At 39.6% G+C, this 134,138-nt stretch overlaps 10 protein-coding genes and 1 pseudogene across 23 annotated transcripts; 10 read left to right on the top strand and 1 right to left on the bottom strand.

Annotated features, from left to right (window-relative positions):
• The first annotated feature begins 23,868 nt into the window (after positions 1–23,868).
• Positions 23,869–31,163, top strand: LOC122888015 (annotated as a pseudogene).
• Positions 31,164–31,470: 307 nt separating this feature from the next.
• On the bottom strand, positions 31,471–45,677 carry slc47a1 (solute carrier family 47 member 1). 5 transcript variants are annotated; one of them, XM_044221834.1, is made up of 17 exons: positions 45,338–45,676; positions 44,268–44,369; positions 43,504–43,572; positions 43,238–43,386; positions 42,666–42,708; positions 41,415–41,459; positions 40,481–40,578; positions 39,708–39,805; positions 39,464–39,577; positions 38,667–38,734; positions 37,807–37,915; positions 37,339–37,414; positions 37,190–37,259; positions 36,918–37,050; positions 34,336–34,430; positions 32,722–32,826; positions 31,471–32,615 (listed from the first exon to the last, which is right to left on the bottom strand). In XM_044221834.1, the coding sequence occupies exons 1-17, from the start codon at positions 45,548–45,550 to the stop codon at positions 32,220–32,222; spliced, it is 1,983 nt and encodes a 660-aa protein (XP_044077769.1). In that variant the 5' UTR covers positions 45,551–45,676; the 3' UTR covers positions 31,471–32,219. The 5 variants fall into 5 exon arrangements, with proteins under 5 accessions (XP_044077769.1, XP_044077770.1, XP_044077771.1 ...); XM_044221835.1 differs by having other exon boundaries at positions 31,471–32,612; XM_044221836.1 differs by having other exon boundaries at positions 31,471–32,594; positions 45,338–45,675.
• Positions 45,678–54,848: 9,171 nt separating this feature from the next.
• On the top strand, positions 54,849–60,122 carry tmigd1 (transmembrane and immunoglobulin domain containing 1). The gene is made up of 6 exons (XM_044221839.1): positions 54,849–55,009; positions 57,035–57,119; positions 57,280–57,570; positions 59,117–59,404; positions 59,504–59,607; positions 59,700–60,122. The coding sequence occupies exons 2-6, from the start codon at positions 57,056–57,058 to the stop codon at positions 59,709–59,711; spliced, it is 759 nt and encodes a 252-aa protein (XP_044077774.1). The 5' UTR covers positions 54,849–55,009; positions 57,035–57,055; the 3' UTR covers positions 59,712–60,122.
• A 3,238-nt stretch (positions 60,123–63,360) lies between these two features.
• Positions 63,361–68,216, top strand: LOC122888012. Of its 3 annotated transcripts, XM_044221829.1 has the most exons (6): positions 63,361–63,514; positions 64,694–65,017; positions 65,166–65,473; positions 65,626–65,721; positions 66,350–66,388; positions 67,139–67,275. In XM_044221829.1, exons 2-5 carry the CDS (start codon positions 64,709–64,711, stop codon positions 66,378–66,380), a joined length of 744 nt encoding a protein of 247 aa, XP_044077764.1. In that variant the 5' UTR covers positions 63,361–63,514; positions 64,694–64,708; the 3' UTR covers positions 66,381–66,388; positions 67,139–67,275. The 3 variants fall into 3 exon arrangements, with proteins under 3 accessions (XP_044077764.1, XP_044077762.1, XP_044077763.1); XM_044221827.1 differs by lacking the exon at positions 66,350–66,388 and having other exon boundaries at positions 67,139–68,216; XM_044221828.1 differs by lacking the exon at positions 66,350–66,388 and having other exon boundaries at positions 63,422–63,571; positions 67,139–68,216.
• A 1,369-nt stretch (positions 68,217–69,585) lies between these two features.
• cct8 (chaperonin containing TCP1, subunit 8 (theta)) lies at positions 69,586–78,696 on the top strand. 3 transcript variants are annotated; one of them, XM_044222352.1, is made up of 16 exons: positions 69,591–69,748; positions 70,404–70,494; positions 70,606–70,685; positions 70,788–70,937; positions 71,094–71,274; positions 71,401–71,462; positions 71,552–71,689; positions 73,280–73,458; positions 74,090–74,156; positions 74,250–74,337; positions 74,434–74,549; positions 74,938–75,009; positions 75,144–75,308; positions 76,127–76,246; positions 77,239–77,371; positions 78,407–78,565. In XM_044222352.1, the coding sequence occupies exons 1-15, from the start codon at positions 69,689–69,691 to the stop codon at positions 77,344–77,346; spliced, it is 1,677 nt and encodes a 558-aa protein (XP_044078287.1). In that variant the 5' UTR covers positions 69,591–69,688; the 3' UTR covers positions 77,347–77,371; positions 78,407–78,565. The 3 variants fall into 3 exon arrangements, with proteins under 3 accessions (XP_044078288.1, XP_044078287.1, XP_044078286.1); XM_044222351.1 differs by having other exon boundaries at positions 77,239–77,375; XM_044222353.1 differs by lacking the exon at positions 77,239–77,371 and having other exon boundaries at positions 69,586–69,748; positions 78,407–78,696.
• A 625-nt stretch (positions 78,697–79,321) lies between these two features.
• rskrb (ribosomal protein S6 kinase related b) lies at positions 79,322–87,971 on the top strand. 2 transcript variants are annotated; one of them, XM_044222350.1, is made up of 14 exons: positions 79,322–79,601; positions 80,142–80,335; positions 81,171–81,461; positions 81,600–81,683; positions 82,032–82,100; positions 82,805–82,874; positions 83,776–83,883; positions 84,200–84,240; positions 85,068–85,095; positions 85,340–85,429; positions 85,606–85,694; positions 86,061–86,171; positions 86,317–86,430; positions 86,539–87,971. In XM_044222350.1, exons 3-14 carry the CDS (start codon positions 81,234–81,236, stop codon positions 86,773–86,775), a joined length of 1,269 nt encoding a protein of 422 aa, XP_044078285.1. In that variant the 5' UTR covers positions 79,322–79,601; positions 80,142–80,335; positions 81,171–81,233; the 3' UTR covers positions 86,776–87,971. The 2 variants fall into 2 exon arrangements, with proteins under 2 accessions (XP_044078285.1, XP_044078284.1); XM_044222349.1 differs by lacking the exon at positions 80,142–80,335.
• Positions 87,972–88,902: 931 nt separating this feature from the next.
• On the top strand, positions 88,903–100,824 carry aldocb (aldolase C, fructose-bisphosphate, b). 3 transcript variants are annotated; one of them, XM_044222346.1, is made up of 10 exons: positions 88,927–89,059; positions 90,713–90,854; positions 95,886–96,002; positions 96,635–96,846; positions 97,479–97,533; positions 97,645–97,805; positions 97,991–98,074; positions 98,167–98,341; positions 99,337–99,536; positions 99,634–100,824. In XM_044222346.1, the coding sequence occupies exons 2-10, from the start codon at positions 90,752–90,754 to the stop codon at positions 99,724–99,726; spliced, it is 1,200 nt and encodes a 399-aa protein (XP_044078281.1). In that variant the 5' UTR covers positions 88,927–89,059; positions 90,713–90,751; the 3' UTR covers positions 99,727–100,824. The 3 variants fall into 3 exon arrangements, with proteins under 3 accessions (XP_044078283.1, XP_044078282.1, XP_044078281.1); XM_044222348.1 differs by lacking the exon at positions 90,713–90,854 and having other exon boundaries at positions 88,903–89,059; XM_044222347.1 differs by lacking the exon at positions 90,713–90,854 and having other exon boundaries at positions 88,903–89,059; positions 97,645–97,811.
• A 970-nt stretch (positions 100,825–101,794) lies between these two features.
• Positions 101,795–106,931, top strand: pigs (phosphatidylinositol glycan anchor biosynthesis, class S). Its single transcript, XM_044222344.1, has 12 exons — positions 101,795–102,091; positions 102,916–103,055; positions 103,181–103,292; positions 103,381–103,470; positions 103,575–103,666; positions 104,077–104,317; positions 104,440–104,582; positions 104,677–104,791; positions 104,877–105,022; positions 105,199–105,299; positions 105,379–105,589; positions 106,137–106,931. The coding sequence occupies exons 1-12, from the start codon at positions 102,073–102,075 to the stop codon at positions 106,413–106,415; spliced, it is 1,689 nt and encodes a 562-aa protein (XP_044078279.1). The 5' UTR covers positions 101,795–102,072; the 3' UTR covers positions 106,416–106,931.
• Positions 106,932–108,376: 1,445 nt separating this feature from the next.
• LOC122888227 (serine/arginine-rich splicing factor 1B-like) lies at positions 108,377–112,586 on the top strand. The gene is given in 5 exon segments (XM_044222343.1): positions 108,377–108,870; positions 109,811–109,891; positions 109,893–109,993; positions 110,093–110,265; positions 110,988–112,586. Coding segments are annotated over 5 exon segments (732 nt in total). The 5' UTR covers positions 108,377–108,676; the 3' UTR covers positions 111,171–112,586.
• A 6,494-nt stretch (positions 112,587–119,080) lies between these two features.
• Positions 119,081–121,012, top strand: dynll2b (dynein, light chain, LC8-type 2b). Of its 3 annotated transcripts, none has more exons than XM_044222341.1 (3): positions 119,081–119,236; positions 119,958–120,103; positions 120,212–121,012. In XM_044222341.1, exons 2-3 carry the CDS (start codon positions 119,972–119,974, stop codon positions 120,347–120,349), a joined length of 270 nt encoding a protein of 89 aa, XP_044078276.1. In that variant the 5' UTR covers positions 119,081–119,236; positions 119,958–119,971; the 3' UTR covers positions 120,350–121,012. The 3 variants fall into 3 exon arrangements, with proteins under 3 accessions (XP_044078276.1, XP_044078277.1, XP_044078275.1); XM_044222342.1 differs by lacking the exon at positions 119,081–119,236 and adding an exon at positions 119,292–119,313; XM_044222340.1 differs by lacking the exon at positions 119,081–119,236 and adding an exon at positions 119,332–119,383.
• A 2,219-nt stretch (positions 121,013–123,231) lies between these two features.
• On the top strand, positions 123,232–132,405 carry LOC122888225 (zinc finger protein 502-like). The gene is made up of 3 exons (XM_044222339.1): positions 123,232–123,556; positions 128,182–128,529; positions 130,344–132,405. The coding sequence occupies exons 1-3, from the start codon at positions 123,385–123,387 to the stop codon at positions 131,369–131,371; spliced, it is 1,548 nt and encodes a 515-aa protein (XP_044078274.1). The 5' UTR covers positions 123,232–123,384; the 3' UTR covers positions 131,372–132,405.
• The last annotated feature ends 1,733 nt before the right edge of the window (positions 132,406–134,138 follow it).

Genomic DNA, 134,138 nt, shown 5'->3' with positions numbered 1-134,138 from the left:
ATATATCATTGAAACAAATGTTTTATTTTGAAAAAAATAAGGTTGATATATCGTTGTGGTTTCCTAAACCCTAATTAGTCACTAAATAGATATAATTAATCAGCAGTGAAATACTGATAATTGAAATAATTGTTCATTTTATTGGGAACCATTCTGGAGCCCAGAGACTTGCACTATGGATTTGACTTTTGTCTCTGCTATGACATGAAAGTGTAAGAGAAAATGAATTATGTGAAATTTGAGTGTCAACACAAGTGAAGATACAACAACATACTGTAGGTACAAGCTGCCAATTAGGTAATCAGCATAATCATTATCACCTGTGTGCTGATTAGAGTTTAACATAGGAGTTTTCTCTAAATGTGGTGAGCATTCACTCACTTGACTCAAAGGAAGCTCAAGCTGTTTTCAAAAGCTGTGTGGTGCACGATACACTTTAAAATAGAATTAAACACAGTCTCACAACAACTTGAGACACGAGGTTGCATTAGATTATAGTATCTGGAGTGTTTCAAGGGTTTCGAAGTTTTCAAACAAAACTGTTAAACTTCTTCGTCTGACAAGGTTTATAAAAATGTGGATAACATTTACAGTTAATGAATATGTGGGAGTTAGTTTCAAATAATAAAAAAAAAAAATCAGATAGGACCTAATAATAACAAGCTAATGAAATCCCAAATTTGGCATGAAAAGGCAACAAATTAGTGAGTGTAAATTGTTTGTGTACAAGTATATATATATTTTTTCATTTGATGTCTTCCCTGACACTGTTAATCACGTTGACGTGTGTATGTAGCCTAATCCTCACATCCCACACCTTTGTTTGTTTTTAAATCACAGACTTAAGCAGTGAAATTAATGAATTCCACAGAGTTGGACACCTTCAAAAGATTTGACGAGGTTTTATAGGGAAACATGTCAGGAACGTGATCTTGTTTAAGCTCTTGTTCAGCCTCTTACTTTTGTCAAGTTAAATTTATTTGCACAGCCTAGTTACAGTAACAGTCTTAGAGGCTTCACAAGGAAACAAAACAAAGAATCTTTAGTGGTTGTTATGTCACACTATAAAAGTGGTGGTCAGAGAGAAAAACATAGTGATTTGATGTTCTTAAAGGAATGCTAAGACATATTGGGAAATACACTTATTTGCTTACTTGCTGAGAGTTAGGCCGCGTTCAGACCGACAGTACAAAAAAACGCAGCCCTCTTATTCATTTGAATGGAGCCAGTCCGGCAGCGCAGCAGCAAAACAACACAGGGTCGTCTGGAAAAAAAGTTGAACATGGCTCAATGCAACGTGACGTAATCCGTTGGTCAATCAAATACATGCAAGCACATATTCCTGGTGGATTACTTTGTAACGTGAATGGAGTGTTTCTGCTGTTTACCTCGCAATCATTGCAACGAAAAGTAAAATAGTTGCCGCCCTGGTAACTTTCCAGAGTTGTAAAATCCTGTCTGTGAATATTACAAACCCTTGTCCAGTGTTTTAACATCTGATAAGCCTTTAAATGCATTCATCTGTTGCTTAAACTGGACTTCCTGGATTGCATTTCATTATCTCACCGGTACCTTAAACAGCACAGCCTCCATCAACGGAATCAATCAGGAAAAATAAAATTTAAATATAATATGCTTGGAATGGGCCGCATGCATGAAGCACTTGTATGAACAGATTAGTTCTTTAGTGGCATAGATGACTGATTTAAGAAAATTTGTGGCATTCACCAATTTTCTCGCACTTTCCATTTTCTGCTCGGTACGAACTAAATTCACGAGTGGTCCAGAACTATCGTACGAGTGATATGCAGATAGTCTGCCTCCCTCCACAGAGGAAAAAAATACTAATTCGACCTGAAATCTCATGAACACGCATTCATCAGGTTGAAACGAGGAATGTACAACAAGTTTGTGCAGTTAATAGAGTTTGGTTAATTCAACTTGGAGCACTTGTACGAGCAAGAGAGATTTAGGATATGAATACAAAAATGTTCCTGAATGAGGCCCATTGAGGTGAAGGGGTGCACATGAAGGTTGTAGATGTGTCCTATTCTACATCCTCTGTGCAGCCTGTAATATTCTTTTTCTGTGGCGACACAGAGAAAGAAAAAAGTCCTCAGTGTAGCCAGCGAGTAAAACCTGAGTTTGTAAATGTAAAAGGATCCAGGCAGTAAAAAACTGAATGTTTTATATCCAGCCAGCTCAGTATTCACAAAATCCAATTTCCAGATGGTGGCTTACAATGAAATTTCCCATTTCTTTATCTGTCACTTGTGCTAATCCAGACATTGATCTCTCTGAAACAAAGCTGTGTTTTCTATATGTAACTGAATGTCATAAACACTTCTCTTGTCTCTGTCATTTCAACTCATCACCTCCTCAATCATGGCTCCATGCATTCTTTATAATTTCTGTTTCCTCTCTTTTCTCTATCTCCCCTCTATATGTTCTATTTCCAGGCATTAGCATGCTCATCTGTGTGTGTCTGCTGGTGTGCTTGAGAAGAGACTGCATTGACAGAATTCCCAGGCTTTATTTATATTATTTTTATTGTTGTTGGATGAAAACAATGAGAAAGAGCTGCTGGTTCCAGCTGTGTTTTCTCACACTGTCAATTCACATTTGAAAGTTTACTTTTAATTGTAGCCTAAATGTGTTATTCAACTTGGGAATCTCCATTAATTATAAATAAACCAAAGAGCTTCATCACTTGTTACTATGAAAAGGGACCCGGCCTAAGCCTAGCATAATAGGAAGGCGCCATTGTTATAATCAGGGACAAAACCATTGTTCCAAAATTGTATGTTGCCATTGTGTACGCATACATTTCCCAACCACTGATTTTCTAATAGACTGTGAATTAACAGAGTTACATAATACTAAAATTTGGCAGGCAGGAAAGAAAAAAAGAAATGAAATACATGACGAGTGTGAAATTCCTGGCCACATTCACAAAGCCCAGGATATATTTTACATGATAAAGAAGATGCAGTATCATCACTCAGAAGTTTCACTTTTTTTCTGCTACATATCTTTTCTTAAAAGAAAAAAATTGCCAGACTTGGTGTGAAAGGTTGATGAGCGTTACGGACTGTAAATTTCTTTGGGACTTGCTGTGAAAAGTACCTTTGGTCAGCTGTCTTGCTCACAGACTCAATGCTTTCAAGCACCTCAGTGATGTATTTAGTGTTCTGTTCATACAGAGAGGGAATCAGATAGTGTTGTAATTGAAACATTTTATCTTGTGCCTGTCCTGTTCTGGACAGATGTCTTGCTGATGATAGACTGGTACACTTTAGATTTTTTTATTGACCCTGATGGAGAGTCTCTTTTAAAGTAAAAAACACTGCTGGATTGTGGATTACCCAACGTTTATATTGCCATAGAAGCACAATGCTTCCAGTCAGCAATTCTGTCCACTCCCATTTCCAAATGTCAAGATTTTTCTTTCTTCTGAGAAAAAATTCTAATAAAACCTAAACAGGGAGATTGAATGATTAAACTGTAAAGATTCTACAGCCAGACTGGTGGCTCTGTGAGGCTGTAATGTTCAATGTAATGGAAACCAGTTACATAGATGAACAATAATATTGGAAAAATTAAAATTTTGACCTCATGATGGTGTTTGATGAAAAAGCCAGGGGAGTTCAGCAAGACCTTGAATGTCTGTTCCATGATAAGCTGTGCAAACTGCAGCGTAAATTAGCAAGACCAGCTGTTTTTGATACATATCCATTTGTGTTTTGGTACAGGAACATGCATATCTATTGATGCGGTTGCTCTTTATTTTAGAGGAAATTTCAGTAACTCTTTAGATTACAACCTGCAACGTACAGAGGTCCAGGGAAAAGAGTATTGTCAGGAACAGGCCCATAGCCTATATGTTACTGTGTATGTTGTAAAGTAGGCCTACTTATGGGGAACAACATTGTACTTACAAGGGACTTCAGAAGACTGAGATGGTACAGTTTTATGAAGTGAAAGCCAGGAGCGTCCATCTAACGGCCAAGGCAGTTGTAGACGATCAATTTTATGTCCTGTCGCGTAACTGTCATGAACAGTAAAGGATACGAACACTACAGCCAGTGAAAAACTTTATTGAGAGTCACTGTACAATATCAAAATTAAAATATGATGCAAAGATGGATTATTTCATAAACTCAGCACGTCTCTTCTAACGGTAAATTAACTTAAAACAATTTTCTACTTTTATCAAAAACTTAGTAAACCTAATGCCAAAACCACAGGCAAACATCTTTCTCTATACAAAACAGCTCAATGGAAGATAGTCTCAGCTGCCACTCACTTCACCAGCAAACATTGATTGGACTCGTTTGTGACCTGTGTGCGGCTCTGAAGGATGGTCATGCTTATATTAGAATAGGTACCCAGTAGTTAAAAACACTTACAGTTCTCTTTAAATTCCTCCCAAATGCCAGATTGTTGCTCAGTAGGCAATACTGTACCCAATAACATTGAATAGGTACCCAGTAGTTAAAAATACCTACAGTATAAATTCTTTTTAAGTTCCCACATTGTCACCCCCTTATTCCCTAACTTGTCATCTTGTTCCTTTGTACCTATGTATCGGTACTTACTGTGCTGATTTCCAGAGGAATTTCCGTGACAGAACTGTTCCATGTAATCCCTAGTAAATATGAATTAAGTATTCATTTATTATTGGAAACTTTATTCCTCATATATGCTGAATTGTATGTTTGCCTCTGGACAAATTTTTTTTTCATACATTTTGTATGTTCAGCTGACCTGCTGTGAATGTGGTCCTAGTTTTTAGTTCAGTTTCTAGTTAAGATTTTTATTATTTATGTTTTTATTTACTTATCTGCCTTTTTGAGTTGGCTGCTTTAACACTGCTGTCTATCTATCTACATAAATGTGGTTAGTCACTTAGTCATTCTTAGTCACCATTGGCGTTATTGTACCCGCGCTCAGTATAGCGCAGTGTTGTTACCGGAAATGCTGATCACTGTGGGGGTTTAGCTTAAAATGAAAAACAAAGAAGGAATGGGCTACTCATTGTCTTTATTAGGTATTATATATTAGGTATTTTTAAATCCTTTAGGGTGCTACCAGATAGGACTGACCATGGCTGACCATTAGAAGCTGTACACTTGTTAATTGAAATAGTAATATTAGTAATCTAAGTAACCTTAAAACAATGTGCTTAAGACAAGCAGCTTAAAAACTGGCTTAAAAATTGAAAAATGGTCCTTTAGCAAAAAAGTAGGGAAAGATGAGATTTTACAACCTACATTAATCCTAAACTCATACTCATTAGTAGCATATAACCTAAATACAAAAGATGGCCAATAAAAGTAGGGCTGTGGGTGTGTGTGTGTATATATATATATATAGTTATATATATAGCGTTAGCTATGTTAGCTTACTTGTTAACTGTCAGGGTGTTGGCCTGTTTTTGTCGCGTTTCCCAGTTTTGTTGCAGCATTTGCAGAGTTTATAGTTTTTAGTGAGTTTGTTTTCACTCTGAGAAAGTGTAGCTAACGGTGATATGTTGAAACACAAGATGCTGCTTAGTAGCACAACAGATCAAGGATGTAATAACTGCTGTAGATAATCAACCTCGCAAAAGAAAATATTTTGGACGGTGAGACTTTTTAAGATTAATGTAGATCTTTGGATAAGGACTTTGGATATTAAAAGCAGTTGGGTATTTTGGCACGTTGTTTCGTTTTTAATTGTGGCAAATGTTTTACTGTACATTTAATTTTGTCAAGTGTACAAGTGTGGATGCTATCTTGCGCATCCATTTGCACCTGCTAGATTGCATGATCAAAAATCTTGCAAAGCGTCATAAAAGATGGATTTTCTAGCTGGAGGAAGGCACTAAGACAATTCAGTAATACCAAAATATTGAATCAGTGCTTCAGTCAGCGCAATAAGTGTTAGTTGTGCAGTTGGTATCTTTGTAATGATTCCTCCTAAAGCAAACAGAAGTGCCTGAAATTCTCTATTAGCTTTATTGTCCGTTGCCTTACATGTCAAAGATTAGCTATTCAAAGACACTATGATGATGAATCTAATTTATCTCAAATCACATGTTGCATGCTGAAACAAACCCAGAATTACCACAAGTTAATTTAAATTAAGGATGTATTTTTCTGTTATATGGATGAAACAGAAAACATTACAGTCATGGCACAAGTTTCTGTTTGCTCTTGTTTTGTGAATGATATCTGAAATGCAGACGGGGGGGTGGGTATCTGCTTCTGTGCAATTTATACAGCTTCATTAAGATGGTTTAGCAGATTTGTTGTTCACAAAGACACTTCTCACATGCAGATACAGAAATTAATGCAAATAAATAGATGTTCAGCAAACTTGGACTTTTATTTACACAATGACAGGTTGCATGGAATGCAGTTTAAGTACAATCCTGATTTACAAAGATTTTCACATGGCAAAAAATATGTAGGCCTTTCTCACAGATATTTTCACTTAGCAGGAAAAGCACAGGTGTTACTAATAACATTAACAATGGCTCTGTTGTTTTCAAGTGCCCCAGTAAGTCATGATAGTGTGACAGTGAGCCAGCAGGCACAATACCAGGACCCTGAAACTGAAGCAGCTAAATGAAATTCAGCCATCATTAATTTTATTATTTACACCTGTGATTTTCCTAATGTGGCATATTAAAAACATTTTCTGTGGGAAAAGGCCCATCTGTGATCTGGGCACGTTTTCTGAATCTGAAGTAGTGTTCATTGTCTTACTTTCCTCTTATTCAGTTTTTACAATTAAAAAAGGAGTGAAAAAAAATCTATGCACAGTTCATTCTTTGTCTCAGTCAACTCTGCCTGCAGGGTTTGCAAAGAGTGCACTGCTGTTGGGTCTTAGTTGGAATTTCAGTAGTTTTTTTTTAACAGCTGTAGATAATACACTGATAACAATTGATAACACACAAGAGATATTGATTTCTCTTGTTGATTCTGTGGACAGCAAGCAGCAAGATTAGCCATTTAGGCTACACCAGATCCAGTTTATTTGAATTTCCTTTATTTACAGGTTACAGTTTGAACAGGCTTCAGAGTAAAATAAAAAACTAGAAAGTATCGCAGAAAAGTTTATGCGCTTGGCTTGGAGGTGGAAAATCGGTGGAATCGATAAAAGCAAAAAAAACCCAGACGAATAAATCATGACGTACATGAAACGTGAGTTCTGCTCCACTAAAGAGACGAAAAATAGACAGAAACATCTGATCTGTGTGGAGCAATGAGGATACTGTAACGTTCCTCAAATTACTGCATGAAACAAATATAAATGCCATATTTCCATCTCATTTTACACAGTTTGAGGTTTGACTGGCACCATCTTGTTGCGCTCTCTTCTCCTTCAATGGTTTAATGGCACCTGACTGGAGAATTAGCGCCACCAACTGTTGATCTCAATGTGCTCAACTTTTAATATTCACGTAACTAGTGGATAGAAACACGCATTAAGTAGCATTTTCTTTTGGTGATTTTCTTTAAATTTGTGCTACATTTGGATGGAAACCTGGCTTCAGACTGGCAAACAAATTATGAATATAGATAGCAAAATAGAGTACAGAAATATACATAGTATATGCACAATTGGAAGGTCGTTTCAATTAACATATGGATCTGGCCCCAGCAAACAATAATGGTGTGCTTCACATTGTTGTTTGTTGTCATGAAGGTCAACAGAGGATTGTAAAGCCTGGAGAAACATCAGCAGTCACCATGAACAACAGCTACCACCAGGTGCGAGGAGGCAGGAAGAGTCAAGGACCACAAAGGGCGCAGATCACTGCCCAGCTACAGCCATGATCTGGAATGAAAGGAGGCAGGAGAAATATTATTACAGTAGACAAACTCTCGCACAAGCAAACATGCTCAAGCGAGAAGAACACGTAGCCTAAACTCGGTTAAACAGGCAAAATTTCCATCAGCGGGAATGTGAACAGGTCAGGTTTTAAGCCTGGATTTTAAGGCATTTGGAGATTTTGCTTCACTAACGCCAACAGGGAGACTACTTCAAAAACATTTAACATTCACAAAGACTGGTTTTAATTTTGACTGCAGGTAGATAAGTAGCCATCATCATGTGGAGTGCAATGATATCTGCTAAATAGCATGGTGCAAGCCCATGTAATACACTGTCACATCTGGCATGAATTGGGAGGCAGTGGGAGGACAGAAGGGGCCTTATGTGCCCCAATTTTATTGTTCCTGGTGCTCGAGGAAACCAAACTGCTGCAGTAATCGTACATTTTCTTGGTTTCCACATCTCCTATTGTAAATATAGGTGGGATTTTAGTAAAATTGTGGATGTGAAATTGCAGTTTTATTACTTTCTTCTTTCTGATGTGCGCATAAAACATAGGAGCAGGTATCCAGCAAGATTTTTTATGTTTTTATACTAATCTTTGGGCCATTGGACATTTTAGATTTTATTGACAGCAGACACTAGAGACAGACAGGAAACATCAGGAGAGGGATGGGAACGCGATGCAGCAAAGGTCCCCAGACTATCAGACAATAACTGTGTCCACGTAATCCAATAACATATAACAAAATGATGTATGACTGTATTTAAGTTTACTTCATTTGTTCTTTGTTTAGTTTCACTGCAGTTTACTTAACATTTAAAGTTGGAGACAGAACACATTTTAAATAAAGACATACTGTTATACTAAGAAGGAAAATGAGAGATTAAAGTTGAAATGACTCACATCCACAGGGATCCTTAACAAAGCCTCAGAACAAACAGAATCCTTAACTGAAGGAATAAAAGGCTAAATTTCTCAGATAATCTTTATTATGGAATTTAAATCTACTCATGAGACATTTCATATCTGCAAATATAAATAGTTTTTTTTCCCGCACACATATTTGAAGTATATTACTTTGTTTGTGTAGCCACTCTGAAAAGCTTAGGCAGAAAGATATATTCAGAAATTAGGCTATGTAGGCTAGAGGCAATCATTTAAATCCCACACACAGAGATATTATCACCAACCGACAGTGTTTGCTAGGCATATTTCTTTTTTCTGAGCTCAACTCTCATGGGCTATTAAAAGTCTGCATTCTTCAAAGTCTGCTTTAGGCAAAGTCCAAATTCAAGCCATAAATATTTCAAATGTTTGAAATAAATGTGGGGTACTCCAGTGGAGTAGCATCTAGTACCATAACGTTGAGTCAATCGCCCACTGCAGTGCTTGGATTTTGAATTATCAGTGCTGAAGGGAGAGTTGTGTTGTGTGTTCCCTGCATATGTATGCAACCGGTGTCCCTCTTGTTAATCACAAACTTCGAAATTGACATGAGTGAAGAGGTGGCACACATGTTCTTTTGTACCAGAGCATTGCTGTCTTGAAGGCTCCAGAGGCACATTTATACACTATTCTGTATCAGTTGTTGTGGGGTTGTTGTATTATTTTTAGTTTTTACAGATAAAGCTTATTCTAAATAAAGATTTACACGTATAATTTTTGGGTTCAATCACATTAAGATGTACACACGATTAATGCGCACATGTTGGAGCAAGATAATAAATATTACTCACACTTTGGGAAACCCTTGTACAATCAAGCCGCGTGGCTTTGTTAATGAACACACAGCTTACGGCATCTGTGAGCAGAATACCTTGAATTATCACTGTCAGCTCAGAGGATAATAGTGCATGATCCCCTCTGTCAAAATGAAACAACTAATGCCGAATACAAAAACTATTGCACTCAAAATGTAATATTTCATCAGACAGCTTTGCTACACATTCGTGAAGGCTCTCCTGGGGATAAAACATCTATCAGGAACAGAAGCATATTGGCAGACATCCGCTTAGCCACATGTTTTGTGTAACTAATTGGATAACCACACCAAGTAAAGCACGAAAAAAAATTGGATCCCTCCTGCAGCAGTGGATGCAACCTTCTCTGCAGGGCGTTGGTGGGGCACAGAGGCACACACATTTATGAGTCATACATTTAATATGCTCTCCCTTCCTACTCATATCATAAACACTCAGAGAGATGGAAATGAAACATCCCCTTTTTCCTCTTTAACCACTTCGGAGACTTCGTCAGACAGTCGAGAGAGATTCTCTCCTCTCCGTCCTTTGAGTGTTGCTCATCCCTACTCTCCGGTGCCCCGTGACTTCGCTTCTCTTAACCCGGTCTGACACTCAGAAATTCTGCTTTGACTCCTTGTGTGCTAGTTTAAAAAAATCTTAGTAGTGTGAGCGCAGTGTGTATGTGTTTGGCTGAGAAGATAAGAGATTAGCATGAGTCAGATAATGATTCAGGACGCCAGGTGGCAAATGCCTCAAATCATGCTCTCCCTCTCTTTCTCTCGTTCTCCACTCCTCGCACTGTCACAGCTGCTCTTTTTCGCTCGCCGTCTTCTCCCACCATCTTTTCTCCTCACAATTTGAGCCCATCTCCTATATCTCCCCATAACTCCCTCTTTCTCCTTTTTCCTCGCAATGTCGCCCTTCTGTTCCCTATCTGCCTGCAACTGTGACAAACTTAATAACCCACCGGTTCACGGGTGGGCGTGGAGAGGTTAACAGGGGAGATAAAGAAGGTAAAGACAGATCGAGTGAAGAGGGAAGGTGGCGGGGATGTGGTAGAGAGAGCAATGGCCAGATGTGGAGAGATAATCGGGAGCGTGTCGGATTGAGGTGGAAATTGAGCACGAATCTCAAGGAGTGTACAGGGGAAAAGCAGCTGCTCACATCGTGCGCGTGATGGTGGGTAATTTAGAAAGAGTGGGACATAGGAATGTGTGGTGAGAGGTAGAGAGGGTTATAGAGAGCTGTGTAGAGGTGGATGGAGGCAGGGATAGAGAGATAGAAGGAGGGGTGGTGATCCTGGGGGCCTGATGACTCATGGCTGTGCTGCGGTTTGTGCGTCACTGGCGCTGGCTGGAGGAGGAGATAGTGGAGAGGTCTACGCATTTAATTACAGCCTTCCAATTTAGACACACTGTACACACACGCACCTACACATACACACTTGCAATTGCACAAAATAATATCACAAATAATAGTCTTACAAGTGCATTAATTTGTAACACACGCACACAAGTATGTGGACACGCACAGACGTAGGCGCACGCTGTGAGCACTCAAAGATGTTCACAGCGTCTTCAGCATACTTGCAAACTGAATGTAAATGTTTCCATTCTTTCTTTTTTTTTCTAGATTCCTTTTTTTCATCACGGGTATCAAGCTAAAACGACTGTGGTCACGAGCGTGTTGAGCACGCACGTTCTCTGCGTGCAGCCATCCCATCCCAGACAGACCTTGAGGCATGAAACTTATCAAACCCCCAAAAAAATCCAAAATATCAAATCGTACCCTTTGAGCAGTTGCACCACACGGCTTGTGACTGGAATATGAAATAGAGACACAGACATACAGAGGGACGTGCAGGACTCGCTTTGATGACGCAGTAAAGCAAACTCTTCTCTCAGATAATACTGCACGCTTGATAGTTTTCACAATACAATCTGCACTGCGTGATGTTTCGAGTCATCCTGCTGGTTAAAGGTCATCCATGTGAGAGCAGGATTTCTGCATCACCTGTCATGTATTTTGTTGATTATTTATGGTTGTATGGTTTTGAATAAGACATGCAAGGCTTGTGATTTTAAAATACCACATCTGAGGGATTTTCAGGGACTTGAATGTGGCAATTTTTCCAAAATGATCTTCATCATATCATATCCTTTACATTAAACTTGCTGTTTCTCTGCTGCTTTAGAAATTACTTCTTCTCCAGGCAAGTCAAGTTTATTCAATAAGCACTTTTAACACCTGCACTTTCTCAAAGTGCTTGACGGGAAACAAAAGACACATGCTGATAGAAATGAGAGTAAGAAATAGAATAAGAACATCATGAATACCAGGAAATGGTGGCAGATCCTGCTCTTGAAAATAGGCACAAAAAAAGTGCGACAGCCGTATAATACGATGTTGGCTGCGTATATTTTTGGCATTACTCATTTCCCGTGAAGAAAATGTATTAAGTATTGTTTATTTACCACATGACCCTGAGCTAAATGTAAATAAAAAATAACGTATTAGGCATGCAATATAATGGACTGTTTTTGATTTTTATTCTAAAGCAGAATAGCTAAGCTTCAAATGTAATATGTATTTACAATAATTAAAACAGTATTTGTTTTTGACAGCAATGTAAAATAATTAAATGCAGTGAAATGTTTAAAATTTATATTTGATTAGTTGTGACTCTTATCAGACATTATCCAAAAACAAAATTGGGCTTATAAAGAAAATGTTCTCCTGTGCATTTACCAGATCTCCTGCTAATAACTGATTATTTTGAGGGTTTTTTTTCTCTAACCTGGTTACAAATATCACCCTACACATGAATACAAAGGATATTTTATAAAATGTCAAACCATACATCTACACAGACCTCAAAATGCAACAGTACACAGACAAAGGTTGTATTTGTTTTTCAGTATCCTACATAATATTACTCCAGCTATCATTTTCAGGTTTCTATTTACCTGCAGTGCAGTCTAATTAGTGTGTAATCATTGAATACAAGCGAATAAATACATTATTCTGTATTGTGTTTTATTCTGTTATATAGGAAACTGTAGGCCAATTTGATTTCAAGGGCTCCTTCGCCTTTGAACTGACATAAAAAAAAACTATATGAACATGAAAATAAAAGAGCTCCAGAATACAGGACACTAATAACACACCCTGTATATCTGTGTGTATATATATGTATAAATAAATGAAAAATATGCTTGATTTCAGAACATGTTGGTTTCACTCATTCACATTTAATTTCAAATATATAAATTTAACTGATCCACAGCATCCTCTCCATGAGCCCTTTCGCCACCTTTCTTTTAATTTCTCTTTCTTTGACTTCCCTTTCTCATCCAAACACATTACCCTCCTTGTGTGCCAATTATCCCCTAAGAGGCTGCAAGCCTCACTCTTAAACAATAGGAGCGATCAGTTGCCCTCTCTCCCTCTCCCCCTATGTGTGCCCCTTTACTCCACTCTCTTTTCCAGCAGAGAGTGCAAAGGGAGGATAATTTTTCAGCGTTGGGGAGGAAAATGGCAGAGGGAGGAGAATGGAGAGGCAGAAAGAGATAAAGAAAGAGAGAGAGAGGGACTGCCGATTGGCTGGGTCACATTGGTTCAAAGAGTCTAGAGGCACATCTGACAATACAACACTGCATGCAGATGTTTGCTGTCTTAAGCCGAGACAGGCAAATGCACAGCTGCTCTACAACCCTTGACACAGATCCTCTAAACCCTAAAATACACAAAAACACAGCCACATTGCCTGTGACAGTCATATCTACTAAGATTATCCTGCAACAAAGAAGCTGACGGAGATCACAGCTTTTGCATTTTTGAAAATTAATTGCAGAATACATTACATTTACACACTCAGCAGCAATCAAACATGCAGGTGTTCAAAGACTGAAGAAAATTTCATTCATGTCTGATGTCAGAAATGTCTCCATGTCTGAACTAATGTGGTTTAACTTGCTTTTAAATACTTACATGTGGCTCTTTTTGTTGTGACTCAAATAAGATGTTCAAATTATTTGTTTGTCATAGTGTAATTTCATTAAACTTCAGAATAAAGGAATCAAATTTTTGATTAAAAGTTAATAAAACAAGACTACATTCATAATTTGGATATATAAAATAAAGAAGTAATAAGAATTGATAACATAAATATTTTTAGTAAATTATTTCATGTAATTTTTTTTTTTCATCAATTTAGGGGTGTTTTTTTCTGGCAGTTTTCCAGGTCTTTCAATTTAATGCCTATTTCCCCTCTCATTCATGTCTGCTATCATGAGTTGTCAGCGGCTCCATCCCTGGGGAGGGAAATCCCAGCTGTCACTAAATAACTTTTCAGATCACACCAATAAAGCTAATGTCCATGGACACTAAAGGCCATGGAGTCCATTTAACAGCTGCTTAACGCATGAGCACACAAGTGGCACACACACACATATGCATGCACACACACACAGTTTGTTGTGGATTACTCTAACCAGGCTAATGATCTCCTCAATGGGACAACTGGGACTCTTCTGAGACCGTCTTCAGCCGGAGGCCCCACAGGGACCTGGAGTGAGGCTCAGGGGTAATTACAATGTAAATACTCTGTGTGTGTGTGTGATGTATGTGTGTGTGTGTGTGTGTGTGTGTGTGTGTGTGTGCGTGCGTGCGTGCGTGCGTGCGTGCGTGCGTGCGTGTGTGCACGCCTGCATGTGCATGTCCAAGATTAGGTTAATCTACAATCAAGCAAGCTTTGATTATGATGGCTTCAAAAATCACTGTATATCGAATTATTAGCAGTTATTTATACAGAAAAATGAATAATTAGATGTATGTTAGCAGATATAATGTTATATGTGCACCTGTGTTTAGACAATGTCAGTTTATCAATGTTGTTCTGGCACAAAGCTTTCCTAAACATATTGTATACTAAAATACTGAAATGAATAACTGTATATATGAATAATAATGCAATCTATTGTATTTAACATAGAAAAGTAACATAAAATACAACCAAGGAACTTAGTTGTATGCAGTCTTTCTGCATCTAAACAGTTTTGAATGAAATAATTGGCAAGTTGATACCAAATTTTTCTTTTTCTGGACACACTGTGCTCAGTTTGCATATTTTAGCAAAGCTGAAGTTTCCAATACAATTTAGCTCACTTACATGTCAGCGTGTGCATGTGTGTGTGTGCCTTCTGTTACCTCTTAAAAGATTTTTACTATCCAAATTAAGGTTCAGCTCCTTCTCTGTTCAGTAAACATTCAGATTTGTCATGAAAGAAACACAACAGATTAACAACACCTGCCTTGTGAGAGAACACACATTTGAAATTATATTAAACATTAAAAACACTGTGACAGTGGATGTGGATGACAGGAAAGCAGAGGACAAGAAATAGAGGGGAGACTAATTGAGCGGGAGAGAGGGATGGGGTAAATGGATGTATGATTGATGTGAGTTTGACGCTGGGGGAGAGAGAGAGGGGAGAGGCAGAAAATGAGGTGGCAGGCACAAATTGATCCTCACCTTTTTTTTTGTCATTCTGCCTTTGTTTCGGCTCATGGCCCCTCATCATCATCATCATCACTATTAGTCCCCCTCTTTCTCTCCCTCTCTCTTTCTTTCTCACTCTGTCACCTGCCCCTCTTCCCGCTGCTCTCTGTGACGCTCGCCATACCAATCAGATCGTAGCATGACATTATGGCTCATTATACCTGGGCTGGATGAGTGGTCTGCTGCTGGTGGCCAGCCTTCTCAAGTACAATGTAGCACACAAAACAGAAAGACGTCTCTTTATTTGTTGCATCTCATTTCCTTGGCGTCCAGACAGAATTGTATGCGACAGGGAATTATATAATCTGGGGATACAGGTTTGTAACGCCTAAAGAAAGCACTGATGGAAAGAGATAGCAAGAGGGTGTAAAGAGAAAAATAGAGGCAAAGAAAAGGAGTGAGAAAATGAGAATCATAGCAGAGGAAAAGAGAGCCATGAACGCTCAAGCAGCAGAAAAACATTGTGGTCATCTGCAGTGCGATGAGTCACCTGTAGGCAACACACACACACATACACACATATATATACGCACAAACCCAAAAGAGACAGGCTTTGCAATCACAGCCCACAGCTGTGTAGTTACAATGCCATATTGTCTCATAAACTGCATTCACTGAATGCGTCGCGTTGTCAAATCTGAAACGCAACCTTCTGCTGAATGCACAAGTGAAAATAAAACAAATGATGGAATTTCAAAATCCAAAGAAACTACAAAATGATTTGACCTTTTAAAGCCTTTCTGGTGAATTTCGTGATATCAGCCTGATGATTAACATAAACTGTTGAAACAAAATGTTAATGAAAGACAGAAATGAGTCTTTAGATGGTTTACTGCCTGTGTGATGTTGCTACTCTTGTAATTATAGTTAAAATAAAATCTGTGGATTAAATCAGCCATCTGTATGATGTATACATATTTCCTTCTGCTACCCTTCTGCTCTGCCTCTGCTAGGTCAGGCTTGATAAGGCTGCGTCAAATGTGCAGTGATCATCGTGACTAAGTCATTAATTTTTCACACATAGCCAAACGTCATACAGAAACACCAGATATATACTAGAGAAAATGATCAGGGCTGTGACTAATAATTATCTTCATTATCAATTACTTATACTACTTAGAATTTTCTAAAATGATCAATTAATTGTTTGCCTGTAAACCATCAGAAAACAGTGAAAAATGTCCTACCACACAATGTGACGTCATCATATGTCCTGTTTTGTTCAACCAACTTTCCAAAACCTCAAAATATTCAGTTTACTGTAATGTAAGACCACAAAAAGCAGCAAATCCTCACATTTCAGAACCTGGAACCATCAAATATTTGGAATTTTTCGATTAATCGATTATCAAAATAGTTGCCAATTAATCTTCTTTTGATCGACTAAGCGACTAATCATTGCAGCTCTAAAAATTATGAACAAAGGCATATTAACACAGTTAAAAGGGTCATAATAAAAATTGAGACATACTGGAAGACAGAGAAAAAGCTACATTTCACAGAGAGAAAGAATCAAACAGAAAAAATTCACAATAGAAAAGAAAATCACATTTGAAGTAAACTCCATAAGCATCACTGTTACCATGTCATAAAACCGGCTGTGTGAGAGGACAAAAGAATAAATAAAAACAAAATCTAATTCATATGGTTCTGCAGGATGAAAATGATATGAAATTTCTATGAAAAGATGTATTATTCACCATACCATTGCTTACTACACTGTAAAGCTAAATAAATTGTCTTGCATATTTTTGTCTTTCAAAATATTTGTTTTTGTATATTAGCAAGCTTTAGTTTTGAGAAACAATATCTTGGTTATGAGAGAAACCAAAGAGGGAAAACAAACCTTGCTTGCACTGAACAGTGCAATCACATTTCTTGCTTAAATTTTTATTGTTTCTTATGGAATGTGTTGATTTCTTAATCACTAATATCTGCTTCACCTCGTGACATTTCTTTCCTTCAGTGGCAAAAGACTTTCTAGCAAAGCTGTATGTTAAACCGACTCATTATTCACTGGCTGTAAGATAGCACAAGGTTACTGTAAAACAGAAACAAAGCATTTATACTGCAGCCTGACAGGAAATCAGGTGAGCTTTCAACAGCAACATTAGCTCATTTCCAAATTGTCAGTCCATCTCTGAGTGGCAACATTATGTTGTTATTTGAATGTGAAATAACTGACTATTGATATCTGCACCAAAGTGTATCTGATGACTGTGTGGGACAAATATTCGCTTTCTTTTTCCTTCTGTCTGCCTAAATCCCACAGTGTGGATAAATATATGGGAAATAAGGAGTAGATCTTGTCATCATTCATTCAAATTCTCTCTGCGTTTAACTGACACTCTCCAGCCCCCTGCCCTCCCCCTACCAGGCAGCTTCATCGCTTTTCATGCCTCATCACCCCCCACCCCCACCCCCCCCCCCCCCCCCCCGCACCACCTCATCCCCTTCCCAATTTCCTCCATCCACTTTCATGTCCCTGAACAAGAATGAGATTAATTCAGTCCATTTGTATTAGTAGTAGCTTCTTGTGCTGCTTTAGGTTCCCTAACAGCAGTAAAAACCTCAAATCTCTGTCTGGAGTGGGGAGCTGCTGCTCATCGGCCATCTCCTCACAGTGAGTAACCTCACTGGCGTGTTCTTGTACCTTTAGTCTCTCCTGTGTGAGTATGTATGCAGCTGTACGCCTGTGCACACGTTTGTGCACATGATTCATTTCAGACATGGCCACGTGCATCTTTTAAAGCATTTCATTTTGAGAACATTTTTGTTAAGTGGTTTATGCAACTTTCAGGAGACTGAAAACATTCAGGTGTGAAAGACCACAGAGTAGCTATTAGCTTTTTCACGGTGTTGCCATGGCAACCCTGTCAATGAAAGACATTGATTATTAATATTTCACTACCACTTACTGAGTTGGAAACTTTACATTGTTGAGAAAGCAATGGGAGACGAGAGGAAACGGTTTCTGTCAGGGTCTCTTAGTCGTCAGTATATGACTTGGTCACAACCTTTTTTATACTCTGTAGTTGTGACCTTTAACTGTAGAGTCTGACCATATATTTGGCCAAACTGTTCAAACACAATGTGTAACACATGGACAAACATCCACACTGGACCAAATCCTGCCCTGGACCAAGTGCCATTTTGAAAATGCTGAAAAGATTCATCAGTCTCTCTCACAATTGGTCCAAAACCAACCATCAGTGGTGTCTAAAGGAGACAAATCATGGAAAAACAGAATCAACCTGCTATACGTCAATCTTTACAATGCCATTGCATGGAAACTAAAAGAGGTTTACAACAACATGAATTACTCTGTGGTTTCTTAGAGCATCAGATTATTTTTATAATAGATCTGATTACATTTTAGCCCATTGCAGAGATTTGAAATTTCACGTAATCTGCAAAAACGTGTGACAAATGAATGTTCATGTTAGATCAAGTCATGGAGAATGAAGAAAGGGATCAAGATACATGTCCAAAGAAAGCAAGAAAACTGATTCACCCAATTGAATGAATTGCACTGTGTGTTTGTTGCTTCTCAGATGAATAACTTTCTAAAAAAAAAAAATGGGTCCAACAAGAAAACAGATTTTTGCCAAAAGCGTCTTAAGGATTAATATGATCATAAAGTCCATCTTAGAAACCTCCTTAAACTTAAGAAGTGTATTCCTAAAAGCATTGTAACTTAAGTCACTCTTAGATGTGGTCGTAGATGAACAAGTGCTTCCTACCCGCTCGTAGAAGTCTGAGAGCATCTTAAAAAGCTGCAGAATCTGCAGGAAGAACCAGTGAGAAGAAATAGTGAGGGAGGAAGGGGACCGCCCAACCAGCCAGATCAACTGATTCAACCCCAGAGATCAATGGGGTGACAGATCACATCTTATAAAAACATTCTTCATTCTCAGTTTGATAATTTTTTGACCAGTGTTTTATAGAAGTCTGTAGTTTTAAGTGTTAAACTGTATAGCTGGAATGGAGGTAACCATTCCTTATGTACTGTACATTTACAACTAAAATCATTCGTATCTTTACTTCAGAAATGGATCCCAACTTTTTGTTGGTGTTAATCCATGCGTAAGTTGTAAGTGTACAAGTTTACAGTCGAGATTTCAAAAGGTTAAAGACAGTGCACATGCTGTGATGACGGCCACCAGGCTGAATCAGAGATCTCTCTAGTGTGTAGTTAGGACCTGCGTGTATGCTAAGCGTTTAGACCGAGCAGATGCAATAACTCCTTTGTTTTCAATCTATTTCCAAAACAAGATACCGCCTAGTTATTTTAAGCGACTTGGCATCGCGATTTAGAGAGCTGAGAGACTTTCAAATCGTCACAAGCTGCTGGTATGTTTTAGGCGCTGAAGGTAAGGCCAGGTTCAGCTCTCCTCCTGCGACTCTCGTGTCAGATCATACATCTCCCGCTTCGCTTCCTCAGACAAAAGGAGGAGAAAAAAAGCTCCCGAGGGTGAAACTGAAAGTGAGAGAAACAGGTTGCCTTCTCTCCAAGGTCAACCAGCTGCCACAGTCAATGAGCCTCTTCAGTCTATGAGTCAACAAAGCACACGATCACTTCCAAGCATGAATTTGTCATATATAATACAGCCCTCCAACCCCATCACATGCCCAACAGAAACACACAGTCATACATAATAACCCCGTGAGCTCAATGGGAGGCTTTTGACTGAGTCATACAAGATGTCCTGAAAAACCTGTTTACTTCTGATCTCTTCCAGGTTTTTTTTTTCTCCTCTTGTCTTTGCCCGTGCGAGCAGTCCCCAAGACACCCTTTGGTGCTGTCTGTTTGTGTTTACCCCTGCGGACAAACCCAGCAGCTTCATGAAGGGTGCTATAGAAAGGACAGTGTGTCATGAGGGACCGAGCAGCACGGTGCCGCATTGTTTTAGAGGCTGGATGAGTCACGGAAGACAAATCAGGGTTGGTGGCATTTGAGAAGCCCCGTCCATTGCATTAGGACAGCACCGTTAAATCAACAGTGGGATTATAATGTGTTCCCATGATGCCTGTTTTAGCAGGTCAGACAAGGAATTCATTAAGGCATAATGTAACCCAATTACCTGAGAGACTTGACAGTTACATGTTATGATTGTAATTTGTTTTTGAAGAATACCTTTCCTCTGCCAACCTTCCTCACGAAACTGATGAAGTTAAAATTCTCAAAACATCACACCATATTTATAGCACCTAGTACACAATGTGAGTGCTTCATCGCTATGACTATTTCAAGTAATTTCTATATGACTCACCAAAGAAATTCAAAAGCTTATACATCATCAAAAGAGACAGCAAATTTTCATCAGCTTTAGTCATGGCTGAATTACTTTTCATCTATATCGTCATTTTTCAGTGAGATGAGTGCACGCTTCAATTATTTGTTCCTTTGACAAAGTCTAAAATTCAAATGAAGCGCTTGACATTGTGTAGATTTAAACTGAAAATGTGGTCAAAAATGTGTGAGGCAAACCCCCCACCACTCCCCTCCCACCATCTCATTCATGTTTTACCACATTTCAAAATAATGCTTCTCAGTAAGGTTCAGCTTTCTCTGAGTGGCTGCCTTTGATTGTTTTTTTCTGTCTGTACTGATAAAAGCAAAATTACACAAGATTGCCCACATGCAATAGGGGCAGCTATAAATGCGTTCATTTTGTTTTTGACTTTCAGCACACATCTCCTACATTTGTCCCGTACATGAATGTCAAGTGTGTGCAGGTGACAGACTCTTTGCATAATCCGTTTTCCTCCCTGCTCCCCTTTTTCTCTCTATTTCCACCTCTGTCTCCCTTTGTGTCTCGCTCGCTCGCTCTGACCACCCTCACACACACTGCCAACGTGAGATAGCCACGTCTGTGTGTCCAGTGCAGTGTGTCATGGGTGATAATATGTGACGTAGGCGTCACGTGCTAGCGGTTTTAGGGTTCCACTAGAAGCTACTTATTCTTGTTATCAATTTTAGGCATCATCATTATCAGCTGGAGCAGACACGACGGGTCCCTCTGCGTCATTGTTTCCTCCAAAACCCCTAAAGCTCTCGCCACCAAAGCTACCCACAACATAACCAACAAAGGAGGGAAGAGAACGTGTCGAAAATCACTCTGGCACTCTTTCAACATCCCTCCCCTCATCCATGGCCTGCACCCCCCTCCTCTGTGTACCTTCTGCACTCTGTCTCCCTTTTTTTGCCTCTCTATCAAATGTTCACTTCTTTTGTCTCATCCACTCTTTCTTGTTCCATCGCACTCTATCTTTCTGCGTGACACGCTCTGCCCTCGTTCGCTCTCTCTGGCCGCCATTATCTAAATCACCCATCTCCTCATCTTTCCCTCAATTTCCCTCTCTCATAGTCAGGAAAAAAATTCACAACTTACACACAGATAAATGCACACCCCGACACACACACAAACAGTGACACTGTGCGTGCAAATACTCTCACCCCTCCCAAAACCTTCTTCCATGCACACATCCCCACACACACACACACACACACACCACCACCACCACCACCTTCTACTCTCTCAACCCCCACACACACACACCCTAATCCTAATCACACCACCACCACCGTCATCAGCCCTTATCTCACTCCACCAAATCTGCTGTGACTCAAAACAATTTCCTCTCATTTGCGATTTTACTGCCCACCCCCGTCTCCAACACCTCCATCAACCCACCTACCCCCTCCAATAAACCCTCTCCACCTCCTCAATACCCCATCGCTACCCATCAGGCACAAACCCCACCCAAACGCACATGCACGCAAACACAAACACATATACAAATGCACTCACGTACACACACTCTGACCGGTCGCCATTAAGAATGACGGCTCATCGTGTGTAAGCGGTGACTTGCCACTGTCATCCAGTGGAGCCCGACAAGAACTGCAGTGTGACGTCACGGCGGACGCCAGCCCCGCTGGTTGGTGGAACATATTTACGTGTGTGTGTGTGTATGATTCTGCGCGTGTGGTTGGGATGGGGGAGCCGGAGGAATACAATTTGGTGGGTGGGTGGACCCGGTGGGCCTTGCTGCATCACTGAACCAAGAAAATGAATGAGAGCCTACACTAGGTGTCACCCCTTTCCTCTCCCGTTGGCCTCCGCTAATTTCCCTTTCTTTTTTCTGTTCTTCTCTTCTCCTTTTGGCCCCCAAGGCAAAGAAAACTGAAATTGCTGAGTGTTTGACAATATGTTCGACGGTATGTTGCAGGGTTGCTTGACTGGGTTTAACGACTTGAAGCAGCTGAAGGAGAAACAAATGTTTATATCACTTGATTAAATGATTAGAAATCCATTCAAAGTTCAGTGATACAGCCTGATGTGCCAGAAATTTTGAGCGTTTGAATTTCAAGAAGAGCAAAACAGCACCACCCAATGGGAGGTTCTCATAGCCACAACCAGAGAGAGGAACGCCTCACTGAGAGGTGTTACTATGGATGGAAGAATATAGCATACTACATGATGAGGTGACAGGATACAAGCATGTATGTTGTTTTACAGTGACAGACTCAGTGATTTACCTCAGTGAAAATAAACGAGTCTGTCTCTGAGTGAGAACCATAACGTCATCTGTTTCTTTGTCGCTGCAGTCATGAAATGGTTTGACAGCCAACAGCAAAAGTATAGTTTGTACTGGTGATGGGATTTTCAAATATTGCCATTGGCTTTTGGTGGTCATTTAAATAAACTCTAAAACCAGGAATATGCTGAAACAGTTGTTTCTCAAGCACATTATAATGTTGGGCAATAACTGTTCATAATGAAATACAAGCTATTACATTTAAAGTAGTGCTCACATGATTGCATTAACATATTTAACCAATTATTTCAACCAATTACATGGGATTTAATGTTATTCAATATTTATAGAAAGGCAGGCATCAATGGAAGACCATTTGGAAGACAAGTTTTATGATCTTCACATGTTAAAGATACAGGTTGCTGAAAACGACACTATGAGAGCGGTGAGAGTGAATCAAAACAGTACATTTACAGACCGGACAGCTAAACAGTGAGCTGAAACTCACTATAAAGCAGATTCAGGTGATAATTCTCTGTAGGTTTATCACTACGAGCGACACCTTTTACATTCACATAGTCGACACATTGTCATTTGATTTGGTTTTATGGCCCACAGCAAAATTGTAGCAACATCAAAACTTAGAGGAAAATTGAAAGTTTGTAGGTATGACTAAACCAAAATGGCTTCATATGCAAGATATACCTGATATGCAGAAAAAATCCACAGATACCACAGTAGGCTACACCTCTGTGACCATTGCCAGTAGCATTTTAAACCCTCATTACATATCTAGTAGCAAGATAATGTGTCATTTACCTGTACTGTTTAAGTCATCTTTCAGCATGGTAAGAATGTAACTATGAAGCAGTGGGAGACTCTTATAAGGGTTTTGGAGAGTAGGCTTTCATAACTCAAAATTTACTTTTCCTACCTTATTCTCTACAGTAAAACTGTCAGCGTCATAACTTCCACCCCCCGCCAATGCCCTGTTAAGGGCAGGGTTAAACAGGGTGAAAGCCCTGTTACTCATACAGTGTGCTTAATTATAGGCACGTGTATTCACACTTTGAGCAAAAACCTTTGCTTCCTTTGAACGTTGGTGAAACAGTGAAGATCTGTGACGCTGCAGAGCCTGGCAGCGTTTTAAGTTTCCTGGAGGTGTGCGCAGCTTATTGGTGGGTCGGGGGTGGAGAGATCTGACTTGTAGCAATGCCCCAACATACTGTATATACCCACTCTCACAGACAGAGAGCAAGGTGGGCGGACAGTGCCTTGGTTATTGATTATTACCCAGGTAATACATTATTGATTACTCCCAGTCTTCTTGTCTGTTGGAAATTGTACTGTATGAACATCTTTCAGTTTGGGATTGAGTTTTGTTTTCTGCCAAATCTCATTTCAGTATGGAAGATGTAGCTACAAAACCCGCATGTAGAGGAGTAAATGGACAGTCCAAAACAGACAAATCACCTGCTGCTCACAGTATTGACTCATGCTGCAGATCCTGGCTGAAAAGCATCAAGCTCTGGGTACCTGTGGACTACAAGAATGAAATAGTTCAGTTTTTAAAACTGGCAGGACCTGTGGTAAGATTGTGTGTTTAAATGTGACAGCTGACAAGAGTCTAATTTGACATTTTAGCTAAAGGCACAGTAAAGTCTGCAGCAATATTCAGAATGATTGAGTGTGAATCATATTAAATATAGGGACATCTGTCTCGTCGAGGCGGTTAGGATTGTATATTTTTAAAACCAGCTATTATTTAGAGTAGTTTGCAGTGTAGGTCACTTATTACCTTGATAAAAGTGAATATTTCTGAGTTGCTTTAAATTTGAAAATGCTTTAATTGCTACTTGACTTTTAACATGAGGATTGTGGTATACCAGTATTCTTTTCAATTTACCTCCTGCTTTAGTATAACAGTAATTAACAGGTTAATAACTCCAAACCATTGGGACTAATTAGGGAAAAAATTGCCTGATGGGGATAAATGTTATGCCATTATACATAGCATTTTAACTAAAACAGATTACAGCCTCTCACTGGCCTAAATAAATGCCTTAGAGGCTTTCGAGGATATGTGCAGTATATACATCATATCAAATTCATAGACTTGCATATGCATTATTATAACAAATGTTAGATCAAAGATATGTTTCAAACTATATTTTCAATATACCATAGAAATAAGGTGCATTTGCAAGTGTCTCCTTCGGAGAGCCCAACATGTATCCACTTTTCATTGCTATTCATCGCACAAACCTAGTACTTGATAGACGAGGACATTTAGTTTCCTTTTCTGCAAACCTTTTGATGCCAAAGGCTGTCAAAAAACTACACCAGCAGTCACTAGAACTATTTTCTAAAGAAGAAAAGAGAAGTAGTAAAGACTAGAAATACAAAGGAGCTGCAGCATAACACATGTCAGCTGCCAGAACAAATTAGAACTTTTTCTTACCTCAAGGCCCTTTGAAACAGCATTAATAAGTTGATCAGCTACTATGTGTTGTATGTGGAGTTCAATATTTCATTCATGTTTGATGAAGTTCATTTATGTTTTTATAGTTATGAAAACAAGGGAGCGTCTTTGTTTTTCAGTTCATTTCACAGTTGATGAGCTTCATGATCGGCTTTGTCAGCATGGTGTTCTGCGGTCACCTGGGGAAAACAGAGCTGGCGGGGGTGGCATTAGCAATAGCTGTGAGTGATCTCGCTACAGTTTTGTTTCTGTTTTTATTGGCATGCTGCCCTCAAGGATCACTGCTCTTTCACTTTTATAGTGTTGCTTTTGAATGTCATTTTATTCAGACATTTATCTATCCAAGCATGAATCTGTTTTTCTTTTCTTTCTGGACTGTTGTTTAATAATGTTTCATTTCAGTATAGGTAATAAATGTCACAGGTATTTCTATTGGCTGTGGTTTGGCATCAGCATGTGATACTCTCATATCTCAGGTATTCAATTCATCTTATTTATATAACCAGGTCAGCACTGTCCAGTTACTGCTGTGTTCACAGTATGCTCTTTCAGATTTGTTTTCCTGTGTCAGGTTTGCCCTTTTCCTTGCACACAAGCAAATATTACTTTATTTTCCTGTTTTTCTGACCCCTTTCCTGCAGACCTATGGGAGTGGTAGCCTAAAGCTTGTAGGAGTGATACTCCAAAGGGGAGTTTTGATTCTGCTCTTAGCCTGTTTCCCCTGCTGGGCCATCCTCATTCTGCTGGCTGTCAGGCAGAGCGCAGAGGTCGCCAGGTGAATCATTTCCACATTGAAACACAATGGTTAGCACAAACGCTATTGTATGCCGTTGTATGACATCAAATGCTAAATATACACTTATTACTCATGAATCAAGTTATTCAGAATGATTTTTGTGCTTATTTATGATGTTCCCTTTTTTCTGTCTTCCATAAAGACTCTCCCAGCTGTATGTGAAGATCTTTATGCCGGCTCTGCCAGTGAGTTCAGCTTCCTCCATGGTTTTACAAAATGTTTTTTGTATCACCATCCATATACGCTGTATTGAATGGCTGTTGTGTTACATTATTGATCTAATTAACTCCATTCATCGCCTCATGTTGGCTTCTGCAGGCTGCCTTCATGTACCAGCTGCAGGGGAGGTATCTTCAGAATCAGGTGCATTTCATGACTGTAAGACCACTGGTGTGAAACAAAATAATGACTGAAAGTACATCCTGTTATCTCCTAGGTTGGACAGGAGACTGCCTGCAGGAGTGGGGTCCTTTCCTCCACCTGGCCGTCCCCAGCATGCTGATGCATTGTCTGGAGTGGTGGCTGTATGAGATCGCTGGGTTCCTGGCAGGTGTCATCAGTGAGGATGAGTTGGCAGCTCAGTATATAGTTTATGAGCTGGCTGCTATTGCTTACATGGTAACTCCCTTACATGATTTCTCTCTTACTCTAAATAACTTGAACTGAAGTAATAGAACACAGTGTATGCTAATGTAATATTTGTGTGGATACCTGAATGGTTTTGATGCACAGGATGATACCTAGGAATCTTTGTGAATTACTATATTTGTTTTAATTTACCTCATCCTGTCCCACAGTTTCCAATGGGTTTCTCTGTCGCTGCCAGTGTTCGGGTTGGAAATGCTCTTGGTGCTGGAAACACAGAGCAAGCCAAGCTGTCCAGCAAGGTCTCCCTCATGTATGAATCAAATATGTAGCCTGACAAATCTCTACCACAGTGTAGGAGGCAATGGCTGTTGTGTCGAGTTATGTTACAGAGGAGAGCTCCTTGGATCTGCACCTCTGATCTACAAACCAAACGTTTTTCAAAGTCATGTGTCCATTTAAATTTGCCACCAAAAGAAGTTCTGTTGAGTCTTCTGTTCTCTCTGTATATGCTAATCCATTTGTCTAATAACGTGCTGTGTTTCTAATGCCCAATCCAGTTATTATCTCATGTTTCATTGGAGCTTGTCTTGGTGTGTCTAAGGATGTTATTGGTTACATTTTCACCACAGAGAAGTACAGATTTTGACACCTAATGTAACATTCAGTGGTTTGTGTTTTCTTACCTCAGAGATAATAACTAACAGGCGGCCCCTTCCACAGAAAGCTCATATAATTTCAGTGTGTAATTCATCATGTATTAATCTCAGAGGACACTGACCCTTGACAGCAAGTCAGGCTCAGACTTTTGCTTTTTGCACTGTCACTACCTGAGACATGGTAGATGCAGTTATTTCATCTAAGCAAAAACATGTTTCGATCAACTTTGCACTCGCCTGTCTATGTTAGAATTCCATTTTCATATCTGTATTTGCATGTTGCTTTTAGAGACATTATTCACAGGGTGGCTGATGTCATGAAGATGTATGCCATGCTGATGCCATGTTGCTGAGGCCTTTGCGGTGAGAACCTTTGCCATATAAGTCACTTTATCCCTCCTGCTGAGAAAAATAAACCTGACTTGTTGGCACAGATTTTAGATTTCTCTTTGTTTTACTTCCATAGGGTGTGACAGAAGGTATTGTCAGAGGGGCAGGGAAGCAAATGATTGGTGCTGTGTGTAACATGGTGGGTTACTACTTCATCGGGTTCCCCATTGGAGTGTCTTTGATGTTCCCTGTCAAAATGGGCATTGTAGGTGAGGACAGATAAAATATTTATACAGTAAGTGACAATCTAATCGTATTTCCATAGAAATAACTCCACTCTTTCCATCTCTGTTGCAGGGCTGTGGTTAAGGTTTTTAATTTGTGTTTTAATACAGTCCACATTTTTTATAGTTTTCCTGTGTAAACTAAACTGGAAGAAAGCCACTGAAGAGGACAGTAACTCCACTGGTGACATCCTGTGTCACAGGAGGAATATAACTAATACTGTGCCATTGCTAATGTAGATAAAAATATGATACGCTTAATTTGTGCAAATTCAACTATGTGCACAGCATGAGATACTAATATTGTAGCCTTGTAAAAATGTGATTTAGTTGTTTTAAATATCTCTGAATAGGCACTGGTAAGAGCAGGAGTCAACATTACAGAGAGGAACAATATCTTTGGGATAGAAAATAAAGGTAAACACAAGATATTTTACCTACAGCTACAAATGGACACAACTGACGTGTCACCATGTATTAAAGCTCTCTCCCTCACAGATCTGGACTGTGGTGAGAAACAGGCCACATAAAGACCAGTCGATCCAGCTCTTTGAGGAAGGTGAAAGCGCTCGGTGCAGGTCAGCAGACTTCAGATGACGTGGCTCTGTCAGTCAGGCAGCTGGTGGTGCGATGTGGCCTCGCTGTGCTGCTCATGTTCGTCATCCTCGCTGCTGGAGTCTTCATCAGTGATATGCTCATCAGACTGCTCAAATTAGACAAGTGACCATTATTAGACCATATGTGTGCAGCACGATAACAAAGCTCTGTAAGTCTGCCTTTCAATTTTGGGTGTTAAAAAGTGATTTAAGTGATTAAGATGACAGAGAAGAAGCAACTTCCATTTTACAATATTGGCCCATCTGAAGCAATTTGTAATGACAAATTTCCATTCCACACTCCCACCCACCAAAATTTCAGGCCATTTATTTTGCATGGGAAAATAGCTGCATTAAAATTACTGTTAAATACTGAATTGGCGACACCTCCGACTACAATTGTCGGAGGTGAAAGAGTTTAGATCCACTTTGATTATTACTTTATTTCTTTATTACTTTACTACATTCTGGCTTAATTAAGGGATTGTCTTTAAAGTTACAATTATCTTCCAATAGGGGTTATATTATAATAGCATTTCATGTCACTTTTACTTCTTCTTCTTTGTTGCTTTCATCTATTTAATAGATCCCCAGTCACTTTTTTAGTTGTTACATTAGTCATATTTTGGAAAATCTAATCTAAATGAGGCAGCAAATGAAAAGCATAACTGAAAAAATACTGTATAGACACGTCTCCTTTATATAGAAACATGCTGTGTAAGATGGGTTCCAATCAAGACGCTGACGAAATACATGTTCTCATTATGAAATATATAGTCTGAATGGATGTCACAATTAGAAATAGCATGATTAAATGCTATATTTAGGATACCGCGCATCTGTGGATGTGTGCGTTCATCATCATCAAAGACAGAAAAGCTTCTTTTTTTCTTTGGTTTATTTTTCTTTCCTTTGATCTTTGTCGCCAAATTGATGATAATGAAAGGTCTGAACACTCACACTGCAACATGCTGGCTGGATGAAGACATGTCAAACTGAGCAAATCAACCACCTGTTCACTCTGTGCAGGAGCAGATAACTAGCTAGCTCAGGCTTCACAGTTCTAGCCTGCTCATAAATAAAGAACCCAGGGTAACAGAAAACAATTAACCATGTATGATTTTCTGAAATACGTACATGTATGGTGTTTTGCTACAGATCCATTAAAGCAATGGCTCAACATTTTAGGAAATAGGCTTATTCGCTTTCTGGCTTAGAGTTATATGAGAGGATTGATACCACTCATGTCTGTCTGTGAAATATAAGGCTACAGCCTGACGCCAGTTAGCATAGCTTAGCATAGACTGACGGAAACAGGGGGAAACAGCTACCCTTGCTCAGTCCAAAGGTAACTCCACTTACCAGCACTTCTAGAGCTCACTAATTAACAAGTTATGTCTAATTTGTTTAATTCGTACTGGTAGCCAGGTTTTGTTAATGTTGGACAGAGCCAGGCTAGCTGCTTCCCCCTGTTTCCAGTCTTGTGCTAAGCTAAGCTAACCAGTTGCTGGCTGTAGCTTTATATTTACTTTACAGAAAGTAAAATTGATCTTCTTGTCTAACTCTACGCCAGAAAGCGAATAGCGTATTTCCCAAAATGCCAAACTACATGTATGCATGTTCCATTTTATGCATCTGTAAAATAATACTGTAGGGCTGCTTGGTTTGAGACCATGTCAGCATTGGTGTAGACAATGGACAGCAGCACAAGTATAACGAGTATAAGGAAAGTATGGCACCTCTTCAGTTTTTTGTAAGTAACACTTATTAAAATAATCTGTCCAAAATAAATTTAATCTCTATTACATAGTATTTTATTTAACCTCAAATAACATACATGTTTTGTAAATACTCTAAAAGTAATTTTACATATTCCTTTTTTTCCAATTCTTACTTACAGAAGTATAGATCAGCTGAAAGAATAATTATTTAGTCCAGTCATATTTAAATTTAGGAAGGTGCAGACTAACCCCTGCATATTCTGGTTTATTCATTTCAGCCGATGATAACTTCAAAAGAGCTTGAACCTTAGAGGTATCCATTAAAGTCTCCACTCTGGCCAGTGCACCCACAAGCTACTGCACTCTCCAAACTGACATCAGCACTGGCTTGCAACAGATTATTGTTTGCAACTGTATTGTCACTTAAAATCGTGCATATTAATTTATCATTATTCAAACATGTAAATCAGGCTTGATTCATACTTGGTAACATCGTCATCTGAGCTTCAGTCTTGCTCATCAGCGGAGACATTGCCACAGGCTCCTCACAGAGATTGTAATCTTGGCCCGCTCACCTCCAGAGACTGCAATCAGTAACATGCTGTGGCATCATTAACAAGTGACTGTGTAAAGATTTGCTGTCTGTAACGTTAGAATTTGTGATACAGTACCTCAAGGAATCTCATATTAACTTCTTGGTTGTGTCGCCGTGCAGTACAATAATATACCTGGAATTCAGTTAAATTATGGCTGCAGTTAATAATATCACATACTATTTTAGTGAAACACCTTCCTAGCCTACCTTTCCCGACTCATTGTGCTACACCTTCTTTAATACATCCAAATGCACTTAACATCTAATAAATAAAAGTTATAATTTATAACTTAATCACTGCAACATAGTAGGATCTCTGTGGGCTCCAAATTTAAATAAAACAGTGGTCGCTTCAGTAGTCCCATTATCATGGTGCTTTATTTACTGTAAATCTGTAAATCTCAGTAAGGTTTACATAAAGGAATGTGATTCAATTTAAATGTGGGTTTGGTTCTTGTTCTGTTTGTGCAGTTTTATTTGCACAGTGTGTGTCTGGTAAAGTGTAAATCTTTCTTGATACAACTTTCTCATGTGAAAGTAGCCACTTTAGCAGTTATTACTAATGCATCTACATGCTAGCATGACCAAGAGTAGCATTTTCTGCCCATCAGTAAGGCAGCTGTTGGATGCTGTGACGTCAACAACAGGATATAATATAATAATTGGTGGTTTAGTTTTTGAATCCTTGGCAAGTTTGGATTGGAAATAAGCCACCATGTCCACCATGCATGAGCTTCCCTAGGTTAGTTTCATTGTTACACACTTTAAAGGTATTTTTTATTGATTAGGGTGCTATCACAGTACATTATATTATTGGCATTAGATATGCAGTAAAAATAACTAGCTTATTATTTATTAATCACCTCTATCCTTAAGAATACCAGGGCAGAGTGACAGTGATACAGGAAGACAATGGAGTAATGTATAGCCTGCTCATATAGTTATACTGTGTATTACATATTTACATGTATACATGTAAATTTTACATCCGATATTTACAGTCAATCTTACACTTAAAGTTAAAACACAAGAAAATGATTTAAGCAATACATGTCACAGTGCAATATGTAAATCAAGACAGGAATAGGTGTAAAAATCAAAAGCTATCAGTGGAAGAACATCTGTTCCTTGATGCCCACGTGGTCTCTTAGTGAGGGATTTATAATGTGTCTTGTAGTCCCAGTTGAGCATCTCAGGCTGAGCAGGTTAAAACATGATGTTGCTAACAAGACCTTTGTTCATCCTGCCAGTCTCGTTTGATATTGCTTCCAGCTTTCTGTGGATTTGCTCAGCAGTGCAGCACTTTTTCTATACACAAGACGGAGCCAGTGGCCCATGTCGGGCTGTAGTTTTACAGAATAACAACCCAAGTCTATGGGTAGACTATGAAACTTAAGACAGGAATTCAACATTTTTCTCTCGAGGAGATCTAAATTGATTGTTTGTAAGAACTGTGTTCAGCCACTAGATGTCTACATTCAGAGGTCAAAGATAGCTCAGCGGTTTGAGGTCAGGTCTAGTGTAGCCAGTGCTGTAGGAGTGGACTCATTAGCCCAGTTCAGGGTAAAGTTGGCCCTGCTCTGGGCAGAGGGCTCCGGTGCAGGGAAAGCAATGTGGAAAGCGACACCTATGGCCAAAATGAGAACTGAACCCAAGAATATGAGTCCCCGCCGCAAGATCAGCTGAGTGACAGGAAGCAGCGCTTGAGGTTTTGTGTTTGAAGTACTTTTGCTCTGCTCAGCATCCCCCTCAGTCCCTCCTGCATTTGTGTTGTTGCCCCCAGCCTCATGATCCGCTTTCAGCTCCTGATCCTGGGTGTTGACTAGACTATAGCCATCTGCTTTAGGGGCTTTTTCACCGTCCAACTGGGCCTTCAGGGTGCAAAGATGCTGCTGTTAATCAATATATGAGCGGCTCAAGTATGATAATACATACACAAACAAAGAAGCATGAACACCCTATTTAACTACGCACCACATGCTGTACAGATGCACTTACTGTATTAGGGCAGTCAGAGATGTCAGGCACCATCGTTTCACTCAGCACTGTACTAACAGGACGCTTCGATATCACCACCACTTTCTTTCCAGCTCGCAACTGAGCCTGAAAGCACAGAGTGAAGTTCATGAGACACATAGAAATCATTTTTATTCATCTCAGGATGAGATTTCAGTCACACACAAATTTACCCACAATCCAAAAAAATATATATTACACCTAATAATAAAATAATTCTAATAAAATGTGTTCAGTTGCAGCATGTTTGAGCATGCATGTGTGTATGCAATGTTCAGCTCTAACATTTATGTTTTTCTGTGTTTTGTAAAAGAGTTGAGAGAGATAACTAATAATGATATGCAAAGGAAAAATGACAAAACAAAAATAGACTTTGTGATTAATATGAATGTTGTTGAAAAACTGAAACAAAACAAAAATTTAAAACGCTGCCAAAATTCAGTTGCTGCGGGTAAAATGCTGCAGGGATGCCAGAATTCACTGATGAGACTGCCTCCTGATGAAGCTGCATTATTAACAAAAAAATGTCCCAATAGGAGGTTTTATTTGATAATCCCAGTTACAATCCTGCCCTCAATCCTTTTTAGAAAGGTTTAAATACCATGTATGGTTTTAAAGAAAGATATACGGAGCCCCCTAAAGGTCATGGCAATGTTTTTGTGGATTACTTTTGCATTCACTCACAATATGTTTTATGTTCCCTCGCAATACTTTTCTTTTTCCATTCCTTCTGAGTCATATGTCTATTTGTAATGGAAGCTAGTGTGGAGATTCTCAGGTTAATGCATTAAGCATTGTTTATGGACACCTCACCTTATATGATGTCCATTGCAAAGAAGTTATGATATAGAACATTATCAAACTTCTGGGTAGGAGGCGTATGTATAAGGAACATCAATTATTGCACCACACTTATAGCAACAGGCCTTCTACCAAAACCTGTTTCAGCATTAAAGGTTACTTTAATTTGTTTTGTGCAAAGAAACAGAGGACCCTCTGCAAAAACTTTCATTGGTCTACATTCCTGATGTATCTCTGCAAGTGCTTCAATGTTGTCTGCTCTTTCTGTGACAGAACCACAGACTCTGTTTGCAGCATTTCAGTCGCCCTCTGGTTGTTGCTTTTTTGACAAATACAAATACAGCACATTAGCTTTATGAGGTAGATTCAACTGCACATCTGTAATTCCACCTCTAGAGACGTCTCCTTTTCCTCAGTGAAACCCCTCTGGAGTACAGTACAGTACAGAGTACAGTAACTGTTCACAAATGAAACCGACAGCATGCTGCAGATTGCTGTACTGGTTTCTTCTGGAGAGACCTCTTGATCGTAGAATTTGTTTAATTTTACTTTCACTAACAATCATGCATGTCTATTGAATAGAAGTACTATATCAGCATACTTAATGCCCAGTTCAAAGTAAAGTTCAATGAGCTGATAAACTGTTGCGTTGCGCTGAGAGCAGCTGAGCGGAAATAGACATATGGCTCTGAAGGAATGGAAGAAGAAAAGTATTGTGAGGGAATGCAAAAGTAGTCCTCAAACAAATTCTCACAGTGACCTATAGGGGGCTCCATAAAGATAAGAGCATCCTACCTTGTGTGTGACTTTTTTCCAGTTCAGTTTGAAGATTAGAACCAGGAAAAAACCTGTCTCTAAGAACACACATATGAAGAGACCCAGCCACAAGCCTAACCAGAGGGACACAAATACAAAGTTTAGTAGAAAAATTGGTTAACAAGAAAAACAAATGATAAACTTAATATGTATGACATTAGTTTTCTGGTTATTTGGTCATAATACAATTATAATGTATTCAACTATTACTATTATAAATAATTAAATCAACCCTTAAAAAAGTCCTGTCAAACTTATTTCCAAAGAGCTACACAAAGTTTGATGCACATTGGGTGAATGAGTGTGTGTGTGTGTGTGTGTGTGTGTGTGTGTGTGTGTGTGTGTGTGTGTGTGTGTGTGAGTGTGTGTCTCAGTATCCGGGCACATTTATCAATACATGCACACTTTGAGTGGACAGCAAAGATCCACTCTGGCAGGGGGTAAATGGCAGGCTGCAGGGAAGGAAATTACGGAATGCCTGGTGCAGCAGGACCGAGTGGGTTTAACTAATGAACCTGGATTTAAATATAGACACACTACCTCATTTACAACTTCTGCTGGCGTACTTCAAAGGCACTGCTCATTCGACAATACAAGAGATATTTAAGTATATTAAATATATTATGTCAACGAAATAGAGGGAACTCCCTGATCACTGACAACTGCTGAATTTGTGAAAAACATCATGGTAGTGTGAAACGCTTTGAACCATACACATACAAGTCACCTTGTTTGTGGTCACTATGGCCACAAGGTCAGGTTCCTACCATCCACTAGAAGTTAACCTAAATAAGAGTGTTGTTTGATCTTTGGGATACCTGCCAGTTTACATTAACTTTAATGTAGGACCCCACATGGGTTTGGCTGATGTGCAAATGGGGTTGCAAAAAAATTGCTAAAAATATATATAGATTTTTTTTTAAAGTAGTGTGAAGAATTTACACATCAAAGTTTGTTTACAAGTCATGGGGAGTACTAAAGCATATGCGAAAAAAGTTCTATAAAGCCTTTTGTGGCTCCAGAGGGAGCTGCGTAAATAAATTGCCTCAAGTGATGTCACTTGAGTCAGTGTCGGTTGGGGCTGAAGACATTTTAAAATCCACTATACCACTAGTATAATATTAATTCCAATTAGACAATACAACTGTTTAATTTTTGTAGATTTTGTTCCTTAATTAAATCGTTGTGCAACTAAAATGGTCTACATTGGTGGTTAGTCTCTAATTTGTTAATGCTAAGAAATAACTTATTATTATAACCTTTCATGACATAACAATGAGTTCAACATTCGAAAGTTTACTCTAGCAAGTCAACCTTTTTTGTAATGTCCCGCCCCATCCAGGCTGTGGTTGGCTCACGAAAAATGACATTGATGATCATCGACTTTATGAAAAGTTGGACATGTTTCAACAAAAGGCAAACGATATTTCTAAATAGCCATCCAGCCAAACCCAAACCTTGCTTATCTTATCCCTATTGTCTTCTGTTCAGTTGAACTGATATTGCTGGGGTTGCTGGGCTGCTCTCTGCTCTCTCTCCTCTCTGCTGCCAATGCCTTCAGACTCACTAGGCTGAGATGATTGACAAGTAACGGCACAAATGAATAATTAGTTATTTTAAAACATTTGGCAGCCACACTGGTGTGTAATCAAAGACACATTTCTCTCGCTCTTGTTTTTGTATAATTTTGGCACTCTGTTTTTGCAGATGCGCTGTTTAATGAAGGTACTGGTTTAAAGATGTTAGTGGCCCAGCCAGTGTCAAGAAAAAAAACAATGGGCCAATTTACCTGTTTTATGGGCCGGTCAGACAAAACAAAAAGACAGTTGTGTCGGCCCAAAAGGCACGTCGGCCCACCAGGAAAGTACCCGGTCTGCCAGATGGCCAGTCCAGCCCTGGCTGCTACTAGCATAACACCAACCAAACTGTCAGCAGTCGAGTTGCATTGTGGGCAATTTTAGGCACCAGGTTTTGATAACATGGTATGCGTCTTAACTCAAAAAGTTTGACTGGGTGATTGACCTATCAGCTTTGATGCGATCTTTGTGGATCTGCTAGCAATTGACACTACAAGGGGTTTTGGTTTGGAGTGAAAGATGACATTGCACATTTAAAATATATGGTTGCCTGCAAGCAGTGATTTGTGTGAAGCTGGATTCAGTGCTCTTGTTTGCATGAAATCAAAGTACCAGTCCACACTAGATGTGACAGATGAGATGAGAAATGTGCACTCTCGACTACACCCCTTGACTTTAGGCTATAGCGTGACGTGCAAGCACAACCATCTAGTTAGACATGATGAGTTCAAATGAACATCATTGTATACATATTGGGCTTTAGAAGTAGCATAGTGGTGATTGTAGACTATAAAGTTCTTTCATAAAGAATTGTCATTCATTTCAAACAGCTGGGGTTTTGAACATTTTCAAACCTAAAATTTGGATCCAGAGCCGAAAAAGGTTGGTGTAAGATCACTGAAATAACAGGTTCACATTTATTTCATTTTAATTTATAGCTTGTTTGCAGAAACATAAAGAGATAGAATGGGATGAAAGCATTACCTAATATTCGGAGCTTGGCAGCAAACATCAGAGCTATTCCCACTGGTAGGCCGATGCAGTAGTAACACACCAGGTTGGACAAGGCGGCAATTTTCTGCATCCCAGATCCCACAAGAATTCCTGAGCAGACACACTGAAAACACACACACACACACACACAGAAATTGAAACAAAGAAAAAAAGTCATTTATTCAACAAAACAAGCAAACAGCTATGTGTACTATTCAACACAAGGGCTCAATGTAAAACAAGACTGTTCTGTAATAACATACCAGAAGTGCATCAAAGAATTGTAGAAATGTGTAGATTGTGAGGTTCTCTGAGACAATCGCCACAATGTTTCTGCAGACAGTAGAAGAAGATCATCAAAACCAGAGTTACCTTTACATGGTGAATGAATGTGTGTTGGTCTGAAACTCACTCATCAGAGGTAAATATGTAGCCAACGACGGACTTACAGCCTGCGATGACAAAACCCTGGAACACAGCAAGTACACCTATAACAAAGACATTACATAAGGGATAATACCTGACAAGTTGTACGTTCCACGCATTCACGATTCATGCAAATATCAAACACATTTGAAATTGAAGTTGCATGGTTCTCACAGGTATTTATCTATTTATTTGTGTGTGCTTACACAATTAAAACAAACTCCAAGCTCTTGGTGTTGCTGTCCATACCCAGAGTTTAAGACACTGATTACACCTACATCAGTGTCCAGTTATACTGTATTAGTATAAATTAATACACCTGCCAACCAATAAGAATCAAGAATTCTCACGGTTTAGAATATATTATTATTATTATTATTATTATTATCATTATTATTGTTATATTAATTATGTATGTTTGTGTTTACAACTATATGCATATGTGTCTTCATACCTGATAGAACCAGGGCCACTTTGCAGGTGGCTATGGCCCTGGTAGTGTTCCCGGCCCCCAGAGCATTCCCAACACGCACACAGGCAGCTACATGGATACCCAGAGGGAACTGCAAGAACCCCATATTACTTTTTGGTGTCAGTTACAATCAGTTATACAGCTGACTTAAAGGAATAGTTTGCCATTTTGCGAAATACACTTATTCACTTTCCTTCTGAGAGTTTGATGAAAGCTTAGCATAAAGACTGGAAGCAAGGGGAAACAGTGGGTCTTTCTAAAGTTCAAAAGTAAATCTACCAGAATCTCTAACACTCACTAATTAGTTATCCATACACAAACAGAAATGCAAAAATGTCTGTGATTTAAGGTTGCATGCTGTAATTATTTCTTGACAAGTTTATCTAACAGTTTATCTATCCGCCCAGCACTTGTGTGCAGAGTTTCTCCGGCTATAGACACAGTGATGACAAGACAAGTCACTGCACCAGGCCACAGTTTGCCAATATACAGTTACAGCATTTAACTCCCCGTAAAACCACAAATTTAAATTCTTCCATTTCTAAATAAAACAAATGAGATACAACATGTTAATTTGTGAGCTCTAGAGGTGTTTGTAGTCATATTTTTTAACTTTGGAGAGCACTAGGCTAGCTGTTTCCCCCTGCTTCCAGTCTTAATGCTAAGCTAAGCTAATTGCCTCCTAGATCTAACCTCCTTACCTAACCTCTTTACGTAACATACAGACATTAGAGTGGTATCAATCTTCTCATCTAAAGTGAATAATTTCCCAAAACGCTGAATTTTTATTAAATAATAATATGTGCATAAATATTAAAGTGAACACATTGGATGATCCATACCATATATATTATGGTTCCTATTTCCACCAACACATGCTGGGCAGCAAGATCCACCTCGCCAAGTACACCTGATATGATAAAAATCAGATTAAGACATTTACAAAGACTTTCCCACCATGCCTAAAAGCTACACCAAGAAACTTGCACAAATGTGGACCAAACACAGTCACTAAATGCACACAGCATTCTGCTGGTTTATCATTCTGACAGGTCAAATTTTACATGGCGCACATATGGTATGTTTAGATTATTCTCTTAACTTTCAATTAATCGCATACTGCTGGTGGAGAAGTGTCCATATCCAAAAGCAAATAAGGCGAATTTATGGTGTCACAGTTACTGGGGATGCCCTATGTTGCAGCCATACATTTTAATTTTGGCTTAAAAGAAAACTATTTTTTGTGTCTTTACCTTGTGTACCTTGTTTTAAGTGGTTTGGTTTATTCAAAATTGGAGACTTTTGTGTTAATCTATTTAGCCGGTTTCAAACAACTCAATTCACTGCTGTGGCAAAGATTGTTTATTGACTTGCATTGGTAATACTGAATAAATGCTACTAGGAAATAACTGTTTCATATTTCAGTTATCAATATAATATGTTTCTAAATATTCTTAAACGTCAATTTTAAAGTCATTTTGTATAGAAGTTTTATGTGATTACAACATTTTTACAATTACTCTGATACAAAATTTTGGTACAACATCTATTGATGCTTACACTTTTTCAAGCTCCACTGAAAGGGACTTTAAAGAAATTACAAACAAAAGCAAGTGTGTGTGTGGCAAACAACACTGACCAGCAAGGAAACCGCCAACCTCCCAGATCCACCACTCAAAGTAGATCATCAAAGCACTGGGAATAGCCAGCTTCATATAGGAGCCCCACTCCTGCAGACATTCAATTGACCAGCCTGCAGAAAGTTTCACACAGAAGGGTTAGGTTAGGGTTATACTCAGTATGGCCTGTAGAGGGCGACAATTTTCAGAAATGCTGATTTGATCACTTAGTATTTGATATTCATATTTGTATGTATAACTCACCTCCCCATGTCTGCAGATGGAGCTTCTTCCATCTGATGTAGCCAAACAACAGCAGGCAGATGGCGATCTGAGAGAGGCTGTTAGCAATTGCTGATCCACTGCAAACACACATGATCTTTTTATACTGGAAGGTTGTCTAGTGCCGGCCTACATTAACTGTGACTCCAAACCTCTCTCTAGGCAAAGATGAGGAAGGAGGTCAGCATCGAAACAGTTAACGTTACATTGTGGTTTAAGCACACTTGATGTCTAAGGGTTTGAGAATAAGCCTTCAATATGTCAATATGGGAGGGAAGGGACAGACCTGACCCAACCACAGAGACGTGATTGGTTAAGTGGACTGCCTGTTGAATAAAATGTTTGTCCAGCTGGACCAGGATCAACGCCTGTCAGAGCTCTCTCTTCTTTCTCTGCCCTAAACTGCCCCCCTCTCTAAATAAAGTACAAAAATAATAAATATCAGTGTACTGCTGACTGTGTTTTAACAAAAAACAAGTCATTCTTCTTAGATGATTAAAATGCATAATGAGTTTTCTGACCTCCTGTCCTCTTCTTTCCAAACTCCTGGCTATGCATCAGCCCCCCGCCCTCTCCTATTTGGACAGCAATGAAGTGACCAGGAGAGAGAAAGATACTTTCTCTGTTTTAATGCTATAGTGGCTTCACTAGTATATTATTGGTCATGGCACTTGATACCAAGTCTGATACCATATCAAGTAACACATAGTCCATCAAAAATGAAACGGTAAGGAAAAGCAGCATGACACACTTACATGACACCCAACTGGAGGCTGAAGATTAAGACATAGTTCGCCCCCAAGTTGAAAATGTTCACTGCTGCTGCTGTGTACAACTGAGGTAGAATGATCCCCTGACAGACAAAAAAGACACAATCAGCTATCCAATCTGTACAGATAATACTCAAAATGCATAAATATTATTTATACAGGTTCTAGACAAACAAAACAAATTCAGGAAAAAGACAGCACTCCAGTGGTATCAAGAGGCTACAGCCATGCTAGCAGCTTGGTGAGGCTGTACTTGCACAGCGGTGCATACATGCTAACATACTCACAATGACAATGCTAACATGTGCATGTTTAGCAAGTATAATGTTTACCATGTTCACTAATTCAGTGTAGCAGGTTAGCATGCTAACATTTGTTAATTACCACTAAACACAAAGTACATCTGAGGCTTATGGGAATGTCATTATTTCGCATGTATTTGGTCATAAACCAAAGTACTGACAAAATGTTATTTTGATCTGATGATGGCACTAGAGGAAAAGTTAAGGGATCACCACAGTTATTCCAATTCATCCTGAAGGGGGACATGAATGTCATAACCAAATTTCATGGCAGTCCATCTAATAGTTGTCAAAACCACAAATGTGAACCTCATGGTGGCGCTATAGGAAAAGTCAAATGATCATCAAAGTCATTAGGATTGAATGTCTGGGAACCATGAATGTCTGTATAAAAGTTTGTGCTTATACATATTTGGCGTGACACCATCTCTGATGTAAATACAATTTATCAAAATGATCAAGACATGAGGTGATTCTTTCTTTTTCTACCACTGGAGTGTCACCATTTCCTCATTTTGTTTTGTGGAAACAAACACATGGCAGTCCATTCGTTGAGGCAGGACACCCACTGAAATTCAGTGCAGGAGAAGCACACATGTTTCCTCTTATAAACTTACTTGGTTTTGCAGGTAGGCAACTTGGAGCTGGTGCAGGAACATGGCCTGTAGCAGAGAGAGGCAAAGTGGATTTTTTAAAGAATAAAACTGATAGACCTCTACAATACCAGCCAGGATTCTCGAACACAACTTTGATGTGTGGAGAAAAATTATGTAATTTAGCTGTCACTACTACTGTGTATGTTGACTGTATGCCTCTATGACTCATGCATTTCCAAAATGTTGATATGTTGCGTGTGAACAGGGTCACCACGCATGCTATTAATTTGATGAAAACATATCAGTGCGCAATATTCCAATTACTGCAACTGACATAAACACACACACTCAAATTAAGAGGACTAAGTGGAGTAAGCACAACATGATGGACAAAGATGGATATTCTGTCTTGCTTTTGAATCACTGTGTCCTTTATACACTTCAGTTCAATTATATTCATCGTTTTCTTAATACAACACCTACTACTGTTTTTATGCCCATTACTGCAAAGATGCAGCTACCCATGCTTTTCCTTAATTGCTTTCATTTCATGCACCAGAAAGGCCATGGAGAGAACTGGATGAAACAGGATTTTTTCTACACAGACAATGACTTGGCTACCACAGTTGGAAAAATGAAGTAAATTCATCAACACAGGAAAAAAACAATGAAGTTTCACCACTTGTCTGCTATTAGTTTGTATTTCTGCATTTATTTTGTAGTTCTAAATATATTTGCTGTTGGCTACCTCACATCCTTCAAGCATCATCAAAAAAGTGTTTGTTGAATTTGGGTCACTGTAAAGGCTTAACAAAATTGAATCAGATTAGAGTGATTAGTGATCAGGTTATACAGTAGTGTGCAAATAAACACCCTGCAGGGCTTGAAAACAATGCCAGACAGTACTGTCTTTTGGTAATAACACTGGAGCTCACATCCACTCTTTTGATGAGTAAAAAGACTCAATCAGTTGGTCATCAGAGTTGTGCAATCGTTGCTTTCAGACAAAGACATCACCACAAATTTCCTTGCCTCATTCTCTGCTATGCTTCCTATTTTGGAGAACTGGTTGCACCTAAGCTTGATTTGCATTTCTTACTTTTTAATACAGAGCCCATAGTGCGTCCTAATGTGCTAATTCTGTAGCTCAAGTAACTGAGAATATTGTAAAATACAACATATACTGAATTAGGCAATAAAAATTTTAGTCCCCCAGCAGACCACGCTATATTTTATCAGGCTCTCAGGGGTGTTTCAGTTCAGTGTACTCACTGGAACAGCTGGCAGAAATGCCATCGCGTAGAGGTGGGCAATTCTGAAGGGGAGGCAAACAGTATTATTAATTTAGTAGAGCAAACACAAACACAATAATTCACTATCTTCTCAGATATGCCTTCTTTTTGCATGTCTATATATGCAGTATCAAAACTGTGTCTGTTCACTTTAAATTCCTGCTTTGTTGCTTTAGTTCCTCAAAATAAAATGACCAGAATCTAACTATATTACTCTACATATGGGTGCAATCATAGATCACATATCAAGTTTGAACTTGAACTCCAGGTGTCTAAAGCTGCATGCACAATATTCACATAACATACGTTTGTGTAGGGAACTTCAATACTTTTTGTAGGTTTATACAAATACCTACATAAATGTACATACAAAGCTGAATTTAAGCACACCCACATAAAATACCTCTATACACACTAACCTGGAATAATGCAATACATAGATTATATAGATGTCAAACAACCTAACTAATAGAGCATCAGCATTTTGTACGCACTGACACATATATGCAGAACACACACATATATATATAAGATATTAATCCGTTTCATTACCTCGCCACCTCATCCTCTTGGTGCAAGATGAGCAGTAAGTTGTGAGAGTTGATCAGAAGACCCCAACAGGGCAGACAAAACAGCAGCAGGATCAATGAACTCCTTTGGAGAATCACCCCCACACGTTTCATGTTCTTACTGCCGAATGTCTGCAAAACACAAATGAAACGAAAGAGAACTGAATCTGATTACATAGATTAAAAATTTAAACCTTTCCATAAATAACACACAATAACAATGAGGCACAAATGATGTGGTTTGCTCACCTGAGAAATTAATGTGTCACAAGCCACAGCAAGACCATAGCCTGTTGCAGTTGTGGTCACATTAATGGTCTGAGAGGTGGAGATTAAATACAAAAATATCAGAGAACAAAAACTGCAAGTTAGACTTTAATTATAAAATGTTACTCTTCAAATGTATTTTACTCATTGTCCTTTTTGTTTATATCCATAACTCTGAGTAATATGTACATTACAACACCTCAGCTGTTTCAGCAATAAATGTAAATGTGGTTCTGATTCAAGACAGATATTTTTGCAGACCAAGATGGCCGACAAAACTGGGGCTGATGTTATCTATGTGCATCAGTCTTATGTAACTAAATTATATTCTTGTTATATCTTTTTGCTCTTCATGTTTCTGCTGCTGGTCTCAGGTCTTGCACAAGAGACCTCAGTCTCAATGAAATTACCTGCCTAAATAAAAACAAAAATTAAAAAAGTGTGTGAATATTGGAAAAAAAGATCTCCACCCACACCTCATTTGTTCAGCGATTTAAATACAATAGGTCTGGTGTGGCATCATCTTCCTATATAGCTAGCTAGCTACCTAGCTATTCATGAAAAATTGCGATGAGGTCAACGCAGCTGTACACATTCTTGTAAGTCGACTTACAGTTATAACTCTGTCAGTAATAGCAGTAGGAGCAGTAGAAGTAGTACAGCAAGAGAAGTGGTAGTAGTTTTACTAGCCTACTTTAGTTGCAGCAGGTAAAATCAATTACTCTACAAAGAAGTAAAGATAGTACCGCTGAGGCCAGCGCGTATCCAGCCAGTTCTGCATTGCCAATGTGACCACAGAATATGGTGATAACAAATGGCAGGAGGAAGTTCAGAATCCGTGACAGCAGCTGTAGAAACAAACAAAAAAATTTGACTAATTTACAAACAGCCCATCATTGATCAGGGGAAACTGTATGAAAGCAAATAAGGGTCATTAATATGTCGAGCTTGTGAAATGATGATAATTTCACAGCCTGCAGTTGTATATCACCTTTTGTGTGAATGTGAAAAAACAATTGCATGTATTAGAGCGTTGTTGGGTAATGGGAAACATTAATTCTGAAGGACTATGAGTTAACAGTTTCCCCGTGTTGCATACAAAGATAGGACATTTGTGTGTCCATCTCTCAGACTGTGTGAAACCTCACTGTTAAAAATATTCCTGCACAAATTTTAATTACACATACGCAAAATATTTCTAAAGCTGCAAAAAGTTTTGTGCAAATTATATCTGTGTCCACAAAACTTTTTCACACATGCACTAAATATTTCTACAGCTGCAAAACTGTGTTACACATTCACAAACATAAATTTATGAGATTTTTTTTTTTTTACAAATTCACACATTCAGATAAGTGCATGCAAAAAAAAATTTCACATTCACACAAATGGTGATATTCAACTGCAGGCTGGGAAATTATTTGTGAACATCTCACAAGCTTAAATAGTAATGACTCTTATTTGCTTCCATAAAACTGATGCAGCAAATCATTACTGTTAACTGGGTTCAGACAGCATATCTGGACAAAGTAGTTTCAAGTTAGAGAGCAGTGTTGTGAAATCACCAAGCACAGACAGGTTTGCACTAACATATAGTATAGGCACCATTTTATTTCACCTTTTGCATACTGTATATATGTTTCAGTACTGGTAACTGATTACACTGTTAGATTGTACTCTGTAACAGTGTACATTCAACAGTAACTCTGCAACAAAGGAATACAGTGACAGAATGTATTATAGTTGTGGCACTTATGAGGCACTATGAATAACATATCAATCCTCCCCACCAACGCTTCAACTTTCCCCTACTCACCAGTGGGCCTGTGAGCCGTAAGACTTGGTAAAGTTCTTCTCTATAGGCCAGTGGTAGCCAACGTCTAACGCACGCACACCGAAATAGTTTGGAGCTGACTGCTGCCGCCACCTCATCTCCCTCAACCCCTGCCATCTTGGCAACAGACACCCCAGCAACGGGCCCTGCACCATGCGACAGGCGTGCAGGTTCCAGGGAACCCAGCTTCTCCATTCAAACACAGAAAAAGAAGTGAGAGGGGAGAAAAGCCAAGGGACAAGGGAGGGAGGGAGCGGGGAAAGAGAGAGCAAGGGTAAGATGGGCAGTCGGTCTATCTGGGTTTAGAAACACAACATATGCACTTCTTCACAGTTATTGATTAAATAATGTGGTTTGGAGGAAGGGGGAGGGGCAAGAGAATGAATAAAGGAGAGAGGAAAAGGAAAAAGGGAGTGACAGAGGGAGTGGAAAAGAACAAAATACTTTTTTGTGGATACAAAGGTCAAAGAAGTGGTGTTGAATGTTTCTTGGTAGGGAGGAAAGGAATACAGTGTGTTTGAGCGATTGTACTGTATATACAGTGATTGAGTGCTTTGTGAACATGTTTCATTAACATATTTTGGTGTGAGTGTGACTGTGTGTGAGTGTGTGTGGTCTTACAGGGCTCAGTAGTAATCTGATGAGGAATTCCTGTTTGCACAGTGTACACAAAGAGCTCTGATGGCATGAACTCTGCATGCTTTGATTAATTACTTACAGGGCATCCATGCTGTTTTGTGTTTGTGTGTGTGCACGTATTGGCCACTGATGTTATCTGCCTCTGAGTGTACTTCGACCACTGACTTTATCTCCGGGGTCGCCCTCCTCATGTGCTTGTCACATAAACACACATAAACACACATAATCACACGTGCACACAAACCTCCTATCATCCATTTCTGTCCTGACAGAGCTCTGTAACTTAAACATTTATTCACCAGCATCTACAGGAATCTTGAACTTATATATGTTAATAAATGACTGAATAACAATACTGCTTTAATCACTGCTACTTATCTTTAGCTTCTCAGAAAAAACAGTTTCAGGAAGCGCACAGTTGATGTGTATCATTTGTAATAACAGCATGGCTAAATTCACCTTTAGCCAATTTCTGTGGCAAAGTCCAGACAGATCTTGAGCTTTAGTATGAGAGAGGTCACAAGCACAGCTATCAGCTTGCACATTACAGCTGAAGAGGCTACGTGTGTGTGTGTGTGTGTGTGTGTGTGTGTGTGTGAGAGAGAGAGAGAAATAAGACATCACTGCATGTGTCTATCTAGTATATATGTTACTAGCTAGTCAATTGTGCAAGATCACATTAGGCAAGAACACACTCTTCTCCCACATCTACGAATGTTGCAAATGCTGCTAATCTTTGATCTGACCGTACACAGGGATTTTTTTTTTTTTATGAGTGCCTATAAGAAGGTGTCATAGACTGAATATTATGTACTGATTATACAAAGTCCAAAGCTTATAATGCATTAAAATTCACTGCATACATAAGAAAATAACAAAGAAGTTGGAAGTTTGAGGGAGGCGTGACTAATACAACTGGCACTTTCTATGCTCAGTCAAAATCACAAAAGGGATTTTTTTGAGAGCAAGTATAAGAAGCTTTCAGACTGAAAAAGGGGGTTAGCAGATACAGGCCTACCATTTTAAGAAGCTTAAAATGTGTGCTCTGGGTTGAGACAGGTCAAAGGGAAATCAAAATTTAATATAAAAGTAGTAACAGCAATAATGATAACCAAGTGTGATATGTCTACTGCCTTCTAATCAGTCTTACCTATTGTAAGACTATGTTTAAGTCTAAGTCTATTGTAATGTAGAGTTACAAAGTGGTTGATAAAAAACATCCATTGTTCATAGTGTATTGAAATCCCTTTTATCATATGCAAATGCATGACGTGGCTCCTTTTTTCTTTTCAGAAATTACATACGAGGAGATATCCACCATTAACAAACACCATATTGACTGCTGATATTATCGTAAGCACACAATAGTCTGATATTAAGGTTAGTAATGCTACTGAGACATTTGTTCGTAATATAGTCTATTGGTCTTTTAGGACAAAATATTTATGTATTTTGAAAATAGCTACATGGATTTCTGCACGCAGTCCAAACAGGTTTGGTGGGAAAAAACAATACAATCAGATTAAAAAAAACATCATATAAAGTTACAAATGTTAAAGTAAGAGTGCACAAACAACACATACAGCAGATAACAAATAACTCTAAAAAATGATGTAGAAATACATTTCTCAGAAATACACTGAAAATCTCAAAAATGAAGCTTACTGTATATTTAAAATCATAATTTGTAGGTCTCCGTAAGTACCTGCAGCTGAAGAAACATTTTCAGTTGGTCAATGCCTCACTCTAGTGGGTAAGAGAGGGAGGGCTGCAGCTGGAAACATGCACACACACAAACACATACACATGTTTGTCCATGTCCTAAAGAGCATAGTGTCCAGACCTGGGCTCCCCCTTACAGTGTTCTGCTTGCTTTTAAAAATGTAATGTTAATCCTCTTTTCATCTTCACCTTTTTTGTCATTAATTGCATTACACATCTGCTACTGTAACAGTAACAGCATCAGACTGGACAATCACCCACACCATACCAAAACTTATTAAAACTTATTATAGGCTACTGTTGGATTTCTTTGGATTAATTGTTGTTCTCAAATTCACCACTACACTACACCAATACCAGAGCCCTAACTACAGAAATTGTGAATATGAAAGTTAGCTAAACTGTTTAACAAATATATAAGTTGTAAAGCCTTAAAGTTCTGCCTTTTAATACATGATGGCTAAGCTAATCTTACCTAAGCTAAAGGTAAGATTAGCTTAGCCATCATGTGAATTCCACCAGAGTCAGAGGTGGCAGAGACTGGTAAACTGGCTTGTTAGCTTCTAGCAGGACTAGTTTATCTGGTGCTTTTTTTCCCCCTCCATTAGGATTTAAGATTTGGCTACAGCCTCATTTATGTGATATAACAAGCTCACTTACTAAGATGCTGGAGCAACCAAATTGGGTAATTTAGCTTTAGCCAAGGATATCTCACCAGCTAGCCTAAACGCAGCTATAATGGATATTTTTACAATAATAATGTATCAAATGACAATGTGAAAACAACATGACAATGTATTGCAGCTGCCCATTTTTTTAATTTCCGGTTTTGCCTCCTAACTTCTGGTTGCAATTGCTGGCTATAGTAAATACAAGTTAAAAGTCCTGGTCCTGGTCATAAGGCCTGAAAACACCACACATATCAGATTTTAAAAATATTGGCATTTATTTTGTGTTGTAGTAGCTTTTTCCATGGTAAAACAATTCAAGAGCTCTGGTGTTTACTTAGCACAATGATGCAGGTTAATAAGTTATTAATAGACTATTATTTGCATTTCTTCACAAAAATGCTCTCACAAAAACAGTCACTAGTCCATCTGATTTTTGCTTTGTTGGTCTGGAATCTGCTCAATAAACTTGAATTAAAAACTTTAATCTTAGTATGTAATATATTATAGGCCTATATTTTAAATTTCATGGAATAATTAGCTTGTTACACAATAATGAGCCCATGTCATGGAAATCTGGACTGTGTAGTTTGATAGTATATTGTAACTAACCAAATGAGTCTCCACTGTGCACTCTAAATGTGTTTTGGATTGTTTTGGATTTTGTACAGCCACACTTAGACAACTTCTGCTATGATATTAAATTGTTAATAAAACACAAATACCAACACATTTTGATCAGTCACCATGACTGTTCAAACAGTTACAGCTACATAAATAGCGGTCGAAGACATAATTATGGAGTCTTAATCAACATACAGACACAACATTTAGAGCAAGGGGTAAACAACAAGACAAATAAGAAACCAGGCATACATAACAAATGGGTACATTGAAAGCGAAAAAACAAATAAATGAATAAAAAGATAAAAGCAACATATAGGAAAAATAAGGAATATTAAAATGGGAAAATAGATAGGCCTACACGTTTTAGTTGCTTTTAGAGGTCTGTACATGCTATGTAGTGCATCAATTCATATTTAGATACAATAAACAAAGGTTTTGTTTTTCTAAATTATTGTGAGAAATTCTGTATGACTATTGCTGATATAATAGTCATGGTGACTGATCAGAATGTGTTGATATTTGTTTTTGACCGGTGGTGTGTCACTGCTGTTCGACAGGCATTTTGTAAAAGACTGTTTTCCTGTCAATATTTGTTTCCCCTTACCTAACAGTAGCGGCATAGTCAAAGTGGCATACCACCAGTATGCCGATGGGCAGTGGTATCTGCCAGTGAAACAGGAGTAATGAGCAGTTTATAATTCGCACACAGCATCGGCACATCACAGGATGTCCATTCGATTTCCAAACATAATCTGCAAATTGGCATTGAAAGTCAGAAACTGGACATGAAGTACTGAAAGTAAAAACTGGAGAAAGATGTATAAATCTAAACACAGCAGAAGGTCATGGTTTGGACTTTATTTAATGTTTTTTGTTTTGTCTTCACAGCTTGAACAAATCAAGTGAACGAATAAATAACTTCAAAACAACTTTGGCACACTTTCTTTTCTTAAATTATAAATGCTAAGCTTTTAAATAAAAGGGTTCACTCCAAAACAAAGGTGATCATGAATAAAATGGGGATTAACTGAAATAGGTATTTTTGCAAAGGTCCCTCACAGTTCTTCCATCTATGGGTTCCTGAAGGGCTGGGTCAGTGTCTTCCCATTGCTCCTCCAGCAACATTCTGGGCAATATTTCACAGCGTAGGGTGGCAATGTTGTGCAAGACTGCACAGGCTATGGTGATATCACAGGCCCTGTCTGGAGTAACCCTACCATCTCAATTCATGCCATGGTTTTTCTGTAGGCATGGTTGAAGGCCCTCTCTGCTTCTGTTGCTAGATCTCGGTAGGGTGTGAGCAAGTACGGCATACACCCAAGCAGAACTACATTAAACTCCCCTACAGAATAAGTGTTAAATAATGACATTCTTAAGGTTCAAGTAGATTAAGTAAACCGTGGGTAGTAACAACATTATCTTGCCTTGTGCAAATCTCTGTGCAAAGACAAAGAAATAGTGATGGGAATTACAGCTCTTTGTGGGTAGCCGGATCTTGTGGCTCTCTTCCCTTCTGAGAGCTGGCTCTTTCAGCTCCAAAATGGCTCATCATATAGTCCCACTTCTGACGGTCATTGCCTAAGTTACATTCTCATTTGTTGCAAGAAATAAAGAAATAAATATGCAAGATCCTTCAACTGCAACACATAGAAATATTCTGTCATATTGATGGTTAAAAAGTGGGATATGTCAAACAAGCCGACTCATTCGCAACTGACACATCACTACAAAGAATACTAAGAACTATGCAGACAGACTGAACAGTGGTCAAGGCTTGGCTATGGCGAGTGTGCTTCCTTATGTGTGGTTCCAGCAGACTACATACAGACGGGACACAAATCAAACCTGAATAAAAGAGTGGAGAAGCATATAAAATGTAGATGCTTGCACCGGGGCTCGCTAAATGGTTTGGTGAGTATGAAAATGATGTGAATAAAATACTACGGCCTTTACAGTCATCACATCTCAACCCAGTTGAACACCAATGGACAGTAGGCGATATGAGGGGGGATGTCATCCCCCTTGTTAGCACAATTACCAAAATGAATCCCCCTTGTTAACCTGCCATCCCCCCTCTCCATCCCCTAGTAGCAGAGAGAGTGCAGGGGCAGAGGGGTTGTTCATTTGAATGTTCATTTGTTAGTCTGACTCAGTGATCCTTTATCTGACTGAGGTTTGTGCAAGTTATAATCTATGGCCCTGACCCTGGCTCTGAAATATTAGTAGCCTAACTGTGCTGTGTATTGATAAATCCATGGTGCAGTCCTGCAGTCCTAATATAAAGTAGCCATACAGAAGCAGGTTTGGGTGGATGCGGGAAGCAGTGAAGCTGTTCTGGGGCCACGTGGTGGCCTGCCTCCATACTAAGACACTTCATGTTGGTTTTTCCTTTAATTTGTCACCCATCTGTAGGTAAACTATACTGGGCCTACTGAAGCTGTGCCTCTCCCACAGAAACTCATCAGGTAAGCCCAGTGGATTACTTATGTCTCTGAAGACCCGTAGGGTGGAGGATGTAAAGGCTTTGTGTAGTATCTGAGGAATAGACATGCCATAGTTGGTTGTAACTGATCTTTAGATGCACTGCTTATATAGCCTGGGCCTCTGTCAAATAACCTATTGGCTTCTAAAGACAGTGAAAGTGGTAAGACATTATTTTCTTAACTTGCTTTATTTCTGATGAGCAGTGGGCACCTTGCATGACAGTCTCTGCCATCAGTGTATGAATGTGTGTGTGAATGCTGATGTAGTGCAAAGCGCTTTGAGTAATAAATGCAGTCCATTTACTTGTTTCATTTACATGTTCTTTGGAATTAAAGTAAATTTATGCTTGGTCACATTATGTCTTTGATTCTGTTTCTGCCTGTTGGAAATTCTTTAAAACACAGCTAAATTAAGCTTGACAGTTAGCCTGCTACAGTTACCTTGGTTACTGAGCAGGGAATTCCATAAACCACAGTAATGGAACGGAACTCTCACTTAAATTAGCAATTTCAAAACTAGAAGGGCACTCAGAGCACTGACCTCCGCCAAGGACAGTAATCCAGTCTTCTATGATATGCAAATCTGCAAGCAACCATTACATATGTCTGCATTTATTTCCAAAACTATTAGAATTACAGTATGTCTAACAAGCACGCTGTGGTTGTAGCAACAACTGTGGACAAAGCAGGTGGAAATATCACTTTTCTACTTTTTACTCAAGTTGTCGTCAACTCGAGTAAAACGTTACCTTCACTTCACCTGGTTCACTGTCTCCACCATGGCCTCTCTGCTCTGCTGCCCGCTGCTTGTGTGTGTGCGTGTGTGTAGGAGCTGAGCCCCGCCCTCAGTCAAACACACAGAGGAGAGGACAGAGCAGCTAGCATGACCATAAAATATTTTTTTCGGATCTACATGATTCACGTGGGTCACATTTTCAGGTCGGAAAATCCGGTATTCAGTACTAATCCGGAAAAAAATAACGCGCTTCAACTCCTTCTCGGGGCGTGACAGGTTGTAGAGCCAGCTGGAAGCCATGGGGGCTCCAGGGAGCAGGTCGATGGCACAGTTGTACGGCCAATGTGGTGGTAAGGAGAGAGCTTGCTGTTTGCAGAAAACCATGCTGCGGTCATGGTAAGCAGTGGGAATGGATGTCAAGTCTAACTCTTCAGGTACAGATGGGGTGAGGGCTCCCTCTGTAGGGGGACAAGCGGATACAAGCGGATTGTAGACAAGAGGACATGCAAAAAGGACTCCAACTGACCACTCTGCCGATGGTCCAATCGATGTGCGGGTTGTGTCGACAGAGCCAGGGCTGTCCCACAATTATTGGGGTGTGAGGAGAGGTAATGAGGTGAAACCGGATTGTCTCCTGATGGTTGCCAGAGAGAATCAGGAGGACTGACACGTCTGACGGGTGACTAGGGCCAAAAGTCTTCCATCCAAGGTGTTGGCGTTTATGGGTGTAGACAGATGTTCCTCCGTTATTCCTGCTTCTGCAGAAGTGCTCCTCTGGCGTCAAGTGGGCCCAACCCAACTGCATGGGATCCTCACATGGCGGGGCTGGGGGTGAACTGTTGTCTGAATAATGGATAGCTGGTGGACCAGGGGGGAACCTCTGACTTACGGGTGCCAGCGATTGGTGTTGAGCTCGGCTAGCTCTCTCTCTATTTCGTTCCCTGAAGCGGTTGTCCATCTTGATGGCTAGTGAGATTAACACATCAAGGTTGGTGGTCTCCTCTCTCGCAGCTAGTTCGTCCTTGATGCGTTCACTCAGCCCCATTCAAAAAAACCCCTTGCAGGGAAACATCGTTCCATCCAGAGTCCGTGGCTGGTGTCCATAATTCAATGGAGAACTCTTCGAGGCCCCTGTCAGATATGTAGTAGCCGCCTGGGGTGATCAAACACCTTTCACATTTCGGCGATAAAGCTAGTGAAAGAGGAGCTAATGGCAGGCTGAGTCTCCCATGAAGCAGTGGCCCAGGCTAGTGCGTTGCCGCTGAGCAAGCCTATAATGTAGGTAATCTTAGCTTTATCGGTGACATAGGTGGATGGTTGCTGCTCAAAAACTAGGGAGCATTGCTGAGCTGGCTGGGCTGGAGTGCCGGAGCTGGGCTGGTAAGCTGTTGGGATACCAGATCCACCTGGCTTCCCATCCTGGTGTGTGGATAGAGCCTTAATGTTCTCCACCACATCTCGGAGGAGTTGCTCGTGTTGACCGACGAGAACTTCCTGTGTGGCAAGAGCCTGGCGAAGTGAGTCTGACTCGATCTGGCATATTTCCGGATTGAGCGGGAGCAAGCCTGAGTTTGCTGAGTCCATAATGTTGGCCAGATCGTTCTGTTATGATCTACAAAGGTGGACTCAAGTGCAAACTCAGTGCAGGTGTGTCATTGTCTGATTGGAGAGTCCCGGGGCCGTGCCCCGCCAGCACACACAGACATAATGCAGGAGAGGGACCAACAGTGGACAACACATAGAAACACCTCAGATTCCGGCATAGCCATAACACTTTAAGGAGTACCTCAAAATTATACCTAAGTCCTGTTCTTGAGTAAATGTGTTTAGTTTCTTTCCACAACTGATAACTGAAAATGTATTACATTCTGTGCAGTAAAGAATTTGTCAGAGGAGAGCCTTACATGCTCGCTGGTGTTTAAAGTACAAATTTGAAAGCACTACTGCATTTGGTACTTCACAGCTTTGTTATCAGCTTATGACAAAGATGCAGTTTATTACTTGTTTTTATATCAATACACAAACTACTTTGGTCTTTTGTGTACTGTCATTCATCTGACATTACCAGGAAGAAAGAGCAGAGTGCACAAGGAAGTAATCCCCCAAACTTCATAATCACATCCATGTCTATTTATTCAGGTACATCAAAGTAGCTTGAACACCGTTCTCTTCTCACATTAGGTTAACATACAATGAAATAAAAAAAACAATAAGGTTTATATAAATATATATATATATTTGCAGACAAAAAAAAGTTATTTTACATTTTGTTGTGACTTTTACAAGTTTTAAAACTAATTGTTGGCTTCCACAGTGACTTGCTTCATCAACAAATATATAGGCCTATATTGTCAAATACATTAGCAAATTGCATTATCAATGCGTCATGGGCGTTAAAAACCTTTAACTATTAAAATAAAATATGAAAAGAGCCTGTAAAATGTGTATTTTAAACCTTGCATCCACACCCAAGAGGTTTTAGTGCCATGGCTATAGCCAATAAAAAGTTTCCTTGTGTTTGCACATTATAAGTATGCAACAATAAAAAAGAAAAAAAAATCAGGAGGTGGGAGGACTGGAAGGGTGTTGACAGGTTGACAGGAACAGGCAGGTAGAATGATGAGAAACTCATTTGGAAACAGCGAGGGGAGTTATAAAAGTTTCCTCATCTGCATGTGAAGCATATAAGAGGTACTTAAGATTGGGACAGTTCTCCACATCCTCATATTGACACACAGGGAAAAGAAAACACAGACAAGGAATAAGAAGAAATAATCAGGTACGTACCTCTTAGTCACCTCAGGATGCAAACAATTTACAAAAAATGTTTTTTACAAAGCATTTTCCTGAATTTGGACTCCTAAACCAATGCTTAAAAAGTCATCATCATCTTGATACATCACTCATGCACAAAATTGGAGATGACAAGCATTTTGTTACCTCATGTACTGTTATTTAAATTGGATTACTGCTGCTTGATCATCTTGGCTTACAAGTCATGCATTACATATTCTTTAAACAGCAGAGGAATAGTAGCCTTTTTGTGTTCGTGTCTTTGTTCAAGTATTCTGTAAGCCTGTTCAACAATTTGATTGTTTTAGGCCCATTAGAAAGGCACAGGAGAAAGGTTTGGCTCACAAAGAAACTGAAAGAGAGGAAAGAAATTTATACCAATGGTAAAAACAGATGATTAACGTGTGAAGTATTGTTGTTTGTGTCACAGATGATTGGTAGCCTAACAAGGTTGAGGAAAACAACTGAGAATATTAGGCAAAGCAAGTTTATTTTTATAGCACCTTTCAACAACTAGGAAATGTGCTTTGCATAAAATAAAGGCATTAAGAAAGGAAACAAGGTAATATAAAAACACAAAAAAAGACATAAGCCTATAAAGTTATAATTTAATTAATGCAAATAAATTTCAGAGTGTCACTGCAACACATCTTGAGCTACTGTTATGTTGGTGTCAAAAAACAGGGAAATAGGGAACACGAGGGAACGCAGGCTGAGCAGATGCAGTTCAGTAATTTATTTAAGAAGAAAGGCTTACACGGATAGTTAGGCAGGCAGAGGCCCAAATCGGGAAGGTAGTCCAAGACAGGCCAACAAATCCAACAAGGAACAGGTAAGGTTCAAAATCCAAAAATCCATACAAGGTCCAAAAGAAACAGAAGATAGTCTAAAATGAACACACAGGAAACCAAGGCCAGGACGCTTGACAAACGACAAAGACAATCTGAAAAAGGAAACACACAGACTTTAATACAGTCAGGTAGAGGAGAGAACGAGACACAGGTTACACTAATCAGGGCAATCAAAACTCACGGGAAAGGAAAACCAAGACAGGAAGCAAAACTACAAGACACATGAGGGAAGGAGAATATTTCAAAATAACATGAAATAGCTGAACCTAAACCCAAAACCATGACAGTACCCTCCCGCCCAAGGGACAGCTCCCAGACGTCCTTTCAACAAACAAGTCTGAAGAGGAGACCTCAGGCAGACGGTCCAAGGGCAGGACAGATGAGCAGAGCAGGTCAGGAGGGTGACCGGGAGGCAGGGCTGAAGGCCTGAGCAGGTCTGGGAGATGACCAGACGGTCTGGGGCAACTCAGGAGGCCGGTGACGACGGCGAAAGCCCTCTGGAGGTCGTACTGGAGGTCGACGGCGAAGGCGAAGTCCCTCTGGAGGTCGGACTGGAGGTCGGCGGTGAAGGCGAAGTCCCTCTGGAGACTGGTGGAGATCAGAAGGCTGCTGCAGCTCAGGAGATTCAGGAGTGTGCTGCAGCACAGAAAGTCAAGGAGGTTGCAGCCCAACCTGGACAGGACTTGGTTGCGGTGCTTGTGGCGCAGGAACTGGAGACCAACGCAGCACTGGCGCAGGACTGATGACAGCTCAGAGGCGCTGGCTGAGTCTCTGTGGTGCTGGGCAGCTGTGAGGACGAGCAGCTGGGCGACTGTGAGGATGAGCAGCTGGGCAGCGCTGAGGCATGATGTTGGCGGGAACCACGCTTCCTTCTGGAGGTACTCCCCAAAATTGGCCCCCGGGCAGGAACAAGCTGAGGTGCAGGCAGAAGACTAGCAGGCAGGGAAGTAGCCTGGAGACTTTCTTTGAGGTTGGAAATTACCATTTTATTACCTGGAAAATAAATTCAAAATGGCCTTCTAACTAGCTGAACACAAACCCAAAACCATGACAGCCACAGCTTTATATTTTTTTCTGTGCTGAATATTTGGTGAAGATTAAATTAATTAAATGAGAATTTTAAATAAACTCTGAAGGAATGCTCTTTCCCTTACCTTCAGGTTTATCCAAGGAAGAGTAAAATGAAGTTGATGTTCAAACCCCTTCTTTTCCATTTGCTCCTGTACTGTGCAACACAGGCATTAGGTAAGCATGTCTGGTTTGCAAGAATTTAACAGACTTACTTCTTTCAGTTAAATTATTCCAATAGAAGATTTTTCTCACTACTTTTGTGTAATCTAAGCTTTCACTGCTTCAGTCAGCCATCCCTTAAAGTTTCCACTTTCTCCCCCTTTTCTTTCCTAAGGTGTCACGATCCAGTCTGTCCCAGAAGTCAACAGTGAGGGTGTTATACAGACAGAGCTGGAGAAGACTGTGTCTCTGGTTTGTCATGCTGACGGAGGCCATGAGAGTCAGGCCGATGAAGAGTTGGTCTGGCTGAGGAATGGTGCTGTCGTCAGTCTGAAGGAAGAAAATATGAAGGGTAGCAGCAGAGTGTGTGTTACACCCGTCATCTATGAAGACAATGGTGCCACTTTCACCTGCCACCTGAGCAGAAATGCCACAGTTGGGGCCTCAGTCACCCTGAATGTCACATGTGAGTCCCTTCAAATAAATGTTGGAATGATGTTAATAGTAATACTAGTAGCTAATAACTAATATATTGCTTTTAGGTTTACTGAATTTTTTGCCACGCTACGGATGGCATTGTTGTTCTGTTGGTCCATCGCTTTGGTCCAGATTGAAATATCTCAACAATTATTGGATGGACTGCCATGATTTTTTGTCTAGACATTTATAGTACCCGAGGATGAATCCTACCGACATTGGTGATCCCTTTCTATTACCACATTGAGGTTGAGGTTGTGGTTTTGAGTGAAATATCTTGACAATTATGGGATGGATTGCCAGAAATTTTGTGCAGAAAGAATTGTAATCACTTTGGTGATCCCTTAACTTTTCGTCTAGCGTCAGGTCAAGATTTCACTTTGTTGAATATTAGTTTATGACCAAAACTGCAAAACTAATGACATTCCCATCAGCCTGTACTGTGTTAGCATACATGCTAACCTACTTAAGATGGTGAATATGGCAAACCTACTAAAGATCAGCATGTTAGCATTGTAAATGAGAGCATGTTAGCATGCTGGTGTTAGTACAGCCTCACAGAGCCGCTAGTGTGGCTGTAGACTCTTGTTAAGTAACAGCTGAAGTAACAAATTGCAAAATAAATAGATAAAGACTAAGAGTCTACAGCCACCCTAGCAGCTGTGTGAGGTTGTGCTTACGCACAGCAGCGCTTTGAGTTAAATGCTAACATCAGCTAACATGCTGATGTTTCTCAGGTATAAAGTTAACCATGTTCTCCATCTCAGTTTAGAGGAAAAGTCATTAGAATACATTGTCTGGGAACCATGAATATCTGAACAAAATGTGATGGCAATTCATTTAATAGTTGTTTAGATATTTCACTCTGGACCAAAGTGGTAGACCAACCAACAGATTGACATTGCTAACCATAGAGGCATGCCATTAGCATGGCTAAAAATGCTGCTTTTTTTTCATCTGGTTTAAAAACTAAAGTTTTAGTCAGAATCATTTTTCACGGGATCAGGATCAAGTGTTTGTTGTTGTAATAGTCATTTTGGCCACAAGAGCCTGAAGTGCACCTCTATCCCATGTTCTAAACAGGACTAAAAGGATTCATGTTTTCTTCCAGGTGAAGCACTGATTAAAATACATTTGTAGCCAAAAGAAAGACATGACAGTAATGTTACATAACGTGCTAACACACAATATACTGTATGTACTGTATGTGTTTAGAGTGCATGGAGAAATTGAAACTCACCTGGAAGGAAACATGAATGCTCTTTTTAATGCATGGCAAAATAAAAAAGTAACTTAAAAAATGATTCTGGCAGTAGGCTTCTGTCTTTTTCACCTAACAAAAGTTTTTTTCCCACCTGTTTCACAGATGAAAAAAAAAGGAATTTAGAAAGATTATCCTGGCAAAACCTTTTTTTAACCTGTTCTTAAGTCATTAACACAGGAGAGAAAACAATTTAAATCAGACTTAGAAAATGGTTCGTTTCCAATTTGTTTTAAAAAAGGATTAATATTTTCTCTGTGATGTTCCTCTTCAGATCACCCACAGTTCTCTGGGTCAGAGGAAGTTGTCGTAGAAGCTGAGGCAGAGTTAGTCTTGCGCTGTGATATCTGGGCCAATCCACCAGTCTCATCCATATCTTGGACACTGAATGGAAGCACAGTGGATCTAAAAGCAGGTGGCTTCACGGTGACCAATGATGGCTTTACAAGCCAGCTAAGCGCCAATTTCGTGGAGAAAAGCCTGCATGAAGGCACCTATCAGTGCACAGTGGACTCTCCCATCTATGGAGAACATAGCAAGATGTTCAATGTCACAGTAACAGGTCAGTTCACACAATCAGTACTCCTCAATTTTGCTTAGGCCACATCTCACTGTTGAATAGAAAAAGAGGTTTGATCATCTTCTTCCTCCTCATCTGTAGAAAAGACCATGAAGTTCCCACTGCTGCCCATGTTAGCAGGACTAGTGGTGGTGTGCCTTACTGCGCTTCTTGCCGTTATTGCACGGTGGGACAAAATTACAAAGGTAAAACACAAAACACATGTACATAAAGCACAAAGACTGATCCTGACTCACTACAAACTGAACCTCTTAATGCTTTGTTTCTTTTTTGACAGTGCTGCAAGTAGGTTGTGCCCAAAATAACCGGTCTTCTCTACTTCACTCTGAGAGAAGCCATGAAGACATCAGTACTCTGTTTTGTGTACACTAGACTGTGATTACCTGTTCATGTAGCCTAGTTTTTAATTTTATTATATCATATCATAAAGAATGGTTCAACATTTTGGGAAATGGGAGTTCGAAGACCAATACTACATTCATATCAGTCTGGTAAATATGAAGCTACAGTACAGCCAGCATCTGATTAGCTTAGCTTAGCACAAAGACTGGAATCAGCTGGCCTGGCTCTCCCCCATAAAACCACATGAGACATGAGTGGTATCAATCTTCTCATCTCATCTTGTAAGTAGGCCTCAGTGTTCCTGTGTAGACTAAGCAATGTAAAAGGGAGCTATTAAAGATTGCACTGCAGCCACTTATTTGTAATGTCTGATGTCATTTGTAGTATTTGTTTTGCATAACCATAGGATTTTAGGATATAAATAAGCAAATATCCTAAAATGTCCTTTAAAATCTGACAAAATGTAGCATGCTATCTACTGTATTAGCTGTTGAATATGGCAGGCTGAGCTGTGATGTTTGCAATATGACCTTGATATCATCCTTAAACTTGTTACTTTTCATAGTGTGGTGCACCCTGACCCTGTGACGCAAAAGTGTTTTTTAAGACTCCACCGTCTGTTTTGTTGTTAATATCTTTGCAATAAATGTGCTTCTGTTTCCTCATCAAACCTGAAAGCACACTGACATTGTTGGGGGCACCACTTTTCTGGGGATAGAAAAACTGGATGCCTCAAGTTCAATTGTACATTTGAAGTCAGAATTTGGTTTAGGTTAGGGTGAGGGGGCAGTGGATTAATGTAGTCAATGGAGCTCCTCTTTCCAACACATCGCAGAAATGTACATAAAACATGGTGTTATTATAGTTCTTAAGAACAGCTGCATTGTGAAACATCTATGGTTTGATTTTTTAAAAATTTAAGATGATTTGTAACACATTTTTTTAATACAGTCAGTACATATTTATATATTGGCAGTTTTACATACATAGTTGACACTACCATTTTCTTATTGCTAATGTGTTATAAATGCACATAGCATGTCCAGTTGCGTGTCCACGTAGCTGGCTAAAAACAATGTGATAATGTTCTACTTTTAACAACTTGTATAATGCAGACATACACTGTTTTTTAGACCTTCCGATGTAAAAGTAGGTGTAGGTTTCAGAGACATATCTGTCAAACAGTTAAAACAAGGTTCATCAAGGGACTGACTCAGAGTCGAAATCTTGGTCTTTAGTGTCCACATTTGCACTGAACTTTAACTCCTGACTCAACAATACAATCATGTTATACATTTACTCTTAATGAAAGAAAAAGGCAGGGACTACTATGTCATGAAGGTCAAGGTCTAGATCTTTGTGTTCTTACCAATAAAGAAACACTTAACAGGATCACATAAAACAGTGCAATACCAAACGAGGCTGACAGCACGTTTGACAAGATTGCACAGGTGTGAGATCAGAGCAGCAGAGTGGTTATCAAATTTATAGAACGAAGACAAGCTTATTGTTTAAGTGAAGGGTTTTATTGCGAAAGAAGCTGCTTGGTTATGCCTGCAGCTTTGAATCTATAGTCAAGAATTCAATTATTTAGTCGCTTTCTGTGTCTGGCTTTTCAGTTAGGACTGTGTCCAAAGGTTTGTAAATATTAATAATGTAAAGTCTAATTGATCCCTGTTGGGAAATTCTGAGAGGTGACTGTCAGCTACAAAACCCATGTTTTAAAAGAGCTCTGAAAAGACAGACCTCTCTCAACTACAAAGTATCATATGTGCCAATTACAAGTCTATTCTACATTCACACCAAAGAAGACAAGAATTGCAGTCTTGATCATTCTCCAATGACTAAATTCACTGTGCAGGCATGGAGCTGTACCTATTGCATCTATTTAGCACCGTTTTGTGTAATTAAAATGTCAAAAATAGTTTTTGCAAAACACATGTTCAGACAACAAACAACAGAAGAGTAAACAGATTAAAATTTAAAGAAAAGTGGAAACACTGGTGGACATGACAAAGATCTCAAAGCACTGGTGCTTGAAAGCATTTCACATACAGGTCTGTAGTGACATCTGCTGGCCATTTTACTTTAAAACACTTCCTGTCCATGATATAACATTTTTGTGTAAAGACACAGAATGAAATATTAAGGTGAGAAAAATACAAGCCTCACATTCGCCATTTGACAAATGGCAAATTAGCATCAGTATTTAGTGACCTGTTGTCTGTGTCCTCCTGTCGATGTCAATATGTTGCACAGTCCAACAGGACAGATTGTGTATTCATCAGGTATTTGTTAATCCAACATTTAACCAGGTATTTCCATTGAGATTTAGAATATATATTTCAAGGGAGAATTACATTACATTACATTATAATGTATTTTGGAATAAAAGAAGCAACAAGGTAAAGGTTAAGATTGCTGTCTTCCTGCTGTGTGTAAATGGGGTAGACAAAATATTAGAAACACCTCTCAATATACAATTATGCTATACAACAACACCACTAACTGGCCTCAAAACTTACCAAGTTGAATCAAAGTCTATCTCACGCTAAGTCAATAAAAACTGAACATTATAAACCTCACAAAGATAGGCTTTATTGCTGGCCTGTTGTATTGGATTGGTAGCTGAAAGAACTGTAACTCGTGGTAGAAATGAGTTTCACTGGAATATAATCTAAATTAGCGTGTATTAAACTGTACTGTACGTGTAATGTATGTTGGAGAGATATTTCAGAAAGGTTGTTACATTGTGATGATGATGTGTAATGATAATCTGCAGGGATTTTTATCTGTACAGAAATGTATGCAATTAATCTGCAAACGAAGAGGAATCTACATTTTTCAACTGTTAAGAGTATAGAAGAGAACAAATTTAATATGACAGCGTAATTAGCCATTAGCCGTAGTCTTGAACTGATAAATGTTGGTTTTCTTCATGACCATTTCCATTTATGGATAGAAAACGTGGCATTCAAAATAAGAAGATTTTTTTTTAATCATGGTCAGCATCTTTTTTTATAAGAAAATAACACTTCTCTTTTCTGTAAATGAATCCTCCACACAGCCTGTTCAACATCAGTCCAAAAAAGTGTCACACAAAAGTGTCATACTATACATTCATAAAATAAATACATAGTAGTTTCTGTGCCCTTTTCACAGAGGACATATTGTTCACATGTCACAGTACGAAAAGCACAGGTGTAAATAATCAAATGAATGATGGCTGAAATCCATTTAGCTGCTTCAGTTTCAGGGTCCTGTTATTGTGCCTGCTGGCTCACTGTCATACTGATATGGCTCACTTGGACACATGTATAGAACGGAGCCATTGTTAATGTTATTAGTAACACCTGTGCTTTTCTTACTATGACAAGTAAAAATGTCTGCTGTGAAAAAAGGCCTACATCACAAAAAATCCATAGAATTCAGAAGAAAAAAATATACTTCTCTGACTTGGTTGGGGTCAACTGTTTATTATCAAAGTACCAAATTCATTTCCAATTTATATTTTCAAAAGCCTACATTTTTTATTTAAATTTCAAGCACATTTCAGCAGCTCACTATGACCTGTACGCCGAGACGTAACGTCTTACGTCATTCGTGGGGATTTGCGTGAAGGGCGCGGTGATGTGTATCCGCGTGCAGTCTGCGGTCCACCGCCAAATTCAAACAGTGAAAGAAAGAAACCACAGCAACAGGCAGCTGAAGTAGAGAGGACAGACAGATTATCACAAGTGATACTTTCAGGTGAGCTAGCGGTACGGTAGACGGTTGGATAACTAGTCTTCTTTGGTCTTTTCCAAGGTATTTAACGTAGACTTAATTTTAGTTTAAACTGAGGCATTAACGTTAGCTAACGCTGTTGCTGCAAATGAGCTAACGGTGCCTTCACGAGCACAGCCCGTTTTCTGTTGTTCGTTAATGATAATCACTACTTGAAGACGTTTCATTGTTAAGAGTGTGAAGTTCTAACTTCATTATCGTTCCCATTTGGCGCATAAGCGATCAATCACTGCTATTTGCTCTTCTGGCTGTGTTTTGGATGAAGACATAACGTTACTTAGAAGTTAAACAGGGCAGGGCAGCCTGCAAAGCAAGAAATCCTGATCAAACAAAGCCACGGAACTTTCACTAACTCGATTAACTGCTGCCTGGGTGTTCGGGTTGTTGCGGGTCATATTCGCCTTCATTTCCCTTTCCTTTGTTTCGCAATTTTGGCCGGTAACAGGTTATTGTGAAGTCATTTCTTAAAATTGGCTACCTGTTACACTTAACGTTAAATTAGCTCAAGATTAAGAGTTTTTTTTATCTGTCTTTAATATCTTGATATTCCTCTTATTTACTTCTAATTCACCTAATGTAGGTAGTGTAGAATTATATTATTACCTTGTTTGTTTTTGAATATTTTTTTAAAGTAATTTTTATTTCATTTTAATTGTGTCTTGTGTTGGGGTTATCTGACTTATTTACGGCTGCAACTAACAATTATTGCCATCACTGATTAATCTATAGATTCATAAAATGTCCAAAAGTATTTTTAAAAGGGCCCATCAAAATGTCTATGGGCTAAATGTGATGTTTTCAAATCGCTTGTTTTGTCTAACCAGCAGTCCAAAACTCAAAGACATTCAATTTACAATCATAAAAAGAAAAGCAGCAAATTCTGACATTTGAAAAAGTTTGTTTGCTTAATAAATGGCTCAAATAATTAACTGATTATCTATCTAAATTGTTGCAGACTACTTATCGGCTGCAGCAGAAAGTTTGACTGAAATCATTGTCCAGCACTATTTATTTTCCTCACACTTAAAGCACTGTAAAGCACTTGAAACATTTGTTTTAAACCTGCTATTAAAAATATATTTTTGTATTATTATTATTATACATACTCTGCTGCTCTGTTATCCCTCCACTCCCCTCTTGCAGGTAAGCTCAGTCGTCATGGCCTCTTCAGTGATGGATGGAGTTGGTAGGGCTGTGGTGGGAGTCTGGCGGGCACATACAGTCCTGGATGAGTCTGACGGGACAGAGAGCTCCCCAGAAGCCCCCGATCGTTTCCGCAAGCTTCGCTCCTCGTCTTCACTAAACTCTCTGCGAATGTCTTTGCGCAAGCGGCTCCCGTTACGTTCTGTTCAGACCAACTCCCTCCCAGAGAATCCAACTTGGGAAACCCTGAAGGAGCAACCAAAACCCAACACAGTCCGCAAACTCACTCGCAATGCTCGGAACTCCATCACTGGAGTGTATCAGGTAGATAATTTGGGATGGTTTTACTTTGGCTGGATCTGCCAAGTGATTTTGTGTGTGAAAATGTATGATAATCAAGTAATATGTGTGCTTATTTGTTCCCTCCTCATCATCTCTCTCTTCCCTTGTGTCCTACTCGCCCTTAACCCAGAGGCTGCAGAGGACTAGAGAGTTTGCACGTGAGGAGTGTTTGGTAGCGACCCCGGGTCAGACATGTGATGGGGAAGAAGCTGGTGCGTCAACTTCTCGCACCCCAAGACATACGCCTGGCCGAGCTGCAACACCCAGACGCACCCCCAGATCAGCAGCCACACCCGGACGTACCCCAGGCTCTAGAGGAAGAAGGACTCCCGAGGGTGGCGTACGGGGGGTGAAAACAAGAGGAGGCAGGAGGCAGCTGGTCCGCATGGCTGCATTACGAAGTCCCTTTGCCTCCCCCAACACACAGAACCAGAGACTGTGAGTCTTCTATCATTCAGAGCTTCATAAACACATGCACAGTTGCATTCATGATACAGTTGATATACCTGTGGCTTTATTAGTTGGTCCAGATGTTTTTCAGATTTTATTTTTAGACTTTTATTTTTGTGTTTGTTTCTCTGCTATAACAGAAAGTTTGACCGAGATTTGGAGTCAGTGTCCAGTGGACTAAAGAGGCTCAAACACCTGTCCAAAGCCTTTGATGACATAATTGGCAGAGACGACAGGTAAAGCATCTTCATTTTGAGTTAAATATATTGATCACTAGGCGTGTAGTAAATTGAGTGTTTTATTCGTTTTTTTTCTAGTTGTGGGTGAAATACTGTTCAACTATTTCTATATGTGTGAATGAAAACATGTGTATGCTGTAGGTGAATGAGAGTGGTGTGTGTGTTTGAGGAAGCCATCAGTCCATTTCCCTTTATTCATACATATTCTGCATAGAGGAAACCACATAACTGCCCTCTTCACCCTCCCACCCAAAGAATCCCAGTCTGTAGCGCAGCTTGAGGGGCCCCAGACCTCTTTCCCCTCCCCCGACACACATTCTTCCCGGGTCAGTTTGAAACTGGCTCTGTGTTTCTGGTATTCAGATGAGGAGGGAGTAAGGGGGAGACAGCAGGGGGACAAAAATGCACTTGAGAGAGCCTGGAGTATATTTGCATCACTTCCTGTGTTGACATTCAAAATGTCGAATCGTGGAATGAGATACACTGACAAGCAGAATGGCACGTGGACAGTGATGACCATGTCTATTATCAGTGTGCATTACATGCAGCCAACTGCTTTCCTCACTGTATGAAAAGCTCGTCCTTTTGGGAATTTAAACTCAAGTTTGTTTTCCTCCTACAACAGGCAATTCGACTATTCCGTAATTGTGGAGTAGAGGAGAAGGTAAATCCAAATATCAAAAAATTATGCTTCTAAAACAAGATGAGTTGTGAAAACATGCTCTGAGTGTAACTAATTTTGTGACATGAAAGCGCATGGCAGAGCTAGCCAGGTGTCTGTATTTCAATGCATGGACTACTAATCATATGAAATTGTGAGTCTCTGACCTGAATGAAAACCTGCTCTTTTATGACTGATGAATAACTTGCATTGTCCAAGCACAGGATGCTCTTCTTCTCTATCAGACTCACACTTCCCTCCTCCACTACCCTTTGCTTTACATATTGACTCGTTCTCTGTCGCCTTATCAGTTCTCATACTTTCTACTTCGCAAGTCTCAGAAATGTCTTTTTTTAAAAACTTGGAATTATGTTAACAAATTTGAGGTCATAAATTTACTTCTGATAAATGTTTTTAAAATTGAGAAACACTCTCTCCTGATAGGTCAACAACTGCTTTCATCTTCTCATTTTGAAAATAATAATAACAAGCACCTTTTCATAACCATAGTGCAGCTCAAAGTCCTTAACATAACTTTAAAAAAAAAAAGAGAGAGAGAGAGCAGACAATTTAAACAGTTACATTTTTTTAGATGAAACTATAAAGAGGAGAGAAGAAAATTCATGATTAATTTGGTTCTATTTTCCATTTCTCATTGGCATTAATCCGGTCTTAAAACTGGGACACGGTCATTACTCGCTCTCCCTCTGTTTATCCCCACTGCAGTAATTGTTGTTCTCCCTCTCTCTGCAGAACCAGTACAAGGGAAAGTTCAGGAGGAGTGATAATGAGAAAGTTGGACCCCAGCGGTAAACTCAGCCGCTCAAACCTCACACGTCGAGCCACGCACCTCTCAAACACAGTGGGAGGTTGGGCCCACACAGCTGTGAACACTATTCGCAAACCCAACTGAACATGTAAAACACAGGACCTTTTGTAGCCATGTTTCACATTTATCATTACTGAGGTATCACTGTTACATTTACATGTAGTGTTGTCATGATACTGGGAGACTGTTACATGGCAGCTTGTCTTCTTATTTTATCTATAATGTGTAATTGGCAACATCAAGTATTTCTTGTGTGTTTACACGTCTCAGGTTAGCTAGTGGGTAAAATATCCTTAATGTAGCTACCAAAGGGATTTTTGTATTGTGGTGTGTGTACCTGTCATAGCTGCTACAACCAAATGTCTTAGTTATATTTTCAATATACTAATATTGTAGTTTGTATTCTCACTCTCTGCATAGAAACTTTTTGCTGTTTTCTGAAATTGACTTTAAAAGAAACGCTGCATGAGAATGCAAAATTGTATCAGCAGAACTAACACTAAATTTACTGACAGAGGGAAGATGCGTTTTCCTGTATTTTATATGTATGCAATAAGGTTACTAACATATGTTATGAGTTTTTAAATGTCATTTAATAATGCCAAATTGTAAAGTGTATTTTCTGTGAAAGGGGACTTTTTTATATATAGCTTAGGCGGGATTTTCATGGGATTTTTTTTTTTTTTTTTTTTTTTCATATGTTTCTTAATGGCCTGTGGATGATTCATGCACCAATACTGTTCTCATAAATCATTTGATAATGTGATGGGGGAAGATGTAACGACTCATTACCTGATGACAACTATTATGTTATAAAGCCATATCCAGCAAGTTATTAGCATAGTGACTGTCAAACAAGCAGCATCAAATTAAGCAAAATATTCTTCTGTCTGCCATTTCAATGTATTTGTACCCCCTTTTCTGCCGTAATGAGAAAAGGGGAGACATCGTACCTAAATGTGAACAAAAATTGTAATAAAACCTGTAAGCTTCAACAACCCAGAAGCATTGTCTTTTTTTTTTGTTATTATTGCAACACATGGTAACTGTAATATGGGCTGTTTGTAACACAAAAGAATACCTTCCTGTTAACATGATTGCTAATGTCACTCTTGCTATTGTAAGGTGTATACATTGTCTCAAATTAAATGCTCTGGAAGGTTGTTATTAGTGATAATCAGTATGTTTGTCCATATTATACTGCTAGAACCAGATCCTCAGCACATGACATTGCAATATTTCACAGAATCATACAAATATGAGTCAAGTGTAGATTTAGGAATTTTGTGAAATAATATGATAGTGGGATTATATAGGCTCTTTGCTTTTTCTTCTAATTTGTCTGGTTATTACTGTTCCCATGTCTGCCACTTATTGTTTGAATTCCAATAGATACATTTACAACACAACCTTTGGCTACACATAACTTTTAAACTGAGTGATGACTGAAATGTTATCTGTGTGTAAAGAAAGCTGGTCAATAAAAGTGTATTTGAAAAATATTACTCACACTACAATATATTGAATATTGTAATGTTATATCCAATTGTGGAAAGTATATTTTCCCAAGCACTGAATGAGAAATTCTGAGGTACATGTACTTTACTTGAGTATTTCCATTTGCTTTTTACTACACTACAGCTATAGTTACATTTCAGATATATACATACAGTAATATACATATAATCTAACACTCTGACTGGGTCCATTCTCCATAATGAGTATTTTTACTTTTGATACTTTAATTACTGTATTTTGAAGATTTAACTCATGTACTTTTAGTACGGTTTTAAAGGGACTGTTCGCCCCAAAATCAAAAATACATATTTTTCCTCTTACCTGTAGTGCTATTTATCCATCTAAATTGTTTTGGTGTGAGTTGCCGAGTTTTGGCGACATGAGCCGTAGAGATGTATGCATTTTTTTAATCTAATGGGACTATATGGCACTCGGCTTGTGGCGCTTAAAGCGCAAAAAAAAAAAAAAAAAACATTAAAAAATACATTAGAAAAACTCAACAGCAATGTCTTTTTCCAGAAATCATGACCCGGTTACTCGAGATAATCCACAGATTTGTTGTGCGCAGTTTCATGTAGGAAATATTTATACTTTCTTTCTATCAATAGTTCCTACATGAAACATCTCTACGGCCGATATATAATTACACGGTCGTTTTATTTATTTTACATTCACATTTATTTAAGTAAAGGCTCTGAAGTATATAAATTATGTAAGTCTAACATTTCTGGTGACCTCTGTTTTGATATAGCCATACAACCCATAAAGGCAACGGCCGTGTGTCATGACACTGCAAGTGAAACGAGAATAGTTCAGTTTGTCCCTTGTTGTTACCCGTCTTTAGCCCCACGCCTCGCTGAAATTGCTCCTCCTCTGTCTCTCCGGCTTTGTACCCAGAGTTGAATCCACGCCGCGGCTACCTTCTCTAGGATACCGGGGCAGCTAAACATTGGAAAATGGCCCTCCACGTTCCCAAAGCTCCGGGCTTTGCCCAAATGTTGAAGGATGGCGCCAAGGTGAGGTTAAATCAGTGTGCAGGAGTAGATGGGTAGCTTTGAGTGTCTGCTTGTGAATTAGCATGCTAGCTAGCGTTAGCCCCTGAGTTAGCACGCTCACTCACAGTCATGTGGGAGAGTTCTAGAAGGCAGCCAGGCCGCTCGGAGCTGCTGGACCCGGGGCTGTTGTGATGGATAAAAGGCTAACGTTAGTTTCTGCGTGTTTTCACTGCCCCTTCTAGCACTTTAACATTCTGTATATGTCTGCAGTGTTGTAGCTGCAGTGATAACTGACTGCTGGACAGCAGTCACACCCAGTTAGCGTTTAGCTAACTGTCAGAGCTGAGGCTCTGATTGTCATCCCGGCTGTGCCTGCCTGCTCAGAGATGCTGATGCTTCCTGTTTTGGGTTAGCTTAGCTAAATGCTTTAACTCATCTTACATCTGTTGGTGATGTTGTCGCTGCCGATGCAAATCGTTTGCCCAGCTTATTGTCTACAATAATATTGATTACAGCTCATTTTTCCAGGATGGTGCTTAGAAATCCATTTAAAATCTTTTGATACCATTTGCTTTCCATTAGTTAGTAGGCAGAATACCAATAAGTATTTGTCTGACATGGACACTAATGAAATGTAATGCACCTCTCTCGGTTATTATGTTGTTTTCTGATTCAGCACTATTCAGGGCTTGAAGAGGCAGTCTATCGTAACATCAAAGCCTGTAAGGAGCTCTCTCAGACCACACGCACCGCCTATGGACCAAACGGTAAGCACTCACCTCCTACAATAAGATATATTTGTATTAAGTCTTTGTTTGTGCTTTGACTTCTCATCACAAAATCAGTGCTGGCTCAACTATGACATTGTTGCCTTTCAGGTATGAACAAAATGGTCATCAACCACTTGGAGAAACTGTTTGTCACCAATGACGCTGCAACGATTCTCAGAGAGCTTGAGGTGAGGAAACCTTACAATCTTGTGCAACATACTGCATACAGGAATTATTATTATTAAATGAGGGAATTTAACTGTTTTCGTGAATATCATTTTGTTTTATAGGTGCAGCACCCAGCAGCCAAAATGATTGTGATGGCATCCCACATGCAAGAACAGGAGGTTGGAGACGGTACAAACTTTGTCCTGGTGTTTGCTGGAGCTCTGTTGGAGCTGGCTGAAGAGCTGCTCAGGATGGGCCTGTCTGTGTCAGAGGTAAACAAATGTAGTCGCTGATCATCATTTTCTTGTTGGTACTTTGAGTAATGTCAAGTGTTACACTCCTAGAAAAAAACACAAATGTCGTGTACATACATGCCAAAGAATTGAATCGCTGTGTTTGCTCAGTGTCCCCTTTCCTCTTTGCCACAGGTGATTGAAGGCTATGACAAAGCATGTAAAAAGACTCTGGAGATCCTGCCAGACTGCGTATGCTCCTCAGCCAAGAACCTCCATGATATTAATGAGGCGACGTCTCTCATCCGTACAGCAGTCATCAGTAAACAGTACGGCAACGAAGACTTCCTCGCCAACCTTATCGCACAGGCTTGTGGTGAGTCAGCGATCCAGACTACCTAAACCAACATAGGGCAAACAGTTGTCAAAAACTATTTTACTTGATGATGGTATTAATTTTGTATTTCTCTGACTTTCTTTTCTTTACTGGTTTGTGCTACAGTGTCCATCTTCCCACAGTCTGGCAATTTTAATGTTGATAACGTCAGAGTATGCAAGATTTTGGTAAGCAGCATTATCCATTGAATATGATTGCCTCTGTGTGTGTGTGTGTGTGTTGTTTGCCTCTAACTTAATGTCTGCTGTGTTTTCAGGGTTGTGGGGTGACATCATCCTCCATGCTACATGGCATGGTTTTTAAGAAGGAGGCAGAGGGAGACGTCTCATCAGTTAAAGACGCCAAGATCGCTGTCTTCTCCTGCCCCTTTGACTGTACAGTGACAGAGACCAAGGTAATGAATACTTCAGTCTCTCTTTAATGTTTTAAGAAATATGATCAACAAGAACTAAAATGAATGAAGCTTAAATTTGATGCTCTTAACATACTCAGGTCTCCTATTAAGTTTGGGTCAGTTAAGTTTCACATATGACACATTTCACATTTGGCCTAAAATATTCGGCTATATGATCTGAATTTTTTAAGTGTTCTTTGTAAAACTAATTGCAAAAAAGTATTAATATATTACCTAGATCATATTTGTAAGCTACTTTTCAGGATTTAGACAAAGAATGATATGATTTGTTTGAAAATGTTCTGGGGTTTTTTTTTTTTTTATCTACATGATTTAGTCACTAAAGAACTCCATTCCCAATATTATGAGCTTTTTTCACAGAAGATATTTAGGTTTTGTTCAGACTGCAGGCAAATCAGATTTGTTTCTCTAATCAGATCTTTAATACAGACTGTCCACACTATCATTTGCAAGAATCAGATTTGTTTGTCCTGACATCACCAACGGATCTGCATGGGTTGCTGTGGTAACCATGTACGTTGGTAGGGCTGCACCTAACGACTAATTTATCGATTATTCTAAAGATATTTTTTTATTACTCGATTTAATATAACATTTAATTTACCCAAAATAAATATCAAAAACTTGTCTCATTAATATTTCAATATTTTATTCAATCATTTTCTCTTAAAAACAAACAAATGTAACAAGAAACAAAATATATACTGCAGGACATTATTCTGCAACAAAACTAATATTTGTCTATTGAAAATATAGTATTTAAAAAGAATAATTTTAATATTGCTCTATTTCTAGTAGGTTTTTTCTTATGTTAGCATTTTAATTCTACTTAATTCACCACCTTATTTTAGTGTTTACTCACAAACAACTTTAATCTGCTCACCTTGCTTTTCCCTTCAGTTCTCTTTCCCCCACACACACGTACACCTCTAGTCTCTGCACACACACATCAACTTGCCCCGCATCTTTCTGTTCTCTCTCCCCGTATGTGTCTGCACTGTTGACTTTCCTCGTCAGCGCTGTTTTATAAAGTCGCCCAAAAAACACATTGTGTGTCGTGTCGCGTCCCAAGTGACCCAAAAGACACTTTGAAATCTGATTTGAGCGTCCGGACTGAGGCCACCTCCAAATGTGGCTTAGATCCGATTTGCAAATATTGGCATGTGGTTTTTTGCTGTCCAGATTTTCTAAAATCAATTTGAATACAATCTGGATATGCGAAAGAAAACTGTTTTGTGCTGGCAGTCTGAACAAGGCCTTAGACATGTCACAGTAGGAAAAGCACAGGTGTAAATAATACAATTAATGATTGTTGAATTCCATTTTGCTGCTTTGGTTTCAGGGTCCTGGGTCCTGGCTCACTTTCACACAGTCATGACTTACATTTTAATAACACAGAGCCATCCATTAATGTTATTAGTAACACCTGTGCTTTTCCTGCAGTGGCAAATTAAAATGTCTACTGTGAAAATGCCTCTTGTCTGGGCTGTATAAAGTTGTTTTTTTAATATAGTCGGGCCAATGAAAGTACTGATCTTGGTGCTAACAATAGTCTTGTCCGTCTCATAGGGCACAGTGCTGATAAATAATGCACAGGAGCTCATGGACTTCAGTAAGGGAGAGGAGGATATGATGGAGGCTCAAGTGAAGGCTATCAAGGAGTCTGGTGCCAACGTGGTGGTAACTGGGGGGAAAGTGGCTGACATGGCGCTGCACTACGCAAACAAGTACAAGCTCATGGTGGTCAGGTAAGAAATAAGTGTTAATTATCAAGTGATCAGAGCTAGTAGGACAGAAGAGTTTCCTCCTTCAAAATTAACCACCAGAAGCACACAGTTTGAACCAAATGGGCAGGAGAGAGATGCCAGTGGTACTGGCGATGTTGTTGCAAAGTGACCTAAACACATACCTCCGCCCTGTGTGACTGACATTAGCTCAGGTTAGCGTTGTAGATGTGCAGGTTTTACATGAGAGGGAATAGATGGGTCGTTTATCTAAAATGATGACATTACGATGCCATTTTGTTTATACCTCAAGTGAAAGATTTGTCATCAGAGAGAGAGACAGATTTCAGTATGCAAAATACATACAATAATCTTCCTTGGGTTATGCAATGCTGCAAATAACTAAATTGTTATTAAATTATACGGTATAATACTATTTGATATTTATAATTTTCAGTTGAAATCACACCAGTGTGACGTTTTTAGTCTTTACTTGTCTTTCCTCATTATAAACATCTGGGGCTATTATCAGATGATGTTTTCATTATCATGTGTTTGTTGTCGCTACACATTCTTTGTTACATCAATCTGTAATTTTATGGTTATCCAAAAAATTACTGACTTGCCAGCCCTAAATCCTCCTCTTCCCCATCAGGCTTAACTCCAAATGGGACCTCAGGAGGTTATGCAAGACTGTGGGAGCTGTAGCACTGCCCAGGATGGTGAGTGTCGGCATGTTACGTCAGATCAGGTTTTTGAGCCATAACTAAACAGACCATTATATCATGTGTGATGATGCTTTTCTGTCTTCTCAGACGGCTCCAACTCCGGAGGAGATGGGTCACTGTGACAGCGTGTACCTGGCAGAGGTGGGGGACACTCAGGTGGTGGTCTTCAAACATGGTAAATCAGTCTTGTGAGTCTTCATTTATACCTGATCTTTGCTCCATATGAGTTTTAAGCTTAACATGTTGTTTGGGCTTGATTTGTTTTAAACAGAGAAAGAGGACGGTGCCATCTCAACAGTGGTGATCAGAGGCTCCACTGACAACCTGATGGATGACATTGAGAGGGCTGTAGATGATGGAGTCAACACCTTCAAAGTTCTGGTCAGGGTAAGTCAACACAATAAATCACTGTAGGAGTTTTTGCAGCTTTGGTAATAAGACATCTAAATTTAAAGAATCTGTCAATAAAAAATATATTATGGTAGTTTTTTGTTTGCAGAAAAGATAAATATGCCACATTGAAAAGTCTCCTTTCCTTGTATTTCTCTCAAGGAGCAATTATTTGCTATTAAGTTGTTTTAACTTTTGATACTTAAATTAATGTTTCTCATAATACAGAGTCTTTGTAAAACAATTTATATGTTGCAAAGTTGATTATTAACTTATTTTATGCCTGCAGAGTCTTAGAATTTAAGTTGAACCCTTTAATTTATTTTTTCATTTACTATTTGGCCTGCACAACAGTTACAGTTTCTGTGTCCTTCACCATCTCTAGGACAAACGACTGGTGCCTGGAGCAGGAGCCACTGAGATTGAGCTGGCCAAACAGCTCACCTCTTATGGAGAGGTATGCAGTTTTGAGTACATTAACTGAAGCGCATCAGGTTCAGACTAATGCCTCTCCTCTTGGTGTTGCCCTTTTTGTCTTCACTGTATCACCGGCTGCAGAAACCTGACCTCTGTTTTTCCCCCTCTCTGTAGTCCTGCCCTGGTCTGGATCAGTATGCCATTAAAAAGTTCGCTGAAGCCTTCGAGGCTTTGCCACGTGCGCTGGCTGAGAACTCTGGTGTGAAGGGGAGCGAGCTCATCTCCAAACTGTACTCTGCACATCATGAGGGGAACAAAAACATGGGCTTCGACATTGAGGTGTGTATGTGTACACGAGAATAACTGTATGACTTGATTATGATTTATTGAAGAGTTATATTGTCTTAAAAGTCTGGCCCATGTTAGTCCCATCATTAACTCAATACGAATTTCAGCATGATTAATAGAAACGGAAATAGAAAAGAACCAAGCATTACTCAAAAGAGAAAAAGGCTTCAGGTTCAGAACCAGTATCGAAAATTAAAGAAGTGTGGCTCGTGTGGCCATCAAAACTGACTTGCTCATCAACAAAGTCAAAAAGCTATAGCTTTCTTTGTTTTTCAGTCTTTGCCGTCAGGAGAAAGGTGTTCGTTTTCACAAATGTTGACTGGAGTAGACAGTATAAATGACATCAATCGCTACCACGAAATCAGCCTGCCCCTGTTTACGGCTTGATTTTGAAAGTCACATTAATGGTCTTTGAAGAACGTCTTCTATGGTACTGATTGATTGGGGGAAAAGCAATTGCAACAACAGTTGCATATTTTATAACATGTCCTCATGCCTGATTTCGCCATATTACTCAGAAAATCTGTCATAAAATGTTTTTTAAATGCAAAATACATTTTAAATATAGTGAAGTTAAGAGTCCATAATGGCATCTAACATTCAAAAATGTAGCCTGTTACTATGCGTATTCATGCACATTTAGTTTGTGGCTACTATAGTTCAAAAAACAGGTTCAAGTACAAAAATTCATGCTACCTCTCAGTTTTCCTGAATGCAGAGCAACCCATTGCATTTCTTTTTGAATGTGTTGAGCTACATGTTTGTGTTTGGTTCTGATACTGACGCTGTGGACATGATGTTGTCTTTAGGGAGAAGGCCCCGCTGTGAAGGACATGCTTGAATGTGGCATTCTGGAGCCTTACCTGGTCAAACACTGGGGCATCAAACTGGCCACCAATGCTGCCATCACAGTGCTGAGGGTTGACCAGGTGTGTACACAAACAAACTCAAATACTCACAACACACAGATAATCAAAAGCAGCCACAAAGAAGGAAATATTTTACGTGCAATTTCCAATTCATGCACATCTAATGTTCTTAAAGGACGAGGAAAGCATTATTTTATGTTTTTCTTCAAGAAATTTTATGAAAAGACCAAAACCACAAAGCATCAGTCTCTCAATACTTTCTGACTTCCCTTCCCTGTCTGGGGAACTGAGCCCAAGGCCCATTCATTCCTAATGAACCCCTAATGCCACAAACTAAAGTTAATAGTGCATTCGTTGGGGACTGTTTTCAGCCATGCATTAATACATATTTTATATATTTGTATTATTGAGTGTTACAGCAGCAAGCCGGTGTATGTGGGTGCCCATTTTCATTATTACAAGGAACATGTGCAACTATACTATGTGCTTTTAATAGTTTTTGGGCAACAGGAAAAATTTCTTATATCAGGTATTGACTACACAGGCAATACCTGTTAGTAGGATCAATTCATTGTTTTTGGTCTTTTCATGGGATTTGTTGACAATAAGAAAAATATAGAATATTGCATCATACTTTTAATCAATCTGCTCACAACAACAGTGGTCAGCTGCATTTTGCATTACCATGAGCGGTTTTAACTATAAGGATTTGAACTGTCAAACAAAGCCGCAAAAAAAGTCACACCCTATCTTCATCTGTGGTGTGGAGCAAATACAGGTGCAACACACCAAATTGAGGAGTCGTGTCTTTACATTCAAAAGTCTTATTTGTCTTAACGAAGGATCCGGGTTTAACATTTTCCTCTCTCACCAGGTTTATACAGACACAAGGCAGATGACTTTTGTTGTTTTTATTTTTGAGTTGTTTATAATTTGATATAAAGCAAATATTCTTCTTAAATTCAGCAGGTGACGTGATATTGGGGGGCCTATGTGAATGAATAGTCTCCAGGTAGTTAACGTTAGTGTGTGTGTGTATATGTACGATGCAGATCATCATGGCTAAGGCTGCAGGGGGACCCAGGGCTCCCAAACAGAGAGGCCACTGGGACAAGGACGATTTGGACGACGCGCCTGATAATTTTGAAACTCACCATTAGAGGGCACACACACACACACCCTCTTGTCAGTAGGTCCTGGAATGTGTGCGTGTGTGTGTTTTTGAAAACTCACCCGGATGTACTTACTCGCTCACGGGACACTGAAGTTGTGAAATGTTTTTTTTTGCCTGTCACTACTAACACTGGGTGTGATACAGAACTCACTCCAGAGAAATGTTGTATAGCTGCAGCAGATAGGATTGGGATTCAGCCACTTCTGTGTTTTTTAATAATACCAGGTGTGTCACTGACAGCGGACTAAATCACTTCGTTTAAACTTGCACAAAACTGATAGTGTGTTTTGATAGCATGCAGCATGTACTCTTTTCATTGCAGTGGACGTCCTCAGGCAAGTGCAGAATTTAAAAAATGTTGCATGTAACATAATTGAATATAAATTCCATATAAACATTTAAATGAGATGCGGGGCTCTGCAGGCTGAAGTGGTTTTGTTGTGTGAAGGGCATTTTCCTAGTAGGATGTACTCCCATCACTGTGAAGCAATTTTACTTCATCTGAAACAAAGCTGGAGTCTCTAGATCTCAGCCCGCTTCCTCAGTTACCAGTGGAGTCTGTGATTATTTACACCACCTTCAAGAAAATCCCAGATGATTCCATTTCTTGTGGCCATTTTATTTTTTATTATATTTTTTTTATAGTCTTAAAAGCATTTGTTGCATTTTTCCTTTGTGGCTCATTTTCTCTTACAGCCTACATATCCCCATATGAGCTCATGAATATTTAATCACCATAAATGGCCTTCCTTGGTATCTGAGAGATTAAAATCAATTCTTTTACTTTGAAAATATATTCAAAGTCATTATTTGAGAGGTTATTTCTATGTGTTTGTGCTGTGGCAAACATTTCAAATGACATATCTTTTAAAAAGGACAAAAAATCTGTTTGTTTCCCATGCTAACTATTGTCTAACAGGTATGTTTTAGTGTCAGTTTAAGTTGATAACCTCCCTGCCTCAGAGCCCACAGCCTGCTGCGTGGATCTCACTGCTCTTGATTTCCAGCCAGAAAGGACTGACTGAACGCTGTCTTTCTCCTTTCAGATCATCATGGCCAAACCAGCAGGGGGACCCAAAGCTCCCCAGGGCAAGAAGGACTTCGATGAGGATGACTGAATCTGACGGTGTCCAGCTGATGCTCCTTTTAACCCTGAACGCTCCCACATGGATTCACGAAACCATTTCAACTTTTTTTATTTAAAGCTCAACAGTTTGGTTTATTTTGTAGAAATGACCATACATTGGTTAACAAAGTAATATGTAAAAGTAAAATGTACGGTTTGCTCTTTTTTTGTTCTTAGTCCCAAATAAAAGGCTGTGTGTCTTGCTTTGGATTCTGTTTTTACTTTGTGTCACTCAGCCATGTTCTGTAATTGTAATGCTTTGTGTTCGTGTGTTCAGTAATTTTGGTTCAAGTCTTTAAAGTGATTGTTTGATAATAGAGTTGAATATTTAATCTTGTCTTGATTTTGAGTTTTCTAGTCATTGAAATCACGGGGGGAATAAGTAAAGTTAGGATGGGGTTGTTGCCATTCTGTCCCAGTTCTGAACATTTCCCATATCACTTGACTCCATCCTGTTAAGTTGCACCTTCCCTTGGAGCTCATAAGCCAGCACCACGCTGGGCTCACTGCTTATGCTACAAACATGCATGACTTTACCTTTGATGTTGCCCTGTGGGGTTTGCTCTTAACATCGTGTTAAAGCAGCAGAAATTATGCATGCACTGGTTTATTTTTAGAACAAGTGAACGGAAGAGTTGAATGAGGAGGTCGATTGAAGATGAATCACTAGGTGCCACAGAATGCATGCATAGTGGTATTGATGCATGCATTTGTTCTCTGCCATGCAAATGCTGCAAACGATAATAGAAATTGTAACTGATCTGTAGAGTTGATGTCTGCGGCTCTAATTACAGAGCAGCAGGGGGAGCTCAACTCCACCAGGTTGCAGTCTCATTGGATGGAAAAGCTGTGGGCGGATTTGCGCTGACGTTGCCCATACTCGGGATTAACTTGTTTTTATGTCGCCATATCTTATCACCTTTTGCACCGGATAGCCTGATCAACTGCGGATTGTTGTTATAGAGTATTAGTTAGCTTCTCCAAACCATAAACTAGTCTGCGCGTTGTGCATGAAACTGTGGATAGGCTACCGTGAAGTGCCTGGATGAAGAGCAGGTGCACCGAGCTGATGTCCTGTCACACTGATGGGGGCCGACGGCAGTAAAAACAGGAAGGTGAGTTGAGTGAAATTCCTGGTTGCTAAGGTGTGACGCACTTAGGGGGGGTTCCCTGTTTCCATGGCGATGATTTGGTTCCCGAAATCACCAGGCAGTAACGACGGTGTCAATCCTGGATGGCAATGTTTTAACGTTACCTTTAGCGGTATATATATATATATATGTGTGTGTGTGTGTGTGTGTGTGTGTGTGTGTACTAAAGTGTAATCAAATTGCGTACGTAATGATAAATTAGTAGTTAATTAATATTACACTTCATAATATCCCTAAAACATTTTCTGTTGTCTTCCAAGGTACCTTTTACTTTGAAGGCGAAATCGTCACGCTTCCGGTATTTACATCGAAACATCTATTGGCAATTGAACACCTTAAAACACACTGTCCAAATGAAATCCTAACATTGCCCAGTCTCTTGTAATGCGCCAGGCGGATGTCGCATTGATGACAGTTATTTCTGCTGGGTGACTATAGATGTGTCCCTTAATTTGGCTCGGATGATAATAACATCCTGCATGGTTGATTACACACATCCTGCAGCACAGAGCATCAGATCTGCTGTGCAGCCCATGGGGGAGCGGGGGGAAAGGCTCTGTGACCGAGTGACTGCAGATTGGATGTAGACCAGTGACCTCCACTGATGCATTGTGGGGGGTTTGCACAATGTCAGAAAGTTACCAGGATGGGAGTTTATAGCGGCATACCACACTACCCTGACTTCTCTAACCTCTGGGGTAAGTTAGACCATTTTGCAAATGCAATCAACAACCATACAGTAGGAAATCTTTAAGTAGGAGGAAGAGATTGCATTTTGTATATATGGTCTTGCAACCACAGGTAATTCTGAAAAACGAAGGAAATCAGTGACTGAAGTAGTTTTGGACAAAGCAGGTTGATGGAAAATTAGTAATTCAGAAACTATATATATATATATATATATATATATATATATATATATATATATATATATATATACAGAATAAGTATATCCAATTGCTTATGTGGAGCTGCAGAGTTGGAAACATACTGTAATCCAACAGCAGAGGAGCGTGCAGTGTTTGCACTGAGCAGCTATCCAGTGGGTGAATATGAAGCAATGCTTAGGCAACTTCCCCTAGTTAAATAGTGAATATACACATATGTTTTAAGAGCCTCCCTTTGTCCTGCATGGCTCATACCAGCCCTGTTGGCTCATGAGTTTCTTGGGCTATGAACTCCCAAAAGGTCAAGAAAAAGAAGAACGTTGCTTTTAGCCTGCCTTGTTAAGTGTCGTTACTTGTTCTTGCGTAAAACAGCCCCAACGCTGTGCCCAGTGAACAGTTCCTGGATTAATAGTGTTTGTCAGTTTGAGACCCTAGAAGTTGGCTAAAACACGCAGAAACACCGGTGAGGCCCTTTAAGATCTTGGTAGGAAATTCACATGAAAGGATTTTTTTCAAATGTCTTCCCAGAAAGCATGTTCACTGCCATGATCCATAATCATGCAGGGTAATAACACCTGCAGCACCATCTACTAACCTGTGCTGTAACTGCTTCTTGGTGCATCCTTCTCCCTTGTCTTCCTTACAGAGGCATGCTGAAGGGCAGGAGGATGAGGACCTCTCATCTGGATGGCGTGGCTTCCTCTCCAGCATGGGTCTGTCTATCCCAGCAAGCCTCTGTCGCCTGGCTCCAACTGCCCTACGTCTGGGCCCGCGTCGAATGCTCCAAGGCAAGGCCCCCGACATCCCGGAGCACGTCCTGAGGTTGGCGGGAGTTGGCCCAGACAAGCTGAGAGCAGAGTGGAGCCTGCCGGGGTTCATTAACATGTTCCTGCCTGAATTCCCCCACAAAACTGTGCCTGGGCATGAACACTTTCAGGTAGACCTCAGTGCCAACATAGTATCCAATAATGTGGAAGGCTTGTTATGATTGGATAATGCATTACTTGTACTATTTTTACCTTTTCACCTGGCCTGCCTCTGATGTTTTTGCTTGATTTCTCTCTGTCTCCACCAGGTGTTGAGTTACATCGCCAAGGGTTCGTTTGGACCTATTTTGAAAGTGAAGGACAAGACCAAACAGAAAACATATGCTGTCAAAGTGAGTGCCCGAATCTCACATTTTCAATGTGGTTATTTGATTGATCAAAGCCACAAATTAACAGCCAGTTCATTCATTCATGAAAATGGTGCGTGCGAATGCGCTAAAGTTGAAAGACAGACAGACATGATGTCCTTGATACATCAGTAAAAACTATTCAAAATTACCCTGAGGTCAGGACATGTCATTTTAACTGTAGTCATTGAGGCTTTTAACATACACTCCAAAGAGATTGTTGTCGTAAACTATAATTGTGAAATAAATATTTTTGTACATGTCAAAATCCTTACAGGCCTGTGTGAGTCCTGCGTAGTCTTATTTCATCTCAGTATTTTTGTCGGCCAACAGGTTATACCTAAATCAGAGATTCTAAGACTTGGGGTCTTGGAGCAGTCAAAAGAAGAAGTTATAGTCCAGGTGGGTATAAAGAACAGGCCTTGAAAATCATTGTGAGTTTGTAAATTTTAGAAGTCTTAATATACAGTATATTTCTTTGAAATAGTAAATGCAGCCCCAAATTCATCAGTCATCAGTATACCTCAGCTTCCTCAGCCACTTTTCATACAATAATCAATATTTTACATACTTACATTAGATATGCGTTTATGAGTTATTGACCGGTATCCTAAGTAAAAACAAAATAAGCTGTCTAAAGAGAAAGCAATGACATGTGAAAAAAGAACATAAAATATCTGTGTCTGTATGCAGATGATGTCCTATACATTGCTGATTATTAATTATATCAACATTGATGGAATGTATTCATATTCCAGTATAAATTAAATGTAGGTAAGACTGAAGCTTATGCTGTGAATGGATTCAGACATCATCTGATATGAGGTGGGACACACTGTAATCCATCTGAGGAGGTGGAACTATTTAGGTATTTCTATTCGCTGTGATGCGCCTGTGATGTCTAATTTTAACCAGTTTCATGTCTAATTCCAAACAATTTTGAGTCTTTGAATTTCACCAACAAGACCTGAAGTTACTGAAGCTGTGAGTGAAGTCAGTATCTCAGAAAACTAGTTGGACCCAGTGAGGGGAAAAAGTATGGACATCTCTTTGATCGATGGCCACAATTGAGATTTTTCAGGTTGATCTTGGACCTTTGCCCGCAGCGTCAGGTTCGCCATCCATTTGTCCATGACCTCCAGGACTGCTGGCAGACACAGCGCCACCTCTACATTAGTGAGTCAGCCAGAGACCAGTGACCCAACCCAGATCCACTATCCAAAAACCCCTCACTCCACCTTTTCTCACCTCAACACTGGTAGTCCAGAATCTATCCACAATCCCCGACCCGGCACCTAGAACATGATGAATAAAAGATAAAAGAGATTACAATGAAGTCTTTTTATTCTGTTTTTTCAAACCTTAACCCCTACAACCCAGCAACCCCAATCTACCACTGCCTGTGCATCCTGTATCTGCTTTGCCCCCTCCAGAGCATTTTCCCTTTTTTCCCCAAATCAGCCACTGACTCAGAAAGTGTGACCCAGTTTGTTTGCTTCCCCACCCCCTGTGAAAAGAGAGTGTGTGTTAGCCCGGGGACCAGATGTTGAACGCTGCTACAGCTCAACAAGAGCACACGTGTCACATTCAAAAGAGAGGACGCCCCTGCTTGCTCAAACAGTGAATCATCGCTGAATCATTAAGCCATAAATGTAGATATGGGGCATATTTGCATCAAATCGAGACTATAAAAAGCCATCCTCCTGTATTACGGAGGGTGGCTCCTTGGGGCCTTCATCTGCAGAAAATTATTGTTAACTTGTTCTCAGTGGGTCAGAACTTTACACAATGCTGTTGTATAGCAGCTCAGTCAGCAATGTCAAGGCCAAAATGTTCCTTTCTTCTGTTGTTGTCTATAGCAGCATTTCAAAGATTACTATCTCAAAGTAGAGAGGGATGATCCATTATTCCACACACACACACACACACTATTCACTTCCCCAACCTACTTTTTACCTTTACGTTTCAAAACTGCGTGCACGGCAAACTACAGTAAATCAAATCAAATCAAAATTGTTTGGTTTTGTAGAAGAAGATATACAGAGGCATGTTTTTAATGCTGCCTCTACTCCCGCAGTGTGTGACTACTGCAGCACGGGAGACCTGTACACCTACTGGCAGATGATTGGCCAGTTCACAGAGGACACAGTACGAGTGTTTGCAGCAGAGTTGGGATGTGCGCTCGGTGAGTGTACTACATAATACTAAGAGAAATGGTTCAACCTACTTCTATATTATACACCTGCACTTTTCTCCTCAAATATCTTAATTAGATCAGAGATGTCTGCGGGTAAGTTCCCACCATAGCTAACAGTATTTAATTATATGTAATTATAAAAAGAGGTCTAATTAAAATGAGATGAGCTCTCAAAGGATCTCCCATAGCAACAAAGCAGTGCCATGTTTTTTAATATGCCAGAAGGAAGACAGGGTGGACATGAAACATTTTTGTTCTCTGATTGAGTTTTATATTTTTGCTCTTCTTTGCTGGTTTTTCACAGGCTTTCTGCATGACTTTGGGATCATCCACAGAGATGTGAAGGTAAGAGAGGGAAGTAATTCACAAGGTTGGGACCAAAATGAGAGACCGTTTATTCTGATTGATGGTACAAAATGCAAACAAATGTATTTCTTTTTAACAAAGATTACAGATAACATCAGTCCTTAATTAACAAGTTATAGTTTTCTATGTTACATAATTTCAGCTATCGCATGTTTATGAGCAAAATGTCAAATAAACTGGGCACCAAATAGCAGAAGAAAGAAATGCTACAAGCCTAAAGTTTATCCTGATAAAGGGATTTCTCCAAGTAACTGCCCTGCTTACATGTTTCATATGTGAACAGCCAACTCAGCGGTCTTTGTGCATCATCCATGTTTTTTAAAAAAAAATCAATTTCTGTTTTTATCTTACTGAACAATATATTGTGTGGTAGAGATTAGGCATTTTTTCTACCAGTTCAGAGTAGATCTATTCATTAACATAAAACGTTTCCTAATCTGTCAACACACATTGTTAATTACTGTTTGTTAGTCAGTCCATTGATGCATTCCTGTGTTTAACCCATTAAGATTTCCTGTTGTACTTTTATATTTTTATTGAAGTAGAATTCTATTGAAATGTATCAATGCAGTTAAAATACAGCATATGATGTGTTTTGTAAAAGTTTGCTGTTACAGGCTACAAATCAGTTTTTATGACTTCTTTTTCATACTATTAAAATGTCCAACTTTGTGTGTAGAATAAGAATTCACTAGCAATTTAATAATGCGAATAAGAAATCCAAGGCTTTCTTAATATAGTTCATTTAGCACATTGGTGAATATGGATGGGTGTCTGATTCAGTCTTTTTGGCATTCTTTTTGTAGATGGAGAATATCCTGCTGACAGACAACGGTGAGTAAACACTTCCCCAAGAGAGAGCAGCATAGCTCTGGTGTGCAGGAGATGCACAGAGCTTTCCAGAGAACATCCTGACTGTGCACAGCACGCATACACATTAATACAAACAGTACATCTGTTACTGAGAGGGAACAGCCTTTGTATCCAGCTACATTCGCTAATGAGATCAGAACTGCATCAGTAAGAACAATCTGAATTTAGAGATGCATAATGATGGAGAGAAAATGGTCTGTTCTAGGACACCTCCGCTTAGCTGACTTTGGTTTGTCCCGTCGCCTGGAGAGAGGAGGAAGAGCTTTTACCATTTGTGGAACCATCCAGTATATGGGTGAGTAATATTCCACCACATCCACTTCTGTAGTGAATCACATCAGATCTGCTGGGTCATATTAACAGATTAACATTTTATGCATTATTTTAATCTATTATACTAGGAAGTGAATATATTAATGTACAAATATATAGTACATCCAGTGCTGTGAGCGTGCTCTGTCTGCTCTGCAGCCCCAGAGGTGCTGAGTGGCGGACCCTACAACCATGCAGCTGATTGGTGGTCACTGGGAATTCTGCTTTTCTCATTGGTTACTGGGAAGGTGAGGTCTTGTTGCCAGTAGGCTCAGTACGTCTTGTATGATACGCAGATATTACTCACAATTATTATTTCAGTGACGTAGCTGAGCTTGAATTTTACTGTAAAAGAAGATTATGCAAAATGCATTTGATGCTTTCTTCATCAGGTAATTTTGCATTTTTGTAATTTACATTTTAAGTATGTGTAAGTTGTGGGAAAAACTTTTAAAAGCATTTCAAATTCAATGATATAAATTAATTGTTATATGTTTTCTTAAATCTAGTCATTAGAAGCCTTATGTTTTGCCATGTAAAAGTCTAAAATCTGGCTTTCTGAAAATGAAAACACCCTGAATTATTTATCTTCATGCACCTCAAACTCTCCTCAGTTCCCCGTGTCTCCAGAATCAGACCACTGCAGTATGCTAAGGAAAGTAAGGAATTTTCCCTATGAAATTCCCCTCAGCTTCAGCCCCCCACTGGCCTTGCTAATAACCGAGGTAATTACGCAAAGTGTAATCATATTGCTGCAAAACATTCAAATCTACACTTCTGATTATTTGACTACATGCATCAGTATCTACTAACTGCTCAGTTTGGCTAGTTTGATGTCATATCGTGACCTACACACATTTCTCTGTCCAGCTTTTGTGCAAAACCCCCTGCCGCCGCCTGAAGACCCTCGAGCGTTTCAAACGACAAACCTTCTTCCATGGAACAACTTTTGACCTCACCCTACTGCAGCGCCAGCCTGTGGAGGTAACCGACAAATGTCTGAATGTAGTCAGTTTGGCTTTTCAAACATGAGTCAGCTTGTTGAAGAAATGTTCAATATGCAAACAAAGTGAAGTGGTTTTTCCTGTCCAGGTGATTCTGGAGCTGAGAGAGCGACCGGACCGAGCCGCCAAAGCTCGACGAGGCCTCACTTTGTCGCTGCAGCCTCTCAAAGGCTTCGACTATGACTCATTCCTCAGCCCTCCCGCCACACCGGACACACAGCTGGATGCCAGCACACAAACTCACACAACTGCGCCGTTCCCTGGCCCGGCACTCCTGCTGCAGCCTGCTCAGGAAAAAGGCCCACGCAGAGAGGTGTTTGTGTGATGGGATATGGTTACTAACACACTAAAGGTAAAGGCCTACATGTATGTATTTCTGCACACTAACTCACCATTACACACAGGTGTGGTGCGCCTTCTAAAATGTTTATGTAGTAAAAGCCAAAATAGCTGATTATGATTTAATTGGATCTGTAGATTAGAAGGGAATGATCCATTTGAGTAAAGAGCACCACGTCCCTACTTGTATTGGCAAGATTTATTGGGGGGAGGAGGGTGATGTACTGGACACTATTTGTTTCTTTTTTTTAACTTGTTTGCCTTTTTCCAATGAGCACCTTTTCAAGCCTACTGTATTTGCTTAACAGTTGTGCAAGAAAGTTTGCGCTATTGTCCATCTATTTTCAGTTTTCCAGTGACTGGTCATGGTTGCCCTGTTAATACATACTGTTCGACTGCTGTCAAATTCACCCCGCATGGAATAGTCATGCTGGTTGAAGACAATGCACAGATTTTTTTTTTATAGCAAGTCATATGTAATTTAGTAGAAATCCAACCAAACCCCATCAACAAAATTAGTGTTTTTCTGAGCTTTTGCCTTTATTTCATGTTGCATGATTATTTTGGCAGAAGTGGATGACAGAAACTCCTTGCCTCGTTTTCTGAGTGATCATGCTGTGATCTTTACTATAAAACCTGTTCTGTACCTAAATAATGCTGTGATTGAACCTTTCCCAAACTTGACCTTTACTGCCTAAATTCTGTAGCAGCAGAAACGACTCTCCTCCTGTACTATGTAAAAGTCATGCAAGCACATCTGCTTTAGTTTGAATCATTTATAACCTGCGACTCAAGGGAGCACTCGCTGGTTTTCCCAAACTTTTCCCAACTGTACAGATCTGAGCTGGGACTGTAAAGGTGGAATGAACAACAGTATTGTTTACCTCCAGTTAACATTTTGATAAATACAGGGCTCTTTCTATTGTCCAAGGCTGCCGTAACCCTAGCCAATAATCACACCCGTATGCACTTACCTGATCATTAAATTATATTCTGATTTTAGTATGCCCTGTGTACCCAGAATGGCTCACTTTTTTCACAAAAATGCTTATTTATAAATTCCTCTTTATAAAGTTTATATGAATATTTTGGATGCTATTTGATGTTATATGTTATGTTACTATGTATTTTTGTAATTACCGTGTAGCACAGATGGAATATTAAACTCTTACTGTACAGCGATCTGGTGATTTGGATGTGTTGTCTGTGTGAAATGACTTGAAGAGAGAAGGAGAACTAAAATATTTTCAACATATCAGTCAGTGAACAGAAAATCAAGATTGCTTCACTTTCCCTATCAGTTACGCCACATTGTTTCTGCAATAGCATAGCATGCCTATGTTTGGTTAAGAAATGACATTTTGTACTGTATCCAGCAGTGGACACATACTTTTCTGAGCTACTTGTACTTGAGTGTTTCCATTTTATGATAATGTATATTTCTACTTTACTACATTTTAGAGCGAAGCATTGTACTCTTTACTCCACTACATTTATTTGACAGCTACAGTTACTAGTTAGTCCTACATGACAGATTAATATTTTAGAAATCCTATACATGAGCATATAAAATATGATGCCTTGTTTTACAGGACATTAAACTATCATACAGTATATAATATAGTTAAATTTAGCTTCACCTTCACGAGCTTTAACATTGAAATGCTGCTTACATGTTAATGCATCAGATATCCAATATTAGAAATTATAATAATTGAACACTAATAGCAGCCACTTTGCCTGCCATACTTTCGCCATGCATCCATTTTTCCAGTATAAATTGGTAGAGATACACTGTGTTTTCCCAGGTTTGTAGACACACCTCCCCAGGTATTTCCATATTTCTATCTCTTTTTCCCAAGTGGCCTGCTATAATGTGAGTTTTTATTCATTTATCAGATACCCTTTCAACATCATAAGCATCTGTAAATATCGGGGGTGCCTATAAAAATCCTGTCTTTAGCACATCGGTTTTTTTTTTATTCCATTCAGGCTGAGAAAACAAAAGCTGTAGATGAAAAACTTTTCACATTTTTCCTTGTTTTCTACAAAGTTGCAGAATCATGCTACATCCTCTGAGCTATGAAGGCACTAGGCGCATGCGCGTTAGCTATTCCGCGTCGTCCGTCACATGACGCAGTGAGCTCCGCCCCCGGCTCGAGCGTTTTGAAAAGGGTCACGTTGCGCTGCAGCAGTGAAACAGAAGACTCCTCCGCATCCTCAGCACCCAGCTCACCTGAACTTCTTTGCGCCCAGACAGCCTTCAGCAGGTAAGAATGAACCCTGATCTGATCAGTATGACAGCATCAGACACTCTCCATGTGTTATTGATCACGGGTAGATGATGCTAATAACGATGATGATGGGGATGTGATGATGGGCTACACGACCTTAAGCTAACTTTATCTTCCTAGCTAGTTAGCCATGAATTAATAGCAGCCGTTAATAACGTTACCTGTGGCTCATGTGCCGTCATCTTCTTTGACAGAAAGCCATTAAAGTCCCCCACCTTTTAGGATTTTCTGTTAAAAGTTTCGTATTTCCGCCCATCATCGAAATACGCAACAGGAAGGGCGTACAAATGGTGACCTTCAAGGATGAAAGCGGACAGAGAGGAGCCTGTTGCGTCTGCTTTCAGTTTAAATCGACACACAGTTATTTTTATGTTTTATTTTATGTTTAATTTGTGTAAATTGAGGTTAGTAATCCGGATGGCAGCAGTAGTTTCCTGTCAGAGTGTGTATCTGTGGCCAAGCACGTACACCTCCTCTGATGTAATGGGAGGAGGGGCGACCTGAGGAGGAGTAGCCTATACTAACGTTAGATGTGTAATTTAATATATTAAAAAAAACGTATATCTAGCTCCACATGTCAATGCATTTGTACAGTTAGACGTTATCTTATCCGCATACCATTAGAACATGGGATGCACAACATATTTAGATTGAGCTAATGTTCACTGTAGAGCTGAAATTATTAACCTATCAATCAATTGGCAGATTGACAGAAAATAAGCCTAAAAAAATCCACTTCGCTTCTCAAACGTGAATATGTGCTGAGTTTCTTAGCCTATGATCATAAACTGAATATATTTGGGTTTTTGGACTGTTGGTCAGACTAAATAAGTCATTTAAACGTGGGCTTGGGCTTTGAGAAGATGGGAGGGGCATTTTAAACAATTTTCTGATTTATATTAGAGACCAAAATTAGACAAATATCTGCATAATAATCATAAGGGAGATAATAGTTAGTTTCAGTCCAAAATAAGAGTATATTATAGCTGGAACAAAATATTATTTTCATTGTCGATTCATCTTCTGATTATTTTCCTGATTAATCGTTTGGGGTACAAAATGTCAACAAAAAAAACAATTCACAGAGCCCAAAACCCAAAGATATTGAGTTTACCATCAAAGAAGGCCAAGAAACTCTAAAAATGGTCACATTTCACTGGCTGGAAGCAGTGAATTTTTGGCATTTTATGTTAAAAATGACAAACGATTAATCGATTATCATAATAGTTTCTTATTAATTTTCTGTCAATTGACTAATTGATTAATTTGCCGTAGAGTATAATAATAACAGAAATGGAGGTTCATATGAATGTAGGCTATTTGTACAATCAGACGATGTAAATCTCATAAGCATAACACTAGAACATAGGGTACATATATTTTGATTTAGTTTAATGTTAATTGTTAATAGTTTTACATCAACACACTGTATTGTAATTTTGATTTCCTTCTCCATGTGCAATGGCAACCCAAAATGTATTCAACTTGTCATGCAAATTGAAGCTATATTTAAAAACAAAAAAAAAACAAACAAGAGTTCAGTATACCAGTGCTTAAGAGGGAAATGTCTGAAACGCATCTGCACATTTTCACCAATGTCAACCTCTCTCTGAACTGCAATGCACGCAGCCTTGACGTCTGTCATAGGCTCTTGTATCAGAGAGCTGCATGGGAAACAGTGCTCCTGCTAGCGCTGCTGGATCAAGGCCTGAGGACAGAAACAGCCCAAACACAGAGACGTGCATCAGTGCCAAGGCCAGCAGCCCGTCTGGTAACAAAACGCAGCACACCAAACAGGCTTTTTACTTTTGAATAGTGCTGCCCTGCAGGAGCCATTTCACCTCCTAAAAGCGCATGCAGCTTGCAATGTAGAAAAAATAACAAGGTGAGTAGACCTCCAGGTGGTGACAATGAAACAGACAAGGCAAGAACACTTAGCAACAAGAAATAAGTTCTATCCTCTTTTCTCTTCAAACGCCCCGATCCTCTCCTTACTCACACACTATAATATTAACTATCAATAAATGTTATAGGTGCCAGCCTGAGTTTAGGTAGATAGAGTTTACCCCCCACAAGTCCCTGCCTACAGCCTTATAAATACTAGGCAATATAGTTTGCAAGCTTCAAATATATTGTAGTTTAATGCTTGCAGCAATGCTTCAACACAAGACCAGCGGCAGCATGATTGCTATAGATGTACATGTTCATTCTGGATTGAGTTTGATGTTTGTGTTTTGTGATCTCTGACTGCATCCTGGGTTGGTAAGTGAGCCTATGCAGCATCGGTTTTCACAGAGAAGAATTGATTGACTGTTGTAGCGTAAAGAACACAGTGTGACGTCTGGTCTCATCATCCTGCCCTTTCTAAAGTGAAAGCTTATATATAGAAGCAACAAATACTTGATGGCTGGGTGGAAAATGGGTTTTGTCTTAACTAGGGTCTAATTAAACCTCAATGAAATAGTCAATGTTAAATCTGAGTAAATGTGAATTTTAATGTGAATTACTGTCCCCTTTAATGCATGCCTGTAAGTCTGGTCTGCAGTATGATTGTATGAATCACTGCAATTGACTGATGTTTAATGATAACATTATTAAACATGCTGTGATCACAGTTTTGAGTGGTTCTGCATGACGCCACAGTAGGGAGTTGGCCGTTGCATCTTGATGTCGCAGTGCAGAAATGGTGTTTGTCTTGTTGAGGCCGACCACTGTGCAACAGGCTTGAATAATAATCACAGAGAGACACAGTGAAGACAACTAAAATATTAATCTCAGCTGTCTCTCTGTCACATCTTTCTTTTTTTTATTTTTATGACCACTCCAAAAATATACTGCCTTTCATCGTGAAGTTTAAAGTGCATTATAAAATCTATAGTTGTCAAATTATTCAGTGACGTCCTTCATCAGAAGGTAAGCTCTGCAGTGTCTGCACGATAAACCTTGTCACCAGTGGTAGTGTGTAATAATAGCATCAGGAAGGTTGCTAATTCAAATCACATCAAAGTGACATTTTTTGCATCAGGGTGCATTTTTGCTGGTAAGGAAGATGATTCTTCAAACAAGCATGTCTGTATTTGCACTGCTGAAGTACCCTTGAGCAAGTGGAAATATAATACCCTTCCTTTTATCTTTAAGAGATTAATCAGAAATGAATATTTAGCCAATTACTATAGCATAGGTTAATGATTGATTTCTACAAACATGTCAGTCTGCTACAGTAACTATAAAATGTACAACAGTTTCTTTAACATTTTAAACAATGATGTAGTCAAAGCTTTTACTTGGTTAATTTAATACATATTTACTAATATAGATATTAGGAAATTGGTTAGCAGAGAGGGTACGCCCTGCTGAAGCATCTCCTCTCGTTATCAAAGCAGTCACCGCATTAGGGTTTAAACAATCACCTCACTCATTAAATATGTGGCCTTTGCTGTGTGACGTAGCACCACTGCTTGATTTCCTAATATTATATTTCATAAAAATGTAATGATTTTTTTCCTGATCTTTAGTGGAGGCGTTGTTTATTTCAGGCGAGGTGGGGTGGCTCCACTATAACCAGGACTTTTTAACTGAATTCATCATTGTCATTATCCAGCAGCTTGTAGATTTGTTTTCATTTAAACATGCTACCGTTATATAACATCAGACGTGTGCATTGGAAATATAAACGTTGGTGTTTAAGGACTTACTGTAAGTGTCAGAGGAGCTTAGTGCTGAAGTGTGAATCCTCTTCAGTAGCTTTTGGTCTGGATCTTTGAGGCCTTTTGTCAGGACTTTAAGTAGACCATCAGAGATGGGGGGGGGGGTTATCAACTGACTCCTCATCCTGGACCAAATAGGCTTCTTCAGGCATGTGAGCAAATCAAACTCTGTGATCAGACTTGCTGAATGATGAACATAATATGATAATGATCCACCATTTTGTTACCAAAATGGCGGTGACCAGATAGTTTTAATGTACGACGTTCCCACCAGGCCTTTCAAAGCTGTCACTAGCTTGGAGTGGCTAATCGAGATGAAGGATCGCTTAATTTTCAGGGCATACAGGATTTAAAATGCCTCTAACCGATTTGTTTATTGGCTTTATCAATCAATCGTTTACTTAACAGTTTCATTAAAGGAGTAAAATCCTCTTCAAACTGAGCATGATATATTCCCTTATTTTAGTTGTCGCATCTGTGGTGCTAGTGCCTGGAGCGGGTGATAATTATTGAGTGTGCAGCATAAACTGGACCTCCGTGTTGTTGTTGTTGTTGTTGTTTTTCTTAAGTTCCCCATGGATGGAAAGCATTTCCTGGAGACACACAAGCAGCAGATACTAAAATACAAAACACTACTATCAGTGTCTCCTGGGTTTGTGAATAGACAGCCACCAATAACTGAGAACAAATAGGAATGTGAGTGTCCCATAATGTCACCAGTGGTGACAAACGCAACATCTCCTCTACCTGTAAAGCGTACAGTGTTGAGACTACTGTGTGAGGAGATACAGGTGATGCTGCTTCTTCTATGGTGGATGTGACCCTGGGTGAATATTGGTGCACAATAGTGAGTCATTTTAATTTAATTTTTAACAGTGAACGTGTGAAACGTGTGTGTTGCTACCTGCTCCAAGCTGATCATATGTCAGAGGCAATTCGTGCACACAGTAGGGCATTGTCCTTCAAGGTCCTCTTTTTATGCCTTCAGCCAATATAAAAGATATGTGATCGGAAACATTTCCAGACGTCATTGTGTTGTTCAGCTCTATATTTCCAATTTGAAAAGAGGACGTTTTGTTTTAAAAAGCTTATTATTTTTTAAAAGCTCACATATTTGGTAACTTCCCATTGTGTTTAACTAAACATGGCCTAAGAATTACATTTCACATTGCTTGTGTTTTCTCGGCAGAAACCCAACCACAAAAGTATTGTTGAAGCACGAAGGTGCTTCACAAAAGATAGCAGGTATTTGCTGAGCGTGAGTTTTGTCTGGCTAACAGTGGCCCAAAGCCGTGCACACACAAACATACTGAAGTCCCACACATCATGCCTGTGCCTTTGGGTTGGCCTTTATCAAGTGTAAATACCCTCTCTTATTCACTGGAGAGGTCTGCATGCAGTTTATGCTCCTGGTCTAACTGTTCCCCTCAGGAGACATACCATGCAGGCCTCTTTAATTTCACCTGCATGTAGAATTTAACTATTAGCAGTGAACCGTGCTTGACATTTGTGTTGTGGTAACTGCACACTCTTTTCATTCAGAGGCCTGTGTGTGTGCTCTAAAGGTTGTTATCTCATAGCTTTAAGCTGAGGATTAACACAGAGGATATCGGGTATGTCAGGCAGTGTCCTACCACAGCAAACCAGCCTCGGTTGGGAATCCAGTGGTCATATGAGTTTGTTGTTGAGCTATGCTAAACCCTCCTATTAGTATATTTTCTTCTGTTACATGATGCAGTTGATCAGCTTTAAATTATACAATCCAGTGTCTTCACACTAAGATTTCTCTCTCTGTGGTAATAAAATACTATTTATCCTTAGATGATAGTTTATACTTAGTTTAGCCTGAATTAGTAATTTACATTCAGTGTAGCTGAAAATTTATAGTAATCTTAGCTGTTTCTGTTTAGCTCTCCTGTGTAGCATACACCTCCATATACAGCTGACTGGCGCTAACCTCTGTATTTGTCACTAAAGGAGTATTTTCCACCCAACAAACAGATTCATCTATAGCTGATCAATAATGTGGCTCATGCAGGTATACTTGTGATGTTGAACAAAGCTGTAACCAGTGAATTTGTTCGTTGTGAGCGGCTTGGCAGTCGACCAAGCTTGTGAAGAGAAGTCTCAGCTCGTTCCCTGGCACAGTCTGCATTAGTGGGAGTGATGCGTTTTTAGGGATGTGTGAAAATGGGAATTTGCAATCCTCATGGGTGTTTATCTTGTGCACGTCCAGTCAATGCCATTTTTACTCAGAAAGCAGCAGCTTGCCTCAGTGAGCACAGCAGGAGGTTTGAAGGACACTACATGGGGTGATTTTAAAAACGTGGAAACAAGTCATGTATTAATCAAGGCAAAAAAATACGTGCAATGCACAAAGAGAGATATAATGACATTAGGGGAAAACAGGAGAAGTGTTGCTGAGGAGGAAGAAACGAGCCGTGCTGCATCCTGCAGCTGTCTGGCAGCAAAGTATATAGGAGCGCTGTTACATAATCGCTCCCTCTGTCTTCTGTGGTTTGGATGGGGAGGGGAGGGGTTACGTAACTGCTTATTTACAGCAGAGTGAAGAAGGGAATAGGGAACAAATTCTGGTTTGAAGCGTGTGCGTGCATTTTAGCACGTCATCGACTGCGTGGCTGCTGCCACCAATATAACCAGACAAAGAGAAATTCTTTCCTTTGAATTAACCCAGTCATATTCAAGCCCAGATGTTTGTCAATGAAAAAGCTTATTTGGTTTCTAGATAACAGTCAAACAGTGGCCTACTTTACTGAAAAAATACAGCTATTTCTATCTGGCTCTTTTTTTCCCCTCTCCGGAAGCACATCTTCTGTTCAGTCATTGGGTTTATCGCATCTCTCACACATGCTGGGCCCTTGGATTGTGTGACTTTATGTGCCATCTTGTAGGCATTTTGTCATTTTCACCCCTCCTCCTGCCCTCACTGAGAAGAGCTTAGCGCTGCAGCCAGGCAGCCACATTGTAGACAATGGAGGGACAAAAAACTGAGGCCACTGCTGGGCAGTCGTCCAGGTCGACACACCGTGAAACAATGTGACCACTCCATCTCTCTCTCTCTCGCTCTCTTTCAGCCACCATGACTCACCAGTATCCCGCACTGACTCCTGAGCAGAAGAAGGAGCTGCAGGACATCGCTCAGAGGATAGTCGCTCCAGGAAAAGGCATCCTCGCAGCCGATGAGTCCACCGGTATGCATGTGTGTCTGTGTGTGTGTGTGTGTTGCAAAATTATAACATCATTGATGTCTTTCCTGTTAAGTTCTACATACTAGATAGATAGATATGTAGTAAGAAACTCTTATATTTATGCTTTGTAGGACAGTTGCTTACTACTAGAGAAATCACCTTTTTAATTTACAGGACGTACGTTCAAACTCACACATCTGTGAACATCTGCCCTGTGGTCTTATTTATACATAATGATTAATTAAGTATCATAAAATCATGGATTAAAATACTGGATTGTCTGTCATTTGGATGTTTTTGAAAACTGGTATATTCTTACAACCTTTTATGAGCGCTTTGCACCAAACCTTCTATACTTTCATTCACATATTGGTAGACAAAGATAAATCAGTGTCAAGCAAAGTCAGATAGATTAGTCAAACTATTTAGGTTAATACTACCCTATTGCAACTCACATACTGGCTTAATTTAGATTTTTGGTTCACAGAATCACTATAAAAGTGGGTGCAGTCCTCTACTGCAGTGTCAAAGCCTGACGAATTTATCCACAACAGTTCATTAGTTACGTACTCTTGAATGAAGTCTCTTAATTGGAGTCATACATGAATAGCTGTGTGTGTGTGTGTTGTCTACAGGCAGCATGGGGAAACGTTTGAACCCCATCAGGGTTGAGAACACAGAAGAGAACAGGCGTCGCTACCGCCAGCTGCTCTTCACAGCTGACCAGCGCATCGACAGTTGTATCGGAGGGGTCATCTTTTTCCATGAAACCCTCTACCAGAACACAGACGATGGCACTCCCTTCGCCAAGCTCATCAAGGACCGCGGCATTGTTGTTGGCATCAAGGTGCCCAATGCTCATATTTAACCCTCCAGAGTTGACCTCTTTCGTTGGGAAATAGTGGGTTTCAGCTGGCCTTACAGTCAGTTTAAATTTGTTTGTTAAATGAATATGACAAAAATGCTCATTATTCTCCCACACATTTTAACCATTACTTGGTTTCAGCTGTTGGCAGTTTTTGTGCATAGTTCGTCATGCTCAACCTCAGTCTCCTAAAACAGAAAAACACCTTATTTGGTGGCTGTTTGCTTTGGCTCTGAATGTCTCCACAGCCACAGTGTTGATATTATACTACAGCTAAGTATTTCAATTCAGCAGACAAAAACAGTCATCATTTGTTTGGCAGTTAAAACTAGAAAGGCTCCTATACTGTATATACAAACATAGACTCATTGTCAGCATGTTTAGATACACAAGGACAAACTAGGTGAAAAGAGCTTTCAGGACGTATGTTCAGGATAGTTGTGTTGTAAGAGTGAATTTCAATTTGCTGTAATGTAATGATATAGAAAACCAAGTATGTCACGTTATATAAGTTTAAAAAATAAAAAAAAAAGGTGCACTTGAGAATTTGAAGGACATTTAAGTGTAATATCACATGTACAACTTTTTAACAAATTTGGTTTCCCTCTTTACAGGTGGACAAAGGTGTTGTGCCCCTTGCTGGAACAAATGGAGAGACCACCACTCAGGGTAGGAGGCATTAGGAACACACACTCTCAAAACCTCACAAATATTAAAAAAAAAAACAACAACAAAAAAAACCCTGCTGTATTTCTGATAGATGGTTCTGTGTATGTGTAGGTCTGGACGGACTGTCTGAGCGCTGTGCGCAGTACAAGAAGGATGGCGCAGACTTCGCCAAGTGGCGCTGTGTGCTGAAGATCAGCGACACCACGCCGTCTGAGCTGGCCATCTTTGAGAATGCTAATGTTCTGGCACGATATGCTAGCATCTGCCAGCAGGTTGGTGTGAGATTACTGAGGATATTATTTAGTTAGGTCATAGTGCCCCCCAATCCCAGAATCCCAGTTCTAAGATTTATGATCACATTTGGGGATTTGAGGACACTATTGGGCATTTTAACAAACTCATGTAGTGTATCTATGAGAAGATGAGAGTTTGCCTTAAACTTTGTAATGTCTTTCAGAATGGTATTGTTCCTATTGTGGAGCCTGAGATCCTTCCTGATGGAGAGCATGACCTGAAGCGTTGCCAGTACGTCAGTGAGAAGGTGAATTTATTGATATATATTTATATTTTATTACATGTTAGTAACAGTGCTCTCAGTCATTTGACATACATGTGTCTCTGTCCTGCTGCTAGGTCCTAGCTGCAGTGTACAAGGCTCTGTCAGACCACCATGTGTACCTGGAAGGGACACTGCTGAAACCCAACATGGTCACAGCTGGGCACTCCTGCCCCACCAAGTACAGCAGCGAGGAAATCGCCATGGCTACCGTCACTGCCCTGCGCCGCACTGTGCCTCCTGCTGTCACAGGTCAGAGACAGATAGATAGAAGAAACAAAAATACATTGGGCAGGATGCTTACAATATCTGTACACTGTACAAGGAATAATATATACCCCTTAAATAGCGACGTTTTCAAAAATTCTATTTGACATGAGATAAGTGTGTAATAAATCCTAGTCTAGAGCCTTTTTACACATACATGGCATTATCTACTTCTGTGCCATGTAAGTGAAGGGTGCACCTATGTCTTGTACTACGTCAAGTCTTCAATCTGTGTAAATGCAGTTTGACACAAGGAAAATATTACCTGAAAACTACTGAATTACTATTTAAAATATATAATTCTAAAAATGCACTTGGTGCTGTAGTATCAATAATGTATTGTATAAATGCTTTATTTTACAGGTCCAATATTTAGAATAATTTCCTAGACATAATTAATAATTTCATACTGATTTTAGGCGAAATAGAGAGAAAATGTGTTACTTTAGTTAGGATTTCATTAATTGCGTTTAGTTTAAAAGCAGCCTTGAAACAACTGCTCCATTTAAACCCAAGTAGATATGTATTCATCATCATAATTTATTGCTGTAAATTCTCCTGTATAAGTTTGTGTGCTTGCTTATAGACAAATTCTTTTTGTGTGTTCACCTGACCTGCTGTGTTCTGACTCTAGGGTATGTTAGTTTAGCATTTCATTGGAATGAATTAATTGGAAGTGTACCAATTGAAAACTGCCTCTATTTTACTGATAAGTAGTGCTAAATTACACAGCCCTGTGGAAAATTACATAAGATTTTAGTTGGACATTTTTAGGGATTTACAGACCTGTAAAATAAAGCATTACCACATAATGTATTGCAAGAGAATGTATTGTTATAAATTGCCAGATTAATTATTTGTTTTGCCCCACCCTCCGATATTAAGAAAGCCAGATCATTTCCATTCAAAGGCTTAAATGTTCCATGCAATCAGGTTTGAGCAGATAGATAATGTGGGTATTTGCTTGTTTTTTTTCTCAGGAGTGACATTCTTGTCAGGTGGCCAGTCTGAAGAAGAGGCCAGCATGAACCTTAATGCCATTAACAACTGTCCACTCCCCAAGCCCTGGGCCCTGACTTTCTCCTACGGCCGCGCCCTGCAGGCCTCTGCCCTGAACGCATGGAGAGGAGAGCTGAGCAACGAGAAGGCCGCCACCGAGGAGTTCATCAAACGTGCTGAGGTCAGACAAAACATCCTCGCAAGAGTAAAATGACACTGAAACATCCTTCGTGCAATATTGTTAATTAGACTTTTTTTGTTGTTGTTTTTTCCTCCAGGCAAACGGTCTGGCTGCACTCGGCAAGTACGAGTCTTCTGGACCTGCTGGCGCCGCTGGAAAATCCCTCTATGTGGCTAATCACGCCTACTAAACATCAAAGTATCACATTCAATTGTAGTCTTATATCTGCTCTGCTATTCCCCCTCACTCCTCCATGAATCACAGGCCTGCCCTGTCTACTGTACTTTAGAGTTGTCAGAGTTTATTAAAATTACATTATTAGATATGTGTATTTAAAAACATAACGTGAAACTACAATACTAAAGGGAACAGGCTTGTTTTTTATTTTCTATTTGAACAAATCAAAACAGTTTTGAGACAATTTATGACTGAAGTGGAAAACCATTTTATGTCATGTCTGGCTGTCTGTAATGGTTATTGGGCTCAGAGATAGAAATGTTAACAGTAGATCAAGATAATCAGTCAGTATCCAATTCATGCCTCTTCTTAACTGCACCTGTCTCCACACCTGGTGCTGTCTCCCTTTCTCCCCCACATGGTAATACTTGAGCCACTCCCAAGCAGGCCAGATAAGCATGTGTGTGTCGGTGTTTCGCTTGTGTCAGAACGCAGTGTTGGCTCATCCTTCAAACGCTATGTTAATATCCTCCCTGACAGCGGGACCAACCGATTTATTAGTGGCATCAGTATAGCCGTTAAGGGACAAGACAAACAGCGTGACAACATTAAGTTGACCTTTTGAGCGACTGTCCAAATGTGTGCTCGTTGTACTTTCAGACAGCTGTAGCTCCAGCAGAGGTCAGTAGACACTGTAATAAACCAATACACCATGATTCTTCCTAATGATTCATCCTAACCTTTCTGTTCACATGCTTCTAATCACCACTAATCTGAGAAAACATCTTGTGTGTCTAATTTCAGTATAACATTAGCTTTAAATTACATACAGTAATTAATGTATTCAGTTGTGTAAAGGTGTCGATATTATGTGACGCTTGTGTGTCATCCCCCCCTCCTGATTCCCCCAGCCCACCCCACGGGAAGAGGAGATGGTTTCTATTGACGTACCTGTAATGTGGACCAATACGTGGGGTTAGCTGCGGGGGAAACAGTCACCGCTGTGTTGGAGTACTGTGATGTTTGTGATGTTAATATTGTTCTTGAAGCACTTGGTGTGTCAAATAGTGGAGAAAAATAAACTAAAATAATAAACAAAAAAGCTAGCAGAGATCTGTGTGACATTTATTGCTGCTATTCTTATGGTGTTTATCCCAATCATTTCTCTTGGATGCTATTTTATTCTGCATTCCAGACACTTGAACAGTCATGCAATAGCCTTCTTGTGTCACATTGTATAGTGTTGTAAGCCTAGCTCTTTTCCCCACTTCCTGTTCATGATCCAGCCAATTTACTTCCAGTTAGCAAAATACCTCCTTTACAACCAGTATTGCTGTGGGCACAAGCTATCTAACATGACAACTGGGTTAAATAACCACAGTTTGAAAAGGACATTATTTCTCTAGTAGCTTGCTGTATGAAACTATGAATAGGAGTTATTTCTGTCTGGTTTATACTGTAAAATAACAGTTTCAATTGTCTGGACTCAGGCTTCTTATTTGTATTTGTTAAAGGCATGATCTTTAATCAAAATGTGGATATTAAGGTAACCCCACCAACAAAACTCAGTATCCTGGATTGGAACCTCCTATAATCACATCCAAATGTATTTAAAAGGCTTTCACATGGGGTAATACAAAACGGCTATATCTTGAATTGTGATCAGCTGAGAAACACAAAGGTGTGTTATTCATGTGTCAATCCCTTCATTAATACATGTAAATACTTGTAACAATAAAAACAAACACCTGATCATTCATATATTACAGTCATGTAATAAACATCACGTGTAAAATGTGTAATTAGTTTTTGGTGGTGTTGCATTGTAAGGTGCATCAGATATTTTTACTCCTTCATATATATTTATAAAAAGTGGACAAAATAATGAAAACAGTATGGTGACATTTAGCTTAGCTTTATTTTGTTGGGTTTTTTTGTTTGTTTTTTTTGGTCACTCGTTGTGTTTATGGACAAATATCAGTGTTTATTTGGGATTTTAAGGTAATTGGAAATAATGTGAATTTTTCCGACCAAGATTTGAGACACCACATGGGGCGCTGGTTGCCAACATGTCTCACATTGTGTTTGTGCGTTTAATATATTCATCGGGTGGGCCGACGGTTACTATCACCTCACTGCGTATCAAATCAATTTACTGCCTTCTCGGATTAGGGACAGATAGACAAGTATATATTACAATACTTAGGTAAATTTAATCAAATAGTATCTCGTTAGATATGGGTAGATCGCGACTTATTTTTGATTTTACTGCCACGTGAATCACCAGAGTTGTTTGCAAATGTCGGTCATGTGACGTGTGGTTGGGTGTGTTGTATTAACAAACGCAACATTGACAGAAATGGCTACCACGGAAGTGGGTGAGTAGATTCATAACTGAATTCTATATAAATGATTTCCTTCCTACAAAAAAAGGATTTAGCATTTACACCAGTTTACAGCAGTTTGTTAGAGCATACTTAGCTAACATGTACAACAGCGAGCCTGGCACGAGGCCGCTGTTGTCTCCATGTTAAGGCCACGGGTGTGTTAATAACCTCTGAAGCTAACAGCTAAGTTAGCTAGCCGCACCAGCAGTTGCAGCAATGATGCCCTCTCTGACTTATCACTGAAGACCCTGCAAGCACACCTGCTGTTTTTTGTCACCTTTTGTCTTTTCTTTTCATTATTTATTTTTTATTCCACAATTAACTACAACATTAGGGTTCCTAAACCCCCCATAAGTAGAACCAAACACGTTATTTCCTCTTATATTGTATTTTTCTAGCTTTAAATATAAACCAGGTCTTGCAGCCATTTACTGTATGTTGACCAATTAATGCTGTCTCTCAAAGACTACATGTTTGCATGTTAATACTTTAATAAAGTCTTGAGTGGGTCTGCCATCTAGCATCTAGCTCAGTCTTTTATGGAATAAACAGATTTATGTAAACATTATTTAATCAATGGTGTCTAGTGAGGTGTCAGGGAGGGCACGTAGGGCTAAACGATTTGGATAAAATACTTTTATATATCATGATACAATATTATTGCCATTATTGCTATAAAACAGTCCTGCGCATTGATTTGCAAAATTGCCCACAATGGCCTAACACAACCATATATATATATATATATATATATATATATATATATATATATGCCCTGAGGCTTCTCTGTCTTACTGTCTCTGTATATCTCTCAGAGCGTAGACGTGGCCAGCTTGCTGCTCTGTCCATAGCAGCGGTGGTCATCATCGTGGGAGTCCCTCTGTGGTGGCGAACAACTGAAACATACCGCGCCTGGTTGCCTGTCAGTCAGATAAAAGAGTTGGCTAATCTACAGGTTTGTTCGTGTTCCTTGCTATTAATTACACGTCCCAATCTTGTGGTCCATTTTATCTGTGATGTGTAATACACGTGTACCTTTTTTAAAATGTCCCTCTCTTTATTTCGTTTTGTTTTTTGTAGCTGCAGTTGAGTGCTGATGTGGAGGTTGTGTTTGCACGTGGAACTGTGACCCCAGAACAGCAGAAGAAGGTCCCATTGACACAGACACAGGATGAGGAACACACAGTAGATGGTGATTTATTGATGCTGTCTGTGATCTTATGGTTACAAAATATGAAGACTGCAAGCTAATTCTCGTCTCAAATTCTTTTTGTTTCCAGAGGACACAGCTTTGAGGTACAGTTATGAGACAAGGTACCGCACAGCTACAGTCATGGAGGAGGATGCCCTGAACCAGCCCACTGCAGCAGGTGAGATGCTGTCTGCCTGTCAAACCCAGCTTTCAGCTCTTCAGATGAAAACATTTTGTTATCTCTGTTATCTCTCTCTAATTTCTCCCTTTCTTCTTCTTTAGAGGCAGATCTGTCTCTGCACACGCTCAGTGAAAGTCCGTGTGGTTCTTTGGTTGTGTATGTGATCCCAGAATCATCGTCACTGCTGCCTGAGGTTAAAACTGTTTTATTATTTATTTTTTCTATATTTAGTTTTAAAGTGTATTGTTTGGCTACTATTAACCCTTTCTTATTATTAATTTCCTTAGTTCTTCATTAGTGTGAATGTGTTCATATGTTTAAAAGGGTTAATTAAAGTCTTTGTGTTTGGTTTATGCGTTGATGAATGGTGAAATTAGCTTTTTCTTTAGCTTAATTCATGGATCTCTGTTGAGTCGAGAAGCATTTTCACTGAAAAGAAGATATAATCGATCTAAAATAAGCTGTCATTAATACTTAGTGTCTAACTAACTGTCTAAATACATTACCTTCTGCACAGCTTGCAAACAGAATTATGAGTTATTTGTGTCACTCTGGATAAGTAGAAGATAATACAATACCAACCTGTACCTTCATGCCTCTCAGGATGTGGACGTGTATATCGGGCAGCGACGGACAGCCCTGCTCCGTATTGGCACCAATATGAGAGTGGGCAGGACACTAGAGCAATTGCTGGCTCACCTGGAGCCTCGGATGAAGCAGGTGCTGCAGGTGATGTCTTTTAGCCACACCGACATCACTGCTGCCCTCAGTGACAGAGTCCGTCTCAGCCCTGGCAACAAAGAGAGCATCGCTGACAGTATGAGAACCTTTAAATCCAGCCCAGGTTGGTCTTTGTGTCAGCACAGCCGTAAAGTGGACCAACTCAATTTCTGATCCAATCAGTATACACTTCAACTCTGTGAACACTCTCCTTCTGTTCTCTGCTTATTCTTATCTTCTCTTTAGGTTATGAGATAACATTCAGTCTGTTGAACCCAGACCCAAAGTCACACCGGCTACACTGGGACATAGAGGGTGCTGTGCAGACCTACATCCAACCTTTGCTTACAAAACTGGCCCCTTTAGCCAACTTTAGCATTGACTCTCAGGTACTGTGTGTGCAAGTGTGTGAATGTGTAGCAGCCACATCACGATGCCAAGATGCTCAGCTACTGTATGTTAATGAACATAATCTCCTTACAGACATTGTACTACGCCATGCTCGGTGTCAACCCGCGCTTTGACAGCAGCCGCAGCGCTTACACACTCAACTCTGACAGCCTTGCACATGTCATCAACCCTGTGGAGGCTAGACTGGGTAAAGCACACACTGAATAGAAACATGGTGTTGTTTGTTCTGGTGTATTTATATGTAACTGGTATTTTTTGCATTTGATTTTGAGGCTCAAATGCTGCATCTTCCAACCCGGTGTTGAATTTTCTTCTGTACGTCCCGGATGCCCACCATTCACCCCTTTACATTAATGACCGCAAGAAACAGGAAGTGCTTTCTAATGCATTTCACTCTCCACGGTGGGGTGGAATTATGGTAAGATAATAACACTGGGTGACAGTAGACTAAATACTATGAATGGTTATTGCTTATTGTAAGTGACTATGTTATATTTTAATAATAATTTGTTAGCTATCCAGTGATTTTGCATTCTTAATTTGTTGGATTGGGTGCTGATTCAAGAAAAAATATCTTTATCCATATTTTTATAGGTCTATAATGTTAATGGTTTCTATGAGCCAGAGGCTGTGTTTCCTGTTGACATCAACATCAACATGGCCAAAGTCATGGGAGTCTTCCTTGCACAGCTTCGGTAAGTGGGCTCCTACAGCACGATAGGTATTGCTTTTCTTGTAGACACGAGGTAACTTTCCTGTACCGTGTCCTGTCAGACTGTTGCTGGGTGTGCAGTCATCGACCCCTCCCCCTGGCTTCCTGGTGGCACCATGCGGTAGTACAGGACTAGCTGATTGGGAGCTAGACCGTCTCATGTGGAGTCGGAGTGTGGAAAATGTCGCAACGGCAACCACCACCATCACCTCACTGGCACAGCTGCTGGACCAGATAGGCAACATTGTTATCAATGACAACATTGCTGAACAGGTTAAGATGCATACACACCATTTACTATTTAAAAGCACACCTCCCTTTATTTTCAGAATGAAATACTGCAATTAAACAATAAATCCAGTCACAAACTCAGAGATTTCACATTTATAAAACAAGTGTGAATGAACATACCTGGCCATTTGGGGCTCTGTTTTGGGGGCATCTGATCACTGAAATAATATTTGACTAGCCTGTTTCCAGACCTCTGAATCGCCGTCCAGATCTCAGATTTGTTAAGCGATTCAAATCGGTCTAGTGTTGTGCTCATTGACAGCTGTTTCCCTCAGTCAGAGCTTAGTAGGTGGTAAGTAAAAATAGGGACGTCATCTTCTTACATAGCTAGCGAGCTATGTACCCAGCTGCTACATTCATGAAAGATATCAGTAAGTCGACTGACAACAACTGCAAAATTATGATCAGTGTACAAATTACTGTGCCTAAATTGGTATTTAAATAGATTCTTAAATAAGTTTTTAATTATACTCTTTCCTATAATTGTACCAGTTGTATCCAACATGTGATTGTTGTTGCTGTCACTCAGGTGTCCAGTGCCGTCACGTCTCTGCAGCTGGCTGTGGCGGAGTTGGAGGCCGGGAACCTCGGCTTTGCTCTGCAGTACAGTAAAGAGGCCATCTTGGCATCAGAAAGGGCATTCTTTGACCCTTCACTCCTCCACCTCCTCTACTTTCCTGATGACCAGAAGTTTGCTATCTACATACCACTCTTTCTGCCCATGTGTGTGCCTATTCTGCTGTCACTGCTCAAAATAGTGTCTGAGGCTAGACAGAAACGCAGAGAAAAGCAAGCCAAGAAGGACTGAGAAACACTTGAAGAGAAGATGTGATGAACATGTAGTCTGAACAAAAAACACGGTATAAACAAACTGTTGTGTCAGTGGCCTTGACATTTAGGTACAAAGATAGGCATGAAGAAAGACTCATTTGCAGTATCGGGGGGTGGGGTTTAAAAATGATTTTTATTGTTTCATGTAAGGAAATGTGTTTATTGTAAGAGTGTAACGAATGGCAGCTGTGGCTGTCTGACACTATACTGGAAAGCTTAAATTGTTGTAAATGTGTACAAGTTTTATATTTGAATTCCACTTTCTATTCTAAGTTATTAACAAACAAAAACAAAGACTTAAGTTGTAACTCATGTTTTTTTCTCTTTGGTTAGCAAGAAAATAAGTAAATAAAATACCTGATTTTATATCATTAGGTTTATTTGGCAGGCACTCCTGAAGCAACTTACACCAATTTTGTCCAAGTGTGAACGTTTGTTCTTGACCTTGCAAATTGTAAATTGACAAAATGACATTAACACATGGTCCACTTAATACCTTTTTCTGGAGCATTCAATTGTATCTCACTGGCTTCATCAGTGTAGTTGTTTGTAATTCTGTTGTTTTTGGATTGTTTGTCTTGTGAGACAAACTGAAGCACTGGCTATGTTGTCTTTTGGTGCGGCCCTCAGTGTCATTCAGATATATTCACACTTTTACTTGTGTTAAATGTGAAAAGGGCCACAAAAGAATGACGTGGATGTAATACATATACATACTTTTGACAAAACAATCTCACCTCAAGCTCCATTTAGTATCTGTTTTGGAGTTTTAGATCATATCACATAATTTTCATTAGCAGGTGGAATTTGCCCAGTTTTTATGGAATTGTTGATGTTAAAATTTCCATTTTTGCCTGCTGATGAAGATCATTTGATATGATCGAAAGCTCCAGAACAGCTCCTAAATGGACCTTGAGTTGAGATTGTTTTGTCAACTGCTGTTTCCAAGGCTAAGAATGAACTTTTCAGCTCAACGTACACATGTACTGTAGAATGTGACTCACACTCGAGTACAGAAGGTGGCGGTGTGCGCACCTTTAAAGCTAGTTGTGATCCATCAAATCACTGAAGACATCAAAAGTAGATAGTAATAGAGTAGGAGTTGCATTCATAATACCAGATTAAAATGTAGTGTCAAAGAAAAGAGTTAGTAACAACCTTTCAGTATTTACAGGGGAAATGGTGGCTATTCTATTAGCCCTTGAGTTGACAGAAAGTGTCAAACCAGGCAAAGTGTTAATAGGTTCAGATTCTAGTAGTGCGTTAACCAGTTTCAAGAGTATACAGTCAAAAGCAAGACAGGACATTATGCTGGAAATAGTTCAAACTATCTTCAGAATTACAAAAGCAGGAATAATAGTGAAATTCATATGGATTCCAGCACGTATAGGGGTAGAGGGAAATTAATTGGCAGACAAATATGCAAAAGATGCAACTAAGAAAGTAATATGTAAGTAAGTAAATATGACAGTAAATTATAGTAAGGCTGAAGTTAAAAGCATAATCAAAGTAAAAATGAAAAAGAAATGGCAGGAAATTTGGAAAAGGGAAACCAAAGGTAGACATTATGGTGTAGTATCCAAAAGAAAGTAGGAGAAATGAGGGAAACCAGTAGAACAAAAAAAGAAGACATCTCGAGAAAGAGGTTTGGGAATAAGATAATAGGTAAACATGGGACTGGTATGTGTGAGTATTGTAATATACAGGAAACAGTAGAACGTGTAATTATCAATTGTCCTAGGTACTTGCAGGAAAGACAGATGCTAAAAAACAGACTGGGAAGAGATCGCACCAAGTGGAGTAAGTGGAATAAAGGAGTTACTTCAGCTGAACTGAGAGAGAGGATTTGGAAGACTATAGGGGAGGCGTAAGACCTCTCTTATCCACACTCCGTTTCAGAAGGTGGCGGTAATGCACCAAAAGCTGTTTGCCAACCGCCATAAATCCTCAGAAGAAGAAGAAAGAAATCACTGAAGAAGAACGCGTTGTTGGCGGAGGGCTTTGAGTCGCAGCGTGTAACTTTTAGCGTTTGTTAATTTGATTGTTGTTGTTGCATCCAGCACGAAGGATTTCAGCTGTAGCTAAATAGTTAACGTGTAATTCGCCGACAGTACGTTATATTCAGTGAGCTGCCCAAGCGTCATTTTATCGTGTGTTCGGCCGGAGGAGTCCTGTTAGCTAGCTTGCTAACGCTAACTTCCTTAACTGTTCACGTTAGCTAGCTAGTTTTGTGCTAACATGTCTGGCGAAAGTATCATTCGAGGACCATCAGGGAGTAACGACTGTCGGATATACGTGGGGAATCTCCCTCCTGACATCCGCTCAAAGGACGTTGAAGACTTGTTTTACAAATATGGAGCCATTCGTGATATTGATCTGAAAAACCGAAGAGGAGGACCACCATTTGCCTTCGTGCAGTTCGAGGACCCGAGGTGAGGGCTGTTGTAGACTGAATTAGTTTTAGATAGGTAGGGTGTGCCATATAAACATGTAAAGCTCAGTGCAAATTGGATTGGTTGGGCCCAAACCTGTTCTTAACAGACCCTTGCTGTGGCTATCAACTATCATTACAAAGTTCATAGTTTGACTAAGACCCTAAATAGGATTAGTCTTACAAAACATGTTAAAACACTGTCTTTCAGGGGCGCATGCTTTAAATAAGTTGTATCAAATTAGGTTATAACAATTAATAGTTTAATGGATAAAACTATGAATCCACAATTAAACAGTGGAAAAAGGTTTCCCAAATGGCTCCGTATTTACTCAAAAAAGAAAGGAAGGCAGCCGTTGACTGCAGGAAATTTAATATGCTCAACATTTGCACAAATACAGGCACTTGATAGCACGAATAATACACAAAGGCTCGGACTGGCAGCGACTTTGAATTGCAATATGTTTCAAATTTTGAATGTCTCAACAGTTTTCGGTGCCAAGCTTGAAACACATTTCCATCCAGAGTAGCTGCGAGTCCAAGCTGTTTTGTGTTCTTCGTGCCATGTGTGCCTGTGCACATATTGAGCTTATTAAATTCTCTCACTTTCCTGCATTCAACAGCTCCCCTTTCTTATATTTGTGTATATAGATAAACCTATATAATTAATTCTGCTATGCTTCTCATAAAGAGTCACTTTACCAAGCATGTTTCATGTTTTCCCCACTAAGTAGCTCAAAAATGTCCCTCATTGGGCCATACACTAATTCAGCAAGATACATTTTTCTCCCAGGTTTGGGAGGCCTGTAGTTGTAGGACATGTTTCGACCACAACAAACCAATTGCCTTAACTGATATCCGGGTTCCTTGACTACTAAAGCTGTGTGTGTTTTTATTTAGCTGATTCAAGTTTGATGATTGGTTACTGTTGGCTTTCACAGGGATTCTGAGGATGCCGTTTACGGGCGTGATGGTTATGACTACGATGGCTACCGCCTGCGCGTCGAGTTTCCTCGAAGTGGAAGGGGGTGGAGGAGGTGGTGGTGGTGGTGGAGCAATGGGACCCCCAAGGGGAAGGAATGGTCCCCCCTCCCGACGCTCAGAGTACAGGGTTGTTGTGTCAGGTGGGTGATGTGTTCCTCCCTCTGCAGGTTGTGTTTATCTCTTTACCTTTTTAAGTGTATAGATGAATGTACGATTCTCACGCCACCTTCTCCTGTCAGGCCTACCTCCCAGTGGAAGCTGGCAGGACCTGAAGGATCACATGCGAGATGCAGGTGATGTATGTTACGCTGATGTGTACCGTGATGGCACCGGGGTAGTGGAGTTTGTACGCAAAGAAGACATGACCTACGCTGTCCGTAAATTGGATAACACCAAGTTTCGCTCCCATGAGGTACGTAAAGGGTTACAGTCTCAAGCTAACTTAATAAGGAATAGCTCTGGGACTACATTTTGGGATCGAAGTTTTCTCAAATGAAGAAAGGGTGAAAATAACTTGGCAGTGAGTAAAGGCCAGTGTTAAATTTGAATGGCTATGTAATGTTGCTTTGCATCATAGTTCTGGCTATGCCTGTCATTCGTGGAGTGATGAAGACAGTGATGGTGGCATGTTAAGAATAATCTTCAAAGATTGGTTTATTTCAAGTGTTGGGTTTACTAATAGTTGAACATGATTTCAAGAAACAGGATAAACACAAACATGGAAAATATAATTGGCCTTTTCCGTCTCTGTAAAACAATAAGTCGTATTAATATGGTTCTTACATGGTGGCTATAGCGATATTCTCAGTCTGGTCATACTATGAAATCAGAGGTGCTATTAAAATAAATAAATAAATAAATACATTTTTTTTTTTTTTTTTTAAATGGATAAGCTGGTAATTAGAAATGGCCAATTAGAAGTTCAAGGTTCTGGATTGAGGGACTGGTCCATGTGTTACTTCTGCAACTGCATCTACAAGCACACTAAATGTAAAAATGCAGGTTGGAGCACTGATATGTTCCCCAAAGCATGTATTGTGACTGCAGGTATTTCCTTCTTCTGTCTACAGAGTCTCATGTAGCAACTTACACATGGTAATGGATACTTAGTTATGTGTGTGCATGTGTGTTTAGGGAGAGACGGCCTACATTCGTGTGAAGATGGACGGTCCTCGCAGCCCCAGTTATGGTCGTTCTCGCTCTCGTAGCCGAAGCCGCAGCCGAAGCAAGAGCGCGTCACGCAGCTACTCCCCACGTCGCAGCAGAGGGTCCCCACGTCCCCGTCGTTCAGGCTCTCGCTCTCGCTCCCGCACCTAGATTCACCTCAGTTAAAGCAACGGTGTGCTTCAGAGCCAGAGAGGAAATCTTCAATCACTTAACAAATCCTGTATACTTACCCCGGATCATCTCATGTGTTCCCCGTTTACACTGTCTTCCTGTGTGTTCCCTATTCCCCCACTTTTTTTGCAGTTTTCTTTTTAGTTGTCATTTTTGCAGACCAGATGAGTCTGGTCTGTGTACATGGCCCCTGTCATTCTTCCCTTTTTCCCCCTCTCGTCAATATTGTTTTTCTGCTAGCCATCTCTCCCCCTTCTCTTTGCTTTTCTTCTACTGATTGTCCTTGTTGTATGCTTTGTTTTGTTTAGTTTGGAAAGATTTTCCTTCTTTTAAGCATATACTACTGTCCTTTGACCTTCTTGTGTGTCTCTCTGTAGAGTTCAGAGGAACAGGATAGGATGGGAAGAGAGGAAACAGTTCATATTAAGATAAACAGGAGGAGGAGGAGTCAAATATGGCGCCAATGGTATGATGGCTGTGCCTTGTCAACTGTGAAATCTGCTTTATAAGGCTGTTCAGTTCTTTTTTTCTTTTTTTTTAACATACACTTGACAATAGAGTGCTGTTGTTGAATGTTTTCAGGTGTAACGAGTTCTGTATACCACTTTGTATTGGAGACCCAAGGCTTGTGTTTTTGCTCATCTCTTAGTATCCAAAGTAAATCTTAGTTTTTTTGGGGATTGATTATAGATGGTGTCCCTTATTTCTCTCAAAGTAAACTCCCTCTTAGATACAATTTATTGACTTTTAAAAAAAAAAAAAAGTATTTTCCGAAGGTGTGATTCTAACTTGCCTCCTTCTCTTTGGTTCTGCTGGTATTCTGAAGGTTTGGACTGGGCTCATTGTCTCGCCATTCCGGAGCCGGATCAGGATTCAGGATCAGATTAGGATTAGGCTTCAGGATGGATACATGGAGCAGGAGCATGGGAGCATTTTACCGGGAGAGGATCCTGACCCCCGGCCCTGTCCACATAACTCCATCAAAACCGGAAAAACATTGTAGTGAAATATTCAAACTAAATTGGCTTTCAAATAATCCAAATTATTTTTTTCCATTTTGTATGGGACCTCAGAGACACAATTACTGGTGGCACTGTGACAAGCGATTTATTTTTCAGATTTTTCTTTTTTTTTTAAATTATAAAAAAGAAGAGCAAAGCTCGGCTCAAAACCAGGAGGAGGGCTGGGAGGTGCAGGATGGATCCGCACGCTAAGGAGAGTGGTAAATAGTGGGCAACCATTAACAGTGGAGGAGGGAGGGAAGAGGGAGGACTGTGGTTTGTATCTTTTCCTAGGTCAGTCTTTTCCTGAGGAGGATGATTTCTGATTTTCTTAAGTATAATCTCCAGTATCTTAAAGCTTTATTCTCTTTTAATAAAACTTTCAATAACTTGATACATTTGTGTTTTTCTTTCTGTGTATTTCTAATACCACAGAGGGTTGGGCACGAAAACATGCAACACCTGTACACATGCACAACACGTGCTTGGTATATTTGTATATAGCTTGTATATAATACCAGTTTCTGGAGGACTCAGTGCCTGGTGATGGTTTCAGTTTGCTGTTTTTGTTTAATGTTTCTACCAGTACAACGTAAAGTATAGCTGAGTAGGTGCTTTTTGTTACTATTCTTAAGTGTCAGTGCCTGTATAGGTGCAGTCACTGTAAAAACAACTAAATAGAGGTTTGCCTGCATCTAAATTGTACTGAAATACATTATTTAAGTAAGACCCTTTTAAGTAAATGTACTGCAAATTAATAACTTTTGAATTATCTATTTTTATGACTGTATCTCCTAAATTGCTTCACCCAACTCTGAGGCTGACATAAACATGAACCAAAGAAAAAGTCAAGTATTTGAAGGCACCGCTTTACGCCCTGCTGTACACAACGTGATGACGTGGGCTAGGGTATCTGTAATTGGTCACTTGAGCTAACCATTGAGTGTTGAAAGCCTCAGTTCCCGTTAACGTCTCTGTAAACATCCGTGCAGTTAAAAGACTACGACCATTAAAAAGAACTTTTGTTGAAGTTCAAACCATTGTTTGTATGCTTCGTTAGCCTGCTTGGTCGGTGGGCTAGCTGACTGTCACCTTTGTTTTGTGCCAACATGTCTGGCGGAGGTGTCATTCGAGGTCCAGCAGGGAGTAACGACTGTTGGATATAAGTGGGGATTCTCCCCCCTGACATCCGCACCACCACCGCATGTGGAGGACGTGTTTTTATTAATTTGGAGTCATTCATTCGGGACATTGATCTGAAAAACCGAGTGTCCGTGGAGTTCAAGGAGCCGAGGTGAGCTGCAGGGCCCACATTTAAAGTTATCTCACTTGTTTCAGAGTTAAACCAAAACCTGTTCTCAGATTAAACACTGGAAACGCTGAGGTTGCTGCCCGCTAAATTATCTTTTTAAACAGCTCACAGAAAGCAAAGTGCGGTCGTTTTCATGTTATAGCTAGTACATACAATACCTGGTTCAATTCATCATATTGAAAATTTAATAAAGTGACACACGCCTCTGTACACTACATACATTACATATGGTAGCACTTCCAACAGTTTTATTTATATTTATTTATATATATATATATATATATATATTATTTATATATATATGTGTGTGTGTATGTATGTATAATATATGGCAGAACTGAAGAGAAAAGAGATCAAAAGGCACCAGGTTTACAGCAGTCAAGTGTCTGTGCCTATTTAATTTAATTTTTATAATTGTAATTGTATTTATTTTTATGTAATTGGTAATTCATAGTCCACTGCATTTAAGATGTCTTTGGTAAACCTTCGGCAATATGCAGTTTCGTATTTAATGTCAGTTTCAATAGATTTTGTTTTATGGGTGAAGAACATTATTTGTGTCCAAGTTGACGCTTTTTCTTTGCTGAGGTTTTGATACCAATACCAAGTCAAATGCCTTTGTTGTGCCCTCTTTTTTATTATTTAATTCACACATATATACACATAAACACTTTTTTTAAAAACAAAAAACTCTGGTCAGTTGCAAGGTCCTTGTTAGGTGGTTGTTGGTAGTAGAGCTAGACTGATAAACCAACAATCAACAATCAAGTCAATATATCGGCTGATGTTAGGCTGATAGTTTATCGCCTATATATTGACGTCAGCATACATGGCGGCTGATATGTAACAACACATGTCAGTACAGAAATTTAGAAACCGTGTCACCATTGCATTTATCCAGACTTGTGCCAGTCCCAAGTCTGGATAAATGCAGAGGGTTGTGTCAGGAAGGGCATCCGACGTAAAACACATGCCAAATTAAAAATGCGAATCGTGAAAATGACTTCCATACCGGATCGGTCGGGGCCCGGGTTAACAACGACCACCGCCGGTGCTGTTGACCTGCAGGGTACCGGTGGAAATTGGACTACTGTTGGTCAAAGACGAAGAAGGAGAGGAGGAAGGTGTGTTCGTAGGATGGATGTAGTGAGAGAGGACATGAAGTTAATTGGTGTGAGTGAAGAGGATGCAGAGGACAGGGTTAGATGGAGGCACATGATTCGCTGTGGCGACCCCTGAAAGGGAACAGCCGAAAGGAAAAGAAGTCACCGTAGTTTGCCCGCTAGAGAGCACTGCTAAGTTTATTTTTCAGCTGCAAAATGTCCCGCTCAGTACATAATGTCACATTTCTTTAATAACTAAATATAAGGGATATAAAAGATGTTTCTCTTTATGACAGGTGTTTTTATATACTGTGTGTGTGTGTGTGTGTATATGTACGTGTATATGTATCCTTTGGGCTCTTAGCAGGCAACTCACCTCACCATATCGCTGATGCTCGGTAGGCTGGTACCAAGGATCTTCTGAGCGGGTGCTGCAGGGCCCTCCGGTCCTGGGCCGTACACATCCCATGCCAGTTTGTGATGTTTCCAGTCAGGGTGCTTTCTATTGCTCCTCTGTAAAAGTTAACAACAACTTGGAAGGGAATTTTGCCTTCTTAAGTTTCCTTAAGAAATACAGCCGTTTCTGAGCTTTTACCTATATAGCCTCCATGGACCGTTTTTTGTTTGCTTTGTTATTTGTTTCTCTTGTGTGTTCCTGTTTCCCCAGTTTTCTGTGGTGATTTTTATTTTACTTGTTTCCTTTTCACCCCAAATGATCAACATGCCTTTTCTGCTAACCTTGTCTCCCCCCTCTGTGTACTTTTCCTCCTCTGATTACAGGGAGTGTTGAAGGGAATGGTACTTTTTGATGAAATTCATCATTGTATGCTTTATATTGTAGTTGTTATTTTTTGGGGGTGGTATGGTTATATATTTTTCTCAGTCTTGCATTTACTGTTGTACTACTGTTGACCCTCTCGTGTGTCTCTGTAGTGTTCAGAGGAGCAGGACAGGATGGGAACAGATGAAAAGGAAACAAGTTCATATTAAGATAAACAGGAGGAGGAGTCAAATCTGGCACCAATGGTATAATGGTTGTGGCCTCTCACAACTCTGAAATCTGCATTAAATAAGGTTTAGATTAATTTTTTACTCTGAATATATGCTTGAAAATAGCTGAGTACTGTTTTTGTTTTGTTATGCTATTGTTGCTGTGCTTGTGTGTGCTCCCATTATATTATAAGTACCAGCAAGGTTACAGAAGGCTGTCTTCTGTCAGTAGCCCTTAAAACCCAGTGGTTCTTCACACTGGTCCTGCAGTTTTTTCTGATGTGTTTGGTCAGGACAGGATCAGTTAACTGTGTATAGTTTTCATTTAGTTTTCTGTTTGGAAATCCAATGGTCATTGGTGTTTTTGCTTTTGCTCATCTCTTAATATCCAAAGTAATTGCTAGTTTTTTGGGGGGGATTGAATGTAGACAGTGGTCCTTGTTTTTCTCGAAGTAAACCCCCTCTTAGATACATTTATTGACTTTTAAAATATATATGTTTTCCGATCAGATTAGGATTTGGCTTCAGGATGGATATATGGAGCAGGAGCATGGGAGCGTTTTACCGGGAGAGGATCCTGACCCCTGGCCCTGTCCACATAACTCCATCAAAACCCAAACAGTAAAAGAAAATGTTTCTTTTTGTGTGGGACCTCAGAGATGCAACCACTGATGGCATCCTGATGAGTGATTGTTTTTCAGATTACTTTTTTAGGCACAAAGCTAGGATCAAAACCAGGAGGAGGGCTGGGAGGTGCAGGATGGATCAACGCACGTAAGGAGAGTGGTAAATAGTGGGCAACCATTAACAGTGGAGGAGGGAAGACTGGGAGGCCACAAAGAAATGTGTTTTTTTCCTCTTAGGTCAGTCTTTTGCTTCAGAAGATGAGTTTTGATTTTGCTAAGTATAATCTCCAGAGCTTTGTTCTCTTCAATAAAAGTTGAATTCATGTTATTGTGTCTTTCTTTTTTTTATTAACTTTTTGTTGTAGGAAAATTTATACATTAAGTCAAATAAATTTTATTTATATAGCCCAATATCACAAATTTGCCTCAGGGGGCTTTACAGTCTTTACAGCATAAGACACCCTCTATCTATGGAAGAGGACAGAATACACAAACACACAAAGAGGCAAAACTCAAGCCCACCGTTCACACAGATAGGTGAAAGCACACAAACACAGAGGGAGAGAGAGAGAGAGAGAGGAGTGCCTTTCTGGTGTTCCTGTAGGCATTAAAGTAGAAAGAAATCCCAACAGGACAATAATATTGTTGATGCGTGAGGAGGAAATATTTTTATGTGTCTCCCACCACCAGTACTAACACAGACAACCCCTCTTCCTTGCATTTTTATTTTAACACAGGAAACCTGACTGTAACTGTCAGCTCTATAAATTAATCCTCACCCATTACTACCCCAAATTTAATCCTAATTGTAACCTAGACCATATACCCGAGCCTTGACCCCAAAGTAATCCCTTCTGACATGTTTTAAGACATAGAAATACTCTGCTTGGAACAGTCATTTATGTCTGCTAAGGTTTTTCCACAAAGAAGTTCAATTACATCATCTACTCCTTCCCCCTTATTGAAATATCCAGAAGCTATTTATACGCAAATATAGACAAAAGGTGTCTCCTACTTCACTGTAAAGCAAAATATAGTGGTGTGCAAAAGTGTTTGTTCCCTTCCTGATTTCTTATTTTTTTGTATGTTTGTCACACTTAAATGTTTCAGATCATCAAACAAATTGAAATATTAGTCAAAGATAACACAAGTAAACACAAAATGCAGTTTTTAAATGAAGGTTGTTATTATTAAGGGAAAACAAAATCCAAACCTACATGGCCCTGTGTGAAATAGTGATTGCCCCCTAAACCTAATAACTGGTTGGGCCACCCTTAGCAGCAACAACTGCAATCAAGCGTTTGCGATAACTTGCAAGGAGTCTTTTACAGCGCTGTGGAGGAATTTTGGCCCACTCATCTTTGCAGAATTGTTGTAATTCAGCCACGTTGGAGGGTTTTCGAGCATGAACTGCCTTTTTAAGGTCACGCCACAGCATCTCAATAGGATTCAGGTCAGGACTTTGACTAGGCCACTCCAAAGTCTTCGTTTTGTTCTTCTTCAGCCATTCAGAGGTGGACTTGCTGGTGTGTTTTGGATCATTGTCCTGCTGCAGAACCCAAGTTCGCTTCAGCTTGAGGTCTTGAACAGATGGCCGGACATTCTCCTTCAGGAGTTTTTGGTAGACAGCAGAATTCATAGGTCCATTTGTCACAGCAAGTCTTCCAGGTCCTGAAGCAGCAAAACAGCCCCAGACCATCACACTACCACCACCATATTTTACTGTTGGTATGATGTTCTTTTTCTGAAATGCGGTGTTACTTTTACACAAGATGTAATGGGACACACACCTTCCAAAAAGTTCAACTTTTGTCCACAGAGTATTTTCCCAAAAGTCTTGGGGATCATCAAGACTTTTATTTATATATTTAAATATATTTTATTTATATTTAAATTTGTTTGATGATCTGAAACGTTTAAGTGTGACAAACATGCAAAAAAATTGCACAAATTGCATACTGGACTTCGACTGGCATGCTTGTACCTACAGGTCTTTAACGTGAACACAGAGAAACGTTCCCCCTTCATCTAAGTGAAGTAACAATAAGCAGAACACATTTTTGAGCCAAAGAGGACTTTAAAATAAGTGAAGAGCAGCCAAATTGACCTCACGTTGCATAAAATCTTATTCTTAGTTTAAATTGTGCGTGTTTTCAGAGGTAAACTTAGCTTTCATTACGTTTTTTCCCCTAGGTTTTCAGAGGTGCCCCGAAAGACTTTCGAGTCATAAACAGTGACGGCTGGTGAAAAATTTTCTAGGTAGGGCTGTGCCACATCCAGTCAGTACGATTTAATGCGAAAAACGTGAATGTATCTATTTTATTCCAACATAAAATAAAGCAGTAAGTAAGGCCTTGATAAACACATCAGGACATCTTATTTTGGTCACTCACACAGGCGAATTCAGTGTAATAGAAAACATGTAATGGAAAATGTTTATTTCTTGAGATGCCCCTGTGGACCTTGTTTTGTTGGGAAAACCAACAGGGAGGTACAGATCAGGATAAGAAAACGTGAGTGCATGGCAGCAGTACAGAGGTATTCCCCTCTCAGCTTTTTCTAAGTTGTCCCTCTGCATCTCCATGACGTCATCATGCTGCATTGAAAATCCAGAAAAGGATTTATGTTATTTAGGGGGTTTTCTTACGCATATTCAGTTTGTGCCTTGCCTCCCCTGTTTGGGTCTAATCTAGATCTTAATACGTTGCAACCTCTCTAAGTTACACAGACCTATACCATCGATCAACCCGATCATCTGGATCGATCACTCCCCTGAGGAGATGGGAGGCGGGGAGGGTTGAAAACGGTGCATTCTGGGTTGAAATAAGATGCGGGCACTGTCCGCAAGTGAAAATCGCCGTCACCAGGGTGGAGGCTTCACTCCAGCCAATCAGACAGTGGATGTGATACGGAGGGCGGAGCAGAGACGCACGCTTTCCTTGCATAAATGAAAGAAAAACTGTGCAGCTGCCCGTATTAACGCCTCTAAACATTATAACTTCGCTGTGAGCCGGTAAGATTGAATTGCGTGTCTGATAGTGAGCACCGCTGTGTGTATTATTGCTAATGCAACCTGTGCGCTGTCAGCAGGTGAGGGTGAATACTGAGGCTTCCGTTGCTGGCATGCTAATCTCGCCTGAGCCTCTTAGTCCTGAGAAAGGTGTATGAATGCGCCTTCTACTTTATTTTTCATTGTTGTCTGCAAACCTGACAGCTTGAGTTGAATTATAGGAGTAACTTGTTGTTGGATATGTGCAGAAATGGTTAAGTGTTACTTCGCTGGCAGCAGTAAAGTTATAATGCTGTCAGCTGCACAGTGCAGGTGCATCTTTTTCAATAATGTTGCCGAGGTATGTACCCTATGTCAGCACCCTTCTGATTACCACATTACTGAGTGGTTTCTATATCTGCACTAAGTATGATCCAGTGTCACTGTACATCTTGAGTTATCCAGATGACTTCCTGCTTCATGAGGCCTCCTATTAAATCAATTGGATAAGGTGCCAGTCTCATTTAGCTCTAATTTGTAAATCATGTAAATGATCAATTCAAAATGCAAATAAGTAGACTCATAACTACAGCCAGTGACTGTTTTCTATAAGAAAATGGTAGCAGCAGTATTGTGGTCATGGAAATTCAACAACAAGGCTCAGTGTTTGCCCGAGCGGGACGGGAGGAACTAGTAAGAACTATGTGGAAGATGTCTCTGAAACATGACTTTTTCTCCCATGCAGTCAAGAAAGCCAACATGTCTGACAAGAAGGCAGTGATAAAGAATGCTGACATGTCTGATGAAATGCAGCAGGATGCAGTGGACTGTGCCATGCAGGCTATGGAGAAGTACAACATTGAGAAGGATATCGCAGCCTACGTCAAAAAGGTGCATTAGATCAATATTAAATTGGTGCAAATATATGTGACTTTTTTAATTTTTTTGGAACCTGTTGTGACTTAACTATGATTATGTTAATTGTTTTCTCCCCTGCAGGAGTTTGACAAGAAGTACAACCCCACATGGCATTGCATTGTTGGGAGAAACTTTGGCAGCTACGTGACGCACGAGACGAAGCATTTCATCTACTTCTATCTGGGCCAGGTGGCCATTCTACTGTTCAAGTCAGGCTGAAATCCAAACACGCCCTCCTAAAACTACTTTTAATTCAGCCCTTATTACTTCTGTGCCATGCTGTACATTTGCTACCACCTTTCTGCAGACATGCTTACCTTTATTATTGTTATTGTTTGCCACCTACAGCACCACCACCACCGTCGGTGGATGGCGCTTTAGTCATGTCTGGACCGCTGATGTGCTGTTGATAGAAAATGCCAATGTAAAACAACTCCCCGGTGCCAGCTCTCAGTCACCATTTGCTCATCTGACAGACAAACCATGATTCATAATTTCTGGATATTACTTTTGCTGTGCATTGTTGCACGGTCCTTGTACATTGTTTCATATGAGTATGTTGTATAATAACTTATTTTTCATGGAATTAAAATGAGCAACAAAGTTTTTGTTGAAATGCCTTTAATTTTCAGTGTCGACTGAGATTGAATAAAAATGCCAAGACTGTTGCTTACACTTAATAAAAACAATTACCTACTAAGAGATTTAAGGTTTTGTACATGCTTGAACATTCCTGTTTCCACTTCAGTTGTGAAGATTCACAATGTTACTGTTGTACATCTCTGGAATGTAATTTAATGTGCAGTTTGGTATTGTGATATTTTCAACATGTTGAGCACAAAACAACTTTGAGGAAATTTGAGTAAATTGGTTCAAATTGTGTGTCTGCGTGCCTTGAATTTGCTTCACTTGCATGTACAACAACCACGTCTTTATATCTTGTTGGGCAAACAAGTCAGATTTTCTTCAGAATGGTTTCTTACATACTCAGGGCCGTTTCCAGAGGGGAGGGGACGTACTGCTCTGTCAGAACAGGCAGACGTGGACTTAGAACGATGTCAGAATCTCTGCTCCTGTCCACAAAATAATAACGGCTGAGGAAAATTGAGACTTAAAAATTCAACCCTGGTGGAAGGCTTTTGAAGTTAATTGTAGTTTCTAAAACTGTTGTATTGACCAGGATTAGTTTGTTAGAAGTCCTCAGCGAAACATGAACTGGGGACATCCAGCAGAGGGAAGTATAATATTAGCTCAACAGTATAATTTCAAGGCATGTGAGTATTTTTATCCTACTTTATACCATGCTGCCTTACAAAGGCAGAGAGCAGTAACTTAGAAAAGCTGAAGTTGAGAGAAAAAAGGCTTTAAGTTTTTTTTTTTCAAGCTGACAGGGTAAACTAACATATGGATAGGATGTCATTCCTTTATTTTATGTCTTTTGTAGTTATTTTAACATTACAAAATAACATTGTACTCATCAAAGTCATCGATAATATCGGGACACAGTGACATCGACGCAATATACAAGCATGTGAGTGGGAAACAAGGTTCTGAGCTCTCTCTAGTGGAGCAAATTTAAAGTTTTAAAGTTAAACGAAACCAAAACTACTGTTCAATTGATTGAAATGCACTCTGTTTCTCACTTGACTGTCTTATTCACACAATCTGCTCCATATACTTAAATATTGAAGTGAAATCCGTAAACTAAACATATTCATCTCCATCCAGTAGTGGAGACAAAGTGTGAATGTTTTGTGTTCCAGTTTCTTCCTCAGAGTTTCCTGCTGGTCCTGTCATTGGAGCTGTTGTAGGACTGCTGCTCCTGGCACTCTGCATCTGGAGAAGGAACAATAATAGCGAGGAAGAAATATGTCTTTACTCCTCATGAAGCCATTTCCCCACCACTGTTGGATTTAACATGCGGGTTCAACTCAAGGATAATATGTCAAAAAAAAACAAAAACAAACAAACAAACATTTATTCTGAAAGGATATATGGTTTTGAAAAAAAGTGTTGTTCAGTAACTTTACTGCCAAAAGAACACATTGCAACAGAGATGCTGTGTGTACTAAGTTAGAGTTGCTCTCCTACCTTTAAATTCAAAGCAGAAATATCTCAAATTTTGAGAACTTTCTTCAAAACATGCAAAAGTGTTTTATTTGTGTCCTGTAATAAATTCTGATTAAACTCTTAATACTGTAATCTCTCATCTGTATTTCAGGATTCAGACCTGCAAACAGTAAGTTTTCCTTTATGACAAATAAAATAATTTCATTTTATTGTTTAATTATTAAGAATTTAATGTGTCTGGTATTATTTGCTTGTGAACATTAGTAATCAGTCATTCATGTCCAGTCCTGTCTCTCATATGATTACTGATCATTTCAAATTAAATGTCACTTTATTTTCTGCTTCTAGTTTAGGACTCTTCATTGTCATTGAACAAAAATTCAGCTCCTAACTGATCACAGTGAGAACTTTGTTCTTTCAACTATGCTGTGCACATAACAGTACATTGGCGTAATATACAATGTTCATCCTGTATTTCACATGCAACTGTTTATAATTCACAAAGTCATTCTGCATAAGAAATAATTTACTCAGTCCATCCAGTAGATCTACAGGATGCAGAAGGCCCTGGTGTTTTATCTTATTAGTCCGTGCACACATTTGATGCCTGTTAGATCACAAATCAATAGTGAAACTAAATTAAATAAATGAATGGAACACTTTTACAAGTAAAAGTCCTGCATCCAAAATCCTACTCCTACTGTAAAAGTACAGAAGTGTTATCAGCAAATGTACTTAAAGTATCAAAAGTAAAAGTACTCGTTCTGAAGAAAAATATCCCTGTGACTGATATATTATTACAGGTGGATTCTGCTTAAATAATGTGAATACTTTTTCCACCAATGCTTATTTGTCTTTCATGCAAAAGCATTATCTGCGAAGTAACAAAAACCGTATCTGTCAGTTAAAAGTAGAAAAGAGTACCAAAGCCAGGTAGATGTACATCCTTGCTACTGATATTAAACACACAAGTTTGGAATAAATGCCGTCATTTTAAAGCGGAACGAAAAGCTCCCGCACTTCCGCTGTCGGAACTTAACAGTGTGACATCCAGCGGAAGTAAATACAAACGCTAGTAGCGTTATCTGCGTGCATGTATTCAATTAGCTGAAAGACGATATTGTAGCTAATAATTTAATTGTAGTAGTAGCGCAGGTAATAATTTCATTTGTAATTAGGCAACAATGTCTTCGGTCGAGTATTTGAGAGCGTTTGTCAACGAGCGATTAACTGCTGCTGCTGAAGAAATATTCGGAGTTTTAAAAAATGCTATCATCGAGTACGAGGAAGAGATCGATCGTCAGCGCAGACTGCTGGATATCTTTTGGAAACCCGTAATACAGTTACAAAGGATAGGTATGTGAAATTTCATTATTTTAATAACAAAACAGAGGAAGTCGATTTATATATCATCCAAATTGTTTAAATAGATTCCAGTGGTGGAAAGTAAACAAGTACATTTACTCAAGTACATCAATTTTGATCTACTTGTACTTTACTTGAATATTTCCATTTTATGCAACTTTATACTTATACTCCACTACATTTCAGAGACACATATTGTAGTTTACAGATTTAGTTTACAGATATAGTTGCTAGTTGCTAGTTGGGGCCTCTTGAGATATTTCAGATGTCTATGAGTGGTTGGCAGTTCCACCTCACTGTATATAAAATAGTTAGAAACAAGCGCAACATTCAACATCCACCAGGTACTACAGTAAAATGCTAATTACGCATTGATGCATCAGTATTAACAATCTAACAATGTCCTATATAATAGTAATAATAATAATCAGTCACAGGGGCAACACAAGTACTTTTACTTTGCACATTTTGCTGATAATACTTCTGTACTTTTACTTAAGTAGGATTTTGAATTCAATTTTTTTTTTTTATATAGAGCCAATTCATAACAGAAGTTATCTCACTGCACTTTTCCTATAGAGCAGGTCTAGACTGCACTCCCTACAATATTACCCACAGAGACCCAACAAATCCCAACATGAGCAAGCACTTGGCGACAGTGGCAAGGAAAAACTTCCTTTAAGAGGCAGAAACCTCGGGCGGCACAATACAAATTCCACCTAGAATTTTAAAATAGTAATGTAATGGTAGTGGTAATATTAATATTTATAAAATAATAATAATAGGATTTATCATGATAGGAATAATAATGCTAATAATAGTAATAAGACTAATAATAACAATTGTAGCAGCGGCCGTTGATCGGGGGGCAGCAGGTGGCTCACAATCACAGATCCAGACTCTGCAGCTCTGGAGGCAGAAATACCTGCTGAAAGCCACATAAGGAGAGAGATGAGAAAGCATAAAACTACGGGAGAGAGAAGATGATGAGTTAGTAACATGCATTAATGGGATAAAAATGCATACAGATGGAGAGGGAGAGGAGCTCAGTGCATCATGGGAAGTCTCCTGGCAGTCTAGGCCTATAGCAGTATAACTAAGGGATGGTTCAGGACTCACCCAAGCGAGCCCTAACTATAAGCTTTATCAAAGAGGAAAGTCTTAAACCTACTCTTAAATGTGAAGATGGTGTATGCCTCCCGAACCCAAACTGGGACCTGATTCCACAGGAGAGGAGGTTGATAACTGAAGGCTCTGGCTCCCGTTCTACTTTTGGAGACTCTAGGAACCACCAGTAACCCTGCATCCTGGGAGCGCAGTGTTTTAGTGGGGTAATAAGGTACTATGAGCTCTTTAAGATACAATGGTGCCCGACTATTAAGAGCTTTGCAGGTGAGGAGAAGGATTTTAAATTCTATTCTGGATTTTACAGGGAGCCAGTGCAGAGAAGCTAATATTGGAGAAATATGATCTCTTTTCCTAGTTCTTGTCAGTACACGTGCCGCAGCATTCTGGATCAACTGGAGAGTCTTAAGGGATTTATTCAGGCAGCCCGATAATAAGGAATTGCAATAATCCAGCCTAGAAGTAACAAATGCATGGACTAGTTTTTTGGCATCATTTTGAGACAGAATGTTCCTGATTTTTGCAATGTTACGTAGGTGACAGAAGGCAGTCCTTGAAGTTTGTTTCATGTGGGAGTTAAAGGATAAATCCTGATCAAAGATAACTCCGAGGTTCCTTACGGTGCTGCTGGAGGCCAGGGCAATGCTATCTAGAGCAACTATATCTTTAGATAATGTGTCTCAGAGGTGTTTGGGACCAAGTACATTAGCTTCAGTTTTGTCAGAGTTTAACATCAGAAAATTGCAGGTCATCCAGGGTTTTATGTCCTTTACATGCTTGAAGTTTAGCTAATTGATTAGTTTCATCTGGCTTGATCGATTGGGCATCATCCGCATAACAATGAAAGTTTATGGAGTGTTTCCTAATAATATTGCCTAAAGGAAGCATATATAAGGTGAATAGAATCGGTCCAAGCACAGAACCTTGTGGAACTCCGTGACTAACTTTGGCGTGCACGGAGGACTCACCGTTAACATGTACAAACTGAGATTGATCTGATAGATAGGATTTAAACCAGCTTAGTGTTGTTTCTTTAATGCCAATTAAATGTTCCATTCTCTGTAATAGGATGTTATGGTCAATGGTGTCGAATGCAGCACTAAGATCTAACAAGACCATTGTCTGATGCAATTAAAAGGTTATTTGTAATAGTCACCAGTGCTGTCTCTGTGCTATGATGCACTCTAAATCCTGACTGAAAATCCTCAAATAAACTTGTTATTTAGAAAGTCACACAACTGATTGGCGACTGCTTTCTCAAGGATCTTAGAGAGAAAGGGAAGGTTAGATATACAGTGGTGTGCAAAAGTGTTTGCCCCCTTCCTGATTTCTTTTTTTTTTTTTTTGCATGTTTGTCACACTTAAATGTTTCAGATCATCAAACAAATTTAAATATTAGTCAAAGATAACACAAGTAAACACAAAATGCAGTTTTTAAATGAAGGTTGTTATTATGAGTCTTTTACTGCGCTGTAGAGGAATTTTGGCCCACTTATCTTTGCAGAATTGTTGTAATTCAGCCACATTGGAGGGTTTTCGAGCATGAACTGCCTTTTTAAGGTCATGCCACAGCATCTCAATAGGATTCAGGTCAGGACTTTGACTAGGCCACTCCAAAGTCTTCATTTTGATCTTCAGCCATTCAGAGACCCCACAACAACATCCAAAGAACAGCAGGCCTCACTTGCCTCAGTTAAGGTCAGTGTTCATGACTCCACCATAAGAAAGAGACTGCAAGGCAGAGTTCCAAGACGAAAACCACTGCTGAGCAAAAAGAACATTGAGGCTCGTCTCATTTGCCAGAAAACATCTTGATGATCCCCAAGACTTTTGGGAAAATACTCTGTGGACTGACGAGACAAAAGTTGAACTTTTTGGAAGGTGTGTGTCCCATTACATCTGGCGTAAAAGTAACACCGCATTTCAGAAAATGAACATCATACCAACAATAAAATATGGTGGTGGTAGTGTGATGGTCTGGGGCTGTTTTGCTGCTTCAGGACCTGGAAGACTTGCTGTGATATATGGAACCATGAATTCTGCTGTCTACCAAAAACTCCTGAAGGAGAATGTCTGACCATCTGTTCGTGACCTCAAGCTGAAGCGAACTTGGGTTCTGCAGCAGGACAATGATCCAAAACACACCAGCAAGTCCACCTCTGAATGGCTGAAGAAGAACAAAATGAAGACTTTGGAGTGGCCTAGTCAAAGTCCTGACCTGAATCCTATTGAGATGCTGTGGCGTGACCTTAAAAAGGCAGTTCATGCTCGAAAACCCTCCAACGTGGCTGAATTACAACAATTCTGCAAAGATGAGTGGGCCAAAATTCCTCCACAGTGCTGTAAAAGACTCCTTGCAAGTTATCGCAAACGCTTGATTGCAGTTGTTGCTGCTAAGGGTGGCCCAACCAGTTATTAAGGTTTAGGGGGCAATCACTTTTTCACACAGGGCCATGTAGGTTTGGATTTTGTTTTCCCTTAATAATAACAACCTTCATGTAAAAACTGCATTTTGTGTTTACTTGTGTTATCTTTGACTAATATTTAAATTTGTTTGATGATCTGAAACATTTAAGTGTGACAAACATGCAAAAAAATAAGAAATCAGGAAGGGGACAAACACTTTTGCACACCACTGTAGGTCTATAGTTGGCTAAAACCCCTGGATCAAGAGGGGGCTTTTTAAGAAGAGGTTTAATTACAGCTATTTTAAAAGACTGTGGGACATAGCATGTTAATAAAGACAGACTGATCATATACAGTAAAGAAGTGCCAACTAAGGGTAAAACTTCTTTAAGCAGCCTAGTTGGAATGGTGTCTAAGAGACAGATTGATGGCTTAGATGAAGAGATCGTTGAAGTTAGTTGAAGAAGGTCGACAGGAGCAAAGCAGTCTAAATATATATCAGGTTTTATAGCTGTTTCTAAGGTTCCTGTGTTTGAAGATAAATCGGTACTAGTTGAGGGCAGGATGTGATGAATTTTTTTCTCTAATAGTTAAAGTTTTATCATTATAGAAGCTCATGAAGTCGTTACTTCTGAGGGCTATAGGAATATATAGCTCAATAGAGCTGTGACTCTCTGTCAGCCTGGCTACAGTGCTGAAATGAAACCTGAGGTTCTTTTTGTTTTCCTCTATTAATGATGAGTAGTAGGCTGCTCTGGCACCGCGGAGGGCTTTCCTATATGATTTAAGACTGTCTTGCCAGGCTAAACAAGATTCTTCCAGATTGTTGGAACGCCATTTCCTTTCAAGTTTTCACAATGTTTGCTTTAATTTGTGGGTTTTGGGGTTATACCATGGAGCGAAGACTTTTACTTCTAATGCAGTATTTTTACACTGCTGTATTGGTACTTTTACTTAAGTAAAGAATCTAAATACTTCTTCCACCACTGATTGATACTGGTACTAATTTGCTCACATGTCTGCAGTTCTTCTTTAACGTTACCGTCACAATAGTATCCTGTTCCTTTTGTTCTCTGTCCCTCCAGAGCTCCCACAGCAACATGTCTGTACGGAGGAGGAGGTTCTCGCTGACCAGCAGCTCTGTATTCAGGAGAGGAACTCCAGTCTGGACCAAGAGGAGCCAGAGGCTCCACAAATTAAAGAGGAACAGGAGGAACTCTACACCAGTCAGGAGGGAGAGCAGCTTGTACTGAAACAGGAGACTGATACCGTCATGCTGACTGCTACTTATGAGGATAGTGAGCACAGTGGACCAGAACCAAAAAGTGACCACCAGCTCGTCTCTTACAACTCTCATGTAGCTGAGAGCCAAGATCAGAAAGGAGGCAATCATGGAGACTCAGTACTGAAATCTTATATAATAATCCACACAGGTGAGAAGCCATATACTTGCAAAACATGTGGGAGAGCTTTCAAACAGAGAAGTAACTTGACAGTTCACATGAGAACCCACACTGGTGAAAAGCCATATACTTGCAAAACATGTGGGAGAGCTTTCAGACAGACAGGTGCCTTGAAAGCCCACATGGTATCCCACACAGGTGAGAAGCCGTACCTTTGCAAGACATGCGGAAAAAGATTCATTGAGAATTCAACATTGAAAAAGCATATGAGAACCCACACGGGTGAGAAGCCGTATACTTGCAAAACATGTGGGAGAGCTTTCAGGCGTAAATCTCACTTGACAGTCCACATGAGAACCCACACTGGTGAGAAGCCGTACCTTTGCAAGACATGCGGGAAAAGATACTCTGATGCATTTCAATTGGCAAGGCACATAAGATTGCATACAGGCAAGTAGTCTTGAAAATTAGGTGGGAGACGATTCCATTCGAGTGGTTTATTGTCAAAAAACACAAGAACTCACAGAAGGGAGGAGCCACATAATTGCAGCACTTCTGTGAGAGAAGTTTTACTCAAATCACATACTTGAAAAACACCCGAGGATCAATATACACGGGAGAAACCATCGAGCTGAAACTCCTGTGGACACGTAATGAATGAAATACACTTCTGCAGTAGCTACATCTCCGTAACTGAAGGTAAAATGATTTCCATAAAGACGAGATCTCGATATCTTAGTGTAAAGTCCCACCCCCATATGACTGTATTACTTATATTTCTGTTATCTGTAATCAATCTCCCAAATCGAGGAAAGATGTTAGTTTGACAGTGAGTGCACAGTAATGACTGTTAAAGTAATGGTGTGATGTGGATGGTTGTTGGTTTTGCCAAATATCTGTTCATGAAGCATCTCGGAATCACTTTTAAAGTTTACAAGGATGTAAAATCCACGCACCTCAAGTAGTATTCGATAGTTCTATACGAAGCCTGCTACATATCTTTGCAAGAAATCTGATTTTATTTGTTCAGTGTGTAGCAATAAATTGTAAACTTTTTTGCATTCAGTTTGCTTTCGTATCTCATTCTTATGTTGCGCTCTGACACCCCTAGACCGGGGTGTAACACTACCAGACACTGTCTCTCGCAGCTGTTACCCTCATGGGCTGCAGATAGAGGGCTTTTGCACAAGGCGAAATTTTGCTCAGATATTTCTCAAGTGATGCTACTAGGCAGAGGGGTAAATTGCCTCAAGATTGTATTTAGCTCGGTCTTCTTAACGGACTGAATGTCGATGGTTATATTGTTTAGACTTAGCCAAGTCTGACAGCAATTCAAAGCCCATGTTGTTTGCCTTACAGTGTTAGCTTCATTTTTGGTCTTCTCTGTCTAAGTCTGCTGATATCATACGCGCACACCTGGAGGTTTGCGCTGAAGTATACAGGCTTCTTTCCTTTCCTTCGTCCTCTTCTGACGACCATTCATAATTTAAATCAAATGTAATTTGTGGAAATATGTTCCTCTTTGTGGTGCAAAGCTTGTTACAATCTAAGATAGATAGCATAATAACCGTTAATGTAGCCTAATTAATGGTTATTAGAACGCCTGTAAAGCGGAGAGTGATACATGTATAGTTAAAAGTCCAATGCTGTTGTACTGTATATCAGCACTCATGGAATGCCTCTTGTCCAATCAAATTACTTGGTCGCAACTAACTGTTGTATAATTGTATATAATCCAAATTGTTTAAATAGATACTGGTACTGATTTGCTTGCATGTCTGCAGTTCTTCTTTAACGTTACCGTCACAGTAGTATCCTGTTCCTTTTGTTCTCTGTCCCTCCAGAGCTCCCACAGCAACATGTCTGTACGGAGGAGGAGGTTCTCGCTGACCAGCAGCTCTGTATTCAGGAGAGGAACTCCAGTCTGGACCAAGAGGAGCCAGAGTCTCCCCAGATTAAAGAGGAACAGGAGGAACTCTGCACCAGTCAGGAGGGAGAGCAGCTTGTACTGAAACAGGAGACTGATACCGTCATGCTGACTGCTACTTATGAGGATAGTGAGCACAGTGGACCAGAACCAAAAAGTGACCACCAGCTCGTCTCTTACAACTCTCATGTAGCTGAGAGCCAACATCAGAAAGGAGGCAATCATGGAGACTCAGTACTGAAATCTCATATAATAATCCACACAGGTGAGAAGCCAAATACTTGCAAAACGTGTGGGAGAGCTTTCAGACAGAGAAGTGACTTGACAGTCCACATGAGAACCCACACTGGTGAAAAGCCATATACTTGCAAAACATGTGGGAGAGCTTTCAGACAGACAGGTTCCTTGAAAGCCCACATGAGAACCCACACTGGTGAGAAGCCATATACTTGCAAAACATGTGGGAGAGCTTTCAGACAGACAGGTTCCTTGAAAGCCCACATGGTAACCCACACTGGTGAAAAGCCATATACTTGCAAAATATGTGGGAGAGCTTTCAGACAGACAGGTTCCTTGAAAGCCCACATGAGAACCCACACTGGTGAAAAGCCATATACTTGCAAAATATGTGGGAGAGCTTTTACACAGACAGGTGCCTTGAAAGCCCACATGGGAACCCACACAGGTGAGAAGCCGTACCTTTGCAAGACATGCGGGAAAAGATTCATTGATAATTCAACACTGAAAAAGCATATGAGAACCCACACGGGTGAGAAGCCGTATACTTGCAAAACATGTGGGAGAGCTTTCAGACATAGTGGTGATTTGACAGTCCACATGAGAACCCACACTGGTGAGAAGCCGTACCTTTGCAAGACGTGCGGGAAAAGATACTCTGATGCGTCTCAGTTGGCAAGGCACATAAGATTGCATACAGGCAAGTAGTCTTGTATTTGAAAATTAGGTGGGAGACGATTCCGTTCGAGTGGTTTATTGTCAAAAAACACAAGAACTCACAGAAGAGAGGAGCCACATTATTGCAGCACAGGATCAATATACACGGGAGAAACCATCGAGCTGAAACTCCTGTGGACACGTAATGAATGAAATACACTTCTGCAGTAGCTACATCTCCGTAACTGAAGGTAAAATGATTTCCATAAAGACGAGATCTCGATATCTTAGTGTAAAGTCCCACCCCCATATGACTATTACTTATATTTCTGTTAGCAACAGTATTTATTTGAAACAATCGTAATCTCCTAAATCGAGGAAAGATGTTAGTTTGACAGTGAGTGCACAGTAATGACTGTTAAAGTAATGGTGTGATGTAAATGGTTGTTGGTTTTGCCAAATGTCTGTTCATGAAGCATCTCGGAATCATTTTTAGTTTAAAGTTTACAAGGATTTAAAATCCACGCACCTCAAGTAGTATTCGATAGTTCTATACGAAGCCTGCTACATATCTTTGCAAGAAATCTGATTTTACTTTTGAGGGTTACTAACATCACTGTTACATCACTTATATTGCCATATAAAAAGTCCTATTAAATGTGAATGTGTCTCCTTTTTGCTATTTTTATACACTACCTCACTTATGTGTCTGACCAACAGACTAAATCCCAAATCTGGCCGTTATTGCTTGATAAATGACTTAAAAGATGAACTGATTATCCTAATAGTTGCTGGTTAATGCCAATTAATCTTAAAGAATACCATGGAGACTCTGTATCAACTAGAAATGCAGAGCCAAAACCACAGAAGAGACATCATAAAAGCAATAGTCACTAACAATGTAACCCTACCATGATAAAGATTCACTGTAATACTTGCACAGGTCAAAAGGCTTTAAAATGTGACACATGGGATGGTTTTTAAGCATAAGTCAAGATTGCAGAGACACCTGAGCATCCGTATGCATGAGAAGCCATATTCTTGCAAAACATGGGAGAGGTTCAGTAAAAAGATGTTTAAACTCACAGTTTTGTAATGGGTGCGTCTTTGTATTTAAACACATTAGTGTGTTTGAGCAACAGCATTTCTCAGAACAATCACAATCTTGGGAATCTGTGTTTCATAGTGAGTGCACAGTAGTGGCTGAAATCCAAACATGCCCTCCTAAGACTAATTGTAATTCAGCCCTTATTACTTCTGTGCCACGCTGTACATTTGCTACCACCTTTCTGCAGACATGCTTACCTTATTATTGTTATTGTTTGCCACCTACAGCACCACCACCGTGGTGGTGGATGGCGCTTTAGTCATGTCTGGACCGGTGATGTGCTGTTGATAGAAAATGCCAATGTAAAACTACCCCATGTACCCTCTGTCAGAACAGGCAGACATGTGGACTTAGAACGTGTCAGAATCTCTGCTCCTGTCCACAAAATAACTGCTGAGAAAATTGAGACTTAAAAATTCAACCCTGGTGGAAGGCTTTTGAAGTTAATTGTAGTTTCTAAAACTGTTGTATTGACCATGATTAGTTTGTTAGAAGTCCTCAGCGAAACATGAACTGGGGACATCCAGCAGAGGGAAGTATAATATTAGCTCAACAGTATACTTGCAAGGTACGTGAGTATTTTTATGCTACTTTATACTATACTGTCCTACTTTGGCTTCTTAACTCAATTGGTAATTCAATATGCAAAGTGGCAATGCAATCCTCAGTTCACTTTGACTTATTTTTTTAAAATTTAAATGAAAGCTCAATCAAATGCATTTCATGTTGCCATGGTTTTTTGGTCTCTATTCAAATGGAAATTCATTTTGCAATTGGCAATTCAATGTGCCAGCGAAACAGCGCCCCCAGTCTATTGCATTTACATTTACTTGTCACCATGCTTTATTTGGTGTCAAAATTTAAATGGCTATGCAATATGTCAGTCCTCTCATCAAGGCGGGTCTTCAGTTAGGACGTGACTTTCTCGTTCAGTGATTGGGCAACAGCCGGCACTTCACTTCAACCATATATGCCAACACTGTTCTTGATGGGTAAGTTGCTTTGTACCTCAGATAAAGTCTGTATGTTCAACCCATAGACTGTATATGTATGTATGATGGACGACAGGTCTCCACTTCCTCCCACTGTACAAAAACGAAGTGAAGTTGAGTTTTGCATCCCTCCTGTTAATACAGTTATGATTTACGGTTACCTTCCAGGAAGACCAAAAGTCTGACGGAAACCTAATAAAGTTGTTCTTTGTTTGTTCATACACAGGGCTGATGAAAGAACTGTATTGTCCAAAAAAGAGATGGACACATTGGCCATGCTTATGGTGGCCTATTTGAAGTAGACATAGAAATTATAATACATTTTCATATATGTTCAGCTCTGTACCTGGTAAAATATGTTGCAGCTTTTCAGACAGAAATGAGAATCAGCAAATGGGGCAAAAACCTTTTGAATACACTTTAAAATCATCTTAGGTGACTCTCCTCTCACACCTCTCTTTGTTATAAAACTGTTCAATAAACAAATGCTTTCAAAAAAATGAAGAATATTACATTTATTCGAACAAAGGCAGTTTATAGGTACAATGATATTTGTTTTCTGGCATTTTAAAAATACCCGATGAGGTTAAGACTGTGCACTTGTGTCAGAGACTCATGGGAGGTGCATGATGCTAGAAGACAACAGCTGCCCCAGCTTTGTTAAAGAGATGATTCTCTGCTGTGTGCCTGACTGCTGTCCAGGTGAGAGGACAGCTGA

Source organism: Siniperca chuatsi, linkage group LG14 (assembly GCF_020085105.1).
Source record: "Siniperca chuatsi isolate FFG_IHB_CAS linkage group LG14, ASM2008510v1, whole genome shotgun sequence".
In the NCBI taxonomy this organism is placed as follows: domain Eukaryota; kingdom Metazoa; phylum Chordata; class Actinopteri; order Centrarchiformes; family Sinipercidae; genus Siniperca; species Siniperca chuatsi.
This window is presented reverse-complemented; position numbering and strand designations above follow the sequence as displayed.

What these genes read in the sequence shown, in the direction of transcription:
- pigs (XM_044222344.1), top strand. An exon ending in GAACCAGCCCACTGCAGCAG is followed by an intron (nt 103,471 to 103,574) that starts GTGAGATGCTGT and finishes CTTCTTCTTTAG; the next exon opens with AGGCAGATCTGTCTCTGCAC. An exon ending in AACCTTTAAATCCAGCCCAG is followed by an intron (nt 104,318 to 104,439) that starts GTTGGTCTTTGT and finishes TCTTCTCTTTAG; the next exon opens with GTTATGAGATAACATTCAGT.
- rskrb (XM_044222349.1), top strand. Translation starts at nt 79,572, where the DNA reads ATGGGGGCCGACGGCAGTAAAAACAGGAAG. An exon ending in AAGAAGAAGTTATAGTCCAG is followed by an intron (nt 82,101 to 82,804) that starts GTGGGTATAAAG and finishes CTTTGCCCGCAG; the next exon opens with CGTCAGGTTCGCCATCCATT. An exon ending in ACAGCGCCACCTCTACATTA is followed by an intron (nt 82,875 to 83,775) that starts GTGAGTCAGCCA and finishes CTACTCCCGCAG; the next exon opens with TGTGTGACTACTGCAGCACG.
- aldocb (XM_044222346.1), top strand. Translation starts at nt 90,752, where the DNA reads ATGGGAAACAGTGCTCCTGCTAGCGCTGCTGGATCAAGGCCTGAGGAC. An exon ending in CGCAGCCGATGAGTCCACCG is followed by an intron (nt 96,003 to 96,634) that starts GTATGCATGTGT and finishes TGTTGTCTACAG; the next exon opens with GCAGCATGGGGAAACGTTTG. An exon ending in TGTGCCTCCTGCTGTCACAG is followed by an intron (nt 98,342 to 99,336) that starts GTCAGAGACAGA and finishes TTTTTTTCTCAG; the next exon opens with GAGTGACATTCTTGTCAGGT.
- slc47a1 (XM_044221834.1), bottom strand. Translation starts at nt 45,550, where the DNA reads ATGGAGAAGCTGGGTTCCCTGGAACCTGCACGCCTGTCGCATGGTGCA. An exon ending in TACATATTTACCTCTGATGA is followed by an intron (nt 37,260 to 37,338) that starts GTGAGTTTCAGA and finishes TACTGTCTGCAG; the next exon opens with AAACATTGTGGCGATTGTCT. An exon ending in AATTCTTTGATGCACTTCTG is followed by an intron (nt 37,051 to 37,189) that starts GTATGTTATTAC and finishes GTGTGTTTTCAG; the next exon opens with TGTGTCTGCTCAGGAATTCT.
- cct8 (XM_044222352.1), top strand. Translation starts at nt 69,689, where the DNA reads ATGGCCCTCCACGTTCCCAAAGCTCCGGGCTTTGCCCAAATGTTGAAG. An exon ending in CACCGCCTATGGACCAAACG is followed by an intron (nt 70,495 to 70,605) that starts GTAAGCACTCAC and finishes GTTGCCTTTCAG; the next exon opens with GTATGAACAAAATGGTCATC. An exon ending in GTACAGTGACAGAGACCAAG is followed by an intron (nt 71,690 to 73,279) that starts GTAATGAATACT and finishes TCCGTCTCATAG; the next exon opens with GGCACAGTGCTGATAAATAA.
- dynll2b (XM_044222340.1), top strand. Translation starts at nt 119,347, where the DNA reads ATGCTAATCTCGCCTGAGCCTCTTAGTCCTGAGAAAG. An exon ending in GCCTCTTAGTCCTGAGAAAG is followed by an intron (nt 119,384 to 119,957) that starts GTGTATGAATGC and finishes TCTCCCATGCAG; the next exon opens with TCAAGAAAGCCAACATGTCT. An exon ending in TCGCAGCCTACGTCAAAAAG is followed by an intron (nt 120,104 to 120,211) that starts GTGCATTAGATC and finishes TCTCCCCTGCAG; the next exon opens with GAGTTTGACAAGAAGTACAA.
- tmigd1 (XM_044221839.1), top strand. Translation starts at nt 57,056, where the DNA reads ATGAAGTTGATGTTCAAACCCCTTCTTTTCCATTTGCTCCTGTACTGT. An exon ending in AGTCACCCTGAATGTCACAT is followed by an intron (nt 57,571 to 59,116) that starts GTGAGTCCCTTC and finishes GTTCCTCTTCAG; the next exon opens with ATCACCCACAGTTCTCTGGG. An exon ending in GTTCAATGTCACAGTAACAG is followed by an intron (nt 59,405 to 59,503) that starts GTCAGTTCACAC and finishes CCTCATCTGTAG; the next exon opens with AAAAGACCATGAAGTTCCCA.
- LOC122888012 (XM_044221827.1), top strand. Translation starts at nt 64,709, where the DNA reads ATGGCCTCTTCAGTGATGGATGGAGTTGGTAGGGCTGTGGTGGGAGTC. An exon ending in AACACACAGAACCAGAGACT is followed by an intron (nt 65,474 to 65,625) that starts GTGAGTCTTCTA and finishes CTGCTATAACAG; the next exon opens with AAAGTTTGACCGAGATTTGG. An exon ending in ATAATTGGCAGAGACGACAG is followed by an intron (nt 65,722 to 67,138) that starts GTAAAGCATCTT and finishes CTCTCTCTGCAG; the next exon opens with AACCAGTACAAGGGAAAGTT.
- LOC122888225 (XM_044222339.1), top strand. Translation starts at nt 123,385, where the DNA reads ATGTCTTCGGTCGAGTATTTGAGAGCGTTTGTCAACGAGCGATTAACT. An exon ending in AATACAGTTACAAAGGATAG is followed by an intron (nt 123,557 to 128,181) that starts GTATGTGAAATT and finishes CTGTCCCTCCAG; the next exon opens with AGCTCCCACAGCAACATGTC. An exon ending in TTATATAATAATCCACACAG is followed by an intron (nt 128,530 to 130,343) that starts GTGAGAAGCCAT and finishes CTGTCCCTCCAG; the next exon opens with AGCTCCCACAGCAACATGTC.